The sequence below is a fragment of the Carica papaya genome, chromosome 5, assembly GCF_054855325.1.
Source record: "Carica papaya isolate Zhongbai chromosome 5, ASM5485532v1, whole genome shotgun sequence".
Taxonomy (NCBI): domain Eukaryota; kingdom Viridiplantae; phylum Streptophyta; class Magnoliopsida; order Brassicales; family Caricaceae; genus Carica; species Carica papaya.
In genome coordinates, this window is record NC_142313.1 from 21,966,626 (window position 1) to 22,110,804 (window position 144,179).

The 144,179-nt window shown below is 35.6% G+C and overlaps 4 protein-coding genes across 8 annotated transcripts; 3 read left to right on the top strand and 1 right to left on the bottom strand.

Moving 5' to 3' along the window:
* Positions 1-38,532: 38,532 nt before the first annotated feature.
* Positions 38,533-41,445, top strand: LOC110818669 (dihydroorotate dehydrogenase (DUF3598)). 2 transcript variants are annotated; one of them, XM_022047614.2, is made up of 5 exons: positions 38,533-38,993; positions 39,428-39,871; positions 40,000-40,092; positions 40,201-40,340; positions 40,707-41,445. In XM_022047614.2, the coding sequence occupies exons 1-5, from the start codon at positions 38,577-38,579 to the stop codon at positions 41,146-41,148; spliced, it is 1,536 nt and encodes a 511-aa protein (XP_021903306.2). In that variant the 5' UTR covers positions 38,533-38,576; the 3' UTR covers positions 41,149-41,445. The 2 variants fall into 2 exon arrangements, with proteins under 2 accessions (XP_021903306.2, XP_088076302.1); XM_088220176.1 differs by having other exon boundaries at positions 38,534-38,993; positions 39,620-39,871.
* A 12,616-nt stretch (positions 41,446-54,061) lies between these two features.
* LOC148255897 (uncharacterized) lies at positions 54,062-58,397 on the top strand. Its single transcript, XM_088220518.1, has 2 exons — positions 54,062-54,394; positions 58,257-58,397. Exons 1-2 carry the CDS (start codon positions 54,062-54,064, stop codon positions 58,395-58,397), a joined length of 474 nt encoding a protein of 157 aa, XP_088076644.1.
* Positions 58,398-62,149: 3,752 nt separating this feature from the next.
* Positions 62,150-66,406, bottom strand: MAGO (mago nashi family protein). The gene is made up of 3 exons (XM_022047621.2): positions 66,131-66,406; positions 65,568-65,744; positions 62,150-62,268 (listed from the first exon to the last, which is right to left on the bottom strand). Exons 1-3 carry the CDS (start codon positions 66,347-66,349, stop codon positions 62,209-62,211), a joined length of 456 nt encoding a protein of 151 aa, XP_021903313.1. The 5' UTR covers positions 66,350-66,406; the 3' UTR covers positions 62,150-62,208.
* Positions 66,407-70,225: 3,819 nt separating this feature from the next.
* Positions 70,226-75,587, top strand: LOC110818670 (uncharacterized). Of its 4 annotated transcripts, XM_022047615.2 has the most exons (3): positions 70,242-70,596; positions 72,706-72,894; positions 73,207-75,587. In XM_022047615.2, exons 1-3 carry the CDS (start codon positions 70,292-70,294, stop codon positions 73,241-73,243), a joined length of 531 nt encoding a protein of 176 aa, XP_021903307.1. In that variant the 5' UTR covers positions 70,242-70,291; the 3' UTR covers positions 73,244-75,587. The 4 variants fall into 4 exon arrangements, 1 of the variants encoding a protein (XP_021903307.1); XR_015819112.1 differs by lacking the exon at positions 72,706-72,894 and having other exon boundaries at positions 70,226-70,596; XR_015819111.1 differs by lacking the exon at positions 73,207-75,587 and having other exon boundaries at positions 70,226-70,596; positions 72,694-73,018.
* The last annotated feature ends 68,592 nt before the right edge of the window (positions 75,588-144,179 follow it).

Consider the following 144,179-nt stretch of genomic DNA (forward strand, 5'->3'; position numbering starts at 1 on the left):
GGGTCACCTTTGGAGAAGTACAATCATGACCATAGTTTACATACAGGACCATTTTGGTTGGAATGGTTGTGGTCATAGATCGTATCATAGTTTGGCAAGCCGTAAATGTGCTTTTGGTTTAGCAAGCCACAAATTGCTAATATAATATGAAATGAATTGGTCATTCCACATGACTTGATAAAATGAGTATGACATGACTTGACATGCAAGATTGATTTGACTAACATTATATGATTATGAAATTACTTGACATGATTGATTCGATATTTTCTTTGATAAAGTAAATTGTTTTCATAATTATTGAAATGGACCTTTGATACGATTGATTTTTATGGTAAGTAATTATGGTACTTTGTTCAAGTTTTAAATTACTTTTAAAATCCTAGTGATGTTATTTAAATACTATTTTTCTTACTTAGTATGTAAAACTCACCACTTTCAATGTCCCCCCTCAGATGAGGACGATAGTAAGGAACCAATGGTTGATCTACCCCTTGAAGCCTTCGAGGATCCTGTGGATTCATGAACTATTATCAGTGCATGACTTGTCCCGTACTCTGATGAGTCCATCTTTTATAGAGGCTTGTAATTAATTCTGTTTTTGCCTCAGTATTGTAAGAGTAGGAACTCTATTATTATTTTGCAAGGGATTGTAATATTTTATTCTGCTGCATAGATAAATCTTATATGCACTTGTATCTATTTCTTTATCTGGCACCCTTATGCTTTAAATTAGTATTTGGGATGTCATAGTTTCCATAGTGATCAGCCTTATTGGAATTTAAACAACTCCTGCTACAAATGCAGGAGCACTCAGCATTTCATGAGGGATTTTCCTCATCGGCCAAAGGTTGTAGCCAGACCTATAGCCTAGGGATGTGTTTATTATCTTAATGAGGTTAATGCCCTTACCACTCCTACTATTATCTGTATGCTTTTTATCTATAATACCACTACCATTGTTTTGATTGATACAGATGCTACCCACTTTTTTATTTTTTGTTCTTTTGCTTGTAATTTAAATATCAAACTTGAACCTTTGAATGAAATATTAGCAGTAGAGACACCATCTAGAGGACTTTTAGAAGCTCACTATGCGTATTAAAACTGTAAAATAAAAGCCTTAGGAACTGAACTGCTAGTAGCCCTCATACTTTTAGATTTCTCAAGATTTAATATTATTTTAGGTATGGATTGGTTAGAGAAATATAGGCAATCATTAATTGTGAAAACAAAATTGTAACCCTTTATTCACTAAAAATGAAATAAAGATTTGTTTGTTAACTTAAGGAAACACTTATATGCATGAATTTTCCTTGTTTTCTAACCTTTAAGTGAACAGGAACATGGATACTGATCTCGCAGTTTTTACAATCCCTATGGTTTGTAACTTTCTGAATGTCTTTCTAGAGGAGTTGCCTAGTCTACCTCCCCAACGGGAGATAGAATTTTCCATCGATCTACTTCCAGGAACTCAACCAATCTCAAAGCCTTCTTACCACATAAGTCGCATCGAACTTGTTGAACTTGAGCACCAGCTCTTTGAGTTTCTTGGGCAAAGGTTCATTCACCCCAGCCATTCTCCTTGGGGTGCCCCGGTGCTGTCTGTAAAGAAGAAAAATGGCTCTCTTCAACTATGCATTGACTCTAGAGAGCTCAACAGGGTGACAATAAAAAGTAAGTACCCTTTACCCTGTATTGACGACCTCTTTGATCATTTGCAAGGTGCTATAGTTTTTTTAAAGATTAACCTCAAATTGGGATACTATCAGTTGAGAATGAAGGAAGAAAATATTCCAAAATAGCCTTTCGACGCTGGTACAACTAGTTTGAATTTATAAGATAGGTGGACTTCATGTTCTTTCAGGTTCTTAGAGTACACTAGGATGTCATTAATGAATACGATGACGTATTGATCCAGTGCATGCCAAAAAATCCTATTCATAAGATCCATAAAGGCAGTGTGGGCATTAGATACCCCAAACGGCATAACTTTGAACTCGTACAGGCTGTAATGACATCAAAAAGTGATATTCAAAATATTTTCTTCCTTCACTCTCAATTGGTAGTACCCCAATCTGAGGTCGATCTTGGAGAAGATCGTCGCTCCTTGTAACTGGTCCAAAAGATCGTCAATGCAAGGTAGAGGATACTTACTCTTTTTTATCACCCGATTGAGTTCTTCTTCACAAGTAGCACCGGAGCGCCTTAAGGGGAATGCCTAGGGCAGATGAATTTTTAATCAAGAAGTTTGGAAAAGTAGTTTTCCACTTCTACAAGCTCAATGTAACTCATGTGATAGGCAAGTTTTGAGATTGATTGAGTTCTAGGAAGTAGGTTGAAAGAAAACTCTATCTACCAGGGTGGAGGTAGATCGAGTAGTTCTTCTAGAAAAACTTCTAGAAAGTTACAAATAGTGGGAATGGAATACAAAACAGGATCGACATCTATATTCTTGATTATTCAATAGTTTTGAGAATAACAAAAGTATATTTTTATTTCATTTTTGGGGATTGCAAAGTTATAACTTTAATCTCACAATTAATAATTGCCTTATATTTCTCTAACCAATCCATTCTTAGAATAATGTCGAACCTTGAGAAATCTGAGTATTAGATCTACAAATATTTCTACTTTTGAAGCTTTTATTTTATAATTTTTATGTACACTATGAGCCTCTAATAATTCCCTAAAGCGAGTTTTCTACAGCTAATATTTCTCTTAAAAGTTTAGGCCTAATATCTAATTTACAAGTAAATGTACAAGAGATAAAAAAGTGGGTAGCACCTGTATTGATTAGAGCTCTAGCAGAAATGTCATGGATAGAAAGCATACCCTGAATAAGGACAGGAATGGGGAGGGCACCAGGTTCATCAAGGTGATACACATGACCCTAGGCTATAGGTCTAGCCATGTCCTTTGACTACTGAAGGTAATCCTTAATAAGGTGTTAGGTGTTAGGTGCTTCGGCACCGATAGCATGCATGATTAATACATCAATAAAGTAGATAACCATGCGAGTGACCATAATGCTAACATGGTTGGGAAGGTCGAGTAGGTTGTAATGTAGGTGGAGGTAGAGCAGGGGGAGGGGCAACTCAGGGTCGTCTATTAGGGTGGCTACTTACTGGGTCCAACAGTCTTCTTCTGGGTTGTTGAGGTTGGTATTGTTGTTATTGGGTATGAACGTGGGTAATGTATTGGTGCCTAGTCGAGATAAAATCTTTGGCCAACTGGGCATGTTCTAACTCCTCGACATACGAGCTAGGTCTCAGCATCGCAACTCAGTTGTAGATATCGGCACAAAGACCCTTCAGAAATTTCCTAACCTTACGACTTACGGGGGTGACCATTAGAGGGGCAAACCTAGACAGTTGAACAAATCGAGCTACATATTGTGCAACTATCGAATTTTCTTGACCGAGGTCCTGAAATTCCTCCTCCTCCTTCTCTCGGATATAAGGATGGAAAAAGTTATCAAAGAACGCATCCATGAAAACTTCCTAAATGGTAGGGGTAGGTAAGACTTCCTTTTTGAGTCACCACTAGATGTTCTACTTCACCGGTCAGCATAAAGGCTGCTAGAGGGACTTTTTGTTCCTTAGTTAAGTCTAAGACAGAGAAAAATTTCTCTATCTGTAGGATCCAGGCTTTAGCTACTAAAGGATCAGGGCCACCTTCGAAGTGTGACGGGTTAAACTTCTTAAACTCCGTTATGTTGTGAGAGATAGACCTTTGGGCTAGTCGGTAGTCTGACGCAGGATACTTGCAAGGGTTGGCTTAGTTCTGTCTTAACTCTATGGTCAGTCCTTGGATACCTCGGATGAGTTTAGTAAACTCGCCTTTGGTCGGATGATTCTAGGCCTCAGATCTTTCGGTATGTTCTATAAAAGGTCTCCTCACGTCATTCCTACAAAATAAAAGGATGACACGAGTTAGTGGTCTAGTTTTGAAAATATGACTCATTTTCCTAGATATCTTAAAGGGCTCTCTACCTACAGCCTCAGTTGTAAGGGATTTTGTCCGTGTAACTGCTCTGATACCATCTATGACATTGCAAATGCTAATTAAGATATAAGGGTGCCAGATACAGAAATAAATTATGAGTTCATGATAAATAATTATATGCAGTGAAGAAAATTATTATAAATCCCTTACCAAAATATATGAGTTCCAATTACACATATATAACTGAGGCCAAAAGTGGCAACAAAATATAAAATATCAAAATATAAGAAGGTCCACTTCTTTCACTATGTGAATGGACTCATCAGAGTGCGGGAAAAGTCATGCACTCAAGATTTGTTGATCTACGGGATCCTCATAGACTTCAAGGGGTAAGTCAGTGATCGGTTCCTCACTATCTTTCTCATCTGGGGGCAAGAAAATGAGTGATTTCTATATACTTAGTAAGAAAAATAATATTTAATAACATCATAAGATTTTAAAAGTGAATAATTATGTCATCAACCCTTACCATTTGAGGTCATATCAGGGTTCTTTCTTAATTTATGAAAATATTTTATTACTTTATAAAAATATCAAATCCATCATGTCATAGTCATAACAATCAAATCAACCATGCTGATTATAAAGAAAATCAAATAAATTATGAGATGTTCAGATTTTCATATCATACTTCACGAAGTTGTTCTGATTTCCATATATTGAGGGTAGATATGGATTTGTGACTACCTATATGGAATGACTAGATTGGATATATAACAACAATTTACCAATAGCACATTTTTTACTTGCCAAACCATGACACGTTCTATGACCACGGTCGTGCTAACCATAGTGGTCTTATAACATAATCCACAGCCACGACAATACTTAGCCAAAGGTAACCTAAAAAACATAACGAAACACTTTATGCGTTATGCATGTCAATACAGATTCACATTTTTCATACCAGGGGACAACACTCAAGAGGAGGAGGAGGAGGAGGTTGACAATTATTGGCCTGATTATGTGACATCCCATATGCTAATTAAGGTATATGGGTATCAATATAGAAACAGAATTACAAGTGCATGATAAAAATTATATGCATCGGAGCAAATTAATACAAATCTCTTACAAATATATGAGTTTCAATTATATATATATATATAACTGAGGCCAGAAGTGACTACAAAATAAAATGTCAAAATACAAAAGAGGGCCACTTCTTTCACTATACTATTGGACTCATCAGAGTGCGAGAATGATCATTCACTCAAGTTTTGTGGATCCACGGGATCCTCATAAACTTCAATGGGTAGGTCAGTTGGTAGTTTCTCATTATCTTCCTCATCTGGGGGGCATGGAAATAGTAAGTTTTATATGCTGAATAAGAAAAACAGTATTTAGATAACATGATAAGCTTTTAAAAGGTGAATTATTTTAACATAAACAGTTACCATTCGGTTACGCCGTAGACCTATCTTGCGTTAGGAAAATAATTTATTTATTGAAGAAAAATATCACATTATACCCAACAATCAAAATAAAATACACAACATACCAAATAATAAAGAAAATTAAATAAATTAAGAAATGCTCAGTTTTCATGTCATGCTTTGCGAAGTCATCACAACTTCCATCTTTGAAAGAAGATAAATTATTCTGACTACCCATGTGAAATGACCAGATCAGATACAGATAATGGTAATTTTCTCAGGCACATTTCTGGCTTGCCAAACCATGGCACGATCTATGACCAAGGTCGTACCAACCATAGTGGTCTTACTAAATATTCTATGGTCACAGCAGTACTTAGCCAAAGGTGACCCCTAATAGATATTCGCATTATCACTCTCAACAGAAAGTAAACTATCATCCACAGGGAGTAGTCCTCTTATGTCTTTTCAGACCAGATGGAGAAGGAAAAAAGTAGATACCCCAGATGGAGATAGGGGAACAGATACCCCTCAAAGATAAAAAGCCTAACGAGACACATGATACATTATGCGTTTCAATACATATATATACTTCGGACCATTCATGCTTTATTCTACTTTTTTTCTTTTTTTGTTCTTTTAATTTTCTAGATAACCTTACTGATTTCATGTTATTTTAATTACATGCAAATCATCAAGTGTCTATCACACACATAACATGCTTGAAATAATGAACAATTCAACTTATTAAGCCTACAAACACAAAGCATGCAAAATAGGCAAAATCAAATAATTATCAATTTAATCTTTTCTTTTGTCTAAAAATACCCCTTAAGACGTTTAAAGAAATACTAAATTCCTTACCAAAACCTTGATAAATTCTTTTACACTGTTCTTTTTTTCTTCCTCTCCTTCTCTCTCTAGATCACTCACTCTCTCTCTCTCTCTCTCTCTTTAACTCTTGAAAGGTGGAATAATGGAAGTCTAGAGAAAAGGTGGAAGAATGGAAGTGTGGAGAAAATGGGAGCCATTAGATTTGCAGCAAGTGGCAAAATCCGATTAAGAGAGAGAGTAAAAAGATACTTGGCATGAAAAACAGAGGAGAAGAACCTCATCCACCGGCAGCGGCACCACCAATGGCAACATGCCACCAGAGGTGGACAGCGCCACACTGCCTGAGACGACAGTGACTTCACCAACCCGGAGCACACATTGCAAGCGCTAGGCTACCCTGCTGCGTGCAGGCCTATTGCGCGCAGGCCGTAGGTGTGCAGGCCTATCCGTGCAGGCCTGCTACCCGAACAGCGCGTGCACAATGTGTGGCGCTTGCCTGTTAGCGTGTGATGTGATGCGCATGGATGAGTCTTGCCTGCGGGCGACAAGACGTGTGTGCAGGCCTATCATCTGCATCGCACGCGATGGGACGTGGGCACTGTGCGCATGTCCTGCGCCTCTCACGCGCGCACTACACGCGGGCATTATGCATTGGCGCCCGTGCGAGTAGCCCATTTCTACTGGGTTTTTCTCACAGGATTTTTTCCCCTGTTTTCTATTTTTCCTAAAAATCGTTTATTTTTAAAAAATTGAGGATTAAATAATTAAAATTAAATTAAATCAAAAATAAATAAAAATTAAAATAATTTATAATTTACGATAATAAGCTGCAGAATAAAATAAATGAGTTCAGTGTGGCCTTAAGGCCCAAATAATTCGAATTTTTCAAATACATTTTAAGCATAGTGGTGAGGGGGGTGTTACAGATTATGTACAGCAGCTATTGTCATGCCCTGAATGGCTCGAAATAGCTCAGTAAACTAGACCCTAGTCAGTGTTTCCTGGGACTCAGTTCTGTCTACCGATGTCTCCCCGGTGTCATTTCCTACAAAATGAAAAAGGAGACAATCAGTAGGGATTTTAAAGAAATTTCTAAATAAGGCTTTCTAGAAGAAGTTTCCTATATGCTAAGATTTTCTTAACTCTAGATTGGCCTCAGTGTAAGGGATTTTTTTGCGGATTCTACTCTAATACCACTTATAACATCCCCAATATTAATTATAGCATGAGGGTGCCAGATACCACTATAGAGTATGAGTGCATTAAATAAAATATATACAGTAGAAAATTTTGCATTTCAAAATCCTTTATAACATATATGAGTCCCCAATACATATAAAATTGAGGCCTAAAGTGGCAACAAAATAGAAAATACAAAATATACAAAAAGGTCACTTCTGTTATTATGTAAATGGACTCATCAGAGTGCAGAACAAGACATGCACGCAATCAACAATCATGGATCCACGGGATCCAAGCAAGCTTCAAGGGGTAACTTGGATAATTCATCACAAACATCCTCTTCAATGTCATCTGGGAGGGCCAAGCATAGAAAGGGTGAGTTCTATGAAACTCAGTAAGGCATATAGTATTAAAATAACATAATTAAGAAATTTTATGAGATCAAAATTGTTTAATAAAATACCTTTTTCTACTTATCATTTTTCAACGATCCATTGATATAAGAAAAACATTTAATATGAAATCATAAATAAGATAAAGATAATGCATCAAATGAGAAAATAAAATAAATCAGACAATAACAGTTATTAAGTCTTTTACCATACTTCGTGCAAAGTCCGTTACGAAATTTTTATCTATAACTAATACGGATTCCCAACTATCACTGTTATGACACTAACGACAACTTATGGCTTGCTACACCATAATTGATTTGCGGCTCACCACACTATAGCTAATTTGTAGCTCACCAAAACATAGCACGATCTATGACCACAGTCGCACCAACCACTGTTGTCCTAAAGATTATGACTATGGTCGTACTTTGCCATAGTGGTCCTTGGATATCCTACACACTTTCGTGTCATCATCCTCAAGAAGTGGTCATCTCACATCTTTCCAGAGAGGGAGGGGACAACAGAAGTAGATAAAATAGTCTAACAGATTAATTCATATTTCATGTACCATGTCATGTCAACAAGTTCATAGAACCCATTCTTGCTTCAATTTCATTTCAATTTGTTCATAATAACGTAAGTATTTTCAATACATCATTTAAAAGACGTTATAAGAAATAACTCATCACACCATCAAAATCATGCCACAATCATGTTAAAAATCAACTTTTATTTCTTTAAAATAATGTCACGATCATGCAATAAAACCAACATTCATTTCCTTATTTTTTTTAAAATGCATCTTAGAATTTACAAGAAAATATTGAATCCCTTACCGGTACTGACGACTCTTTGTAAGCTAGTCCCCTTTCTCTTCAAACTTCCCTCCTCTCTCTAACTCTCTCTCTAGAATTTAGTCTTTGAAGGTGAAAATGAATGAGGAAGAGTGGGGTAGGAGGTCCTATTATAAAGGGAGAGAATAATCTGGTTTACAACATGTGTTGTGAATCCATGAGGAGAGAGAAAATAATGACATCATCATAATGTCATCGATGTCAGTTGGTCAAGGGAGGCACGACACCTAAGGAGACAACGACAGTTGCAGTAGTAATGGCAACGGTGATGGCAGCGACGGTAGTGGCGGCGATAGCCGGCGACGATAGGCCAGCGGTAGGCAGTCCAATGGGCCACACGTGGCCCAAGTTTATCACGCACAGTAGGTTAGGCCTAGCACATATGCAGCTTGCCTGCACTCCTATCCATTGTGCTCACCTGTGCACAGGGCTAGGCCCTCGCGCGAGCAAGTGTCCTAAGCCTATCGTGTTGCACACGTGCGCGTAGAGTCATGTGCTGGACGTGCGCATCTGCATGCAAGATTCGTACGCAGATGGCACACAGTACGGTGCCTAGGTAGATGGGTTATGCACCTTGCGTGCATGCCTGACCAACCTTGCGCCCTTGTGCACAGGTTCACAGCACACAAGACACTCCTGCGCGGACGTGCAGGCAAATTCGCACGGGCTGGGGGATTTTTCCCTTACGACATTTTTTCCATTATTTTCTTTTCTTTCTCCTTTAATTTAAAACCTTCAAATTTTTTTAAAAATAAAATAAAATAATGACATGAAAATTAAAAATAAATTTTGGTAATTTAAACAAAACAACAAAACTTTAAAATAAAATAAACCGAAAAATATTACATCACAGAAATTTAATGGTCAAAGGCCCAAATAAAATGGAGTCTTAATAGCACATGAAGCACAAAGGTGTAGGGCGTCATAGGTAGTCGGGGATCCCTTCTGCCCTCAACTGATATAAATTAAAAAGGTTTCATGTGAAGATCTATAAAATTTGTAATTAAATCAAAACTACCTAACTATTTATTGAGATTGTTGACTGTGATTACCACTATTTAACTATCTATTATTGTTGTCTATTTTTCCATACATGATTGATGAATGTCTTCCATCTATTTTCCACTATTATGCCAAGCTATGCAAGGATAATATGTTGAACTATATATATATAGTACTGCCTCCTTTCATTTTGTTTTACTATTATTGGATAATTTTCTTTTCACATATGTTTCTCATTGTTCCATTTAAAGGCTTACGATTTGAAAATGGTTTTTAAATAGGTACAGTGTTTTCTTAAAAACTAATGATTTTGAAAATATTTTAATCGATTATGCTACAGTCCCACATAAACGTAACTTCATGATGGTAATGTTTTAAAATTAATTAACTTTTAAAGACCTTGATAGCATAGTTTAAATTATTGGAAATCATCTCAATCCATGTACCACACAGATGATGTGGAAAGTGATTATTCACTTCCTGAGTTGCCCCTTGAAGCTTTTTTGGATCCGTTCGCGGACCTATAGGGAATTTGAGAGCATTTGTATATCTACACTCTGATGAATCATGATTTTGTTGAAAGAAATGGCTCGATATCATGTTTTATATATGTATTTTGTCTACCATCTTCTTGGCCTCATATCTATTTCGAACATCAAATATTTTGTAATGAATGAATTTCTTCTATTGTACATATATATCTTTTTATGCACTAATATCTATCCTATTATCAAACACCTTTAACCCCTCGGTATCGGGATATCACATTGTAAGTAAAAAAAATTTGTTTTCGGTTAAGGTAAGCCATCTTCACTCTTTTATTCATGTTTTTTCCTTCTTCTTTAACACTAAAAATCATTCTTTTTAGCCCTTGTAGGAAACCCAAATACTACAAAAACTTCAACCCGAAGCTAATTTTTCAGCAACACCAGAAATTGGATCGAACCAAATAACTCTATTATTTCCCTTCCCAAATTCTTTTCTGTATTTCATTTTCTCTTGAAATTTAAATAGCCTTAGATAGGATAAAATTTTAGAAGTTTAAATGAATGAACTTAATAGCATTAAATACTCTTAAACTTAATTATTAACCTAAAAATCTACCAGTAGTTCTACAATAGCTTCCAAGCATTGTAGAGAAGTTTTTTAGTTGTACAATCAATTCTTTTTCCACATTTTTGAATCCAAAACAGTATCTTCATCATGGTAAGATGACTAATAATTTAGTTAGTAGATTTATGGATTTCTAGATAAGCATTTACATTGGTAAATTATTCGAAACTTTGAAATGAATTGGTATTTTAACAGAATGGGTGAGTGAGTTCATGAACTGCAGTTTGTTTGATGATTAATCTATAAGTTATGGATGTTTTTAAGTTTGTTGATGATGAATGTTTTGTTGGTTTTGAGATAAAGCAATGTAAAGCAACATTGTAAGTGAAAATGAATGGGAATCGGTAGTAGAAGCCAAAATTACTTCTTTCATGTGTGCCAAGCACCAAAGTGCTGATGTTGTTTAGGACACACGGTGTAGCCATAGAGGTATGCACAGGGGACTTTTCTGGGCACCTAGAACTGTCGAGAATTTCCCTGGTATATTGTTTTTGAGTTGATTGCTATGCAGGTGAATGAAGGACTATGTCAAGCATCCACAGATGCCAAAAGAGTCTATGCGAACATGCACAGATAGTGTGCGCAAGGCGAAATGCATGCTCAAGTGCGCAGGGGAGTGTGTGGGTGCGCCTAATGTGCATTAGCCCAAGTCTTGCAAGCCAGTTGCCCGGAGCAACAAGCTAGCGAGCTGTGTTGGCCTGCCAGGCATAAGTATGTCGAGGGGTCTTCGTGGAAGCCCACTGGGCCACAGGCCCAGAAAGAGGAAAATGTCCCCCGACTCTCTCGGTCAGTATGAGCAAGATCAGAATGGTCACTTGAGAAAATGGTAAATTAAATCAAAAGATATAACTTAAAAATTAAAAGATAATAATTGGGAAGAAATTTGGAAACCTATGGTTGTTTAGAATTGAAAATAAATTTTTAAAATAAAATAATTTAGAATAAATTATTTAAAAATAACTAGAATAATAAAATTAAAACAATAAAACTTAATTGAGGTTAAAAATAATTAATAAAATTTCACTTAAAAACCTAGGTAAATAATTAACATAAATTATAAGCTTTAAGCAATTAATAAGTCAAATTAAATCTAAAATTTAGAAATTTAAATAAAAAAAATTTAAAGAGTCTAAAACTTAAATAACAAAGAGTCTAGTCGAAATCCAGTTCATTGTATTTTCCAAGAGGGATATTAAGTTTAATAAGGGAACCACTAGGCTTTTGGTGAGGTATTAGGTTCTAGTTTTGGGATTGAGGTTCAATAGTGTAGGGACTCTGACTTGATTTTTATTCATGCTCTAGGGTTTGAGGGCATGAATGATAGCGAGTATAGTGAAAATTATGGGATGGCGCGTGGAGAGAACTGAGAGATTGTATGTATATTTTACGTCATTGTATTATAATTGTTTACGCACTCACTTTTAATTAGTTGGTGTCTTAGTGCCCACCTCAGAAATAAATGTAAGCGGTTGCACGCGTAGGATTGTAATAAGTCTTCAAAGATGTGTCTAATCATGTGTGTATGTGTGTGTTATGTAATCCATTGAATACAGTATTGAGCGTCATATGATGATTATTTAATTGATATTACATAAACCTTATACTATGGAAATGTTATTAGTAATATGGATGGATGAATAAATCATTGTTTTTTTTAAACTCTGCATCAATGAATGTTTTTAAAACATAACTATATGACTCTATGATTGCTTATCTTACTAAGTATTTTGGAACTCACCCCAAATAGAAACCCCCTCCAGATGAAAATTCTGATGAATTTATAAAAAAAATCATGCCCAAATTCCTTCTAAGAGGATTAGAATTAGGGGAAGATCTTGTGTATTTTGTTAAAATGTTATAGGCCAATATTTTTATGTTAGACTATCTTTGAATGTTGAAGTAAATGTAAATAGTCTAATTGCCTCATAATATAGCTTTTGTATATTTTATGGGATGTATGGTTTCGTTGCAATGTAATTATTTAATTTATATCTGCTTTTTTGGACACTGGTGACCATTTGGTGTCAAGGCGTCACATATTCAACTATGCTAGGTAAAAGGAGAAGGTGAGTGATAGAAGGGAGGGTTGGTTTAAATGGACAGAAGGGAGAAAACTCACCTCAAAAGAGAATAAGGTTAGTTATTCTCAGAACAGATGCATACTCACACCTGCACTTTGTTTGTCTTTGATTTCCCTCTCCAACTCTCTCTCTTTTCTCTCTGGTTCTTCTCTCAAGCTTGAGCTCTCTCTCTCACTCGATTTTTTTCTCTCTCAACTAGATAAAGAAATGAAGAAGAAAGTAGTTTATGTCAAATATTTAAATTTCCAATTTTGCTTTATCTTCGCCTCTCTGATAACATGCATTTGATCCTAGCCATAGATGGCTTTAGGTAGCCAACAGGCCCTAAAGGAGGAGGTCCTTTAGCTGATAATTGGCCAAGAAAAGAGGGAACTCGCTAGCATCATGATACTTCAATGTGAGTGGTGTCCCATTAGGAAAATAGTCAAGGGCATGTTGCGTATCCTATGGGCGTGTCCACATGTGAGAGGATCCACAATTTTAAGAGCTTGCAATTTGGGGATTTTCATCCCCTAACTCTTGGCCAAAAAGGTTGGGGTTTCCCCCTCGTGTTCGCACGGAGATGGGCACGCTGCAAAAAGTTTCCCACACGATTATGTGTCAGTATTGTAAACGTGTTGTGCGTGGTCACAACCTGCATATGCAAGTCCATAGTATGGGCATCCTCGCACTTTAACATATGTTAAATGCTATTTTAAATCAAATATTAATTTTTTGGTATTTTAAATTATTTACTTTTCTACATTTTAAAATTTTCATATTATACTTAAAATTAGTATTTTGTTCAGATTAAATTTTTTTAATAATTATTTTGGTATTTTTAGAAAAATAAGAGGAAAGAGGAGAAAAGAAGAGAAATAAAAAAATATGGGGGAAATTCCGCAAGGGTCTGCGGAAGTGACTACAACACTGCGTACAGTCACCTCATACGGGAAACCCGCATGCCAGCCTATACACGCACTATACACAGAACTGTGTGCACACAGCATGGCAAGACATGCCTGCGCATGCACAGTGTGGCAGCTGCTATCACGTCCCATCTAACATGCCTTCCCATGTCATGCGGGCCCCATTGCTGGCCACCTACTCCACCTACTTGCTACGTGTCTTTTTGGATGTTTGCCATGTGTCGCGCATCTGTAACCCTCCGAAATCTATTTAAAGCTTCCCCTCTCCTCATTTTGCACACACATCCATTTCTTCCCTCGCCTCCACCGTTTTTCATTCTCGCAATTCTAGAAATTTAGAGAAAGAAAAGAGTGAAGTTTAGAGAGAGAAAGAGGTAAGGAAGATAAAAAGAAAGTATGAATTTTTAAGAGCTTATTCGAGGATTTCTAGAATCCATTTTCTCCCTTCTTCAAAGATTTATTTGACTTTGGTTTTGGTAAGGGATTCTTTAGTATTTTCTTTATCATTTCAAAGTGCACCTTCTAAAAAAGAATAATTTAAATGTTGAACGATATTTTGATGCATGGATTTCTATGATGATTGACGATTTATTGAGTATGATGATTTTAATGCATAAACCTATATGTTCATTTACTATTGCTCATTTGAATATGAACTATGGAAATATTGAGCATGATGCACGATTAACGTGATTTGAAATGCATGTGAGTTAACCCTTTACCTTACCATTTGGCATGGTGAAACTGAGGAATATGCCAATGGTCATGTTCGAGTAATATGGGCCTTGTGCCGGATATGTTAATTGACCCCCACCGGGTTCTAAATATATAATCATGAATGTGAGCCTTGGGCCTGATATATCATTGAACTCCACCAGTTCAGAACGTATGAATACTGAATAAACAAGTTAAAAAAATAAAAATCCATTTGACTGTTATCTCTAATGGGTTTCTATCTCTCCCCATCTTATGATCTAAAAAGATTAGTGAACTACTCCTTCTGAATGATGACGTTTCGTCTTACAAGAGTGGATTTGTGATTGAACGTCTAGGAGCCATAGTGGTGATGTTTTCCTGAAAGTCTTCTCCTTCAAAGCACGAATGCAATTCGATAAAAGAGGAAAGCTCAGTACTCGCTTCATCAGACCTTTTGAGATTATGGAATGTATAGGCCCCACCGTCTTGTATTGCCCTCGGAACATGGCACACTGCATGACATTTTCCATGTTTTCATGCTTATAAAGTACCTCCCTGACCCTTTTTCATGTTATTTCACATCCTAACTCTCTTTTCTACTCAGACATGGTGTATCCTGGGTATCCTGCATAGATTCTCGATTGGTCGGAGAAAGTTCTGCGCAACAAGAGGATTTCAATAATCAGGGTGCTTTGGAAACACCATATTCTAGAGGAGGCCACTTAGGAGATCAAAGAAGAAATGCAGCATTTATATCCTAACCCTTTTTCAAATTTAGAGGATCTAATTTACTGAAGGTGGGGAAAAACGTAACACTCCAAATTCTTACACTTTATGTATGGTTAAACTCTATTTTATATCAAAAATTAATTTTCTGGTATTCTAAATTATTTACTTTTTTGCATTTTAAATTTTTCATATTCTACTTAAAATTAGTACCTTTTTCGAATTAAATTATATTAATAATTATTTTGGTATTTCTAGAAAAATCAGAGGAAAGAGGAGGAAAAAAAGAAAAATCAGAAAAAATGGGGAAAATCCACTAAAGGCCCAAAGAAGTGACTGTTGCATTGCGCGTGGTCACCTCACATGGAAAATTGGTGTGCCAGCCCGTGCGCACACACCCCGTACAACGTGCAACATGGCTGCCTGCACACGCACAGCGCGATGCATGACTGCCTGCGCATGCACAGCACGATGCATGACTGCCTGCGCACGCACAATGTGCAACTACACGTTGTCAATCACACGCGAACGTGACAACCGCTCTCATATCCCGTTCGGCATGCCCTCCCTGCTGTGCGAGCCCCACCTTTGGCCACCCACTCTACCTACCCACCACGTGTCTTCTTAGATGCTTGCCACATGTTACGCATCCATAAGCCCTCCAAAATCTATTTAAAGCTCCCCCTTCTCCTTATTTTGCACACACATCCATTTCTTCCCTCTTCTCCACCGTTTTCCATTCTCGCACTTCTAAAATTTTAAAGAAAGAAAAGAGTGAAGGTTAAAAAAAGAAAGAGGCAGAGAAAAAAAAAGAAAGTAAAAGTTTAAGAGCTTGTTCAAGGATTTTTGTAAGAGTTTCTTTGGTATTTTCTCTCACATTTCTTAGTGCATTTTCTAGAAAATAATAATTTGAATGTTGAACAATATTTTGATGCACGGATTTCTATGATGATTGACAATTTTTTGAGTATGATGATTTTAATGCATAAACATCTATGTTGATATACTATTGCTTATTTGACTATGAACTATGGAAATATTGAGCATGATGCATGATTAACATGATTTGAAATGTATATGAGCTTCGCCTTACCAGTTGGCATGGTGAAGAGGGTTATTTTAGGAGCCCCAGCCTTGAGGAATATCTTGATGGTTAAATTTGGGTAATATGGGCCGTGTGCTAGATATGTTAATGGAACACCACTGGGTTCTAAATATATAATCTTAAATGTAGGTCTTGGGTCAGATATGTCATTGAACCTTACCAGTTCAAAACATATGAATACTAAATAAACAAGTGAAAAGAATTAAAATTTGTTTTACTGTTATCTCTAAGGGATTTTTGTCTCTTCCTACTCTATGATCTAAAATAATTGGTGAACCACTCATTATGAATGATGGTGTTCCCTCTAACGAGAGTGGATTTGCGATTGTACGTGTAGGAGCCACAGTAGTGACGTACTATCGTGGTAATTAAATTATATCTAAAATGGATATAGAAATAGAATTATCATTTCCTCTGATGCGAGTGGATTCAGGATGGTATATAAGGCCACAGTGGCAACATACAACTGTGGTCATTAGTTTATACCGATATGAAATGAAAATTAATTGTCATTCACAATGTAGTTGGGGATCGTTCCACCCTCAGTAGATATACGTTTTGAATAGCTTCACATGGAGATCAGTAAATGACTTAAATAAAACACAAACATGGCCATGATACTTAGTTGGTATTCTAGGATGATTTTATATGATGGTTCATTTTTTTATTATGATATTGTTGAATATTCCACTTATTTGGTTTTTGTTAAATACCTAACATGTTCTGATATGCCTGATCTGACTTAATGTGCCTGCTTATGACATTGATTATTTGTCCTTTGCTTGGTTCTATAATATGATCATTGGATTTTCTTAAGAAAGAAAAAAAGGATTTTCTAAATACTTGAATATATGCCTTATACAACAGTCCTCCAAAGTAAATGTTTATATGGAAATGTTGTTCAGATTAATTACTTTTTACACCTTAGCTATGTGGTTTAAATACTGCTTCTTTTATTGATTTTACACCTTAGCTAGATGATGCAGAAGTTGAGGAATTATTCCCTAGATTGCCTTTGGAAGTTTGTTTGGACCCGTTCGTGGATCCTTAGTGAATCTCTAGAATATAATTCGAGTGCAATAGTTTAATCTGCACTCTGTGTAGTTATTTTATAAGAACTCTATTTTTTATTTTTATATCTAAGTTTTCTAATTTATGGCTTGATGTAAATATTCAACATAGAGCACTTTATAAAGGATTTTTATCATCCATTTTAATGATAAATTTATTATTAGCACCCGTAACTACTTGGTAATTGGCTCTCTTTTACTCTTTAAGTATCTGAGATGTTACAAAGAATATTTTTTAATGTAAAATTATGATAATTCTACGGGGATGTGTTATCTACATTTTGGTTGGAAATTGAAGAAATCTAAAGGGAGACCCTACCGGATTGATTAGAGAAAACTGAAAAAATATAAGGGGAGATCTGTCTAAGTGAGAAGAGGAAATTAAAGTATTTATAAGGGGAGACTTTGCTAGAGTGACTAGAGAAAATTGAAGAAAATATATGAGAAAGCTCTGTCAAAATTGAGAGAGGTTATATTGATTGCATTGGACCTAAAGTAAGTGGATATTATGGCATATAGCACTAGTATGTTTTAACGCATGTTTTATGAAAAACACTAATGGTTTTTATGAAATGTAAAAGCATTATACAATGCAGTGATTAGTGCCTGCTATGTGATCTGGTATGTATGAGATCTGGGTACATTGCACTTGCTGTATGATATGGTACAGTTGTACGGTACATTGTGTAATCTGGTACAATTGTGCGAGGAATCTATGTACCCTTTGTTTGCTGTGTGATCTGATACAGTTGTATGATATCATGTGCTTTCTGTGTGATCTAGTATAGGATGGTTTTTGATATGGTTTTAAAGATGTGGCAAAAGTGTTTCACTTATGTGTGTAATGATACTATATATTGCATGTTTTTAAGTGTGTCATATTATCTACTTACTAGGATAGCATATCTCACTCCCCTATCATTTTTCAAATAGTGAGGATTCCACTGCAAATAATAAGTGATATGAAAAAGAAGTTGAGAAGTTAGACTTTGAGATCAGGTTACTGATTTATACTTTTGTGTTGTAAGAAAAGGAAAATTTTATAGCCACATATATATATATGTGTCTAATGTACATGTTTAAAGGGATGTACTACTTCTGTGCACTTTGTATATCAATGAAAGTTAGTTTTTGTATTTAATTAACTGTTAAGTGTAAGTGTGCTCCAGATATGCCCTATAAAAGTAGGGTGGCCACGACATAATAAGGTTCCTAACCTCTTATACCAAATGATGCGGGGTGGAGTGTGTTTACTATATAGATCAAAAACACCTCGATCATGAACCCCACTATATTCAGCATGCAAAACTTAATTACCTAAATTAAAACCTTCCCTACTGGAATCACAATTAGTGTACTGAAGCTTTATCTAGATAACTAGGAAAAGTAAAAAGAACAGAGAAGGACACCATGACTTACCCAATAAGTCGATCTAGATTCCCCACTCAACGAAGCAGTCTGAAGCTCCGAACTTGAAGACACCTGAAGAACTTAAAAATTTTTTAGAGCTAGTTAAAAGGAAAAGCTTTCTTTATTGAATTCTGAAGGTGTGTGATTTATAGCTTATGGTGAGGCCTTTATACAAGCTTTCACCTTATTAATTCTAGCAGAATACAAATACTTCAAAAATAATAAAATAAAACTCTATCCCAATCCTTATCTTAGAGATATTAATCAAATAATCCTAAAGGATAGGTTTATATTGAAATAATAAAAAATAAAAAATAATAATTCATTTTATCCCATATGAATTTTGGATAAAAACACAAGGAAAATATGTAAAAAGGAGTCCTTATCTCAGCTAAGCAGCTTCACTTCCATGCCAAGCATGCCTCATGTGTGGAAGGCATACCTGCATTATAACACCTCGAAAACCTTCGTGCTTAATTTGTAAAGTGAACCCCTATTTATTTGGGCTCTAAGGTCATTTAAACTCTTTAAAATTTTATATTTTAATTTCATATTTATTTAGTTTAATGATTATTGAAACTAATTATTTTAATTATCTCACAGGCAAGTTTATTTTTTTAGAATTAAATAAAATAATTTTGAGGAAAACATGGGAAAAATGAAGAATATCTCGCGGGAAAAATCCAGCCTACGCGGGCTTTGAACTCTGCACAAGTGTGCGTGCGCGCAGCCAACACCGGACGAACGCACTATGTGCACATCCCGTCTGTGCAGGGTGATAGGCACAATCTACGCGCGTGACTCCACATGCCCTGTGCGCATGTTGTCCACACGATAAGCCTATGCGCGGGAGGCCAGTGTGCACGGTAGGCTAGGCTTGCAGTGTGCGCGATAGGCTGGGCAGTGTGCACTGCCTCGGGCAATGTACATCACCCATTTGGGCACCTAGCATCATCGACGGGAAGCGTGCACTGTCGGTTGGGCGGTGTGCCGCTACTGGCTTGGGTGTTGTGCTATCATTGCTTGGGCGACATGCCGCCGCCGTTTGGGTAGTGTGTCTCTCGTTTTCACGCCGTTGTCACATCGCATTGTCCATCCGTCAATCATATCCATCAGTTATCACGTCTCACCTTTCTTATTAACTTTCTCTCTCTTTACTAGATTTTGCCACTTAGTATAAATCTAATTGTCCCCATTTTCTATAAATAGGGACCCTCTCTTCACCATTTCCTCATCACTTCCATTTCAATTCTTCCATCTTCCAAGAACTTTAGAGAGAGAGAGAGAGGAGGAGGAAAAAAAAAGTGTAGAAAATATCAAAGTTTCAGTAAGAAATTTAGTATTTACTTTTAAACATCTTAAGAGCATTTCTAGAATAAAATTAATAAAGTTCAAATAATAATTGTATGGTTAAATTTTATGCTTAAATGAAGCAATTTTACATTTTAATGCATGTTTTATGATCGTGTATGAACTTATTAATTTGCATGTGTAATTTAAATGATTTAAGGCTTGAAATAAATATTGATATGTGATACAATTGACGGTGGAAAAATGATTAAGTATGAAATGGTATATAGACATAAGAAATATGTATTGGTATTGGCATGCATAATCCTTAAAGTGTTTCAGTAGGCTTTTTATCTCTGAGAAATTTCTGTTTCTCCCCTCCATTTGGTCTAAAAAGACGTGAGAGGACTGCTCTATGTGGATGACAGTGTACCCTCTTATGAAAGTGGTGATGCAATATAATTGTAGGGGTCACCTTTGACGAAATACGACTATGGCCATAGTTAACATGTAGGACCACTGTGGTTGGCACGACCGTAGTCAAAGATCGTATCATGGTTTGACAAACCGTAAATGTGCTATTAGTTTGGTAAGCCATAAATTGCTCATATAATATGATATGAATAGGTCATTCCACATGGGTAGTCGGGAATCTTTATTGCCCTCAGTACATAGAAGTCGAAACGACTTCATGCGAAGAATAAAATTAAAGACAGTGCATATCATGATTTGTTTGATTTTCTCTATTTTCAGCATGATTGATTTTATTGGAATGATATGACCATGACATAATGGGTTTGATGTTTTCTTTAATAAAATAAATTTTTTTCATAATTTAATAAAGAACCCTTATATGATTCTTGATAGTAAGTAATGATGATACTTTTGATTACCTTTAAAATCTTATGATGTTATTTAAATATTATTTTTCTTACTGAGTATATAGAACTCACCTTTTTCCATGCTCCCTCTAGATGAGAAAGATAGTGAGGAACCGATTATTGACCTACACCTTGAAGTCTTTTGAGGATCCTCTGGATCCATAAATTTTTATGAATACATGATTTGTCCTGCACTCTGATGAGTCCATTTACATAATGATATAAGTGGTCCTCTTTTGTATTTTGTTATTTGTATTTTTTCGCTAATTCTGAACTCAGTTATATATGTAATTGGGGTTCGTAATTATTTGTTCTGTTGCATATATTTATCTATTATGCACTTGTAATCTATTTCTGTATCTGGCACCCTTATGCCTTAATTAGCATTTGGGATGTCACCTGCATACACATCAGTCTACGGGCATATGTATAACTCATGCGCAACTTCTTCTCGTGCACGGCATGCTAGCACCTTTACTGCTTACATGTGTGCGATGCGATTTTGGAATAAACGACTCTTCTAAGCGGGCGCAATCTTCTCCATGCATGCACGCCCCTATTACATGTGTTGTATGTGCATGCAGTCTGCGTCATGTGCGCACCTTCCCTATGCACGTGCGGTGGGCTATTTCCCACATTTGCACTGTGCACACAAGTATGACTTGGATTGCTCACCCGGCATATGCTGCCTTCACTTGCAGATCCAATGGGCCTCCAAGCCCATCTCATCACTCAAACTTCTTCCCCTTAGTGCGATCTCTTTAATTTGAGCTTCTCCTTAGCAGTGAAGCCTTGATGCCTTCTTATTTTGGATCAAAACTTGTGTCATTCTTTTGAATAATCCCAATTAGGAATGTAGTTAGGGATAAGATTACTTTCCTTTTTGAGTTATTCTAGTGTCGGAAACAAAAAGAATCTAGAACTACTTGCCTGTTTAGGATGGGCCTCTACTTGGATTTTCAAGATGTCTCTCAGTTGGGCCATGCTCACATTAGTATGTTATGTGTACCAAGTTGTTCAGTTTGGGAATTTATAGTGCACGAAGTGCATAATGGGGAACTCACGGGACATTTTGGGGTAACCAAGACTCTAGATATTCTGCATGAACATTTTTATTGGCCTAACATGAAAAGAGATGTAAAATGCATCTATCACCAATTCATTGCATGTAGGCAAGCCAATTTTATGGTATTATCTCATGGTATTTATATACCTTTACTTATACCTACGACTCCCTAGATAGGTATTTCTATGGATTTCATATTAGGATTGCCTAGGACCAGGAGAGGTAATGACAACATATTTATTGTAGTGTACCAATTTAGTGAGACGACACACTTTATTGCATGTCATAAAATTGGTGATGCAATAAATATAGCAAACTTATTCTTTAGGGATGTTATGAGACTTCATAGCATACCTAAAACCATAGTGAGTAATAGGAATGTTCTTTAATTGCTTTTAGTGTGTGTTGTGGGGTAAGTTAGGAACAAAATTATTGTTTTTCACTACACGTCACCCCTAAACCGATGGTCAAATATAGGTGGTTAATAGGACCTTAGGTTCCCTATTAAGAGTCATGGTTGGCCGAAATCTGAAGACTTGGGATTTTTACCTTTTGAGATAGTTTATGGTTTTAACCCCTCAACTCCATTGGATCTTACACCTATTCCTATGTAGGAAATTAAGACTATAGATGGTCAACAGAGGGCTGAACTCATTAAAATCCATACATTAGAAAGTGCAGCAATATATACAAAAACAAAATGAATCCTATGTCCGCGATGCTAATAAAGGCAGAAAACGGGTTGTGTTTCAACCAGGAGATTGGGTTTGGGTTCAAATGAGGAAGGAAACATTTCCTAAGCAATGAAAATCTAAACTAAATCTTAGGGGAGATGGATTGTTTTAACTTTTAGAGTGTGTCAATAACAATGAATACAAAATTGACCTACCATGAGTATGGAGTGTTTGTTACTTTTAATGTTTCTGAAAAGGACAATATAATTTCTTTTCTAATCCAAGATAAATTTCCATGAGTTTGAACCTTTTCAAAGTTTAAAATTCTACCTTAAAGAATTCTACACCGAAAGGGAAACCAACACCCAAGAGAAGAGAAGAAGAATTTGATTTAAGAAAAAAGAGATCAAGTCCTTCCAAGACTCGGCCAAGAAAGTCCTCTTCTTGTCGAATTCTCCATCACCTCTCCTACTCCAAGTCTGTAAACTTCTAACTTCTTCATCTCAAACTACTCTCAAGAAAATAATAAAGAATCAAGAGACTATGTCCGATTGCATTAAGGACATCAAATCTAGGTAGAACACTCGTTCAGTGAAAGAGAGGAATCCACCTGTTTTAATTGTTTTCTACTTATTTTATTAATTATGTAATGCAATCCTAGTCTAACTAGCATTAAGAGTTCTAATAGGAATTTCTAATTCTGTTTTCTAGTAGAATAAGCATGGTGAATGTCTATATAAAGACGCCACCACAATTCTTTGTAAACAAAATTCAAAATAATTCAATAAATCAATTACTCATTTGAATATCAACAAATCTTACTTCTAGCTTTCAACTATTGGGTAAATGTTCAATTAGGAGGGTGCTTTGACCATCTTATTGATTTAGGGAATCTAATCGACTTATCGGGTAAGTCGTGGTATCTTTTGATTTCATATTTTATTTTTCAGTTACCTTAGTTTGCATTCATAAGTTGAGCATAGGTTAAGTAGGGATGGTTTATTTAGGAATATAAGATTTCTGTATGATGATGTTATATATGGGATTTTTTATCACATTTTTTGTTCTGGGTTCTGCATCAAGAAGGTTACAACTAAGGGAGAGAGGGTATCCGAGGGAAAGTTCATGCTGGGAAAAAAGAGAGAGTGAATCTGTGAGTGTTTGTCATGTGTGAAAGTGAAGAGAACTCCAAAAAGTTCGTGTATAGCCAAGGAAAGCCGAAAACCATCGCACAAGGAGGACAACCCAAGATCATCTTCGAGTCACCATGAAACCCAACCTTTAAAGACATGATAAATTCTTCCTTTTTCTTTTACCATTATTTTTAATTTTAGGTAGCTATCTCATTCGTGTATGCATGCATTTACAGAATCCTAAAATGCTCACCTAGACTCGGTGAGTCGAGAGAACTTCTTCGAATATTAGAACCCAAACTCCCACCAGTAAGGTTTTAAACCAAGACTTTGTGAGCATTTTTAGTTTGTTTAATCTTGATTTAGGTTAGTTTAATGCATAGTTTAGTCTAGCTTAGATTTAGATAAATGCATAGGAACTAAGAAAATACAAAGAAATAAGCCATGCATTCATGTTGAAAGCTTGGAATCGATAGGTTCACCCATTGATCCGAGATGGAGCTTTTCTGTTGCAAGTTGATTTTGTGATTTTTTGGGCTTTTTAAGTAAAGTAAATTCGCGAGGGAGGTTGGGTGAGTGCTCTAGTATTCGTGCAACCCAAAACTAAAGCTTGAAATTCCTTGTACTTAGCTAATGTTTTTTACTTTGAAGAAGGAAATAGTTGTAGGCAATGGAGTCAACAAGAAAATTGGACACAGGACACTATCCAGGCAATATAAACTACTAGGATAGGGTATAGGAGTGTTGGTGCCATGAATTTTGCATGTGTTTGGTTTCATTCATGTGATTTGCATTATTTTAATAGAACATGCATAATCAAATGAATCAGTTATGCTAAATCAATCAACACTTGAAAAATTAGGAGAGAAAGCGAAATTTGGATAAATCGATATGCATGTGGGTGTAAAAATGGTTATTTTAATGTAGCTTAAAATGTGATGGATTAACAAAAGGTAGAATAGTAAAAAAAGAGAAATATGAAATTTTAAATTAACAAGGGGAGGGGTATCAAAGAAGGGATGTGTATATGTGGCTGAAATTCGGCGGGACTCATGGTGAACCCCATTAATGGATGGATGATATGAAATCTAATCCAAACGTGGATATGTATGTATGTGATTTGATCTTGAGTCACTTAACGAATGCATTGTTGTGTCCAATTCAGTGTGTGTGTGTGTGTGTGTGTGTGTGTGTGTGTGTGTGTGTGTGTGTGTGTGTGTGTGTGCCTATCCATATATTGAGGGGAATTCTTTCTGCCTCTCCCTAATATCAATGTAAATGACATCATATGATGAAATCTAATACAAACCCTATGCGTGAGAAATATGTGTATGGGTACGTGTTGTATAAGCCTATGAATTTTGAATGTGAACAATATATATGTTTTTTTAAGATAGAAAATAAGAAAATTAAGAGAATCCATTAAACATAAGGGTCAATTAGTATGAAATAATGTAAACCTTGTAAAAGATACAGGAAAAGAATATGATCATAAATAATTGGATTTTAGATAATTAATGAGATGAATATAAAGTAGTAGGAAAAATAAGGAGGAATATAAAATGAGAATTTTAAGGATTAAAAGTAAAACAGTATAGATAAAATATTTTAATTTGAAATTTCAATATTGTATTTTTTACACGTGTGTGTGCTTGTACATTGCATGCTTAGGGTGTTAGAATACTAGTAATACTTATTGAGCATGTGAAGCTCATTCAAATTCATCGTGATGCTTTACAGATCAGGTGAATATGAAACAAGGGTCAAACCAATGAGGGATAAAGTGAAAGAGCCCAACTCAGTTTTGATATTCTGTACTTGAGAGTTTTGGCTCATTTTGTTTAACTCTATATTTTGAACCTCATGATTATTATATTTGTTAATACAATATACTACAAGGGATACATAATTATTTTTTATATTAGTGTTGTTCGTTTTATCGTATTTATTGGTTCAATTAGATAAAAATAGAATATAAATGTCTCACTCTCTTCGATAGGGTCAAGACATCATCGTATTCTTTTATAATACCATAAGTTGTATTACTATGTTTGTTGGTTCTATTAATTGAAAATGACATGAGCATGCTTGTGCCTCGTTAGTTAGATTTGGAGCATCACGCTTACATCACAACAAAAAGACCCATATATAATAAGAGCATTTATATGACATCCCAAATACTAATTAAAGCATAAAGGTGTCATATGCAGAAACAGATTACGAGTGCATGATAAAAATTATATGCAGTGGAGTAAATTGTTACAAATTCTTTACTAATTAATGAGTTCCAATTACGCATATATATATATAACTAAGGCTAGAAGTGGCAACAAAATATAAAATATCAAATACAAAAAGAGCCACTTCTATCATTATACTATTAGACTCATCAAAGTGTGGGAACAATCATGCACTCAAGGTTTGCGGATCTACGAGATCCTCATAAACCTCAAAGGGTAGGTCAGTGAATGGTTCCTCACTATCTTCCTCATCTGCAGGGCATGGAAAAAGTGAGTTTCATATGCTTAATAAAAAAATAGTATTTAAATAACATTGTAAGATTTAAAAAGTAAACAATTATATCATAATACTTACCATTAGGTCATGTCAGAGTCTTATCCTACTTTATAAAAATAATTTATTTATTAAGAAAACATCATGTCATAGCCACGACAATCAAAATCAAATCTCATACTTGACAATAGAGAAAATCAAATAAATCATAAAATGCTCAGATTTCATGTCATGCTTCACGAAGTCGTTATAATTTCCATCTCTGAAGGTAGATACGGATTTCTGACTACCCATATAGAATCACCATATCAGATACAGATAAGAGCAATTTTCTCAGGCACATTTCAGGTTTACTAAACTATAGTACGACTAGACCACGGTCGTACTGACCATAGTGGTCCTATCAAATATTCTATAGCTACGACAGTACTTAACCAAATGTGACCCCTAACAAATATTCGTGTAATCGCTCTCGTCAAAGGGTATGTCATCATCCTTAAGGAGCGGTCCTCTCACATCTTTCTAGACCATATGGGGGAGGGGCAAACAGATACCCCTCATAGATAAAAAGTTTAACTAGATACTTGATGCATTATGCATATCAATACAGATGCATACATACTTCAGACCATTCAGGCTTTATGCCACTTTTCTTTTCTTTTTTTTTATTTTCCAGATAACATCATCGGTTTCATATTATTTTATTTACATACAAATCATCAAGTGCCTATAAATCACATAGCATTCTTGAAATCAAGAAAAATTCACTTTATTAGAACTATTAAACATAGAACATGCAAACCATACAAAATCACATATTCATTATTTTAATTTTTCTAGAAATACTTTTTAAGACGATTAAAGAAATATTAAATTAGTTACTGGAACCTCGAAGTTTTTCTGCGTCGTTCTTCTTCTCATCCTCTCCTTCTCTCTCTAGATCACTCTCTCTCTCTAAACTCTTGAAAGGTGGAAGAGTGAAATGGAAGTCATGAGAAAATGGGAGGAAGCGTCCCTATTTATAGAAAATGGGGACCGTCAGATTTGTGCCAAGTGGCAAAATCCAGTGAAGAGAGAGAATGTTGAATAAAAAATGATGATTTGATACAGCATGAAAAACAGAGGAAATTTTTTTTTTCTGCCACCGGTGGTGGTTGTAACACCTTGCCTATTACTGTGCTAAAATGATTTAAAAACTCTATTTATTCGGGTCTTTGGCCACTTTGAACTTAATTAATTAACACTATTTAACATTTATCGTGATTCGTAATTTTGGTTGATTTTTTATTTATTTATTTTTTATTTAAATTTTATTTTAAATAATTTTATTTTATTTTATTTTAAATAATTTTAATTTAACTAAATTAAATTAAAAATAAAAATTTAGAAAAAAGTTGGAAAACAGCAAAACAGAAAAAAATTCCTGCGGGAAAAATCTCGTGAGAATGGTGGTTGCCCATGTCGGTGTTGGGCACTGTGCGCGCGCACATGTGCACACATTGGACGCAGTAGGCCTACACGCACTGCGCTTAGCACGTCTAGGCACTGAATAAGCGTAGACTACCCCCTGTATGCGCGGTAGGAGGCCAGTGCGCCTGCAAGCTAACCTGCAGTGTGCTGACCGGAGTACTGCCACCTTGAGCAGTGTGCCGCCGTTGCCTTGACCGACGCACCACTGCCGCAAGTGGAGGAGGCCCTCCATCATTTTTCATGCCGAGCATGTTTTTCTCCTATTTTTTCACCAGATTTCGCCACTTGGCGTGAATCTAGTGGTCCCAAAATTTTATAAATTGTTCTCCCCCTTCCCTTCCTCTTCACTCCTCCATTCTTCCATTTTTCAAAAATTTAGAGAGAGAAAGAGAAAGAAAGATAATAGTCTAGTGAGAGAAGAAGAGAAAGAAAGGAGAACAGTGAGGGAGAAAATATCAAGGTTTTGATAAGGAATCTACTATTTCTTTTAACGTCTTAAGGAGTATTTTTAGATAAACTAATTTAATATAATTGTTAATTTTCCTGTTTTATATGCCTCGGTATTCAGATGAGTCAAATTATTCTTGTTTTCAAGCATGCTATGTGAATTGTAGACACTTGATAAATTTGCATATAATAAATATAATATATAATCGATAACCGTAAAAGTAAAAAGAAAAGACAAAGAGAAAGTGGAATGAAGCCTATATGGTCCAAAGTGTATCTGTATTGATATGCATATTGCATCAAGTGTCTTGTTAGGGTTTTTATCTCTGAGAGGTATATGTTCCCCTTACCCTTCAGGATATCTGTTTTTCCCTCCGTTATCTGGTCTAGAAATACGTAAGAGGACCGCTCCCAGTGGATGGCAGCGTACCCTCTAATGAGAGTGATTATGCACTGTTTGTAGGGGTCACCTGTTGACAAGTAATTTCGTGACTATAAATATATATTAGGACAACTATGGCTAGTACGACCATGGTCATAAATTGCACCATGGTTTGGCCAGCCGAAAATGGGTCTGAGTAAATTGTTGTATCTGTATCTGATCTAGTCATTCCACTCAAGTAGTTAAAAATCTGTATTTGCCTTCACAAATTAGAAGTTGTAATGACTTCACGAAGCATGACACACAAATTTGAGCATTTCATGATTTATTTTATTTTCTCTATTATTTGGCATGATGTATATTTGATTTTCTGTGTTAACGTATCATTTTATTAATAAATAAATAATTTTTCATAATGTGTGATAGGTCGCACGTAGGGCTTACAACGTGCTAGGGTGCCACGCGCAGGCCTACTACATACAAGCCCTAAGCACATAGGCCTGATACACGAATGGCATGCGCACAATGTGCGGCGCATAGCCCTGTCTGCACGCGATGTGACTCATGCAAACGAGCCCGCTTGTGCGCAACAAGACACACAAATAGGACTAACCCCACGCCTCGTGCGGATGGGACCTGCGCACTGTGCGCACGTCCCACGCCTCGCGCGGACGGGACGTGCACACTGTGCGCACGTCTTGTGCCTCGTCGTGCGCATGCACGCAAGCTCACAGTGCGTGGCGCCCATGCAAGTGACCCTCTTCAACAAGATTTTTTTTTTCTTTTTCCATTTTCTCCTAAAAATTAATTATTTTAAAAAAATAATAATAATAATAAATCAAAATAAAATAAAATAATAATAAATCAAATAAAATTAATAACATATAAAAATTAAAATTAAATAAAATCAAAATGAAATAACAAAATCGGCTTAAGATTAAAATTACAAATTACGATATAAGGCTACGAAATAAAATTAAATGAGTTTAAGTGGCCTTAAGGCCCGAATAAATAGAGGCTCACCAAATATAATTTAGTGCGGTGGTAAGTGAGGTGTTATATCCCCCCACCTTAAAAGTTTTGGTCCCCCAAATTTGTCTCGAACAGATTAAAAAACTTTTCTCTTATCTCGCTTTCCAACTCCCATGTCACCTATTCTAAAGTATGATGCTGCCATTGCACCTTCACCATGGGGATTGTCCTTTTGTGTAAAAGTTTTTCAGTCCAATCAAGAATTTTCATAGGGAGTTCCTCGTAGGTCATATCGGCTTGTACCTGCGTCTTATCGTGAGGAATGATATGAGAAGGATCAGGGTGGTACTTTTTAGGCATGAAGATGTGGAAAACATCATGTAGACCCGTAAACTCTCAAGGTAGAGTAAGGCGGTACGCCACGGGTTCAATACACTCCACGATCTGAAAAGGTCTCACATAACGGGGCTCAACTTCCCTCTTTTCCCGAACTACATTTTTTCCTTGTAGGGGAAAACCTTAAGGGAGACTTGGTCTCCAATGCTAAATTCTAGGGGTCTCCTACAATTATTAGCGTAACTCTTCTGGCGAATCTAGACAGTAACCAAGTTCCTACAGATGATTGCGACCTTCTCAATAGTCTCTTGAACAAAGTCTGGTCTCAAATAACACTGGTTTTCAACTTCGCTCCAACAAGTGGGAGAACGGCAGGGCTTCATATGGAGCCATAGCAATGTTGGAATAATAGCTATTATTATAAGTAAAGTCACACAGGGGATGATACTCATACTAGTTATCACCAAAGTCAAGGACGCAAACAGACAACATGTCTTCCAACATCTGGATAATACATTCTAACTGACCATTAGTTTAAGGATAATAAGCGACACTGAAATATAATTCAGACCCAGGAGCTTCTTAAAAGTTGTTCCAAAAATGGGATGTGAATCGAGGATCTTAATCAGACACAATGGATGAGGGAATAATATGGAGTCGAATAATTTCATCGACATAAAGGCGAGCTAATTTGTTGGTGGAGTCATTAGTCTTAATGGGTAAGAAATGGGTGATCTTGGTTAGTTTGTCAATGATGACACAAATAACATTACGACTGGAACAAGTTCTAGGTAGTCCAGTGATAAAATCCATAGTTACATACTCCCACTTCCATTCTAGAATCGGGAGACCCTTTAACAAACAACTGGGTCTCTTGTGTTCTGCCTTAATCTTCTAGAAAGTAAGGCATTGAGAGGCGTAGTTGACAATGTCCTTCTTCATTCCCAGCCACTAGTATTGGCGCTTCAGTTCCCGATACATCTTGGTACTCTCGGCATGGATGGATAGTTTAGGATAGGTAGCCTTGAGAACATTCATCCTAACAGCGATAGAAACCCAAATTCGGTCCCAAAATCTAAACAACCCATCGTCTGAGAGTCTGAAATTAGAAAACTCGTTCGAAGGGAACTTATTCAAATTCTTGGTGATTTCCTGGTTTATGGACCGAGCTTCCCAAATCTTCATAAAAAGATCAAGTAAGGCTAAGATCTTAACAAGATAGGGACAGTTGCCATGGTAGTTGAGGCAGAGTGACTACATAGCATCTACTAACTTCCAACTAGAGACCATGGTTTGGGCCAACACTATGGACTCCTTTCAGCTCAGTGCATCAGCGACTACATTTTCTCTACCGGGATGGTAGATGATCTTGCAATCGTAGACCTTCAGGGGATCCATCCAGCATCTCTGTCTCATATTCAACTTTGAGAGAAGATGTACTTTAAGCTTTTGTGGTCAGTGTAAATCTCAAAGGTCTAACCAAACAGGTAATGACGCCACATCTTCAAGGCAAAGATAATTGCCGCCAACTCCAGATTGTGAGTAGGGAGTTCCACTCATGGGGTTTCAACTGTCTAGATCCATAAGCGACCACTCTATCATGGTGCGTCAAAACACATCCCAAGCTAATACGAAATGCATCGCACTAGACCCGAAATCTTCCAGTATTGTCAGAGAGGATCAACACTAGAGCAAAGGTAAAACGATGCTTTAATTCCATAAAGCTTTCACTATATTTGTAATTCCAAATAAATGGTACGCCCTTTCGAGTGAGTCGAGTCAACAAAGTAGCAATCTTAGCAAATCCATCGATGAATCGCTGATAGCAACCTACCGAGACAAGGAAACTACATACCTCAGCCACATTGGTGAGTAGATTCCAGATGATCATTATTTTAACCTTGGTCGGATCTAGAAAAACTCCTTCACTTAAAATTATATGATCGAGGAAGGAAACTCAATCCAACTAGAAGGAGCATTTGCTAAGTTTAGTAAATAGCTGGTTCCAACGAAGTATCCCAAACACTTCAGATAGGTGGACTGCATATACTTCCGGGCTCTTGAAGTACACTAGGATATCATCAATGAACACGATAACGTACTGATACAGTGCATGCTGGAAGACCTTGTTCATAAGATCCATGAAGGCAGTAGGGGAATTAGTTAACCTGAATGACATCACCTTAAATTCGTACTTATTGTATCTACACTGAAAGGCGGTCTTCAGAATATCTTCTTCCTTGATTCTCAGCTGGTACTATCCCAATCTGAGATCGATCTTGGAGAAGACCGTGGCTCCTTACAATTAGTCGAAAAGATCATCGATTCGAGGTAGGCGATACTTACTCTCTACTGTTACTTGGTTGAGTTCTCGATAGTCCATGTATAGTCTGAGGAAACCATCCTTCTTTTTTACAACAAATACCGGAGCACTCCAAGGGGAATGACTAGGGTGAATAAACTTCAGGCCAAACAACTCGGAAAGTTGGTTTTCCAATTTTGTGAGCTCAGCATGACTCATGCGATAGACAGGTTTCGAAATTGGTTGGGTTCCAAGTAGCAGTTCGATAGAAAATTATACCTCTCGCATGGGAGGTAGACTAGGCAATTTGATAAAAAAAACTTTTGAAAAATTATAAACAATGGGAATAAAATACACAGCAAGATTAGCATTCATATTCCTGTTTATTCAATTGTTAGGGAGAAACAAATAGAAAATAGATTTTTTTTTTCGGGGACCGCAATATTACAACTTTACTTTCACAATCAATAATTGCTCTATATTTTTTTAACCAATCCATTCCTAAAATAATGTCAAATCCTGAGAAATATAAGAGTATTAAGTCTACCAATACTTCTATTTTCGAAGCTTTTATCTTACAATTTTTATATAGACAGTGAGTTTCTAGTAAACCCCTAGAGGGAGCATCTATAGTTAATATTTTTTTAAAAGGTTTAGGCCTAATATCAAATTTATAAGCAAATGCATAAGAGTTAAAAGAGTGAGTAGCACCTGTATTAATCAAGGCCTTGGCAAAAGTATTATGAATAGAAAGCATGCCCTAGATAACGACAGGAGTAAGGAGGGCACCGGGTTTATCTAAGTGGTACACACGACCCTAGGCTACAGGTCTGGCCACGTCCTTCAGTCGCTGAGGGCAATCTTTTATAAAATGTTGGGTGCTTCCACACTAATAGTAGGCGTGGTTAATACGCCAATAGGATAGATCACCATGCAAGCGACCATAATGCTGACATGGTTGAGAAGGTCGGGCAAGCTGTCCAGTAAGTGGAGGTAGGGTAGGGGGAAGGGCAATTGGGTTCATTTATCGGGGTGGCTACTTACTGGGTTGGGCAATCTTCTTTTGGGTTATTGGGGTTATTGTTGTTGGGTACGAACTCGAGCAATGCGTTAGTACCTGACCGAGATGAGGTTTTCAGCCAACTAGGCATGTTCTAACACTTCTGCATATAAGCTGGGTCTCAACGTTGCAACTCGATCATAGATATCGACGTGAAGGCCTTTTAAAAATTTTCTAACTTTATGACTTTCGAGGGGTGACCATTAGAGGGGAAAACCTAGACAATTGGAAAAATCGCATTGCATATTGGGCAACCATCAGATTTCCTTGGTGGAGGTCTTAAAATTCCTCCTCTTTCTCCTCTCGGACATAGGCTGGGAAAAAGTTACAAAAGAACGCATTCATAAAAACTTCCCAGGTGGTAGGGATAGGCAAAACCTTCTTCTTAAGTCACCACTGGTGTTCTGCTTCACCGTTCAGCATAAAGGCTGCTAGGGTGACATTCTATTCCTCAATTAGGTCTAAAATAGAGAAAAGCTTCTCTATTTGCAGAATCCAGGTTTGGCTACTAAGGAGTTAGGGTAACCTTCAAAGTGTGGCAGATTAAGTTTCTTAAATTACGATATATTGTGATAGATAGACCTCTCAACTATTCGATACTCCGGCATAGGATGTTGACAAAGGTTGGCTTGGTTATGTCTTATGGCGGTGGTCAATCCTTGGATAGCTCGGAAGAGTTCGGTAAACTCAGCCTTGGTTGGATGGTCTTTGGTCTCGGGTCTTTCAGTACATTCTATGAAAGGTCTCCCTTGCATCATTTCTACAAAAAAAGGAAGACACGAGTCAATGATCTAATTTGGAAAAGATGACTTATTTTCCTAAATATCCTAAGGGTCTTTCTACCTACGGCCTCAGTTGTAAGGGATTTGGTCCGCGTAATTGCTCTGATACCATCTGTGACATCCCATCCCAAGTACTAGTTAAGGCAAATGAGTGTCAGATACAGATTTAGAAAAACGAGTGCATGATAAAATTTATACAGTGGAATAAAATCATTACAAATTCCTTACAAATACATATGAGTTCCAATAGATATATATATATATACTAAGGCCAAAAGTAGCTGTAAAATACACACAAATATAAGGGCCACTTCTTTCACTATGCTATTGGACTCATCAGAGTGAGGGAACAGTTATGCACTCAAACTTGTGGATCCATGGGATTCTCATAGACTTCCAAGGGTAGGTCTGCCTACGATTCCTCACTTTCTTCCTCATCTGGGGGTGTATGGAAAGAGTGAATTCCATATGTTCAGTAAGAAAAATAGTACTGAATTAACATCATAAGATTTCAAAAGTTAATTATTTTATCTTACCATTTAACTTTCTTTTTTATCCATCTCATATTATGATAAAACCATTTATTTGTTAAGAAAATGATAGGTTAACACTGAAAATCAAAAATACATCGTGCCAGATAATGGAGAAAAATTAAATAAATCATGAAATGCACATATTTTTGTGTCATGTTTAGCGAAGTTGTTACAACTTCCATCTCTGAGGGCAAATACAAATTTTTAACTACCTAAGTGGAATGACTAGATTAGATACAAATACGGCAATTTGCTCAAGCCCATTTTTTGTTGGCAAAACCATAGTATGATCCATTACCACAGTCATACCAGCCATAGTGGCCCTAAAAGATATCTATAGTCACGACATTACTTAGCCACAAGTGACACCTACAGATAGTGTGACACCACTCTTATTAGAAGGCACATTGTCATCCACTGAGAATGGTCCTCTTACGTCTTTTCATACTAGATAGGGGAGGGGAAATAGATACTCTAAAGGGCAAGGGGAACAAATACTCCTTAGAGATAAAAAGCCTATCGAAATACTTGATGCAATATGCATGTCAATACAAATACACTTCGGACCATACAGGCTTCATTCCACTTTTTTTTTTCTTTTATGTTTTTTACTTTTACCGATTACATATTATATTTATTACATGAAAATTCATCAAGTGTCAGCAATTCACATTGCATGCTTGAAAACAAGAATAATTTGACTCATCTAAACGTAGAGGCATACAAAACAGACAAAATCACAATCATATTAAATTAGTTTATCTAAAAATACTCCTTAAGAGATCAAAAGAAATACTAGATTCAATACCAAAACTTTGATGTTTTCTCCCTCATCGTTCTCCTTTCTTTCTCTTCTTCTCTCACTAGATTATTATCTTTCTCTCTCTCTCTCTAAACCTTTGTAAAATGGAAGAATGGAAGTGTGAAGAGGAAGGAAAGGAGGAGGGAAATTTATAAAATTTTAGAACTGTTGGATTCACACCAAGTGGCGAAATCCGGTGAAGAGAGAGAAAAAAAGATGTTTGGCATGAAAAAATAATGAGGAGGGCCTCCTTCACCGATGGCGACAGGGCGCCACCCAAGGTAGCGGCGGTGCACTACCCAAGGTGGCAGTGCTCTGACCAACGCGCTGTAGGCTAGCCTACAGGCACATAGGGCCTATCTGCGCAGACCTACTGCTCAGACGACACGAGCACAGTGTACAGCTCCTGTCCGTACCCAAGGTGACACGCGGATGGCCTGTCTGCGTGCGACAGAACGCATGCGCAGGTCTTGACCCCACGTCGTGCACGCGAATGGGATGTGCGCCCTATGCACACGTCCCGTGCATGCATGCGTGCGGATGGGACGTGCGCACATGCACGCACACAGTGCCCAACACCCGCACAGGCAACCAACCTTCTCACGAGATTTTTCCCGCAGGAATTTTTTTCCCGTTTTGCCATTTTTCGATTTTTTTCTAAATTTTTGTTTTCAATTTAATTTAGTTAAATTAAAATCATTTTGAAATAAAATAAAATAAAATAAATTAAAATAAAATTTAACTAAAATTAAATAAATAAAAATTAATTAAAATTACGAATCACGATAAATGTTAAACAACATAAATTAATTAAGTTCAAAGCGGCAAAGGCTCGAATAAGTAGAGTTTTCAAATTATTTTAGCACAGTGATGAACGGGTATTACAATTCCAAATGCTAACTAAGGCATGAGAGTGTCATATACAAAAACAGATTACAAGTGCATGATAAAACTTATATGCAGCATAGCAAATTGTTACAAATCACATACATAATATATGAGTTCTAATTACACATATATATAAGGTTAGAAATGGTAACAAAATATAAAATATCAAAATACAAAAAGGGTCACTTCTACCATTATGCTATTAGACTCATCAAAGTGCAGGAACAATCATGCACTTAAGGTTTGCAGATCTACAGGATACTAAACTTAGAGGGTTAGGTCAGCAGACGGTTCCTCACTATCTTCCTCATCTAGGGGGAGGGCATGGAAAAAGTAAGTTTCATATGCTCAGTAAGAAAAAACAGTATTTAAATAACATCGTAATATTTAAAATGTGAATAATTATATCATAATAGTTACCATTAAGTCATGTCAGAGTCCTATCCTACTTTATAAAAATAATTTATTTATTAAGAAAACATTATGTCATAGCCACCACAATCAAAATCAAACATCATATTTGAAAATAAAAAAAAAATTAAATAAATAATGAAATACTCAGATTTTCGTGTCATGTTTCGCGAAATCGTTCTGATTTCCATCTTTGAGGATAGATACGGATTTCCGACTATCCATGTGGAATGACCAGATTAGATACAACTAACAACAATTTGCTCAGGCACATTTCAGGCTTGCCAAACATGGTACGACTATGACCACAGTCGTACCGACCATAGTGGTCCTATCATATACTCTATAGCCACGATAGTACTTAGCCAAAAAGTGATCCCTAAGAGATAGTTGTGGCATCGCTCTTGTCAGAGGGCACGTAGTCATCCACAGGGAGCGGTTCTCTTACGTCTTTCCAGACCAGACGGGGGAGGAAAAAACAGATACACTTCATAGATAAAAAGTCTAACCAGATACTTGATACATTATGCATATCAATAGAAATACATACATACTTCGGATCATTCTGGCTTCATTCCACTTTTCTTTTTTTTTTTTTCTTTTTTTACTTTCCAAATAACATCACCGGTTTCATATTATTTTATTACATACAAATCATCAAATGCCTATAAATTATATAGCATGCTTGAAATCAAGAATAATTCACTTTATTAGAACTACTAAATATAGAACATGCAAACCACACAAAATCATAGATTCATTATTTTAATTTTTTTTTAAATACTCCTTAAGACATTTTAAAAAATTTTCTTACCGGAACTTCGAAGTTTTTCTACACCGTTCTTCTTCTCCTTCTCTCTATAGTCACTCTCTCTCTCTCTCTAAACTCTTGGAAGGCGGAAGAGTAAAATATAAGTGATGAGAAAATGGGAGGAAGGGTCCCTATTTATAGAAAATGGGGACCGTCGGATTTGTACCAAATGACGAAATCTGGTGAAGAGAGAGTGTTGAATGGAAAATGATGATTTGACGCGGCACAAAAAACAAAGGAAATTTTTTTTCCTACACCAATGGCGGCACACCCTCCCAAAAAGGGTGGCAGCACACTACCCAAGGCAGCAGTGTACCTTATCTGGCATAGTGTGTGGCGCCTGGCCCTGTCCGCATGCGATGTGACGTGCACAAGACTGACCTCGTGGCTCACACGGATGAGACGTGCGCACTGTGAGCATGTCCTGTGCCTGGTCGTGTGTGCACGCATGTGCACAGTGAGCAGCGCCCGCACAGGCGACCCTCTCCCTTGGGTGTTTTCCAGTAGGATTTTTTTTCTCTTTTTTTGTTTTCTCTTGAAAATTAATTATTTAAATAAAATAACAATAATAATAAATCAAAATAAAATAAAATAATAATAAATCAAATAAAAATAATAATAGATAAAAATTAAAATTAAATAAAGTAAAAATAAAATAACAAAATCGACTTGAGATTAAAATTACGAATTACGGTAAAAAATTATGAAATAAAATTAAATGAGTTCAGGTGGCCTTAAGGCCCGAATAAATAAGGGTTCACCAAATACAATTTAGCACGGTAATGAGCAGAGTGTTATAATTTATTTTATATAACGTGATATTTTTATTAGAGAATTAATTAATTGATTTGAGTCATCCCTCCACATCTTAAAAAAAAGCTACATTTTCTTTTTAGAAAAGATTATCAAATACTAAATGGGCCTGCAGCAAATCTCTTGGGCGTAATAACCCGAATGTACTCTCTGCTTGCGGGGCCACAGACACTCTTTTTTAACCATCAATACTCGTACCCGTCTGCAATTTTTGTTTTTTCAGTCACGGTCTACCTCTAAAACACAAAAATGCCAGCACCATGTTTCCACGTCCACCAGACCTCAACTACCTCATCCCACCACTATCTTCCCTACCTGGGATTTTGTCACACTCTTTCCTCCTCCACAACCGGGAACTTCTTCACTTCTCTTTCCCTCACCTGTAATTTCTCAAAACAAATCCTTAATAAAAGATTGTTTGTTGCTCATAACCACAATTCCAACCATCGCCTAAAAAACGCGACCCACAGAGGGAAGGCGACACTGAAAGGGAAAAAGGAGAATATCTGGAGCATCGACAATGAAAGGGCGGAGAAAGAGAAGGAAACCGCAAAGCAAATAAGGAGGAGAGGGAGGAGGGTGGCCAGAGGGAGAAAGGCTAAGACTGGGAGGGTCTTGGTTTCCGGTGCTATGTTAACGGAGGTTGAGACTGTTCTTCAAACTCAGGTATTTTTTTTTTTAATTTTATGAAATGTTCCTTGTTTTCTTTTTTCTTCCTGTCATGCGCAACGTTACCTGCGTCTTCTTTGTGTGCATAATGGGGAATCAGTAGATTAACAAGGTCATCTAAGCAGTAATTAGTTTAATTACAGTTAAGAGTGCGATTGAATGTCATTGTATGACTGTTTGTTCATGGTTGAATATGGGCTCTGTTTACTGTGGTGTGCCCAACGGTGTTTCTGGAACAAATGAATTCAACTTTTTTGGAAGTCATTCGTTCCAAATATTATATTTTATTCATGAAAATTTGGAATATCGTAAATGAAATCTAGGTTGAATTGGAACAACGCATTTTTAAATCTATAAATTTTCTTAGTAAATTATATCGAACTATGCTAGTAATCAACTTCTTCTCCGTTGCTTTTTCTTTTTCCTTTTAGGAACCTGTAATAAAACCCGTGTGGAATACATTTGCGAGTAGTGTGAGTGGAATATGGAAAGGGGTAGGAGCAGTTTTTTCACCTTTAACTGCTGAAATGGAACCAATTGAAATTGGAAACAAGAATGAAAACCTATATGACTGCTACATTCTTTCACGTATTGAGGCATTACCCTCCTACTCTGGAGTACAGTCATCTCAAATCCAGAGGAAGATAAACTGGGTGACTTTGAATCCTTATGGTGAAATCCCTCAGCATATTGGAAGCCCACACGGTAGCAAAGAAGAATCGGAAGTAGGAAATTCATCTTTAGCACAGAAGAAAATGGTTGATGGAAGTGTAACAGACCATGGTTTGCCTAAATTTGAGTCTTTTAACTTTGGAAGGAGTGATGTGATGGAAGAGGATGTAATGGGCAACAAACCTGGTCTTGTTTTCTTTGAGGTAAGATTTACATTTTAATTTATCACTGATGTGAAGTGGGAGCTAAAATTTTAACACCACCATGTCGTTATGTTTGGCCATGTTTTATTAAACATATGGTTAGAAAAAGTAATTATCTATTGATACAGGATGGATCTTATTCTAGAGGTCCAATGAATATTCCAATAGAGGAAGCTGATGAAACTAACTATTACCTGACTCCAACTTTCAAGGTCGAGCAAGTAAGTCATCTCCTTCCCCATGCTTTCTTTGGTGCCTCCCCCAAAACCAAAAAAGGAAAGGCAAAAAAGGAAAGGATTCTAATTCATTTTAAATGCTTCCTTGCTTAGTGTCTGGTGAAAGGCTGCCACAGAAGACTTCGAATTGTCCATACTATTGAGTTCAACAATGGGGGTTCAGAAATACAGATAATGAGAGTTGCTGTTTATGAAGAACAATGGACCAGTCCTGCAAATGTTCATGACCAGAGGTATCATTTGCTCATGCGCAAACATTTATGTATTTGAAACTAAAATGTTATTTGTTCTCATTGAATTGGACATCCTGTTTTTAGTTTCGCTTGGGTACCAGATTAATTAAGATTTCTTGCCTTTGTTATGGGCAAGTATCTCTCATATTATTCAATGTTTCCCCCTCTGCAAAATTAACGGAAGGGGAGAATCTCATTTTTTATTGAAAGCTTTTGTCTGTTCAGATCATATAATAAATTTAAATTTACATCTTCGTTTTTGCTGTTTAAAGAGACTACTGCCTCCATTCTCTACAACTATAAAAGCAGGTTAGCTTTTCCTTGTGACTGAGCATCACTATTGATATGCTTGTGTATTTTGGACAGTGACTCAGAGTTGGCATTGAAGCCATTTTCTCAGCGGAAACGAGTTCAGATATTGGAGCTGACTGGATCATGGAAGGTGTTTGAAGTGAGTGCAACTCCAATATATGGTGAGGAGTTGATAGGTGGTGAATGCAATGGGACCCGTTATGCTTACCTCTGTACAGAAACCTTAAAGAAGAGGAGGTTGCCGGAGAGTTCTGTGTCATTCAGAGAGGAAGAGATTGTAGACACACAGGATGCAACTGTACTTTGGTTGCCGGGAGGTGTGACTGCTTATCTTGATGTTGACAAAGAGGGAATCCTTTGTATCGGAGTTGGATGGTACTCGGATGAGGGAATCAACCTTGTTATGGAAAGAGATTATGGAGTAGATGGGATGCTGAAGGAAGTTAGATGGAAGTCTGAGGTAAAAAGAAGGTGGCCTGATCCACTCCCTGTGTAAATTTGTTTTTTTAACCTTTAAAATAGAAGTTAATCTAGATCCAGCAGTAATACAATACAATTGGACCGTGTGATTACTTAAAATTTTATTGTATGCTAGCTATAATGCCAAAAGGAACATGTATAATCAATCAATCTTGTGAGCAACTCAGTTCTGTGCTGTGCCTCAAGATTTCTAGCGCAAAGGATAATACTATGAAATCCACATATTTGAATAGAAGAGTGAAAATGCTATAAAGCAAAACATATTTTGTAGTCCTAGTTTATTTTATAAATTTATTAGAGTTCGTTTTTCTGATTTTCTACTTTTTATGTATGTAAATCAAAATTTATTAGTTCACTTTTCAGTTTTCTACTTTTATGTGTGTAAATTTTTGACGCAGGAGAAAATATCTTTAGTTTCATAAATGCATTCCTATTTTTTTAATAGTTTAAATTTTAAATAAAGATTTTTATTTTCTAAATCTAAATAAATATTTTTAACATGAAAATTTTAATTTTGTTCTATTTAAAATATTTACTTATGGACTTTAGTCAATCGGTAATTGTCAGTGTAATAAGTTTTGATAAAAAAATATCAAATTAAGTAAATATATAAAAACATATCTAAGTATAATTATCTATAATTTAATCCTTTATAACTTAAATTAAGTAAGAATATATATTTTAAAATTTTTAAATGTAATTACTTCCAAATTTTAGTTACCTCAAAATTTTACTTTTTAAATTAAATAATATAAAATAGACTTAAAAAAAAAATAAACTTATGAAACGTAATCAAAATAATATTAACTCACAATAAAAAGCAAATAAACACAACGACCTAAATTAAGAAACCTAGTCTGAAATTCCTGCAACCTGGACTTCATTACCTCTGCCAGAATTTTTAAGATCTCCAACAAATTTGCCATGCACTATTTTGAACTCCATATACTTCTGTCAAAAACGTTCCTATTGAAATTTAAAGGATTTCCTCAATATCCTCTTGGATCTCCTTGATACTTTCTTTTTAGCCCTATCAAAGAGGATATCGTCATTCCAAAAAAAAGAAAAAACAGATATGCCCTACACATTAACTACCTCTTCAATTTCAAGGTGCTTGAACCCATGAGGATTTAAGGAACTTGTATGGGTTCAAAGGTACTTGAACCCTTACTAGTTCTAGTTGTCTTTGGGAAATCTCTTTATTTTCTCTCACAACATGTGTCATTTTTATTTAATCATGTCAATTGTTTCCAAAATATTTTAGCTTTTTAAAATAATTATTTCCTTAATAAACACATCATTAACTTTATTTTGTTTATAAATAAAAAAATCTATATAAAATACTTTCAATCAATCATTACATGATCAATTTGTAGAGTTCACTATTAATTAAATCAACTAAATCAATATGAAATGATCATTTCGCCCTTAGTCCTTATTTTACACAATCTTATTGTATACCTAAATCTTTTAGGCTCATCATTAACTATCATCAAGTTACAATTATTTCAAACTTGAAAGTCCATGGATATCACTAATGACACATTTGATGGCTAGAACACTAAATAATGATTTATGTTAGAATAACTTTTCTTTCATAAAACCTACTATAAATAAACCTATCATTGATAAACTTAATGTGTAGATGTAAGAATATTCGATGCGGAAGTCATTTTTCTTGAATTCAACACATTTTAAGAAAATTTAAAACAGCAAAAAGTTAGAGTTACATACCATTCAAAGATGATACAACCATAACGTGAATGAGATCTCTTCGAAAAATTCTTAATTCTCTAACTTACTTCTTCTCTGTATCGAACTATTATGTAAAATAACTTTAAAACTTTAGTTGATGGAAGACACATATGAAACGAGAATTGTGCTCTTTTATAGACGAAAAAAGTGACTAAAGCACATTCATGATAATTGAATGTGTTGGTAACCGTTTTTATTATTATATTTTAATTCTCATAAAATATAATAATTTTATTATTTATTTAAAGATTATTCACTCCATCAATGTACCTTTTTCTTTATAATGATTATCTATTATTTTGAATGTCCTTTTATTTAGCTTCAACTGTTATGAGTGAATGAGAAAAAATAAAATATTAGGTTAGTAGATCATTTACTTAATTCTTGGAATTAACATTCTCCCACTTGACTACCTAAACCGACTATGAAAATTATAATAATATATATACATTTTTATATTAAAAATATATTTATTGATAAATAAATTCGATACGTGATCTCGATAAATTAGCCAACAAACTCAAAATTACTATACGATAATATTAAAATAACTTAGATTATAAATGTGAATCATAACGGTTACATGACTTTAATGACGCATTTTCTTTTATACATCACACATCAATAACTTTTACTAATTCAGTCCATAATACCAAAATAGCCCCTATAATTTATCTTGCCAAGACATTCCCTATTGATTAAATACTAAATTGTGCATCCATGATTAAAAAACAGGAAAGATTAGAAACAAACTGTAATGTGTATGTTAGAAAATTAGGACTAACCTTAATGCGGAAGCAATAAGATAATATGTTTGTTTTTCTGCCCACAAAAAATAATAATTGATGCCTTTTGTTTTTTCTCGAATGCTACTAGATTTTTGGGTAATCTTCGCACATCAAAACCCAAGTCTGCTTATGGTTTAACTTAATGTGAAAGAGAGAATTGTAATATATTTTTTCTGAATGTTATCTGCTTTCTTAAGTCAACAAAAATAATTTTTTCTCCTTTATATACTCACCAAGAGTCATACATTTTTACAAGAAGGGTTTCTATTATATAAACTTACGACGGGTCGTGTCTTTTTACAATGGGTATTGTAGATATTTTAAATTTTATAAAACATCTCCCACTCAGCTACACAAGCCATACTAACTATAATATACTACCACATCAACATATCTCTCACATTTCATACATAATATGGGGTGTGCAACCAAAAGGCAACAAGTAGTGTTATATTAAGTCACCATATAAATAATGTAACACTTTCATATTTATAATATCTCAAATAATTTGAACATCACCATTAACATATACTATCCCTCTATGTTATAGTTATATTATTTGGTTATATAAAAATATAATTGCTCGAGCTTATATAATGATGTCAGAAAGATTCTTTCTTAAGCACTCATAACAATCCATTTCAACTTGACTGCTTTCCTATCATGCTTCGCGGGATCGTACAGGTTGTGGCCCTTAAAAATATATTAAAGTATCAACATCAAATCTTGACTTCATGTGATAGCTCTAAGTTGAAGGGTATCATACAAGGAGGACACAAAAGTCCATAGGTTTCACATAGTGACAAAGTAGGGAATTATTTTATCACTCCCTATATCGGTCGTTAGATAACACATACAGTATGATATGTATGTCACAACATAGCTCCCACTAAGTTGGACATGTCACTCTTCTATGTCGTGCGAATCACAAGTCCAGATATTACTCAAGTATCTAACTTGAACCACTTGATCAACATACTCAATGTATGAGCTGTTACTCAATATTTGGCTCTAAGGCTTTAGTATGAAATCGGTTATATTTCATACTCGACTCTTTAAAGTCTCATCTTAGACATACTAAGGTGATTATAAAATTTTAATATTTTTTCATTAATACAACATAAGTATAAAGGCAATCCATATTGTACATACTTAATGCCAATATGATTTAATTTTATCCTACCCGCTACTCAAGCGTTAGGGAGATCACCCATGTGATAAGGTCAATCATAAAGCTTGGTGACATTATTACGTGCCTAATCATGCAATTATGTTCGTGAACATTTCATAAGAAAATAATAACTTTTATTTTATGAATGATCAATACACAAAAATATGTCCATTACGTATTAAATCCCACTCGAAAATTAAAGCCTACGCAAACCTAGACTCTTCACATGAACTCGAAAAACATCTCTAGGTATAGACTTAGTAAAAAGATCAGCAACCGTTTTTCTAATGGATATATACTTAATAGAAACTTCTCCTTTTTTTATGGCGCCTCAAATGAAGTGATAACACCTCTTAATATACTTGGTTTTCCTATGGAATTTTGGATCTCGAACATATTGGATAGCAACAGTATTGTCACAATACATTTCTATAGGTTCATCAACTTTAAGGGTGATGTTGAGATCCTGTAGAAAGCTTATTAACCAAATTGCCTATTGTATAGCAAGACAACTAGCAACATACTCTGCTTCCATTGTAGATAAAGCAATGCAGTCTTGCTTTTTACTATACCAAGATATGGCACCTCTACTAAGGACAAAAACATATCCTGAGGTCGAGTTAGACTCATCTCAGTCGCCACCCTAGTTTGTATATAAATATCCTTTCAACCTTAAGTCCCTTTATTGATAACAACGGACTAGGTCACTTGTACCATGAAGGTAGTGCAAGATTCTCTTGACTACTTGCTAATGAGCAGGTCTAGGGTTGCTTTGATAACAACTTACCAAACCAACCACAAAAGAAATGTCCCGTCGTGTACACAACATGGCATATATCGAACTGCCTATTGCACTAGCATAAGGAACTTGCTCATTTTCTTTCTCTACATCAATATTTAGGTATTGATCATGACTTAAGGTTAAACCCTTCTCAACAAGAGTGTTAATGGATTTGGAGTAATGCATCCGAAATCGTTCCAAGATTTTCTTAATATATTCTTCTTGGTACAGTCCTAAAAGCTTTTTGGAATGGTCTCTCATTATTTTCATACCAAGGACAAACCTAGCTTCACCCATGTTCTTCATCTAAAAAATAGAGGACAACCACTGCTTAGTGACATTAATCATCTCCATGTTATTTTCAACTAATAGTATGTCATTAATGTATAAGGAGAGAAACATAATCCCTCTAATTGTTTTCTTGACATATACACAATGGTCTTCATCTACCATGGACAAGCCAAACGAAGTAATGGCTTCATGGAATTTGAAATACCATTGTCTGGAAGACTACATGAGACCATAAATGGATATTTTAAGACGACAAACTTTGTTTTCTTGAACTTTTGAGACAAACCTAATAGGTTGATCCATATATATTTCTTCCTCAAGTGTACCATTGAGAAAAGTAGTTTTAACATCCATTTGAAATAACTTCAAGTCCAAATGGGCAACCAGGGCTAGAAGGAGATTAATAGAGGTAAATCTCACCACAAGAGAAAAAGTCTCTTCATAGTCTATACCCTCAATTTTAGTAAAACCTTTTGCCACTAATCAGCCCTTAAACTTTTCAATTGATCCGTCTACTCCACGTTTTATCTTGAAAATCCACTTATTTATAATTGATTTACGTTAAGGCGGGAGATAAATTAGTTCCCAAACCTTATTTCTCGTCATTGAGTCCATCTCATCCCTCATGGCTTCAATCCACTCTTTACTATTTGGTGAATTCACAATGTCCTTAAAGGAGGCGGGTTCCTCAATTTTTAAAGGAGTGCATAAGAAAATTTCTCATTCGATTTAAAAATATCGCCGAAGAATTTTTTCACATTCACTCCTTTGGATTCTAAGACCTTCATCACCTGTCTAACTAGATGATAAATCTCTTTCACTGTCCCTTGGCATGGGATTTGGAACTTGAAAACTGAGCTCATGTTCCAAGCTCGAATCTTGAGAACTAACCCTATTTTTTGTTGGATTATAATTTGTAGGCAAGTTTTCACTATTTAAAATAGTAGGATCATTCCTGCTACCTCTTTCATTTGGTGGAATGTCACTATCCTTGGTGACTTAGTGGGTTCTCAATACCTCCTTCTCACTACCTCTTGCATGTTTTCTTATAGCTCATACAATTCGAGATTCTCTTTTATTTCACCAATACTTGGGAACTCATCCTCAAGAAAATCAACATTGCAAGATTCTATTTCAGTTATGCCATCATTCAGGTGTTCTCTAAATATTACATATGCTTTTGAATGTTCAGGATATTTGATGAACACCATCTTAGTTGCTCTTGGACCTAGTTTTCTGTGCTTGTGTGTTGGGTTATGCACATAACATGCCGACCCAAAAGAACGTAAATGATCCAAAATGGGTTTCCTGTTATTCCATAACTCATATGGAGTGACGAATACACTTTTACTTGGTACACGGTTAAGGATGTAGGTTATCATAAGCAACGCATCTCCCCAAAAATTATTAGAGAGGTTGGCATGTGCCATCTCGATCTAACCATATCGAGTAATTTATGATTCCTTTGCTCTGCAACAGCATTTTTTTGCGGAATATGGGGAATTGTAAGTTGCCTATGTATACCTTTTTTCTCATAATATTCTTTGAACATATCTGAAAAGTATTTACGACCACGATCAGTTCAAAGAGTCTTTACTTTTTGATCCATTTGATTTTCTACTTCTGCTATAAAATGTTTGAACATATCTAACGCTTCATAGCGGTGAGAAATTAGATACACATATCCATATCATGAATAGTCATTTATAAAAGTGAGAAAGTATATGGCACCATGACATGCTTTGATATTTAAAGGCCCGTAAATATTAGAATAGATTAATTCCAAGGGACTTGACGCCCTTGAAGCCTTACCAAAAGGCTTCTTACTCGCTTTACTGGCTAAGTATGACTCACATTTAGGCAACTTAACCCTAGTAAGCCAGTCTAAAAGACCTTCTTTAGCTAGTCTACTTATTCGATCTTGACCAATATGGCCAAATCTAACATGCTACTTAACAGTTAGATTTATTATATATATTATCTTCTAAGTCAAGAATAAAGAAATTGTTTCTTAAAAACCCATGACCAAATACATCGCCATGATATAAAATGTCTAAAGTACAAGGCTTAAAGTTAAAAGAGAAACCCAATCTCAATAAGGAAAAAACTGAAAGTAAACAACATCGAACCTCGGGTGCTTAGAGAGTATTATAAAAAAGTAATGTATTTCCTCCATGTAGCTTGAGCTGGTATGTTTTGATTCCGAGGATATCCTCTTCGCTGTCGTTGCCCAATACAAAAATTTGCGAACCCACTAGGACACGATGGTAGTCCATGAATCCAACTCGATATTGAACTACATATTTGCTTACTCACGTGTCTATAATCCAATTAGGAAAAGAATTAGCAACTAACGCATGGGAACAAATAAATAAATCAAGATGCAAAATAGAGAAAGGTACCTTTTTCCTCTCGGAACAATCATGAGCAAAGTGACCCTTCTTGCCGCAGTTGTAGCACTTTATATGCACTATATTTTTCTCTATATGGCCCTTAGTCTTATGTTGATTGACCACACCACATTTAAGTCCATTGGCTTGAAAGGGACACCGACCTTTCTTAAATTATTTGGCACAATTAGACTTGTTTCTCTTAGGTCTAACCCCATGGGCAACAAATGTCATATTGGAAGGATTAAACACCTTTTGACGCTCAACTTCCATCTCAATGCGCCTAGCAATTTTAGAGAAAGTATTAATGTGTTCACTATGAACCATGGAGAGTTTAAATTTTTTTTCAACATTCAGGTTCATCTGGAAGTAAACGAATTACATTTAAACCTACTCCTAATCTCTTATGTCATGCCCTCCAGCCTTAAGGTCACAAACCATAGCACTCATGACAAGTAAGTGTTAAGCTATATTGTGCTTTGGATCCATTTCATATTTCATCCACTTTAAATCCAATGCACGGAGCCTTGTAGTAGATGTCTAGCTATAAGTGTGTAACACCCAACTTATTGTTGTGCTTAATTAATTTAAAAAATTCTATTTATTTGGGTCTTTAAGCCACATTAAACTTATTTAATTTACTCCGTAAATTATTATCGTAATTCATAAATTATGCCGATTTTTATTTATTTTGATTTTATTTAATTTTAGTTGATTTTATTTTATTTTAGTTGATTTTATTTTGTTAAAAATGAATTTCAGAAAAATGAAAAAACAGGAGAAAATCATGTGGGAAAGGGAGATTCCCGCTCGGGTGTCTGCGCACTATGCGCGTGCTCGCACCCACAGCAAGTATGGGACATGAGCACAGCGCACACGTCCCATCCATGCCCGCAGTGCGCCTGGGGCCTGTGCGTACAATGCCCAGCATGCCGAGGCCCTGTGCACTCCACAGGCTGGGCTGTGCGCCTGCAGACTAGCCAATAGTGCACTGGGCAAGCCACTGTCACCTCAGACAGTGTGCCACTGCCCACCTCAGGCCATGCGTCGCCGCCCACCTCTAGCAGTGCACCGCCGCTACCGATGGAGGGACCTTTCTCCTCTGTTTTTCGTGCCAAACACTTTTTCTCTCTCTTCACCAAATTGTACCACTTGATGCAAATCCAACAGCTCCCAATTTCTATAAATAGGGGCCCCTCCTTCTCATTTTTCCCACACTTTTATTCTTCCACCTTTCAAGAATTAGAGAAAGAGAGAGAGAAAGTGATCTAGAGAGAGAAGAAGAGAAAGAAAAAAAGAATGATGTAGAAGAAATTATCAAGATTTTGGTAAGGAATTGAGTATTTCTTTGAACGTCTTAAGAGGTATTTTTAGATAAAAAAAAAGGAATTAAATTGATAATTTATGATTTTTCCTGTTTTACATGCTTTTATGTTTGTAGGTCTAATAAGTTGAATTGTTCTTGATTTCAAGCATGCTATGTGATTTATACACACTTTTTGATTTGCATGTAATTAAAATAATATGAAACCAGTAAGGTTACCTAGAAAATAAAAGAAACAAAAAAAAAGTAGAATGAAGCATGAATGGTCCGAGTATGTATCTGTATTGACATGCATAATGCATCAAATATCTCGTTAGGTATCTTTGAGGGTTATCTGTTCTCCTGACCCCATCTGGGATATCTGTTTCCCTCTCTTCCATATGGTTTGGAAAGACGTAAGAGGTCCTCTCCCTATGGATGATGGCGTATCCTCTGATGAGAGTGGTGATGCGAATATCTATTAGGAGTCACCTTTGGTTAAGTACTATCAAGACTATAGAATATCTTATAGGACCACTATGGTTGGCATGACCGAGGTCATAGATCGTACCATGCTTTGGCAAGCCAAAAATGTGCCTGAGTAAACTACCGTTATCTATATCTTATCTAGTTATTCCACATAGGTAGTTGGAAATCTATATCTACCTTCAGAGATGGAAGTCATAACGACTTCGCGAAGCCTGATACGAAAATCTGAGTATTTCATGATTTTTTTTATTTTTTCTATTTTTGATATGATGTGTGTTTGTTTTGATTATACTAACGTTATATTTTCCCCAACAAATAAATTATTTTCGTAAGGTAAAATAGGTCTACAAAATGGTAAGTATGTATATTAGAATAATTCACCTTTAAAATCTTACGATATTATTTAAATATTGTTTTCTTTACTAAGAATATAGAACTCATTCTTTCCATGCTCCCCCCAGATGAAGAAGAAAATGAGAAACCGCCAGCTGACCTACCCATTGAAGTTTATGAGAATCCCGTAGATCCACAAAACTTGAGTGCATGATCGTTCCTGCGCTCAGATGAGTCTAATAGCTTAGTGAAAGAAGTGACCCTCTTTTGTATTTTGAGTTTATATTTTGCACCCACTTTTGGTCTTAGTTATATGTATATAATTAGAACTCATATATTTATAAGGGATTTGTATTAATATGCTTTGTTGCATATAATTTTTATCGTATATTCGTTATTTTGTTTCTGTATCTGACACTCACATGCCTTAATTAGTATTTGGGATGTCACAAAGTGACCTTAAGCTTGTCCCACATGTCCTTAGCTGTTGAACAACTCTCAAACTCTCCGATGAGATCGTTTTGCATGCAATACAACACAATATAGTGCACAGAACAATCCTTCTTAGACTATTCCTGGTATGCAGCCAGATCCTCATTGTATCGGTCACTACCGATATTTTTTGGCTCAGGTACAATAGTGGTCAAGGTTTCTAAAACCTTGCGCTCATTAAGAAGATATTGAATCTTCCTATGCCATATATCATAATTTGTCCCATCTAACTTCACGTTGATGGACAAATTAGTAATCATGTTCTTGGTTGTCATTTCTATAGTATATAAAAAAAATGAACATTAGGCTCGATTTTTCATAATTAAATTATCAAAATTTCATTATTTATATCACATGCTCAAAAATTTTGCTAGGCTCATAATCATCACATATGATACAAATTAGAAATATTATAATTTAATTATTGTAACAACAAAAAAAATGAAATGGAACATATCCATATAACCCTTTAATTTTGTCAAACTTCATTAGCATAAAAATGATGATAAAACAATGCGTAACTAACTAATGTACATAAACTAATTAATATACATTAGTACAATAATGATAAAACAACATTACAAAATACGAACATGCCATCCATATTAATAAAATAATGTGCATACACGGAATACTATTAAAATACCCTTACTACTAATCAACAAATATACTCAAAAACACAAATAAGCATCTATACATTGAGTTAGCCCAATGATGATGAATGTGCTAAATTAAATGTATGATTGGAGAGGTCAAGACTTCAATTCTTATTTTTAACATCTAATTTTTTCTTTTTTAAGTAAAAGAATAAATAGATGACATCATCATCATCATCATCATATGAGAGAGAAAAGAAAAAAGAAAAAATAATGAAATGAAGGAGTTTTTCTCCCTTTACAAGAATCAGTCATGTATATATATATATCCATATATGCATATATATATATATATATATCTTATCTTCTTCTTTCTCTCTTCTTTTTTTCTTCTTCTTTCATGCACACACAGTGCACTTTTTTTTTCACATACCAAAGTGCATCATCCTTTTTTTTTTCTTTCAAACACACACAGTGTAACTCCTCTCTTTGTTTTATATATATATATATATATATGCATACATATATATATATCTTCAACATTTTTCTTCTCTCGTAGTTTTTTTCTTCCTTCATGCATACATTGCAGACACACACCCATTTTTTTCATTCTGCCACCGACGATAAGACAAAGTATTTGGGGTTTTCTAGGTTTCACTAATTATGTTAATTTAGTGTTCGACACAGAAGAAAAAAAAATAGGAGTTACTAATTCTTAATGAAAAATATATACATGTGAAAAAAAAATATGACATCCAGATTCATCAACATAAAAGAAAACAACTTTATATGACATCTCAACTACTAAATTAAGGTAAATGGGTGTCAGATACAGATTCAAAATAACAAGTGCATGATAAAATTTATGCAGCAGAATCAAACCATAACAAATCCCTTACAAATATATATAATGTTCTAATACATACATAAACTGAGGCCAGAAGTGGCTACAAAATACAAAACATAAGGGCCACTTCTTTTACTATGCTACTGGATTCATCAAAGTGCGGAAACAATCATGCACTCAGAATTGTGGATCCAGGGGATCCTCATAGACTTATAAGGGTAGGTCTACATGCGGTTCCTCATTTTCTTCCTTATCTGGGGGTGGAGACATGAAAAGAGTGAGTTCTGTATGCTTAGTAAAAAAAACAGCATTAAATTAACTTCATAATATTTCAAAAATTTATTATTTTATCGTATCATTTAGCTTCCTCGTTTAACCCACGACCTGAAGTTGGTAGCCATAATCTTTGCCCTGAAGATATGGTGGCTTTACTTGTATGGTCAGACTTTTGAAATCTACACTGACCGTAAGAGTCTCAAGTATATCTTCTCTCAATGGGAGTTAAACATGAGACAGAGACACTGAATGGATCTTCTGAAGGATTACGATTACAAGATAATGTATTACCCCGGGAGAGGGAATGTAATCACCGATGCAGTAAGCCGGATGGAGTCTGCCGTGCTAGCTCAAACTATTGCCTCCAGTTAGAAGTTGATGGACACTGTATAATTGCTCCGTCTTAGCTACTACGACAAGGGCACCTATCTTCCCTAAATCCGAGCCATATCGAATCTCTTTATGAAGATCTAGGAAGCCCAGGCGATGGACCCAGAACTCACCAAGAATCTAGGCAAGTTCACTTCTAAAGAATCCCCTGATTTTAGTATCTCAGATGATGGATTGTTCAGATGTACTCAAGACCGTTTGTGCTTTCAAGTTATCCATTCATCCCGAGAGTACCAAAATGTACTGAGACTTGAAGCAACAATATTGGTGGCCAGGAATGAAGAAGGATATAATTGACTATGTCTCCCGATGCCTTACTTATTAACGGATAAAGGCAAAACATCAGTGACCTGGTGGCTTACTACAAGATCTTCCGATCCTCGAATGGAAATAAAAGCATGTGACTATGGACTTTGTCACCGAATTATCCAAGACCTGTTTTGGTTGAAGTGCTATCTGGGTCATCGTGGATAGGCTAACTAAGAGTGCCCATTTTCTGCCTATTCGAACCACTAACTCCACTAGTAACTTAGCCCGCCTATATGTTGATGAAATTATTCGACTTCATGGAGTTCCCTCATCCATTGTGTCCGACCGTGATCCCCAGTTCACTTCTCACTTTTGGGATAGCTTTCAAGAAGCTCTCAGATCTGGGTTGTACTTCAACACCGTTTATCATCCCCAAACGGATGGTCAATCAAAACGTACGATCCAAACATTGGAAGATATGTTGTGTCCTTGTGTTCTCAACTTCAGTGATAACTGGTATGAGTATCTTTCTCTTTACGAATTCACTTATAATAACAGTTATCATTCCAATATCAATATGACCCCGCATGAAGCATTGTGTGAAAGATCTTACCGTTCCCCTACTTGTTGGAGTGAAGTTGGGAACCAGCACCACTTAGGACAAGACTTTATTCAGGAGACCATTAAGAAGGTCGCAATCATCCGCAAGAACTTGGCAACTACCCAGAGCCACCAAAAGAGTTACGTGAAAAATCGTAGGTGACCCTTGGAGTTAGCCATGGGAGATCAAGTTTTCCTGAAAGTCTACCCCTACAAAGGCAAGATGCGGTTTAGGAAGAGAAGGAAGTTGAGCCCTCGTTATATGGGACCTTTTTCGATCAACGAGGGCATTGGACTTGTGGCATACCCCCTCTCTCTATCTCGAGAGTTCGCAGGTCTGCATGATGTCTTTCACGTCTCGATATTGAAGAGGTACCACCCTGACCCTTTTCATATTATTCCTCGCGATGAGATACAGGTACAGGCTGACATGACTTATGAGGAGGTTCCTATGGAGATTCTTGGGTGGACCGATAAGATCCTGTGTAATAAGACAATTCCTATGGTGAAGGTACGATGGCAACATCATACCTCAGAAGAAGCAACGTGGGAGTTGGAGGGCGAGATGAGAGAAAAGTATTCGAACTTATTCGAGATAAATTTAGGGACCAAATTTTTTTAAGGTGGGGGGGATGTAACATCCTGCCCATCACTGTGCTTAAATGATTTGGAAAACCCTACTTATTCAGGCCTTTGACCACATTAGACTTAATTAATTTACTCTACTTAATATTATCATGATTCGTAAATTTGGTTAATTCTTATTTATTTTATTTTAAATGTTATTATTTAATTTTACATTTAAATTATTCCAATTAATTATAGAAAATTGAGAGAAATCAGAAAAAAGGGCAAAACGAGAAGAAATCCCGCGGGGTTGCCTGCGCAGGTGCTAAGACTGTGCGCGTGCGCGTGCACGCACAGAAGCCACGGGACATGCGCACAGCACGCACGTCCCATCCGCACGTGCCATCTGCGTGCACAACGTAGAGTCAGGACCTGCGCACGTCTTGTCGCATACAGGCGGGCCGTCCGCGCGTCACCTCTCGCGCGCATAGGCAATGCAAATTTTTTTTTTACTGTTCGCGCATCACCTCACACGCGCACAGGCAACGCAAATTGTGCGTGCACTGTTCACGCAGCAAGCCTGGGTGGAAAGGCCCTATGCACCTGGGGCTGATATGCAGTAACCCTAAGCACGGTACCCAGCATGCCAAGGCCCTGCGCACGCGATAGGAGGCCTATGCGCCTGCAGGCTAGCCTGTAGCGCGCCTATCAGGGCTTTACCACCTCTAGTAGTGCGCCTCTGCCAGTGGAGGAGACCCTCTTCCATCATTTTTAGTGCCAAGCATCATTTTCTCCTCTTTCTTAACTGGATTTTTCAACTTAGCGCGAATTCGACAGTTTTAAAATTCTATAAATTGTCCTTCCCCTTCCATTTCTCCCCACACTTTCATTCTTCAATTTTTAAAAATTTAGGGAAATAGAGAGATAGTAGTCTAATGACAGAAGAAGAGAAAGAAAACATAACAATTAAAGAGAAAACACCAAGATTTCGGTAAGAAATCTAGTATTTTTTTCAACGTCTTAATGAGTATTTTTTTTTAGATAAACTAATTTAATATGATTGTAATTTTACCTGTTTTGTATGCCTCTGTAGTCAGATGAGTCGAATTGTTCTTGTTTTCAAGCATGCCATGTGAATTGAAGACACTTGATGAATTGCATATAATAAACTAGTATAATTTCCTAATAAAAAAATAAATAAAAAGTACAAAAGAAAAGAAAAAGAGAAAACTAGAATGAAGCCTGTATGGTCCGAAATGTACTTGCATTGACATGCATATTGCATCAAGTATCTCATTAGGTTTTTCATCTCTGAAGGGTATCTGTTCCCCTTGCCTTTCGAGATTTTTCTCCCCTATCTAGTCTGAAAAAAACATAAAAGGACCACTCCCAGTAGATGACGACATACCCTCTGACAAGAGTGGTATCACACTATCTATAGGGGTCACCCGTGGCCAAGTAATGTCATGACTATAGATATCTGTTAGGGCCACTATGGCAAGTACGGTCGTAGTCGTAGATCGTACTATTATTTAACCTACCGAAAATAGGGGTAAGTAAATTGTCGTATCTATATCTGATCTGATCAGTCCACTTAAGTAGTTGAAAATCTGTATCTACCCTCAAAGATAGAAATTTTAGCGATTTTGCCAAGCATAATATGAAAATCTGAGCATTTCATGATTTATTTAATTTTCTCTATTATATGACATAATGTATATTTGGCTATCTGTATTAACGTACTATTTTCTTAATAAATAAATTATTTTCATAATGTGATATAGGTAATTAAAGAGGTTAAATGGTAAGCTCTTAAGTCAAACTAATTAACTTTTGAAACCTTATTATGTTAATTTATTATTGTTTTTCCTTACTGAGCATATGAAATTCACTCTTTCCATGCATCCCCCTCCCTAGATGAGGAAGAAAGTGAGGAACTGCAAGCTTACCTACCCTCGGAAGTCTGTGAGGATCGAGTGCATGACGGTTCCCATATTCTGATGAGTCCAATAACATATTAAAATGAGTGGCCCTTATGTTTTGATTTGTATTTTGCAGCCACTTCTAACCTCAGTATATGTATGTATTGGAACTCATATATATTTGTAAGAGATTTATAATAATTTTATTTCGCTGCATAAATTTTATCATACACTTATTATCCTGTATCTGTATCTTACACCCATTTGCCTTAAATATCACTTGGGATGTCACATAAACTATTAGTGTAATAATATATATATACTATTAGTTTAATTATAAAATGTGTGAATTCAACCTTGCTCTGATAACAAATGTAATAATATTTGATGCAGAAGTCATTTTTATTGAATTCAAAACATCTTAAGAAAAAAAAAATAGTAGAAAGTTAAGGCTACATACCATTCGAAGATGACGTCGCCATAACGTGATTAAGAGACCTCTTAGAAAAATTCTTAATTCTCTTACTTACTTCTTCTCTACATAGAACTATTATGCCCAAGAAATTTGCAACTTTAGTTGATGGAAAACACATAAAAGGATAATTTGTGCTCCTTTTATAGATGAGAGAAGAGACCAAAGTACATTCGTGATATTTGAATATGTTGATAACCATTTTTATTATTATACTTTAATTCTCATAAATCATAATAATTCTATAATTTATTTAAAGGTTACCTACTCGATCAAAGTACCTTTTCTTTTATAACAGTTATCTATTATTTGAGTGTCCTTTTATTTGGCTTCAACGGTTATGAGTGGATTAGAAAAAATAAAACATTAAGTTAGTAGGTCATGTACTTAATTACTGAAATTAACAATATAATGGTCTTTCAAGGAACTTATGTTTTGGGTAAAAATAAGGGGTAGAATAATATATCAAACCTAATATAATTTAGCAATATACAATTTAATTGTTAATTTAATTTCAGGAATTCAAGTAAGAGCTTGTTTCTAATTAATCTAAGTCTTAGCTAAGAATTTCTTCAAAATCAAGTGCCTTTGATAACAAATGATATACTTTCCCTAACTTTAGGAAGGTTGATCCTATTTTAGTTCCCACCTACTTCTATGAGCTTCACACTATGCTAAATTGCTATATTTATAAATCTAATCGCTTATTATAAGTTAATAATATCAAAGTATAGTGGAACGCTCATAAGATAACTAAGATTTGCATCAAATTAAGTGCACAGGTGAATGGTTTTATTGAATTGCTTGATAAAAATGACTTGTAACTGTTGGGTTAAATCAGTATTTTGTCCCTGTTATATAATGGATCCAACAACCTTGACAAATAAGTAACCTCCTATGAATAAGATCCATATGAGCCAATTTAATGAATTTATTCATATATATATTAACCCACGTATCATTTGTGCAAGTGTTTATTGAAAAAAAAAACACATCTTAAGATAAACAATGCTTTCTAATCAAATCTAGAGGATAAATATTCTAAGTTTGTGATCGCATGATTACGAACATTTTAAGGGTTTAAAAACTAGGTGTGTATTTTTTTTATATCACAATTATACTTTCTTTCAAGAGTCCTATAGATTTCTTATCATAGTATAATCATTTCTTAATTATTTATATCTAGGCAACCCATGATATTATCAAAATAACAGTTTTAGATTAACCTAAGTTAAGATTATTACATAAGGACATCCTAGCATTCTATTAAGTGATTGGTTTAAGAGTTATTAATAACATGTTAATGTACTTGTATAGATTCTAAATCTCCTCAGAGTATCATTTATTTCTTTCCATGTTCTTGAACCAGCCTTAAACATTAGTTCTTACTCCCCTAAAAGCTCTCTCTTTAGGATATGTTTTCTAGTGGCCTAAAGGGTGTCTCTCCCCATAGTGAAACTTTGCCTCATCTATCCAATCCTCTCCCTGATCCTCATATGACCATGCAAGTTAGCATACAACCAGTTGATCAACGATTACAACTAGTTTCTTAAGCTCCTTGACCTAACACTCCATGGTTTGGTTCCTCTAGGGAATGCACTTTTACGAGTTAATGATCAACAAGCTGACCTATCCCTTTATAAGTTGTTAGTCATGACCCTTCCCTCAATTATTATTACCCTTCACTAATACATCATTTGTCTCAATCTCCTCCATAAAGTTAGTCCTCTTATAGTGATTTGGTATGTAAAGAAAAACTTTTGTGTTTCTATTCATCTCTTTTATCCACCTAACTCTAGATTTTTATCTCTATGATATCTCTTTCATTTGTAATCAATTTGCCAATTCAAGTTTTATGGATTTCCTATTTGCCAAGTCTTTAATAGAAAAAACACTCCCCCCATTCATTTTATTAATGGCCTTAATATCCTATAATAAAGATTAAATGTAAATGCCTTCACCTCTTCCCTCCTTACACCACTTCTGAGTTTCGGCCTTCACTACCTTCATCTTCTGAGCTACTCTAAAGCTAGCATTGGCATCTACATTGCTCTTTTCCGCTATTCATTAATCTTGTCAACGAAATGATGGATGTTTAGTCCTTTATCCTTTAACTTGAAGGAGAAAGAACCCCACTTGATCCTGTTGGAGACTAGACAATGAGAAAAATTATCATAGATAGTCAGTTATAAAAGTTTTTGGTTCAAACCCTTAATTTGTAATTGGTAAAAAATGACACCAAAAACATATAAATTTTTGAACAAGTTGGGTTGAGTCTCTAATTGGATCAAGTCTATATATCTCCCAAGAGAGGCAAATAGATCAAGTCTATCAAGAGTCTCTTTGAAGTCTTTAGCACATATTCTCAAGAAATGCTCTCTTGGTCTTTCATGTCTGCTCAAACTCATATTAAAATCCCCTACCAAAATTCACAGAAAATCTCTTTTTTTTTTTTTTTGCAATCATCCAAATCCCTCCACAACAAAGCCTTCTCTCTCCGTTTGGCTTTATTGTAGATACTAGTGAACACCCATCTCCACTAGTTTTTACAATCTTTAAACATGCATGAAATAGAACATTCTCTAACAACTCCTCACATTTAATAACCTCATCCTTGTATAAAACCAGACTCCCTCCATATCCCCCCCCCCCCAGTTGGTAGGTCTTCACGACCTATCTTCTTGGTCTTCCAAAGGCCCTGGATAATCTCATTAGAGATGGATTTCATTTTAGATTCCTGAAGACAAATCACATTATGTTTCCATCTATTCGTGAACCCCTAATCACTTGTCTCTTCTTATGGTAATTTTCATCCCTAACATTCCAAGAGATGATGCGACTAAACATGAATTAAACATCCAAAAACATCATATCTCCCTTATTTTCCCTTTTTTTGTAGATTGTCATAATTTATACTTGACTGTAATCTTCTCAATTCTTTAGAACTCTCTACCCTCTATTTATTTTTCTTCTTGTGATTAGACTCCACAAATGAGACCTATTCACTTTCAAAATGGCACCAAAATGACACCTCACCCCTACGTTTTAAGAAACACCAAAATGATGTCTTGACTTCGCGTTTTGGGAATTCAAATTTCAAATTTTAAATTTGACTTAACTTTACTTGGAACTGGGTCTTGTCTACCTTATATAGCTCCCCTATCTCAAATCCTCTTCTATACTTTTGACAAAACTTTTCTTTCTCCATACCTCTAGCTTCAGCCACAACTCTATTTTGCAAATTGGACAACGTACGGTGGCTGTCGAGTTTTCTCAACCTTCTTCTAGCTATTCGATTACTTTTGTATTCTTACTTTGACATCCCTATGCTTCCCTGGCACCTCAAAATTACACCCCTTCATTTCGAACAATGCCACTATCCTCCTCCACCATTTGGTGGTCTATGGGCCTTTAAGGATGAAAATTCGCCTCACTACCTCCCTTTTTCTCCTCTATGACTACGAACCTACCCCTCTTGTAGCCTATGGGCACCTATAAGTTATGACTCACTCCCATCTTATTGTAACCCCCATACCTTCTCGCCTCTACTTCAATAAAACTTGTGCAAAGCTCCCAACAACCTGTTCACTTCATGTTTTTAAAATGAAATTGAAAACATAAAACTCCCAATTTTCAGTCACCCTTATACCTTTCGACTTTTTCCTTCATAGACAACATCAAACGACTTGCTTTCAATGATAAAACATCTTCTAATATGAGGGAATATCCTTACCACCCTGTAGCGAGGCTATATTGGTTGTGTAGGTAATCTCAGTCTACGTCTGGTTTACTTCTCTCATCAAAACATGTAGGTTTCTTTTCTCTCATCGCTTATCTCTCATTGGCTTTTCTTAGGGAACTTGGATTAGATTTCCTTTTCCAAAGTCTTTTGTTATGTTATTGCTTCTTCATTTTTCCTTTACTTCTTCCTTCACTATATGTTTTTTGCTTCTTCTTTTTTGTTCTTCTCCTCTTTCCATCTTTCTCTCTTTCTTCTTCTTTAAACTGGAAGAATCCCTCCTCTCATAAATTATTGTCTCTTCCTTTCACCTCACTCTTTTCCTCGATCTCCTTTAAATTGTCCAGAACCAAAAGAAGCCCATGAAAACCCCTAAATCCCATAATAGAAAAGATCCAAAAGGAGAGCCCCCTCTTATACACTCTTTTTCCTTAGAAACACATATAGAACCCTCTTTTTTCAATTTTCTTTTCATCCAAAGAGGACAAAGACCGCCTCAATGTTCAATGGTCTCTTTATTTCCTTTACCAGGAAACCCTAAAATTAGAAACTCTAAAGACCGATGAAAAAAAAAAAGCTCCCCATTTTTAGGAGTAATGATTATTAAGTTTTAAGGCTGAAAGGGTTATATTAATAGTAATGATGATGGTAATAAAACAAAAAGGGGATAAGGATGGTACTTGATTCTTAGGATTAACTATGGAATAATATTTTAAAATATCGTGTTAAAAAAAGATTCTGATATATTTTATAATGCTTATACTTCTAGAACTCTATAAAGAGTAATTGTTAGGAACTAGTAAGTAAGGTTTCCACCAAGACAAAAAGTTTGTTAAAAAGTAGTTAAGAGAAAACATAGTTTGTTGACAATCTATTTTTTCCCAAAAAAAAAAGAGTTAAATAAACATTTTTTAAAAACTTTTTTAATTTTAGGTTGTTGAACTGTTTGCAATTTTATTTTATCAAATGGCTAAATTAAAATAAGTTTGTAAAAGTCTTATTCATATAGACTTAATCTTCTATCATCATATGTTGTTAGGTGGATTTTGCATGTACTCAATTCAACTAGAAGGTTAAGGGAAGGATAAACAAAGAAATGTAAATGCTTGGAAGAATATAACCCACAACATTTGATTTTTGTATTGTAAGTCCTTGTTCAATTGGTTCATGCCACTAGAAAGGTCCGAGATGACAAGCGCTCCAACTATGCAAATATCTAGCAATTTCCACACGCCACTGTAACAGAACAAGATAATCCTGAATGCATATCTAGCAAATACAAGAAACCTAAAAGGTTACCAACAAAATTTACAACATATTTTCATGTTTCAACAAATGAGATTTATGTAGTCATCAATGTCTTGGGGGATAATTGATTAAAATCATTCTCATATAATTAAGAAATTCCAAAAATAAAAACTCTCATAACTTTCTGTAGCATTTCAATCAACATTCTCCTAATCCAACAAACTCGAGATGAACAATTCGGATACAAATATCCATCAAAATGAAAAGTTAATGATTCTTACACAAAACTAAGGACTACTGTTACAAACCAGGCCGCGATCCTAAAAGCAAACATGATCCTCTTGGAACCATGCTTTATAACAACACCATGATCACTTCTAGATAGGCTTGATCTTAAAGTGAAGTGAGATAAGAGAAAATACAAAACACTTCAAGTCCTGCAGCCAAATATAAAATTTAAGATTAGAACCAGAATATGACATACATTACAAAAGATGACCAACAAGGGAGATCAGTAGACACACGTTGTATATGACCTTTATGATATGACTTTGAAAGCCCAATTCGATCCGCATTACACCCATTTATTTTCAGCCAAGTGACACAGACACCATATAAGCAATTTCTACTCATAAAATGTGAGCTCAACAGTTATTATTTTGTTGAAAACAAATTCAGGGAAAACTTTAACATGAGTAGAAAAAAATTTAACCAGAAAATACACCTCTTTGTTGCTTCCACACTAATATAAGCATCAGAAAAGACGGTATATACACAGACTTTATCATGGTGCCTCCGAGGCACCATGGAAAAACTGTATAAAATTTTGCAGTAATTTGGTAACATTATCTAGTAAACTTTTACAGTAATTACTACACAACATCAACTGATAACCAGAAAATCTTATGAAATTATTATAAAATGTTAGATAGTTACTTGGAATCATCATGCCTCAGAGCCAAAGCAAAATTTCCCCAATTTCCCCATACGCACACCATATTTTCCAGAAAACGAAAGAAATTCATCCTAACTCATAGAACACTGCCATCAGGGATAGTGCAATCATAATTCACAGCACTAGAGTTCATGAAACTGAGATTGAATGAAAAAAAAGAATATTACAAACTCACCAGTGTAAGTCAGAGGCATGGTTTCCTTTATCACCATTGCTATTTATAATCGTTATGGATGCACTGAATGGTATGATGGAACAGGCAAAACATTTACAGCTTATTAAAGGTGTGAAGGTTGGTAGGGGTGATGATGCTATAGAGATTTCTCACTTATTTTTCGCGGATGACACATTATTTTGTCAACCAGTAACGTAATTCCTTCTACACTTAAAGTGCATCCTTCTATGTTTTCAAGGGGTGTTGGGACTCAATATCAATCTTGATAAATCTGAATTAATTAAGATTGGTGATAAGGGTATGAATGCAGTCTTGCAAGGGTTTTGGGATGTAAAACAGCCAATTTACCTATTAAATTTCTTGCGGTTTCTCTTGGAGCAAAGTTTGAAAAGAAGAAAACATAGGAACCGGTAATAGACATGTTCGAGACTAGATTAGTGGGGTGGAAGAGAAATTTCTTGTCTAAAAGTGGCAGATACACTTTAATAAAGAATACCTTTGCAAATTTACCCGTTTATTATCTCACAACTTTGACTATCTTGGCAAGCATTGCAAAAAGGTTAGAAACCATCCAATGTCAATTCCTCTGGGGCGATGGAGAAGATTGCAAGAAGTTTCATTTAATTAAGTGGGATGAAGTCAAGAAGCCTCTTTATCTAAAAAAAATAGAAGTCAAGAAGCCTCTACATGGGGGTAGTTTGGGGATTAGATTGGTGATGGAATTCAATAAAGCTCTCCAAGGAAAGTGGCTGTGGAGATTCTTGAAAAAAGATGGAAGGATGTGGAGAAGGGTTATTGCGGCCAGGTGGCAGAACTGTGCACTATCAGGTACAGGAAGTTTGAATAGAAGAGGGCATGGTTTAGGCTTGTGGAAGAAAATCAAGATGGGATGGCCAGGTTTCAAGGAGAGTTTGACTTGGAAAGTGGGCAGAGGTACTGTCACTAGATTTTGGCATGATCAGTGATTAGAGGGGGGATACCTAAAATTCTGTAATCCAAGTATTTATGCAATTGCACAATCCAGATATATGCTGGTGGAGGAAGCCTAATCGAGGGAGAATGACAGGTGTACTTGGTCTGTGATTGTTTCCAGAAATTTAATGACTGGGAAGTGGAGGAGCACGAAGAGCTGGTGCATAAAATTTCAGAATTTTAGATTACAAGTGATCCAAATTAAGTGCTGTGGAGGTGGTGCAAAAATGGTGAGTTCTCTGTGAGCTCTTACTACAGTAAATTGATGGGATTTGCACCGGATAACACCCTCAATTTTCCTAGCAACCTGATCTGGAAAACTACAGAGCCACCTGGGATGGCCTTCTTCGCTTGGGAGGCTTGTCGGGAAAGCATTTTGACTTTGGATAAATTGAAAGTTAGGGGATTTACAAAGGTGAATGGATGCTTCATGTGTTTGGGGGAGGAGGAAAACTGTCGTTATCTTCTGCTTAGATGCCCTGCTGCTTATGAATTATGGTGTATGGTTTACGGTTTATTAGGCATCTGCTGGGTTGCTGCAGGTTCGATTGTGGATGAGGTCCAGGCTTTGGGGGGTGTTGGACTGAAAACAGATATTGCAAAACTTATTCCCATCTAATTTTTTGGGTTATTTGGAAAGAAAGAAATTTGAGAGCTTTAGAAGTAGTTGTGAATAATAAGAGTAAATTAAGAGAGAGATGGTTTCATTATTTTGGATTTCTTGTGATAGGGACATTATTAAGGCTGAGGACGTTAGGAATGTTATTGATACACTAATAAACTTGTAAATCTTTTGTAAATGATCAGTACCTCCTTTTTGGTACCCTGTTAATATACTTACTATACTTTTTTCTTTCAAAAAAAAAAAGAGTCAGAGGCATGGTTGAGGGTTGGAAAAAGTAGGAACAATACAAACTCGCCAGAATAAGTTCCATAGTCGTATGGTTCTTGATGAAATAATTCCAATCAAACTATCAAACAAGAAATCTGACAGAAACAAACCTTGCCATCATAGAAATTGAAAAAGAAAAGGAAGAAATTAATGGAGAAGGAGAGAAAATCTTCAATGATAAAACAGTGAGCACAAACTCCATCTGATACAGACCCGGAAGCAGCTAACCCCGTAGACATACACTAAATTACTTGGGCCAGTAGAATATGGAACAGCAAAAAAATAGATATTCAGTTTTGAGAAGTGAATGAAATTAAGCTTTGGAAAAAGAATATAAGAGTGGCATGGGACAAAAAGATAAAAACAGAAAATGGATTTTACTACAATTTAAAACATCTGGTGGAAACATAAAAGTAGCAATAGCAATTTCCGGGAAGATAATCACATAAGGCATGTAAGCTGAATAAAACAGAATAGAAGTTCACCGTGCAGAAAGCAGACATTTTGAAAATTAAGGGGGAAGTTGAAGAACTCTTTATGACTATCTACATGTAACTGTGACCTTGTATCCTACTTACTAGCTACTCTTCTGAATGATTTATAAATACTTCAAGCTTTATGATAAATCATATTTTTTAATACAACCATATAAACCAACAAATCGGAAATGAAATCAAGTGTACGGCGTAACCACAGGATAAAGCAAATTAAGACCAGGAAATGAGCAATGCCATATGCATACCTGAACCAGATAATAGAATATGCGAAGCCCTTCAGGATCCTTACTGCTCTGCACATCAACAAGTGAACCTATCTTTGAAGTTGTGAAGGAAATATGCTCATTTCCCATAACAATTTCAAGCTCCTGCCTGCCAACACGATCCGGCTCGGGCCAGTTATTATCATCTTCCTTCATTATCTATATACGGAAAGCAATCATTAGTTAAACAATTAAACACCACAAAGGATTTTCCCCCTAAAATAGCTAAGAGCATAATTAAACGCCAAGGAATTATCTCTTCCTCGCTTATTTTTTATCTTCCCCGTAATCTTTTGTCGTTCGCTACCCTGGAATTTCTAAATTGCCATCAAGTGTAATTGTTTACTTCCCTTGGAAAACGCTAAAATAAAAACACCGAAAGCTCTTCAAAATCAGAACAGAAGCAGCCAGACAACCATGAACGGACACTTAATTTAGACCCGTTCTCCCATAGACTAACAATAAACTAAAAACAGCAAAAATACCTAAACCCTAGCTTGGATTTCTTGTGCTATAACTGACTGAAAAAATAAAAGAATACATACATCGCTCTCATCGACTATGCGCTTGCATTCCTTGAGGACGGCAGGGGTGAGGAAAACCTCTTTGCGGATCATCGTGTCGTTCTTGTAGTTGGAGTTGTTGGCGTATCGAAGCTTTCCGTCTGGCCTGAACTCGAACTCCAAAAACTCGTGTCCAAATTTCCCCTTGTGCCCAACGTAGTACCGTAGGTAGAACTCTCCATTATCTTCCTCTGCTGCCATCTCTCTTTCTCAGCAACCAGAACGCGGAGATAGGGCATCGAGTCTCCCTGGTTCGACTTTTCCAGAACTATGGGAATACAGTCGGGTGCCCGGTTTTAGCCCAGCCCATTTGGATGTGTCCTTGGGCTGGATGACGTGACCCAACCTTCACTTGCATCTAACTTCGTACTTGTATTTCCTAAATTTGAGGTTTTATGTGAAAACAATTATACTTCTTAAAAGGCAAAAATAAAAAATTATAAACAATTAAGATAATTTACTGGTTTTATCCTAATTGGTGTAGAAAAAAATTTTTAATCATATTTTAATTAAAGTTGAGAAAATCTTTCTCCCAATGAAGCACTATTTACATGATAAAATTTTAAATAAAATATTAAAGGTCTGTAAAAATCTTTCTATAGTAATTTAACTACAAACTATTTGCCTATAGAGTCAGACTTTGGGGAGTATATGAACCGAATAAATTTATTTAATTTGATTAATATATTAGTTTATAAAAGGTTTTCAATTTTGTAATTGATTTGGTCAAAATATTCTTTTTACTTTATACTATGTTTGAGTAATAATTAGTAAAGGAAGAAAAAAGAAAATTGAAAAAAAAAAAAAAGCTTTCTAAAGGGATGGAAAAAGAAAAGTGTGCCCCTTATTTGGAAAATTAAAGTATTGTTGTAATGTTTATTATGTTTGACGTTGTAAATGAAATAAAATAATATGTTTAAAGAAATAGTTAATGATATATTTTATAATAAAATAACAAGTTGGATATTGAAAATAAAACAAAAAATTTCTCTTTAAAATTTTTAATTTCTTTACTTTTCATTTTTTCTCTTAATTTTGAGAAATAAAAAAATCAATAATTGTTAAGAAAAAACAAATGGAAGCTCACCATCCCTTTGTTTCCTTCAATAATTTTTAGTGCAAATTTCAGCTTAATTGCTTATAGTTTGAGATTTTCAAATTGAAGCCTTGTGATCTTTTTTTATTTTTTAACTGCTCACTACCTTATGGTTCAAAAGTTAGTTTAACTTACTACCTGATACTCCTCATACTCTTATATTGACGGGGTTGGTTAATTAATTTGATAGAAAAATTGAACTATGAAATAATAAGTTGTTAAAGGAAAAACAATACAATTTTAAATTTAAAAACTCTAAACCACAAGGAGTGAAACTAAAATTCAAATTATTTTTTTGCATCCTAACAAGAGAAAAAATGTTAAACATCTTTTATTTTTTCTTCGCTTACCTAAAAAAAATATAGTGATAAAGAGAGATCACTTTTCCCTTTAAATAGAAGACCTTGTATAAGTCAAACTTCAATAAAATCAAATCTCGCTCACTTCAGTTTAGTGAAATTATGACTACACCTTAAACTTTTTCATGTAATGCAATAACCCTATTAGATAATACTTCATGTTGCTTGATCATTGGGCACCTTACTAAGTAATGCATAATGTTATCTAGCTATCTTGATGACATATCAAGTAATATATAATGTTATATGGTTACCAAAAAACTTACCGTATAATATATAATGTATTACCTAGTATTTAATGTTACTTAGTTATTGAGTACCTATTAGTTAGTATCTAATATTACTTAGTTATTAGATGCCTATTAGGTCATACACAAAATAGTTACTGTGCATTTTATCAAGTGGTACTTAATGGTATTTAACTATTGAACAACTTACCAAACATTACTTGATGTTACAAGGCTAGTAGTAATAGCAATATGACCTTAAGCCAATATCAACATGATGTGGTGGGGTATTTAATGTGTAGTAATCTTTATATACAAACAATAATGCATAAGAAATTTTAATTTATCATGAGCTAAAAATCTATATGGGGCACCTTTTGGGTGTGGGATGTTCATTTAACCTTTGTATTCATCTCATTTTATTATTTACGTGGGTATACTATGTTTTTAAAAGGATTTTTTATAACAACTTTTACTTCAACTTGTATTGGACCGATTGATATACTAAAAATCAAGTCTTTAGTCAACTAGTGGAATATATCACATCAACTTGGGAGCAATAGCCAACATGGTACATCTAGTGGAATACATCACATTAACCTAGGAGCATTAGCCGATATGGTACATCAATACATGTTCCTATGAACATTTGAATCTTATCTAACTCTGCATTTTTTTGTAAAGGTGTCTTTACTTAATTGTTATATTATAATATGAAAAAAAGTCTTTAAGTGTTATTATTCCTAGGATCACAAACACATACTACTTATGATCTAGTTTAAACTTAGATGCACTATGATTATGAATAATAACACAATTGATCTGACCAATGACTTATAGTGTTGATAACCAAATGTATAGATGTTCATCAAAGTATAAGCTCATTAAACTAGTCAACATAGATGTATTACATGGAAAATCACTTCCTTGTTAAACATGAGAGATTCATCATGGTAGTTGCGTAGACTAATATTTGGATTTGAAGTGACTATAATCATTTTTTGAGTATTTTACCATGTTTTAGTACAACCGACCCCATGACACTCATGCAGTTACTTACGAGTAACAGATTGTCTATCAATATTCGCCCACATCCATGAGTTCGGACTAGTGTTTAAACTTGAAGTGACAATAGTTACCTTATAAACGTGGCACTATTTTTTTTATTACAATGCATAAACATTCACTACAATATAGAGATTGTCATTAAGCATGATTTCAAACTCATAAAGGGAAATGAATACTAACAGAGGATCTTAAGTATGAGAGAATATGTCTTGTGTGATTGAGGATACTTGATCTAGATAATTCTCTTAACTAAAAGTGTGATTAGTTATATAGGAATTTTCAACTGATAAATGAGATCACCTAAACTAATTAAATTATATAAAGTTTGATGAATATGATGTCTCGGATATTATTCAATCCTCATTTCTGTTTGGGGGATGTATGATACAAAGACCTTATTATATAAAAACCATCTAAGAAAATTTTCATTTGTGGAGAGGATTCATTAATGGAAAAGTTCATTCCTCGATGAATGAATCTACAGAGTAAAACAAGCTAATAGGTAAGTGCAACATGATTCAAAATTTTACTTAGTTTCCTTTTAAGTTTGACAGCACCATACCAAAATATGCCTTTAATCTTTATCAAAAGCTAGACATTCATTTGCTAGGGTAATAATAGCTTTATGAAATCATGCATAAAGTTGATTGTATGGAAACTTTCTCTAATCAACTCCCGTTATATAGTTTATAGTGACAACCATGAGAAATAACTCTAGTGAAGTCATTAACCTTAAGGAGATTTTTCTAGTTGAAGATATTTTTCTCTTCGCTTTGTTGGTTGTAGATTAGGGTAATTCTCAAAAGGAACTTTTCTTCTTCATTATCTTCTTTTGGCTGAATTATCTGTCAATCTTTTAGCTTAGGTTTAAGTTATCTTCTTTCTTTGAGAAATAAACCAAACGAAAATCTCTTTAATGTTTTTCTTTCATGATAAAAAATGCTAGTAATGAATATCAAGTACTTATGAAGAAAAAGATGAGTTCGGGTCCAGATTAAAGTGAAAAAAATTACTTTAATATAAACACTTATGAAGAAATCTTTTACGGAGAAAAAATACTCCCAAAAATGGTTTCAACAATCCATTATGAGAAAAAATATTCTTAGCATAACCATGTGTATGTCTTCATTATAAGCCAAAACTTAAATTTGTTTTGACATTGTATCTAAATTCAATGCTAATTTATTCTTCAAATTCTACAATAAGAAACAATAAATTTAAAAAGCAATCACATTAGGATTATTAACTTCATCTCTCATCTCTAAATTTTTAAATATGACAAGAAGCAGGTTTTCTCAAGACCCTAATTTTTACCCTTATAGTTTATAGAGGAAAAAATCTCCTCAGGGTGGTCCATCATGTGCTTGCAAAATTTCCAGAATACATATCCTTCATGGCATTAATTATTTACTATAGTTTGATCCAAATTAAGTTGTACTTTGTTATTGGATTAGGTTCTCTCTCTCTCGGTAGCAATTTTCTCTCTCTTTGGGCTGTCTGGCTTGCTGCGTTGTGTTTCATTAAACAAGCATGCTTTGCTACTCTATGGTCGGGCGTACGTGTACCCTTTTCACCCAAGTATATATTGATCATTTTTCGATCAGCCGACAGGTTCTTCATTTTCTCTCAGTCGAAACCCTTAAAGGGTTTCTCAGTTTTCTGCTCTGTTAGGATTTCTACACTACACACACACCGGAGGTATTTATCTATTATTTTTTCTATTAAAGATTGTTTTTTTTATGCTTGCTACCTAGATTAGTGGAAAAAATTAATAGATTGATCGGTGAAATATCATTTTATTTCATGGTATCAAAGTAGATATAGGAATGAAAAGTGAAAACTCTAACCGAACCGCTGCAAACCAAAACCCTAGCTTGTCGAATATAACAAATTTAGATCCTATGAACCCCGATAGTCTATATTACATAGAGAAGGGTCTGAACTCTAGCACAGTCTTAGTTCCTCAGCCATTTAAAGGGGATAACTATTATACATGGGCTTGCTCCATGAAATGAGCCATGAGAATCTAAAATAAGCTCGAGTTTGTAAAGGAAACTTTAATCAAACCGCTAGATCCCACTGATCCACTTAAAGAACATTGGATACGCTATAATGACATTGTAATTACTTGGATTCAAAATACCACCAGAGATCAAAGCTAGCACCTTTTATGCTGACACAACTCATCAGCTATGGTTGGACCTTGAACAGAGGCATGCTTAACAGAATACCTTAAGAATATTTGAAATTAAGCAGACAATTGTCAACCTTCTACAAAGCCAAAACCCAGTTAGGGTTTCCTTTATTAAATTGAAAAATCTAATTAATGAGTTAATGAATTATGTGCCAATGGCCAACTACATTTGTGGTGCCCTAAAAACTATTGTAGAGTACCAGGATAGGGATTACCTTATGAAGTTTCTTATAGGGTTGGATGATTCTTACAACGGAATGATAAGTCAAATATTGATGATGAGATCATTCCCTAGTATGAATGAGGTCTTCTATATTATCCAATAGGAAGATAAGCGAAGGCAAATATCCATAGAGTTTACGGCCAACAAGGCCATGGCTTTTAGCATCAAGGACACTAACAAATTAGCCAAAACTATCAATCCTAATAGGGAAAGGTATTTTTGCACTCACTGTAAAGTACCTGGACATTTTTTGGAGACGTGCTACAAAGCCAATCCAATATCCCTATATGCTCCCACTGTAACAAACTTAGACATACTATTGAGACCTGTTACAAGTTGAAGGGACAACCCAAATGATAGAAGTCACAATCCAAATGCAAACAAACATATGTTAACCAAGTGTCCACCACTAAATCAGTAGAACAACCAGCAAATGATGGGCCCCACTCACTGGCTAGAGAGCAGTATGATGAATTAATATCTTTGATGCAGGAAAATAGGCCGACTGTCAACATGGTCTGTTCCACTTGTGAGTCTTCTTAAAATCCAAAACTAGCAAGTTTCACTGGTAAACGTTTATGCTTTAATACAAGTTTGGTTAGTGTAGATGAGAATTCACATGTTCCTTGGATAGTAGACATAGGAGCTTCACATCATATAATTCATATATGACATTTATATACTGAAATTACTTTGTACAATGCATCTCATGTATTGTTACCTAATGGGGAAAAGGTAGAAGTCTCACATGTTGGAGTAGTTAAGTTGAATGATAGTTTAATGCTCAACAGTGTACTGTGTGTTCCTTCCTTCAATTTTAATCTTATATTAGCAAGAAGATTAGCCCAAAATGCCAAATGTTATTTGATTTTTTCACAAGAGCACGACTTTATTCAGGACCTTATGACATAAAAGACTCTTGGAGTGGGGGAAGTTAGAGATGGGTTGTACCAGCTTAGGGATGCTGAAGGCTTGAAGGATTCAGGTCAACATTTTTGGTGGGATCAGTGACCTTGGGACCCAACAAGAAAGAAGAATGTTTTGACATTTGGCACTACAAACTCGGACATCCCTCATCTTTCAAAAAGATTGTTGATGTAAATTTAGAAAAATCAGGATGTTGTAAGTTGTGCAATATATGTCCTTTAGCAAAGATGCATAGATTGTCCTTTGGTGATAGTACTAGTAGAGCCAAAAATGTTTTTGATTTGATACATTGTGATGTTTGAGAACCTTATAGTAAAGTTTCCCATAATGGAAGCAAGTATTTTTTTTACTAGTGTGGATGATTACAACATATGCACTTAGATATATATGATGAAAACTAAGGCTGAAACAAGACTTAATTTATAGCATTTTTTTTTATATTTATTGAAAGGCAATTTGACAGGAAAGTGAAGATAATCCGAAATGATAATGGGAAAGAGTTTGAAATGGGGAGATTTTATGATGATAGAGGAATAATCCACCAACGAAGCTGTGTTGAGACCCCTCAACAGAATGGAAGAGTTGAATGGAAACATCAACAAATATTAAACACTGCTAGAACCTTAAACTTTCAAAGTGAGCTTAATGACAGGTAGTGGAGTGATTTGGTCTTAACTGCAGTATATTTAATTAATAAACTTCCCTCAACAGATATTGAAAAAAAGACGTTGTTTGAGTTATTATATGGAAAGAGACCCGGGTCTAATTACTTGAAAGTTTATGGTTGTTTAGCTTTTGCTTCTACATTAACCTGTAGTAGATTGAAACATGATGCTAGAGCTAGAAGGTGTATCTTTATTGGATACCCCTTTGCAATAAAGGGATATAGACTACTTGATGAGGAAACTAGTAAGATATTTATTTCTAGAAATGTAATTTTTCACGAGACAATTTTTTCATGCAGAGAAAGAAAAGAATCAGGAGAGACATACTCATCCTAATTGGCTCTTAACAACACCACTAGTGTTGTGCCATGGGTACCTACAATTGTCCCTTAAAACACCAGAACAGTTGCTGTAGAAGAAGAGAATGGAGAAACTAGAATGGAATGGGAACATGTTGAACAAGATAAGTGCCAATTTCGAAGAAAATAATTCAGCTACTATCAGTGAGACACTCAGAAGAGAATCCGCAAGAATAAAGAGAAGATTAGAATATTTAAGAGGCTATGTGTGTGAGTAAATTTTAGACTACTCTCCAGATCATAAAGATAAAGCTGAAAGTTTGAGAATTATGTTGCGATGTCTATCTCTATGACGGTCGGATACTAAAGGATTAAGGGGGCACATAAAAGGTACTTGCAGAATGTGTCAATTTAGAAGGAGCTGGATTCATATGAGACAGCCAGCCAAGATGTCAGTTAGAAAAAAGCCATGATTCATGACCTGGAAGCCTTAGAATAGAACAAGACATGGAAACTTGTGGACTTACCCCCTAAAAAGAAAGCTATTGGGTATAAGTTGGTCTACAAAATTAAGTGCAAGGCTGATAGATCAATTAAGAGATATAAGATAAGATTGGTAATAAAAGGGTACACTCAAAAGAAGGGTCTGGATTATCATGAGACCTTCTCACCAGCAGCTAAGATTATCACTATTAGAACTCTCATAACGCTTGCCACTGTGAAGAATTGACATTTACAGTAATTTGATGTAAACAATGCATTTCTATATGGAGATCTTAAAGAGAAAGTCCATGGAATTACCCCTCAGACACTCAAAGAAGAAAAAAGGAAGGTTTGTAAGTTGTTGAAAGCTTGTATGGACTAAAGCAAGCTTCAAGGCAGTGGTACACCAAGTTTTCAGATTTTATACTCAAGTAAGGATTCTCCCAATCTAAGGCTAATTATCTTTGTGAAAGGAAATGGTAAGAGTTTCATTGCCCTCCTTATTTATGTTGATGACATTATAGTTGCTAGAAGTGATAAAAACATCATCGATGAACTTAAAAACAAAATGAATTATGAATTTAAAATCAAGGACTTGGGAAATCTGAAGTATTTCCTTGGCGTAGAGGTGGCCAAATCGAGGAGAGGAGTACATCTATGTTAAAGGAAGTATGCATTGAACTTACTCAAAGATGTTGGAATGCTTGGAGGAAAAATTTCAACCTTGCCACTAGATCAAAATGCACAATTGTCAAAGGATAAAGGGGAGCCAATTCCTAATCCAAAGGTCTATAGGAGACTAATAGGGAGGCTTATGTACCTCATGTTAACGAGGCCAGACTTGACTTACTCAATTCAAGTCTTGAGTCAGTTTATGGGGACCCCTGTAGACCAGTATCTCAAGGCAGCCTACAAAGTTCTAAGATACCTTAAAGGGACGTCAGGGCAAGGGTTGTTGTACTCTAGCACGATTGATATAAAGTTGAAGACCCATTGTGACAGTGATCGGGCTGGCAATCCAGATACAAGATCTGTAATTGGGTATTGCATCTTGCTTGGGGATTCTTTAACTTCCTAGAAGTCCAAAAAATAACATACTGTGTTGAGGTCATATGCTGAAGCTGAATACAAGGCCATGGCAAGTGTTTGCTACGAGCTTACATGGATCAAGTGCCTATTGAGTGATATGGAAGTAAAACATGAATATGAGACAAAACTAGTTTGTGATAATAAAGCAACAATGCATATTGTTGCGAATCCTATATTCCACAAAAGAACTAAGCATGTTGAGTTGAATTGCTACTTGGTTAGGAAAAAGATACAAGAAGGAAGCATAGTGACCAAACATATTGGCAATAGAAACCAGCTTACTGATATCTTCACGAAGGTCTTATCTAGTTGGTTGTTAAAGGAACATATGGTCAAGATGGGAGCAAAAAACATCTACTCGCCATCTTAAAAGGGGGATGTTATTAGATTGGGTTCTCTCTCTCTCGATGGGCTGCTTGCTCTCACTTTGGGCTGTCTAGCCTGTTTTGTTTTTTCCAGACCCTATACGTTGCGTCTCATTAAACGAGTGTGCTCTGCTACTCTACGGTTGGGCATACATGCACCCTTTTCACCCAGGTATATATTGATCATTTTCTGCTTAGCGGATAGCTTCTTCATTTTCTCCCATTCGAAACCCTAAAAGGGTTTCTCAGTTTTCTGCTTTGTTAGGGCTTCTGCACTGCACACACCAGAGGCATTTATCTCTTTTTTTTTTTTTTTTTTTTTTTTATAAAGATTGTTTCTTTATGTTTGATACATTGATTAGTGGAACAATTTAGTAGATTGATCGGTGAAATATCATTTTATTTCATACTTAATTCAATTAATCAATGACACTCTTTCATCAACATTTGGCATTCCTTTTTCCAAATATACACATTCTAGATAATTCTAATCTAAGGGCACTAAGAAATTTAATTTATTACATTTAATTATTGAACATGAGTGGTATTTAGCAGTATGTTGTACTTGGCTGAAATAATATCTTAAATAAATGACATCTTCATAATAATTTTCATATAGATATTTAATAGTAAACACAATTCAATTCAATTATTATAATTGACAATTCAATTCAGTTACTATTTTTTTAGAAAATCTTACAACTCAATTTTATTTGCAATCTTCTATTAAAAAATTGATTTTTTTTTTTATTCTCAAGGCAAATCTAAATGCAACAATATGATTGTACATCTAAAATATATTTGTCCCAATATTAATTTTATCTTTCGAAAAAAAATATTGTAGATTTATTTAATTATCAAAATAGTTTAAAATTAGAAAATTTGATTTAGATGCTTAAAAGTAATTATCATACATAAATGAAATATGTATTATTTATAATCAAAATCATAGGGTAACTACATTCCCCATTAGAAGGAAAATGTATAACAAATTAAGGAAAGACTCTCATCTCTCAAATATTAAAAGAGAATATTTTTCTATTAAAAATATTAAGGAATGGCAAACGATTTTGGGCTTCCATTCCCCAAGTAGTAACATAAGAAGATCATGGGCCATTGACAGCTGAACCCAGAATTCTATAATGTTGTCCAAATTTTGGAATTGAAGAATCCATATGAATATGCATCTATACATATTACGGACTATATATAAATGTGTTCCGAATTTTGAAGCCGAATAGTCCACAATATATATATATATATATATATATATATCATGTCGTCTGGATTTTCAAACTCTTTTATGAGGTATAGATTATAGGTGCTTGAAAGAGAATCTAAAGCCTGGCTGCAATAACTCTTTTCCTAATTGTAATTCATTTGGCTCAGTTTTTTATTTTACTTTCACTTGGATTTGGTTTTAATTTTGAACTGCTAACAACAAGAAGTTAAAAAACAAACAGTAAAAATATATTGAATTAAACAAGTTACATAATAATGAATATAATTATACTTGAACCAACTTCTATGCATGCTTTATACTGTATAAGTATGCAATTATATATGTACATAGAAAGTCTCATCTTTCATCCCGTAAATATAATATGTTTGTAGGTGTTTTAACTCTACATTAAAGATTTTTTGTTAAATAGTTTTCTCAATTATTTTCACTCCAAATATGAGGATTGCAAATTTAGATGTGAAGGCTCAATAACACTAGGAAATAGACAACTTTTTTTCTTTTTTTTTGGATTTTAATCTATTATAAGTATCTCAGTTAAAAAATTTAACTACTATAAAATATTTTTTTACGAAAAAATATAATAAATTTATTCTAAATTAATTACTATAATCGAACTTAGATATTAATAATTTAAATTACTATTTTATTTAATTGAATATTGTAAAATAGTTATAGTCAATTTATGATGTATTTATAAAGTAATAAATTTTATATTTTTTTAAGGTTTAAATTTGTAACATTTAAATAAATATGTATAATAATAAACCGACAAAATACAATGATTATTAATATGTTGAGTGTTTCTACATTATTTTTTTAGAATATAAATTTTAATTCTATCCTAATTAGTAATAATTTGATTAGATGGCAGCTGCATGTGTATACATAATGAAGTTTGTATTTTTGTTAGTTTCAATATATACTGAAAAAAACTTGGTGTAAACAAAGTAAAAATTTTGTTGAGAAATTTGGATGAATAGGTCGTAGGCATATAATAAGATTGTGCTAAAAATTCAAAGAAAAATTTATGAAAGGAATAAAATTGTTGCATAATGGGCAAGTTAAGAGACAGAGTGGAACCCACCAAATATCTGATGCCTCACTCCATCATCATGATATTTTGAAGACTTTAAGAAATTGATTGAAAGGCCATGATTGTTGCATGGAATTCAGCATATACAGCCTTTACTTACATTTCTCTCTCTCTTGTTGCTTCAAAATGCAATTCTTTTCAGACCATTAATTATTTAATTTTATATTTATTAGACTTTTGATTTGTCAATTTGGAAATCATGGAGATGTCGGATCTATTCATACGCCTCATTAAATAAACATCTTCTTTGACGAATTAGCCTTTGTTTCGGGACCCACTACTCGTAGTTTTCCTTCCACTAAAATCATTTATTTATTACTATAAAATTTCTGTTACATGCAGCCTGTTTAGTTCTTCAGCTTTCTGCTTTGCTTTTCATTTTCTCGAAAATTCAACACCGAATAAATAAGTCTATGTATATTTTACATTTAATTTATTTTTATTTTTAATTTTATCGACTCCTTTGATCTGAATCATGTCCACTAGTTATTTAAACCCTAACGTAATGATTAAAAAATTCCAGCGATTAAAAAAAAAAAAAAAAGCGGCATTTACTTGTTATAGAGATTGAAAAATTCCAATTATTATTAATTTTATTTATTTATTTACCACTCCTAGTCATACGAATAAAAAAAAAGAAAGAAACATGATTGAGATGTGAAAAAACAAAAGGTTACTGAAATAGCTCTGTGCTTCTTGAAGTTGAAGGTTATAATATAAATAAAACAATCTATTTGTCGTATTATGCCATATTCTCAGATGCTTGATTTGTTGTTTCTAGTATTGAATGGAAAGATTACCTCTACAGGTTTTAAATTCCAGGTCAATCGTTATTACACTAATGGTAGTAAGGAGGATGAAGTAACAAGTAAAATAGAATCAACTCGTAAAAGAAAATGAAGGAATAAAAAATACATAACGAACTGTTGATGTATCACGTGTGGCAGCAACCTAAAAAAAAACCGTTGCAAATAAATTATGAGTTTAGAACCGGAATCAACTAGTGACAAAATCAAACAAAATTCTTCTTAATTTCTTGCTATCATTAAAACAAACAATAACTTAATACTCTACAAACCAAATAAAACTTCTCTTTTTCTTTTATTAATATTAACAATATATAAATTAATAAAAGGATTACACTTATTTTTCTTAAATTATTTTTCTAATAACTTCAATAAAGTATTTTCTTTTATAATAATTGATGTGGGAACTCAGAGTCAACTAATGTGATAAAAAACACACATACAATTTAGTACAAAAACTTAACCCCTAAATATACATTTCTTACTTAATCCACAATCAACTTGTATTTAAAAATTAAGATAATTGAGGAAAAAAAAAAAAATAAGAATTGATAAAATGCTACAAGAGTTATCTTGAAAAGTAGAACCAATTCTTTACTTAAGAAGCTAACTTAATAAGTAGCATTGATAAACTGCCACAAGAGTTATATTGATAAATAGAATCAATTCTTTACGCAACAAGAAGGTTGAAGAAAACCTCTCTAAAAAATAACTTAAAGTGGATGGCTAAATAAATGAAAAGCTTTAATTTTTATTAAACTTGAACTTGAATTGACTACAACCCAAAAGTGAGGCCTATTTTATAGATATTAGCCTTCAGAATTATAATATAAATCAAAGTCTAAAATCTAGGAAACATATCTTAAATTCCTATCTAGGACTCTAATAAAAATAATAAAATAATGACTTTTAAATTAACATAAATTATGATTCTTCTCTCTTGAATAGTTGTTAAGAATTATGGTGGGGACTTCTCTTTGATCTTTATCCTTGACTTCTTAGCTTTGATGAAGATTAATTAGATGATTTATTGGAGTGATATGCAGACCATGATAGGAATTCTTGATTCCAAAATTGATATAAAGTTGAACTCTACATCTTGATAAAGAGAATGTGTAGCAAAGATTGTATCCAAGTGGGGCTTGGATTTCTTGAAATCCCGACCAAATTTTATGGGATAAATTTCTTTAGTTTTATATGTTAAATATGCTCCAAACTCGAATAGGACTCTCCCAAGTTTGATTAACTTTCGCTTTTAAGAGGAATAGGAAAACCTAAGAGTCCAAAGGATTGAAGACTCATTTTAATAGCCGATTGTGTGTAATCTTTTTAAGATATTTATTGGTCGATTTCTTATGCTTGTAGGACTCATTGGGATAAATTAACATGAATTATACATGGATAAAACTCTTGAGAACAAGCTGGTCGTTTGTGATAAGATAAAGTAGGAAAAAATTACGTATTTTAAAAATCCAAATTGAAGAAAAAAAATACAAAAAATTGTTTAAAATAAAGAATATTCTCTAGAAGTATTCCTAATTTTGAGAGTAAAGAAACTACTAATCTAAGAGAGTTGGTTATATTTATGAATTCCTATCTACAATAAGGTTCTAACCCTCCTTCCAGTTATTACCTCTATAACATAAAACAATGCAACACTCTCAACAATCTCCATCATTTGTGGCATTAGAATTCTTCTAATTCTAGCATTGGTGACTATACCATATCTAATGCGAAACTTGGGATCAACACATGCAATTCAAAACCCCACATATAACATCAGCATGCAGAAACTTAAATCCCTAAGTAAACCCTCCCTATTTAGTCCACACTTGTGACATCCTAAATGCAAATTAAAGCATAAGGGTTCCAGATACAGAAATAAATTATGAGTGTATAATATATAAATATATGCATCGGAATAAATAATTACAACCCCTCACAAAATAATAATAGAGTTCCATACAATACTGGGGCTGAAATAAAATTAATTACAAGCCTCTACAAAAGATAGACTCATCAGAGTGCGGGACAATTAGTGCGAGACAGTTATGTGCTCATAAAAGTTCATGGATCCACAGGATCCTCAAAGCCTTCAAGGGGTAGGTCAGCGATCGTTTCTCACTATCTTCCTCATCTGGAGGGGGCATAGAAAGGAGTGAGTTCCATATACTCAGTAAGGAAAGCGATATTTAAATAATATCATGAGATTTCAAAGGTAATTATAAAGTACCAACAATTACTTACCATCAAGAGTCATATCAGGGTTCTTTATTAATTATAAAAATAATTTATTTTAATAAAAAAATCATCAAGTCAAATCATGTCATGTCAATCAATTCAATCATCCTAAAAATAGAGAAAATCAAACAAATTATGATATGCACTTTATTCCATTTTCCTCTTCACGCGAAATCATTCCGACTTCCATCTACTGAGGATAATACAGATTTTCAACTATCCATGTGGAATGACCAATTTATTTCATGTTATATAAGCAATTTGTAGCTTGCCAAATCAATAACACATTTATGACTTTCCAAACCATGGCCGATCTAAAATCACAGCCGTGCCAACAACAATGGTCATATATGTTAACTATGGCTACAACTGTACTTCGCCAAAGGTGATCCCTACAATCACATTACGTCACTATTCTCATCAGAGGGTATGCTGTCATCTATAGGGAGCGGTCCTCTCACATTTTTTCAGATCAAATGGGAGAAAAACAGAAACTACTCAGAGATAAAAAGCCTAGCGAAATACTTTATGATTCATGCATCTTGATACCAAATACATATTTTTTATATTTAAACATCACTTCATGCTTTATTCCTTTACCATCGTACAACGTATCCTACATCAATATTTATCCCAAGCATTTAATCATTTAAATTGAACATGAAATTAATTGATTTACATATGTTTATAAAACTGCATTAACTCGTAAATCATTTTATTTAAGCATATAAGATTAAACATGCAACCATTAAATTTAAACTTTGTTAATTTAATATAGAAATACTCCTTAGGATGTTTAAAAGTAAATACTAAATTTCTTATAGAAACCTTGGTGTTTCCTACGCCTTTTCTTCTTCTTTTCCTCTCATTCTCTCTGTAGATCACTCACTCACTCACTCACTCTCTCTCTCTCTCTCTCTCTCTCTCTCTCTCTCTTTCTCTCTCTTTCTCTAAAATCCTTTAGTGGATGGAAGAATGAAGTAGAAGTGATGAGGAAATGGTGAAGTGAGGATCCTATTTATAGAAAATGGAGACCGTTTGATTTATGCAAAATGGTGAAATTTGGTAAAGAGAGAGAAAGTCAAGGTGAAATGATGACATGTGACGACCTACTGATGTGATCGATGGATGGACGACGCGATGTGATGGCGGCGCAAAAATTGGAGGCACGCCTCCTAAACAACGGTAGCACGTCGCCCAAGCGACAACAGCATGCTCCCCAAACTGACGGCACGCGTCGCTCAAAGGCGGTGTACGGTGCCCAAAGGGGCGGTGCACACTGCCCGAGGCAATGTTGCTACCCTAGCCTACCGCGTGCGCAAGCCTACTGCGTGTAAGGCACTGCACATATGCCTACCACACGCGTAGGCCTACTGCGCACAAGGCACTGCGTAGAGGCCTACCGCGCGCAGGCCTCCTACTCCTAGATCATGCCTCAGACCCTACGCGAATGGGGCGTGCACCCATGCTGGCGGCACGCAAGCACGTGTGTGCGGCGTGCAAAGCTCACTCGGGCGGGATCGTTCCCACGGGCATTCCCACAGGATTTTTGCCGCTTCTCCTCCATTTTTTCCTTGAAATCTTTTTAATTAATTTTAAATATAAATTATCTGGCAACAAATTAAAAAAATTAATTTCAGCAATTATTTAACTAAATAATGCGTAATTAAAATATAAAATTCATTCAAAACTCAAAAAACGAGATTCAAAGAGTTTAAACGGCCTTAGGGCTCGAATAAATAGGGGTTCATATTACAAATTAAGCATGAAGATTTTCGGGGTGTTACAACATTCAACCTGTGAATATAAATTAAGATAACTAGGAAAAGAATTTAGAATTGAAAAAATGCCATGATCTTATCTCGATAAGTAGATCTAATTTCTAGCTCACCAAGACAATGGAAGTACCTCATTTAATGAACACTCAATCATAATAGCAATAACCAAAAAGAAAATAATTAATGTTTTATTGATATGAAATTGAATGAATACAACTAAAGGGGTATGCCTTATTTATAGGCATTAAACATACAAATCCAACTAGAACTCAAAAAATAAAATCTCAATAAAATTCTTAAATTAATTAAAACAAAAATTAAATTAAATTAATAATAAAAAAAATGCAAATTTAAATTGGATAACATCTCCTCTCTCCTGGCTGATCCTTGAGTCCCACTGAGTATTAATTGTCCTAGTTCCTATTAACTTATTCTTCTTATTAATTATTTAATTTATTAAAGAATTTGAGTTGAAGAAGGTGAAAAAGATGGCGTCTTTGAGTAGAAGAAAAAAGAAGAATTTGGCTAGGAGAGTGTTCTTCATGGCCGAATCCCATTGGATCTTAGAAGTTTTCTTCTTGTCTAATTCTTCCTCTTTCTTGAAGTTTATCTTCCATTCGATGTAGGTTTTCTAATGGTAGTAAACTTCTACCTGAAAAATAAATAAAAAATAAAGAAACACACATGTGAAAAGTGAGGGGAATTGGTTTCCATCTCGGGCTGGACTCTCCTGTGAGGGCGGGAGTTTTCCTCCTCCCAAACTCGCTTTCCCACAAGTCCTTTTTTTTCTAGGAGTCTTCTTCAGATTTTTTCTAAGCTTTATCTTTTTCTTGCCACATGTACAAGTCAAAATAAGACTCTTAAAATCGATCAAAAAGAGAAAGAGTATTGGGTGAGGATTCTTCCTCACGGGTGGATGTGTCCTGCATGTGTGGGATCCTTTTCCCCATGCTTTCTTGCCTGTACATGTGAGGTAAGACACTCACATATGTAGCATGCTTTAGTCACGAGCTGCCCATGGATTTTGGGTTTTTTCTTGCTAATTCTTGGGCCTCAATTTCGAGCTCTTCACTCACCCATCCTTAGACCAAAAGATTGAAAGCTTGTTGGACATTTTTTGTGATTGGGCCTAAGGAAATTTGAATCTACTTTCCTAAAACTCCAAGCCCATCTTGTTGAATGATCTTGGGCTATTCATGGACTTGAGACGGTGATGTGATCCTAGACACAACAAGTAATCAAGAGGAAGCTGAAAGTAAACCATCCTCAATTTCCTCTAAAAAAAGGAAATGATACAAGTGGTTAAGATGAGCTAGGGCTGATAGGAAACAAAATCCAATTGCCCCTAGGGCCGATTACAAGAAGTCTGGTAAAAAAATTTTAGAATATTTTTAATCTTTTGGTCTAAGAGTGGGAAAATAACAAGATCACTATTAAAGCTCAAGAGAAGGTCCAAAATAAGTTAACTGGCCTAGAAGACCCACGGGAAGTACGTGTTGCACATGTGACCTTCCTTCAGCACATGTACGGGTCAACACATATACGAGAAAGCTCATCCGCACATGCAAGATCATTTCCTGCATGAAGAAAAATAAGGGGCGTGTGAGCAACAACACCCGCATGCCACTCCGAGTGCACACAAGCACGCATGTAGCAGCCTGCATATGCAGTACTTACGCATGTACGAACATGCCCAGGTGCACGCCCAAGATGCTATGCACATGTAAAGGAGATCATACGCCATCAGAACATATCTTGAGCACCAGCAACATATGGTCCGTGCACCCGTGCACCTGCGACCCACAACCTGTGCACCCACGTGCCTATGACTTGTAACTCATGCACTTCGGTGCTTACGACTTGTGACTTGCACACCCACATGCCTGCTACTCGTGACCCATGCAGCACTTCCAAGCCATCGTGCAAGCAATAACATTTTAAGCCCTTTTTAGACTTTTTTTTCCTCACTTTCCAAGTCCTCCAAGGATTCCAATCAGTAAGAGACTTTTACAAATATTTTCATGTGTTTAAAATATAAATTGGAGGAGAAATTCTATTCAAATTAGAAGCCCAAGGAATATCAAGCCATTTGAAGATTTAGATAAGGATAAAAGAATATTTTATTATTTTTCTTAATTATTCTAGAGTATTTCATTAAGTTTAGATAGAGACTTAATAAGTTTAATACGTTTGTATTTGTTTTCTACTTAATTATTATTTAAGAGTCCAAGTAGGAAGTTGTTATCCTACTCTGAGTCAAATTAGTAAATAAAATCCTATATAAAGGTTTTAAGTCCATAAGTTGTAATCACAATTTAGATTATTCAATAAATTTAAAGCTTTTGCTTTCTCAAAATTAGTTTGACTATTTTTCATAAGTGTTTTTCAAGTTCTTCAAAGTTAGGAGCTTTTAGAAGTCTTGTTGAGCCAAGGAGTTGGGATCGACTTATTGAGTAAGCTGTGGTGTCTTTCCTTCTTCTTTTTATTTTTCCTATTATCTTGTTTTTGCATACCATATAGGTGGGTGTAGATTCAAGTAGAGAGGTGGAATTAAGTGGTTATCTCTTTTGATTGCAGGCATTAGTTGAGGTTTTAGGAGTCAAAACAAGCCTCCTTATTTTCCTCCCACGTCATCTGGTATCAAAGCTTAGCCTCTAGTGAACCTGCTATCTTTACTACTTTAATTTTCTTATTTTACATAAATTAGCATTTAAAATTTTTGGTTGCTAGTTCGTGTTGCATCTCACTTGGATTCATATTATGTATTTAATTCAAATGATCATGTGTTTATTCCATTAGTAAAAAAGTAATACAAAATTGAAAATTCAAAAATATCCCAGTTGCACACCTTAAGGTAATTGGCACATTGTTTGCATTCAAACAATACAAAAGAAGAGTAACCACCTTTTAGCATGATGAAAAACCTTTGAAGTGTCAAAACAAGAGTAAATCACCTATCAAATATGCGTGAATTTTTTTTTTTTTTCATTTTGTTGCATAAAGCAAATGAAGACTAACTTATGTTTGTGGGTGAAAACCATTTCCTTCATGTTTACTTTTTATTTTGCGTATCAGAATTTTGCATAAAATTGTATAAGGAAATTTGACCAGTTGTAGTGTGTAGCTGTCACTAGGTTAGTATACCTAGGAAAAAAAAACCTTCAAGTTATATCCATAAGGATTGATGATATCCCTGCGATTTAAGTCCATACTTATTTTTTTGTGATCTATGTTTCTATTTTTCAGTGTGATTTTATTCCATTAAATATCTAAGTGACTAATTGCTCCTAATTACTTAGCATAAATAAAAACATGCAATTTTTTCTTTTGTGTGCTTGTTTATGAGCTTCTAGAAATAATATCCCCTTAGGATTCTTTATTGTATCATTAAGACTAATGTGCAGATCATGATTTAAGTGGATTTGATTTTGAATGCTCAACTTGACAGAAGAAGCCGTAGTTTGAGAGATTGTGAGGTAAACATGAGTGAATGTGAGGGAGAGTTTATTTGCTTTTACTAACCTTTTTCTTGCATGTATTTTATTATGTTTTAGGACCTCGATGACACTCAAAGCTGGAGTAATGTCCTTGTTATCTGAGAGCTCTTACGGTACAAGTTAAGAGTGAGGCTCATGAGTAAAGGGAGAACATATTCCACACCCGTTGCCTAGTCAACAACAAGGCATGTAGTATGATTATTGATGGAGAAAGTTGTGCCAATGTGGCAAGCACCCTGCTCGGGAAAGATTAGGATTGGCGTGTACATGATACAAATCTCTATCGATTACAGTGGTTGAATGAATGTGAAGAAGTGAAGGTCACCAAGTAGGTTATGGTACCCTTTTCCATTGGTAAGTACAAGGTTGAGATATGTTGTGATGTAGTGTCTATGCATGCTAGTTATGTGTTTCTTGGTAGACTTTGTTAGTTTGATAGGCATTTACGACACAACGGTCGCACCAACTGCTATTCATTATAGAAGGATGACTTATTCATGTTCTTACACCTCTATCACTACGAGAGGTACATGAGGACCAAATCAAAGTCAAAGGGGCTTTTGAATATATTCAAAGAGAAAAAAAATATAGAGAGCAAAGAGGCTGAAAAGAAAAAGAATGGCCCACTGACTGAAAAAGAAGCCTAGAAGAAAAATAATAGAGGCCTAACGAGATAGAGTGAGATAGAAAAAAGAAAAAAAGTCTTTGTGAGGGAAAGAGAGATGAGGCTAGTGACATATGAGAGAAAAAGCTTAGTCGTACTATGGTATAGGGAGGCTTATTTGAAATTATCTAACCTTGACCCATCTTTGCCTATTGGCATTTTTTCTCTTTCGTAGGAATTCGAGGATGTCTTTTTATAAGAGATTTCAGATAGCCTTCCCCCTATTCGAGGGATCAAGTACCAAATCGATTTTGTCCTTGGAGTCATAATTCTTAACTAGCCTACTTATAAAAGCAATCCAAAGAAAACAAAGGAGCTTCAACGATAAGTGGAGTTGTTAAAAAAAGAACATGTTATGGAAAGCTTGAGCTTCTGTGTTATTCCTATCTTACTAGTACCCAAAAAAGATGGTTTCTAGAGGATGTATGTTGATTGTAGAGTCGTTAACAAAATTATGGTAAAGTATAGGTACCCTATTCCCAAGCTAGATGACATACTGTACGAACTTAATGAAGTAACCATTTTCACCAAATAGATCTTAAAAGCGGGTATCACCAAATTAGGATAAATCCTAGAGATCAATAAAAAATGGGCGTCAAGATAAGGTACAGCCTGTACGAGTGGTTAGTAATGCCCTTTGGTCTTTTTGGTGCCCCTAGCACCTTTATAAGGCTTATGAACCATGTCCTACGACCATTCTTTGGGAAGTTTATGGTAGTATACTTTGATGATATATTGATTTATAGTAAAAACTTGGGAGACCACCTCCAGTATATCTGCTCTGTCCTCGAGGTTCTTAAGAAGGAATTTTTATATACAAATGCTAAGAAGTGCACCTTTTGTAGTGACAAGTTAATCTTTCTAGGATTTATGGGGAGTTTTTGAGGCATTGAGGTAGATGAAGAATAGGTAAAAGTCATTAAAGAATGGCCTATATAGACAACTGCTCACGATAAGAAGTTTCCACGGGTTGGTAAGCTTCTACTGTAGGTTTGGTAAGGATTTTAGTTCTATAACAACACTTTTAAATGAGTTGGTAAAAAAGGATGTCAAGTTTGCATGAACTGAAAAAAAAACTGCTTTTACCTTGTTATAAGAAAAGTTATGTTCTACACCTATTTTTACTTTACCTAATTTTAACAAAAATTTTGAGCTTGAATGTGATACTTCAAGAGTAGGCATAGAAGTAGTTCTTATGCAAGGAGGGGGTCCAGTAGCTTACTTCAACGAAAAGCTAAGTGGCACACCATTAAATTATTTGAATTATAAAAAAGAGTTATATGACTTGGTGAGATAATTGTAAGTGTGGCAATACTACTTACTGTAAAAGGAATTTGTGATTCACACTGATTGAGAATCTCTTAAACACTTAACGGGCAAAGATAAACTCAATCATAGACACAATAAGTGAACAGAGTTCATAGAGTCATTTCCCTATGTGATCAAGTATAAATAAGGAAAAGATAATATTGTCATCGCTGCATTATCTCCGAGGTACACTTTAATTTCCACCTTAAGCTCTAACTTCTTAGGTTTTGAACATATTAAAGAGACGTATACAGATGATAAATTTTTTTCCTTTGTTGATCATGCATATGAGCATTATGTGTTCTAGAAGTACCATAGGTATTATGGGTGCGTTCTTAATGAAGGTAAGCTATATGCACTGAATTGTTTAGTTAAGGAGTTGTTAGGGCGTGAAACACATAGTAGGGGACTCATGAGACATTTTGGCATAAGTAAGACTCTAGATATTCTACATGAACATTTTGACTAGCCTCACATAAAAAGGGATGTCAAGCGTATCTGTAACCAGTGCATTGCATGTAGGTAAGCCAAGCCGAGGGTATTACCTCATGGGTTTTATACACTTTTACCTAAACCTACGACACCTTGGATAGATATTTTCATGGATTTTGTGTTAAGATTGCTTAGGACCAGGAGGGATAATGACAACATATTTATTGTAATGGAGCAATTTAGTAAAATGACATATTTCATTGCATGTCATAAAATTGATGATGCAACAAAAAACACAAACCTGTTCTTTATGGATGTTGTGAGACTTCATGGCATACCAAAGACTATAATGAGTCATAGGAATGTCAAGTTCCTTAGCCACTTTTGGCATGTATTATGGGGTAAGTTATGAATAAAACTATTATTTTTTGCTACGTGTCACCCCCAAATTGATGGTCAAACTGAGGTGGTTAATAGGATCCTAGGTTTCTATTAAGAGTCATGATTGGTCGAAATATGAAGACTTGGGAAGATTATTTACTGATGGTGGAGTTTGCCTGTAACCGTAACATTCATACTTTCATGGGGTTTTTCATTTTCAGGATAGTTTATGGTTTAACCCCTTAACTCCATTAGATTTTTACACCTATTTATATGTAGGAAATTAAAAATATCGATGGTCAGAGAGGGTAGAACTTATTAAAACCATACATGAGAAAGCATGACAACATATTTAGAAGCAAAATAAATCCTATGCCTGCAATGCTAATAACAAAAGAAAACGAGCTGTGTTTCAACTAGGAGATTGGGTTTGGGTTCATATGAGGAAGGAGAGATTTCTCCAACAACGAAAATCTAAGTTAGACCCCAGGGGAGACGGACAGTTTCAAGTTTTAGAGCGTGTAAATGAAAATGCATACAAGATCGACCTATCAAGTGAGTATGACATATCTACTATTTTTAATGTTTATGATCTTTCTCCTTTTCATGTAAGTGAAGATTTGAGGATGAATCTTATCGAAAAAGGAGGGGAGGATGTGATCCCAAACACAACAAGCATCTAAGATGAGCTAGGGCTAATAGGAAACCAAATCTAATTACCCCTATGGATGATAACAAGATGTCGGGCCAAGAAGTTTCAAAATATTTTCAATCTTTTAGTACAAGAGTGGGTAAATAATGAGATCACTATTGAAGCCCAAGAGAAAGCCCACAAGAAGCTATCTAGGCTAGAATACCCGCGGACAGTCCACATTACGCATGTGACCTTCCTTCGGCACATGTATGGGTCAACACATGTGCAGGAAAGCTTAATTGCACACGTGGGATCGTTTCTTGCATGAAGGAGCATGCGAACATGCAAACATCAACACTTGTACATCACTCTGCGCATGCACAAACACATATGCAGTAACCTACATGCCTAACATTGCGCATGTGTAGACATGCCCACTTAAGGGAAATGCGAGTGCCACCAGCGCACAACCGTGTGCCAACAACATGTGGCTTGTACACCTGCGTGCCTGTGACCCATGACCCACGCGACACTTTCAAGTCACCCCCATAGTTAATAGCATTTTAAGTCTTTTTTGGACTTCTTTTTATTACTTTTTTCAAGTCCCCCAAGAATTTAAATCAACAAGAGACTTCTATAAATATTCCCATGTGTTTAAAGCGCAAATTTGGTGGAGAAATTTTACTAAAATTTGAAGTCTAAGGAAGATCAAGCCACTTAAAGATTGAAAAAGGAGAAATGAATATTTTATTATTTATCTTAATTATTTTAGAGTATTTTGTTTACTACTTAATTATTGTTTAAGAATCTAAGTAGGAAGTTATCCTACTCTGACTTAAACTAGTAAAGAAAAGCCTATATAATGGCCCTAAGTCCATAAGTTGTAATCACAATTAAGATTATTCAATAATGTTAAATTTTTTCTTTCTCAAAATTAGCTTGGCTAATTTTCTTGAGTGTTTTTTAAGTTCTTCAAAGTTAGGAAGCTTTCAAAATTCCTATTGAATAAAGAAGTTGGGATCGACTTATGGGGTAAGCCATGACATCTTTCATTCTTCTTTCTTATTTTCTATATTATCTTGTTTTTCCATACCATATAGGTGGGTGTAGATTCAAGTAAGGAAGGAAAATTAGGTGGTTAAGTATTCTAATTTAATGTGTTAGTTGAGGTTCCAAGAATCAAAATGATCCTCTCTATTCCCTCATCCATCGGACAATTTAAGAAACTCACACTGATGAAAAATAACTTTTCATTTGGTGTTGGAGCCAAGAAAATGTCAAGGGGAGTGAACTTCCTCATTCCCGCAGGGAAAATCCTTTTCCTGTGGGCATAGGCTCTTATTGGGATGCAAATGTGTTTTCACGAGGAATTCTCCACCAGTAGGCATGTGTGCACACAAATTTCTTGCTACGTGTTGCATGTGACATCTTGCAAGCGCATGACATCTTCTTTCGTGCGTGTGCTGTGGGGAATCTCGCAGGAGTTGGATTGCTTACGGGCATGCTCTTCTTGGGTTTTAAGAAAATATGGCCGCATGTATCCTCGTGCACATCATTCCCTCCTTTAAAAGGATCTTGACTCGAGAGGGTATACGGAGGATCAAATCAACTACTATAACCCACTCAAAGTATGTAATACCAAAACTTAACTGCCTAGAGAACTCCTTCCTCTAATTGAATCTACAATCCTAAAAGGAATGCAAAAACAAAGATTAGAAAAAATAAAACAAGGAAAGAAAAAATGCCACGGACTTACCGATAAGTTGATCCTCGCTCCTTGGCTTAACAAGACTTCTGAAGACTACTGCTTCTTGAAAAACTTGAAGAAGCTAAAAATTAGCAAAAATGCTAATTGAAGAAAAGCCTAAGCTTTTAATAATATTTCTCTCAAATTGATTGTATGTTTTGCTTACATCCTATGGATAAAGGCCTATTTATAGCTTTCCCCGGGATAATTCTAGATGATTATAATCTCTTAAAGAAATTAATAAATAATATCCTACCTAAAATTCTATCTAATTCTAGGATAATTACATAATACAATATTTATTCTATCTCATCTAATTACAAGATAATTAATTAAATATTCATGGGGATATAATTTATATTAAAATAATAATAAAATAATATAAGACTTCATCCCATGTGATTTCCATATAAAACACATAGAAAAATTAATTTAGACATGTGAGAATTAAATTAAAAATATGGAAAATTAAAAGGTGGGGTCCAAAAGCCTTAAAAATTAAAATAAAAACATTAATTAATTAAAAAGGTAGGTGAGGGCTGGTTTGGGCAACCCATGCGGTTTGGGCTAGCCGGTCCGCGCAGGCTACATAAAGCAGGCTCGCAAGCTGGGCTTACGTATCGGGTGGGTTTATGCGGGGTTGCTACAGGGCATGGGCTTGGACCACACTTGTGCGCCCTGGCTTGGCGTGAGTGAGATGGTCAGCACTCATGTGGGCTATTGCGTGCATGTGGGTTTCTCCTTGTGCACGTGTACATGCACACTGTGTGTGACGGGAGCCTTGTCGGCACAAGTGTTTGGGTCTTCTTAAGGTGCGACATAGGCCGGTCTTTTGCCTTTGGCTTTGACCTTCTTACACTGTGGCATAGTTTGGTTGTATGGCCTTGAAGCCGTCTTGGGTTGCGCTAAGAGCGAGCTTTTCCTTTCGGTTCTTCAAGCCCATTAATCTTACTTGGGCCTTAAGGCTTCTAGTGTGGACAAACTTGACCTATCTCTTGGAATAATCCCAATAAAGAAAGTGTTTAGAGATGAAATTATTTTTCTATTTTTGGCGTTCCTCATTGATGCATGATTGCATCTTTGGAACCAATTTTGGGCTATCTGAGATCACATCATCCCCTCTTCTTTAAAAAGATTCATCCTTGAATTTGCACCTTCATCACAAGAGAAAAGAATAGTGATTACATTAGAAAACACACCATACTTCTTCAGTATATTTACTTTATTGTTGATGCATGTCATGACTTGATTCACAATTTCTTCGGGATCTAGATTAAATCTTCGGAGCCCACTTGCCATGGTAATTATCTATAAAAGGAAAATAGTACGACTATGCAAAGAGTGGTTAAGGTCAAAATATATCTCCCTGTAGGTCGGTACAAGCAAACTTCCCCTTTCACAAGAGATGATTATGTCCCCGTCATCAGAACACTTTTTGTTTTCTCTCTTTGTTTCTCTCTTAGTTGACCATCTTTAGCTATCTGCTGGGTAGCCTTTAACTTTCTTTGCGGCCTTTTTTCTTTCTTTTTCCCTTCCTAATTATTCATCAAAGGACCGTTTAATTTTGACCTGATCTTCATGTTCCTCTTTTGGTGATAAAGGCGTAAGGACATGATTCAGACCGTCCTTTCAAAATGAATATCGTTGGCACAGAAGTTATTTTATACTTGTTTGTTAAACTATCAAGATTTCTTAAGTATCAAGTGAATAACATGTATAGGTACAATGTTATAACATGCCTCGTCGTGATATTCTTTAATGGAGAATGACACTATGACTTGCTTGGTAACTTGGGCTTCACCACATTCATTCAACCACTATAACTGGTAGGGATTCAGATGGTTGATGCATGTCAACCCTACTCTTTCTACGAATAGAGTGCTTGCCACATTAGCACAGCTATCATCGTCAATGATCATTCTACATACCTTATCATTGACAAGGCATCACATGTGGAATATGTTCTCCCTCTAGTCATTGTCCTCTCCTTAGGCTTGCAGGTTCATGACCTTTTGGACAACAAGGATAATTTCTCAGAATGGAAGCATGTCACTTTGTTGAAACATAGTGAATTTTCCTGCAAGGTAAAGGTTAATGAAAGAAAATCTCTCACTCACCTTCACTCATGTTTACCTTGCATTCTCTCAATTGATATCTTCATCTATCGAATTGAGCATCTAGAATCAAAATCACTTTTTGGGTTTGCACGTTAAACCTTATGACACAATAAGGAACCCTAAAAGGACCATGGGGAGCATGCGGGAAGATCACTGCTGCATGCTAGAGTAATGCTCATGTGTGGGTGCAACACGACACACACGAAGATGCTTGGACAAGGTCGCGCGTGCGCAGAGGAAAATGCATAGGCCCCTAGTGTTACGCACATGCAGAATCCATCCCGCACGGATGGAGCATGTGGGAAGGAGGTTGAATTACTAAAGGACTCTTCTCCTTATTTGCCTATTCTCCACATATTTTTTATGCTGATTTTGCCAAAAAGGACTCTCCTATAAATTGAAGTTTACATGAAGAATTAAAGCACATGGAAATTATGGTAAAAGGGAGGAAATTATCTATTTAATATTTTATTAATTTTTAAGTATTATTTTAATATTAGATTTTATCCTTAGTAATTTTATTTTAGGATTGGGAATGAGGTAATATAAGATTTTTGGCGGAATTTTAGTATTTATAATTAATTAGAACTATTCTGGTGAAAGCCTATATAAAGACCTCACCTTGGCAGTAATACACATAATTTAGTTGAGTGATAACTAAATTTTAACTTTTGCTGTTCAATTAGTGTTTGTTAATCTTTAAGTGTTCTTTAAGGGAGGTTGTGACATCCCAAATGTTAATTAAGGCATGTGGATGTCAGATACAGAAACAAATTACGAGTGCATGATGAAAATTATATATAGCGGAGTAAATTAATATAAATCCCTTACAAAATATATGAGTTCCAAATACACATATAACTGAGGTCAGAAGTGGCTACAAAATACAAATTTCAAAATATAAAAAGGGCCACTTATATCATTATGCTCTTGAACTCATCAAAGTGCAGAAAAAATCAAGCACTCAAGGTTTGTGGATCCACGAGATCCTCATAGACTTTAATAGGTAGATCAGCTGATAGTTCCTCACTATCTTCCTCATCTTGGGGGAGGCATGGAAAGAATGAGTTCTATATGCTCAGTAAGGAAAATAATATTTAAATAACATCATAAGCTTTAAAAGGTGAATAATTATATCGTAAACACTTACCATTAGGTCGCGTTAGAGTCCTATCCTACCTTATGAAAATAATTTATTTATTAAAGAAACGTCATGTCATAGTCACAACAATAAAAAACAAACAACATACTTGACAATAGAGAAAATCAAATAAATCATGAATACTTAGATTTTTATGTCATGCTTCGCAAAGTCGTTCTGACTTCCATCTTTGATGGCAGATATGGATTTTTGACAACCCATGTGGAATGACCAGATATATTTATAGATAACGACAACTTGCTCAGGTACATTTCGGGTTTGCCAAACCATAGTACGATCTATGACTATAGCCATACCGACAATAGTGGTCCTATTATATATTCTATAGTTACAACAGTACTTAGCCAAAGGTGACTTGTAACACCTCGCCTATCACTACGCCAAAATAATTTGGAAACTCTATTTAGTTGGGCCTTTGGCCGCCTTAAATTTAAATTAATTTACACTATTCTCGAGATCCGTGATTTAAATCTATTTTTATTTTTAATTAATTAATTATTTTATTAATTTTATTATTATTATTTTAAATTATTTCAAAAGAAAAATTTAGAAAAAACATCAAAAAATAGCAAAATGGTAGCAAACTTACTCGCGGGAAAAATTCCAGAAGAATTTGGGGCGTGTGCACATCTCATTCGCACACACGCACATATGGTGGAGGAAAATTTCTTCCCTCGTTTTTCATGCAAAGAATTTTTTTCTCTTCTCTCTTCACCGTATTTCGCCACTTGACACAAATCTAATAGTTCTAAAATTCTATAAATTTTCCTCTCCCTTCTCTTCCTCTCCACACTTTCATTTCTTTTATTTTTCAAAGGTTTAGAGAGAGAGAGAGATAGTCAATTAGTGAGAGAAGAAGAGAAAGAAAGGAAAAACGGTAAAGAAGGAAACATCGAGGTTTTGGTAAGGAATGTAGTATTACTTTTGGTGTCTTAAGGAGTATTTTTTAGATAAAAAAATTTAATATGATAGTTATTTTACCTATTTTGCATACCTCTGTATTCAAATGAGTCGAATTGTTCTGATTTGCAAGCATGCTGTGTGATTTACTGACACTTGATGAATTTGTATATAATAAAAGTAATATGTAGCCCATGATAATAAAAGTAAAATAAAAGAAAAAGAAAAAAAAAGTGAAATGAAGCCTATATGGTCCAAAGTGTATTTGTATTGACATGTATATTGCATCAAGTGTCTCGTTAGACTTTTTATCTCTGAGGGTTATCTGTTCCCCTTGTCCTTTGGAGTATCTATTTTTTCCTCCCCTATATGGTCTAAAAAGACATAACAGGATCGCTCCTAGTGGATGACGGTGTGCCCTTTGATAAGAGTGGTATAACACTATTTATAGGGGTCACCGTGGCTAAGTAATATCGTGACTATAGACTATCTGTTAGGACCACTATAGTTGGTATGGTCATGGTCATAGATCGTACCATAGTTTGGCCAGCTAGAAGTGTGCTTGAACAAATTGCCATATCTGTATCTGATCTGGTTATTCCACTTCGGCAGTTGAAAATCTGTATCTATATCTGCCCTTAGAGATGGAAGTTTGTAACGACTACGTAAAGCATGATACGAAAAATTTGTGCATTTCATGATTTATTTAATTTTCTCTATTATTTGGCATGATATATGTATATTTGATTTTCTGTGCTAACGTACTATTTTGGTATTCAAATAAATGGTTTTTTTCCTAATGATGAGTTAGGTAAATGAGGAAGCTAACAGTAAGAAAAATAATAACTTTTAAAATCTTATAATGCTAATTTAATACTGTTTTCCTTATTGAGTATATGGAACTCACTCTTTCCATCCCCCCCAAATGAGGAAAAAAATGAGGAACCGTAGGCGAACCTACCCCTGGAAGTCTATGAGGATCCCGTGGATCCGCAAGTCAGAGTGCATATCTGTTTCCACACTCTGATGAATTCAAGTAGCATAATGAAAGAAGTGGCCCTTACGTTTTGTATTTTGTAGCCACTTCTGGCCTCAGTGATGTATGTATTTAGAACATTATATATATGTATATCTGTAAAGAATTTGTTAACATTTGATTCTGCTGCATAAATATTATCATGTACTTGTTATTCTGAATCTTTATCTGACACCAATCTACCTTAATTGGCACCTAGGATGTCACATGACCCCTAACAGATATTTGCATCACCGTTCTCGTCAGAGGGTACGTCGTCATCCACAGGGAGTAGTCTTCTTACGTCTTTCTAGAGTAGATGGGGAAGGAAAAAACAGCTACTCCTTAGAGATAAAAACCCTAATAAGACACTTGAAGCATTATGCATGTCAATACAGATACATACGTACTTCGGACCATTCAGGCTTCATTCCACTTTTCTTTTCCTTTTTTGTATATTTATTTTCCAAATAATCTTATCAGTTTTATATTCTTTTATTTACATGCAAATCATCAAGTGCCTATAAATTACAAAGCATGCTTAAAATCAAGAACAATTCATTTTATTAAAACTACTAAATATAGAACATGTAAATCACACAAAATCACAGATTCATTATTTTAATTTCTAGAAATACTCCTTAAGACGTCTAAAGAAATACCAGATTCCTTACCAAAACCTCGATAGTTTTTCCTATACTGTTCTTCTTCTCTTCCTCTCTTTCTCTCTTTTGGATCACTTTCTCTCTCTCTCTCTCAAAACTCTTAGAAGGTGGATGAATGGAAGTGATGAGAAAATGGGAGGAAGAGCCCCTATTTATAGAAAATGAGAGTCGTTGGATTTGTGCCAAGTGGCAAAATCTGGTGAAGAGAGAGTGTGTTGAAAATGGAAGAGAAGTTTGATTTGATGCGGCACAAAAAACCAGAAGATAATCTTCTTCCACCAGCGACGGCAAACCCCAAGCGGTGGCATGCCACCCAAGGTGGGAGACAGCACATTGCTCGAGGCAGTAGTGTGCCTCACTCGCTCGGCGCACGTTGCAGGCTTAGCCCGCAGGTACTGGGCTACCCCATTGTGCGCAGGGCCTACAGTGTGCTGGGACACCGTGCGTAGGCCTATCTGTGTAGGCCTGCTGCATGGACAATGAGCGCACAGTTTGCGACGCTAGTCTTGCGCGATGTGACATGCTCGGATGAGCCTGCTTGCGCGTGATAAGATGCGCGCGTAGGTCTAGCCCTACGCCTCACAAAAATGGGACATGCATACTATGCGCACGGATGGGACATGTGCACTATGAGCATGTCCTGCGCCAATCACGTGCGCACAGCGCACGATGCTCACACGGGCAATCCCTCTCCCACAGGTGTTTTCCCACAGGATTTTTCTCCCTTTTTCTGTTTTCTCCTAAAAATCATTTATTTTTTAAAAAATAAAAATAAAAATAAAAATAATAAATCAAAACAAAATTCAGTAAAATTAAATAAAATCAAAATAAAATAAAATAATAAAATCGGCATAATTTATGAATTACGATGTAAAGTTGCGAAATACTATTAAATGAGTTCAGCGTGGACTTAAGGCCTAAATAAATAGGTTTTTTCAAATAAAATTTTGCACGGTAGTGAGTGGGGTGTTACAGAGGTTGCTTCAATTAGCTGATTAAGAAGGGGAATCTTAAATTAACTTATTGAATAAGTCGTGGCATCTTTTCGATTCCTTTTATTTTCCTAGTTACGTTGATAAGCTTTCAATACATTAATTGTGATTCAAGTAGGAGTGATTTGATTTAGGCAATTAAGTTGCTACATGTTGAGTATAGTGCATTCATGACCGAGGTGTTTTTGATATGTGGAGTCATCCTACTCAACCGTGCGTCATTTGGTATCAGAGCTTAGATGCCTAGTTGAGTCTACTATCTTAATTTTTTTTTCATATCATTCTTGCATAATTAGCAACTAAACATCTTGTTGCTAATCCATCGTTTTGTTTTGCATCCCACTTGATTCTATCTAATTCATTCTTTCAAGTGGTAGTGCGTTTGTCAAATTAGTCAAAATAAATAAATAAAAAAAATAAAAAAAAACTATTGCACACCATAAGGCAATATGGAAACCATTATGTTGCATTTACAAATGAATGAAGATTAACTACCTACCAGTGTGATGAAAACCTTTGATTTTTCAAAGGAAAATTCCCTCACTTACCAAGTGTGCGCAAAAACCTTTGTTTTTACATTGCACAAGCAAGGAAGATTTACCACCTCTAGAGGTGCAGGAAAACCGTTGCTCCATATTTCAATTTGAAACGCTGCATCATTATGTCTGCATATACTTTGGCATAAAAAACTAAATTATTCATAGAGTGTAGCCATCATTGGGGTAGAATAACTACGAATACCATTCCAATTATAACCATCTGGATTGATCGAAACCCTTATGTTTTAAGTCTAAATTTATTTTTTGTTCTTTAAGTTTCTATGCTTCATTTGTGCTTTTGTTTTGAAATACATCTAAGTAGCTAATAATTTCTAGTTATTTAGTAAATAATTAATAAAAGCACCACAAGTCCTTCTTTTGTGTGCTTAATTTCAAACTTCTAGAAATAAGATCCCTTTGGAATTCTTCATTGTGTGCTTAAAAACTAACGTCCAGGTCCTAATTAAGTGGATTTAGTTCTGAATGCTCAACTTGTCAGAATAAGCTTGACTGGGAGAGATTATGAGGTTAAACATGAGTGAAGGCGAGGGAGAGATTTTTTTGACTAACCTTTACCTTGCAAGAAATTCATTATGTTTCAATGAAGTGACATACTTCCCTTTTGGGATAGTATCCTTGTTGTTCGAAGGGTCTTAAACATGCAAGCCCAAGGAGAGGACAACTAGAAGAGGGATAGCAACACACGATGTCTTGTTAATGGCAAGATAGATAGAATGATCATTAGCAGTGGTAGCTATGCTAATGTGGCGAACACTCTATTTATGGAAACGTCGGGGTTAACATGCACCAAACATCTTAGTCCTTACCGATTATGCTGTTTAAATGAGTGTAGATAAGTCAAAGTTATTAAGTAAGTCATGGTACTGTTCTCCATCAGAAAATACAATGACGAGGTACGTTGTGATGTTGTGCCTATACATACTAACTATTTGATACTTAGTAGATTGGTAGTTTCATAAACAAGTACAACATAAAGGTCATACCAATTGAAATTCAGTATGAAAGGATGGTTTGCAACACATCCTCACGCCTCCATCATCAAAGGAGGCACAGAAGATCAAATCAAAATTAAATGATGAAAAAATGGAAAAAGAGAGAGAAAAGGCGGAAAAGAAAAATTATGGCATAGTGAGACAACAAGAGGCTGAGATTAGCCCACTGAGGAAAAAGGAGGCCAAAGACAAAATCCATGGTCTATTGAGTATAAAAGAGACCCATTAGAAAAATAAAGATGGCCCATTCGGAGAGAGTAAGAGAGAGAAAAAAGAGTGTTTTAATGAAAAGGAGAGAGTGTTGAGGATTGCTTTTTATAAAAGTGGAAGTCTAATTGTACTTAGGTATAAGGAGACCTATTTTAACCTTAATCCCTCTTTGCCTAGTTTTCTTGTCTTTTTCTTACAAGTAAAAAATATGGCAGATGGGTCATGAGAGCCTAATTCAGATATCGATGAAATTGTGATCCAAGTCATGAATCACGTAAATGATGAAGTCAATGAGCCGGAAAAGTATGGTGTGTTTTTTTTATTGCTATCACTAATTCTTTCTTTTTTTATGAAGGCCAAGATTCGAAGGTGAATCTTTTTGAAGAACAGGGAAATGATATGATCCCAGATGGCCAAAATTTAGTTCTAAAAATGTAATCCTACAGGCCATATTTTAAATATGAAAACAATTCTTTTATTTCCTAAATGAGATTGTCTCAAAGGGGAAAGAGAGTAAATGTTTCCTAAATTAGAATGACCTAAAGAGGAAAGTAACTACATCCTTAACTACTTTTCTAATTGTGGTTCTTTTAAAAAATGGGTCAATTTTGTCGAACAAAAAAAACTTAAGACACAAAAAGTGACCCGCAAGCTTCAAGAATCATAAGACAAGAAGAAAGGCCAACTTTTGGCCCGACCCGAGAGAGGTATAAGGCCTGTTGGCCAAGGAATGCTATAATCAAGGAAGGGGCTACAATATTGGGTAGCTTGACCACATATGTGGGTAACCATTTGTGTGAGAAGGAGGACTCGCACCTGCAAGACACTTTCCTGTGTGTGGGTGCAAGGGGAACATGCAGGAAGATCACTGTCACACTCTAGAGAACGCTTGTGTGGGAACAACACGACACACACCAAAGTAAGTTGGGAACCGCGTAGGCATGGACAAGCTCACATAAAGAAAACTATGCATGCTAGTAGTGCTGCGCGCATGTGGAATACATGCTACACGAATAGAGCATGTGGGCGGGAGGTTTAATTGTCGAAGGACTCTTATAACATCTCAGATACTTGGAGGGGCAAAAAGGAGCCTAATAATAAAAACATATACGAGTCCAAGTAATAAAATATTTCTGAAATGGAAAATAGAATCCCTTACAATAAAACAAAGGTTCATTTTACACCTGAGTCCAAGAAGTTGGCTATTTAAATATGAATATACAAAAGTAAAGAGTTAATTCAATCATTACAAAAAGGTGTCATCTAAGTGCAAACAAACTATAGCACTCATAATCGTTCCAAGGGTCCATGAAAAGATCCAAACAAGCTTCAAGGGGCAACTTAGTGAGCAAATCATCACTTCCACCATTAGAAGGGGGCATGGATTGGGATGAGTTTCATATAACTCAGTACGAGAAACAATATTTAAGCTATACAGCTAAAGTTTATAATGATGATTAACTTTTAAAATAAATTGTCATTTCTCAAATAAATAACTTACCTCAGAAGTTCATCGTAGAATGAACTTATTTCAAATGTTAAGAAAAGACCTTTATCTTTCTTTAAGGAAACTATTTGAACATTATTAACACACTAAACAGTAGAGGCAGAAAGGAAAGATAGTCAAATCATAATCAAGCACCAAAATTAAAACTAGTTGAACCAACTAAGAACACAACAAGATCAGGATAAAATAGAAGAACCATCATATAAAATTACCATAGAGTGTCATCAACTATCCTAGTCATGTATGTGTTTTATTTACATTTTTTATCGGCCTCCATGTGAAGTTGTTCTAACATATATCTACTGAGGGTAGAGGGAATTCATAACTACCATTGTGAGTGACCAATAAGTTCCATTTCTATATTGGGTATAATCTAATGACCACATCTGTACTTCGTCACTATGGTCTTATAAATCATATCGCAGATCCACTATTGTAATAAAGAACACCAATCTCATTTATAGAGAGAGTCATTCACCAATAATTCAGATATAGAGAAGGAAGAAACATAAACCCTTAAGAGATAATAACTATACGGATTTTTATTCTTTTCTCTTTTTTAATTCTGTGTTCACTCATAACGGTCACATGTTTAGAACTCAGTGGAGGTCCAATAACATATCCAGCCCATGGCCCATTTTACTCAAACTTGACCATTGGGTCATCCTCTTGAGCCAAGGCCCGCTAGAATGACCCTCTTCACCATTATCAAAGGTAAGGCAAAGGGCCAAAGCCGCACGCTTTTTAGATCATCATGTTTTGTATCCATCATGCTTAGCATCCCACATTTTTATATTCAAACAAATCAATAATCAATAACAACAGAAATTCATGCATCAAAATCATTTCACATTCCAATTTAACTTTTTTAAAAAAATTCACTTAGAAATGTAAGAGAAAATTTCAAAAGAATCCCTTATCATAACCTTAGTTTGATTTGTCTTTTGGGAGGAGAAGAAAAGGACTTTTAGTGATCCTTGAACGATGTTTGATAACTCCTACTTCCTTTTTCTTTTTTCTTTCTTTTTTCTCTCTTTAAACTTCTATCTCTCTAAGTTTTCTAAAAAGTTGAAGAAGGGAGAAGAAATGAAAGTGCAAAAGAAATGAGGAGAAATGAGCTCTTTAGATAGGCTTGGGAGGAGCTCTGGATGTTAGCAACGTGGCAACCATCCACCGGGACACATAGCGGGTAGGTGGAAAGCAAGCTGCCGGTGGACGGGACAAGTTCGCATGGCTTGGGTGTCTGCGCTATGACAACGTGTAGTACATGCGTGCATAGCGTGCAGGTATAGGCATGGCATGCATGCCAGCGCGTGTAATGCATGGGCGTGCATGCATAGTGCTGTGCCCATGCGTTGGCGTGTTGGCATGTGAGCATAGTGCCACGTGCAGGCAATTGTCACACGTAAGGCCTGTGTGATGTGACCGCACGCAGGCTCCGTGCTCGCGAGCGTGCACAATGCCCTCGCATGTATGCTCGCAGGCGTGCGGGCTTGCAGACCGCATGCGTGGGGGTTGTATTCCTGGGGGTTTAGGTTATTTTTCCCCCATTTCTCATTTTCCAATTTTTCTTCTAATTTCTCTCCTTCATTTTTCCTGAAAATATTTTTAAACAAAATAATTTTAAAAAATAAATAAAATAAAAATAATTCAAAATAGTGAAAGTTATTGTAAATCAAAGATACCGACAAATCTAAATATGAACAAGAGTTAAATGGCCATGAGTTCCTAAATAATAAAGTTTTAACGCTATGTTTAAGCGTAAAGGTTTTGGAGTGTTACAGCTCTTCTCTTTTTTTGCCTATTCTCCATATATTTTTGATGTTGATTTTGCCAAGATGGACTCTCCTGCAAAATTGAATTCTACATGAAGAATTAAAGCACATGGAAATTATGATAAAAGGGAGAAAAATTATCTATATAATATTTACTAATTTTAAGTATTATTTTAATATTAAATTTTATCCTTAGTAATATTTTAAAATTATTTTAGGATTAGGATTTAGATAATCTATGACGTGATCCCAGGCACACAAGATACTCAAACGGATGCGGGTAGCACACCATCTCACAAAGGGAAGGATACTAGTGTCCATAACGAGCTAAGATCAATGGGAAACTAGGGCCAATTACCACTAGGACCGATTACACAAGGCCAGGCCTAAAAATTTCAGAGTACTTTTAACCTTTTTGTTCAAATATGGGTAAGCAACGAGATCACTGTTGAAACCCAAGAGAGGACCCCAAAAGATACTTCCTGGCCTAGGGAGCTAGTGGACATCACTTGAGGCACACATGACTTGCCTTCAGCACATGTGTGAAGTTTCCCACATGGGGAAGAACTCACCCACAGATATAGGGTAATCTCTCATGTGAGACAACATGTAAAGCATGCAGATGGACAACTCTGTGCGCCTCACGTGCGCAAACATGCACGCAGAAAGTGCACACACGCACACTGCACATGTGAGCGCACAACAGCATAAGCACCCACCTCGTGCCCAGCACCTGACCCACGCTTGAGGAAACCTAGTCTATGCATGCCCAAGCCCAGTAGGCCAGACACCTACCCAGCACGCAATAAGCGAGGTGCACGCCCAGTGCTCAACACGCACGAGGCCTAGCCTACAATGCCAGCACATCCATGCGACCCGTATAGTATTTGTACATGACTCGTGTGTCCGAGTGGGGAGACCCATGCAGCAACCCGCGTGCCCTAGCCGGAGCGACCCATACACCCTTAAGACACGACCCGCTTCCCTACACATCTGGTAGCCGTTGATGAGTCCTTTTGGACTCTTCTTCTTCAAGGACTCCATGTGTTTTCACATAAAAAACACGAGATGATATCCACCACTTATTTATTATTATTTTTATTTTTATTTTATTATAATCTATCCTAAAGATTTATTAATTAATTTCTTTAGATTAGGATTGAAATAGATCATTATTTTATTATTTATTCTAGGATAAAATTTTATCAAGTCTTTATTTTATTATTTTTCAAGTATTTGTAATCATTTAGAATTATCCTAGAAAAAGCTTAGATAAAGGTGTTTAGGTTATAAACACACATTTGAGAATAATAAATTGAAGCTTTTACTTTCAAGAGTTAGTGTTGGCTAATTTCTTTAGTGTCTTCAAGTTCTTTGAAAGGTAGGGAGCTTTTTCGAAGTCTTGTTGAGCTGAGAAGCTAGGATCAACTTATTAGGTAAGTCATCCATCTTTCGTTTTCTCATTTTTATTTTCTTTTTCTTTATTTATGCATGCCATTTAGGTGGGTGTATTCTCAATTAAGGGGGGTTAATTAGGCGGTTAAGTTTCTATATCACGTTGGTGAAGGTTATGGAAGTTGATTTGATCTTCCCTATACCCTCTCCTGTTAATATAAGATTTTGATGGAATTTTTGTATTTATAATTAATTAAAACTAGTCCAGTGAAAGGCCATATAAAGGCCTCACCTTAAGTTATAATACACATAATTTAGTTGAGTGATAAATAAAATTTCACATTTTGCTATTTAATTAGCTTTTGTTAATTTTTGAGTTTTCTTCAATGGAGGTTTCTTCAACTAGCTTATTAAATCGGACAATCTTGAATCGAATTATCGGGCAAGCCATGACGTCCTTTCAATTTCCTTTTTTTTTTCCAGTTATCTTGATAAGTTTTCAATACGTCGGCTGTGATTTAAGTAGAGAAGGTTTAATTTAGGCAATTAAGTTGCTGCATGCTAAGTATAGTGAGTTCATGATTGAGGTGTTTTCGATCTGTCAAGTCATCCTATTCCATCTCACGTCAGTAGAGGTGCTAGATCAAGCAGAGTCAGGGGATTAAAACCATAAATAATCTCAAAAGGTGAAAACCCTGTAAAAGTATGAATACTATGATTGTTTGTAAATTCAACCATAGGTAAAAAATCTTCCTAAGATTTTAGATTTTAACCAATTACGATCTATAACAAAGATCCTAAGGTCCTATTGACCACCTTAGTTTGGTCATCAATTTGGGGTGCAATGCCATAGAAAATAACAATTTAGTCCCTAGTTTACCCTAGAAAATTCACCAAAAATGATTAAGGAACTTCATATCTCTATCACTCACTATTGTCTTAGGAATGCCATGTAGCCTCACAACATCCCTAAAGAACAAGTTCACAATATTTGTCGTATTATATTATCTTATGGCATGCAATGAAATGTGTCATTTAACTCAAACGGTCCACTATGACAAATATAATTTCACTACCCATTCTAGTCCTATGCAATCCCAAAATAAAATCCATGCAAATATCTATTCAGGATGCTGTAAGAATAGGTAAAGTTGTGTACAATCTATAAGGTAACACCCTAGACTTGGCTTATCTATATGCAATACATTTACTATATATATGCTCTACATCCTTCATCATGTTAGGCCAATAAAAGTGTTCATACAAGATGTCTAAGGTTTTTATTATCCTACAGTGATCCATGAGTCCCCACTATGCGTTTTTCGCACTAGTAATTCCCTAAGTGAATAGTTAGACACACAAAGTTTACCATCTCTAAGGAGAAACCTATCATGCCTATAGGACTTCTGGAATGCATAATACTTACATTCATGATAAACAGATGTAAAATTAGAATTATCATAATACATCTCCTTAATATGTTCGAATCCAAACAACTTAGAATTAAGAGTAAAAATCAAAGAATACCTGTAAGATAATGCATTAGCTACGATATTATCCTTACCTAGTTTATACTTGATGACATAAGGGAATGACTAAACAAACTCGACACACTTCCCATGCTGACGGTTGAGTTTACCTTGGTCTTTCAGATGTTTTAGAGACTCATGATTAATGTGATCACGAACTCTTTCAGCAGGAGGTAATGTTTCCATACCTTTAATGTTCATACAAAGGCATACAACTCCTTGTTGTAGGTTGAGTAGTTCAGTGGCACTCTATTCAGTTTCACATACAGAATTGCTTGCATCAGAACTACTAATACACCTATACTTGAAGCATCACACTCAAGTAAAATAAGATAATGCAAGAATAGGTACATAAAATAATTTTTCTTTTGATAAAGCAAAAACAGTTTCCTTCTTATCACTCCATGTAAACTTAACATTCTTTTTGACCAATTAATTCAAAGGGGCTGTCATGGAAATAAAATCCCTAATAAAATTGTGATAGAAGCTTGCCAACCTATGGAAACTTCTTACCTCACTAGCTGATGTCGAGATAGGTCATTCTCTGATTGCTTTTACTTTATCCTCATCCACCTCAATGCCCTGTCCACTCATAACAGATCATAAGAATATATAAGTTTTTCACTATAATATGTATGCTTTTTGGCATTGGTATACAACTATCCTTTTATAAGGACCTCAAAGATAGACCAGATGTATTGAAGGTGTTTCTCCAATGACTTACTATAAATCAGTATGTCATCAATGTAGACGACTACAAACTTACCAAGAAAATTTTGTAAGACATGGTTCATAAGCCTCATAGAGGCACTAAGGGCTTGGAAAGACCAAAAGGCATTATTAATAATTCATACAAGCCATATTTAGTCTTGAATGCGATTTTATACTCATCACTAGGCTTCATCCTTATTTGGTGGTAACCACTCTTTATACCTATCTTGGTAAATATGGTAAAACCATTATGCTCATCCAACATATTATCTAACCTAGGGATAGGGTATCTATTCTTTATCGTTATCTTGTTAATGACTCTGCAATCAACACACATCCTTCAGGTACTATTATTTTTTGGTACAAGTAGTACTAAAACAACATAAGAGCTCAAACTCTCCCTAACATGTCCCTTCTTTAACAACTCTTCTCCTTCTTACTAAAATTCCTTCATCTCCTCAGGATTACTTCGGTAGGTTGGGTGGTTGGGAATTGAAGCGTCAGGAATAAAATCGATTTGATGTTCGATTCCTCAAAGTGGGTGAAGACCATCCGAAATCTTATCCTGGAAAACATCCTCGAACTCCTACAAAAGAGAGAAAACACTATTGGACAAAAAAGAGTTAAGGTCAGATAAATTTAAATAAATCTCCTTGTACCAAAGTACAATTAGATTTCTCTCTCCCTCACATAAAGACACTTTTTTCTTTCTTCTCTCACTCTCTCTTAGTGAGCCATCTTTATTTTTTTTGGGCATTCATTGGGCCATTCTTTTCGGTCTCTTTTTCTTAGTGGGCTATTTTTTTTCATCCTCTTTTTTTCTCAGTGGGCCATTCTTTTTCTTTTTAATCCCTTTTATTTCTTTTTCTTTTTCTTCTTCTAAATATTCATCAAAGGACTTCTTAATTTTAATTTGATCTGCATGTACCGCTTTCAATGATAGAGGAGTCAGGACGTTATTAAGGCCATCTAGACGCAAGGAATACTAATTTTTAAAACCGTCATGATGTATCTATCTATTATATTGCCATGGTCGCCCAAGTAAAATATAACTTACATGCATAGGAACGACATCACAACATACCTAATCTTGATATTTACCGATAGAGAATGGGATCTTGACTTACTTGGTGACCTTGACTCCTCCTATAACACCCCGCCCATCGTTGTGCTTAATTGATTTGGAAAATCTTATTTATTTGGGTCATTGGCAATATTGAATTTCTTTAATTTTCTTCGCATGATATTTATCATAATTCATAAAAAATTTGGTTGATTTTTAATTATTTTATTTTTATTTAATTTTTGCATTTAACTTATTTAAATTAATTTTAAAAAATTGAGAGAAATAAGAAAATGGCAAAATGGGAAGAAAACCCGTGGGAAAAATCTCACTGGGAAGCAGAACTGCTCGCACAGATGCTGGGCACTGTGCGAGCGTGCATGCACGCACAGGAGTTGCGGGACGTGTGCACAGCGTGCAAGTCCCATCTGCACAGCGTGCACGTCCCATCCGCATAGCATGCACGTCCCATCCCCACAGCACACACGTCCTATCCGCACGCATGCATGCACGTCCCTTCTGCGTGCATAGTACGGGGACAAGTCCTGCGCACGTCTTGTTGCACATAGGCAGGCCGTCTACGCATCACCTCGCATACAGATAGATGCCGCACACTGTGTGCGTGCCATCTGCGCGCTTGGGGTTAGAGAGTAGTAGGCCTGCACACGCGGTAAGAGGCCTGGGCACTTGCAGGCTAGCCTGTAGCGTGCCGACCGGGGCACTGCCAACTTGGGCAGTGCACCACCATCGACTCGGGCGGCACACTACCATCACCGATGGAGGAGACCCTCTTCCCTTGTTTTTTGCACTGAACATCTTTTTTTCTTCTCTCTTTATTGGATTTTGCCACTTAGTGCGAATCTGATGGTTCCAAAATTTTATAAAATGATCTTTCCCCTTTCATTCCTCCCCACACTCATATTCTTCCATTTTTTAAGATTTAGAGAGAGCAAGAGAGATAGTAGTATAATGATATAAGGAGAGAAAAAAAGGAGAACTGTGAAAAAGAAAACATCAAAGTTTTAGTAAGGAATCTAGCATTTTTTTTGACGTCTTAAAGAATATTTTTAGATAAGCTAATATTATTAAATATGATGATTGTGATTTTGCTTGTTTTGTGTGCCTTTGTGTTCATAGTTCAGATAAGTCGAATTGTTCTTATTTTCAAGCATGCTATGTGAATTATAGAAACTTAATAAATTGCATGTAATAAATATAATATGTAATCAGTAAAAAAATAAGGAGTACAAAAAGAAAAAGAAAAGAGAAATGTGGAATGAAGCATGATTAGTCTGAAGTATATCTATATTGACATGCATATTGTATTAAATGTCTCGTTAGACTTTTTATCTCTGAAGGATATATGTTCTCCTTTCCCTTCGAGGTATCTATTTCCCCCTCACCTATCCGGTCTAAAAAGATATAAGAGGACCACTTCTGGTGGATGACGGTGTACCCTCTAACGAGAGGGGTAACGCGAATATCTGTAGGGGGTCACTTGTGGCTAAGTAATATCATGACTATATATATCTATTAGGGCCGCTATGGTTGGTATGGCCGTGGTCGTAAATCGTGTCATGGTTTAGCCAGCCAAAAATGGGCCTGAGCAAATTCCCTTATCTGTATCTGATCTGGTCATTCCACTTGGGTAGTTGGAAATCTGTATTTGCCTTAAGAGATAGAAGTTGTAACAACTTTGCAAAGTATGACACAAAAATTTGAGCATTTCATAATTTATTTGATTTTTTCTATTATTTGGCATGATGTATGTTTGATTTGTTCATATTAATGTACTATGTTCTTAATAAATAAATTATTTTCATAATGTAAGAATAGTCTACGAGATGGCCAAATGGTAAGCTTGTAAGTTAAAATCATTCATCTTTAAAATCTTACGATGTTAATTTAATATTATTTTTCTTACTAAGCATATGAAGCTCACTCTTTACACCCCCCAAAATGAGGAAGAAAATGAGGAACCGCAGTCTGACCTACTTTTGGAAGTCTATGAGGATCCCATGGATCTACAAAATTTGAGTGCATGATTATTCCTGTACTCTGATGAGTCCAATAACATAGTGAAAGAAGTGATATTCTTTTGTGTTTTTTTTGTAGCAACTTCAGGTCTCAATTATATATATAATTGGAACTAATATATATATATATATATTTGTAAGAGATTTGTAATAAGTTTGTTCCACTGCATAAGTTTTATCATGCACATGTTATTCTGAATCTGTATCTGACACCATTTGCCTTAATTGACATATGAGATGCCATACCTCTGAACTCATTACACCGATGTAATTTATAAGGACTAGGGTGTTTAGGTTCAAGATAACCCTAACCTGTGCATAAGTGTGCTGACGATGTTATAGCAACTACCTCCGTCAATGATTAAACTGCACACCTTCCCATTGACATGATGATTAATGTGGAAGATGTTCTCTCTAATCGTTGTCCTCTTTCTTGGCTTATACATTCAACACCCTCTTGACAACAAATATCTCATCGTGCATTGAAGTCGCTATATTGTCTTCATAATCATCCAATGACATGTCACTATTATCATCACTAGCGCTCTCTATCTTTTCATAATCTCACATCAGTATGACTTTCTTATTAGAGCATTAAGGAGTGGTGTGATCAACTCCAAGACACCTAAAGCATTTAATAATACTTTATTTTTGAGTAGGAACATGTGTTTTAGAATTACCTTTAAGATTAGTAGAGCTTGGCTTGTTTTTCTTTTCTTTGTATTTTTTTTCTGATTTTTCTTCTGTCATCTTGAAATGAATTGAGGGATGGAGTAGAAAACTCCTCTGGAGGATCCTTTGTACTTCAGTTGCCTCTCAATCTTCATGGCCATGTGCACCATCTCCTCTAGGTCCATATAGTGTTGGGATTCAACAACATTAACAATCTCTCAATTCAAGCTGCTAAGGAATCGAGCCATGGTGGCTTTGGGACTCTCATAAACATTGGCGGCCTTGATCATTACCATATCCATCTTCTTTTGGTAGTCTTCCATAAACATGGATTACTAGGTCAAACATTGGAGCTTCTGGTGCATCTCCATGTGATATAGGAAGGGATGGGGAAGGATCATTTTGATTCTCGAAACCTCACACAATGTAACAATCAGAAAGGTTAACCACCTAATTTACCCTCCCTACTTGAAACTACATCCACCAGTGTGGCATGTTAATTCAAGATAATTGGGAAACAAAAAGAATAGGAAAAGATGCCACGCTCGATAAGTTGATCTAATTCCTTGGCTCAACAAGACTTTTGAAAGCTCTTTAGCTTGAAGAACACTCAAAAATTAGCCAAAACTAATTTAGAAGCAAAATAAAAGCTTTAAAATTTTATTGACCTCAAGTTGTAATTACAACTTAAGGATTGAAGCCATTATATAGTATTTTATTTACTAATTCAACTTGAAGTAGGATTACAAATTTCCACTTGAACTCTCAAACAAAATTTAACTAAAACTCTTAAACAAGATTAAAAAAATAATTAAGTCTTATCTAAACTTAATAAAATAATAAAAAATAATCAAAATAAATAATTAAAAAAATTCCTCTCTCTTTATCCAAATCTCCATATAGCTTTATCTTCCATGGACTTCCAATTTGAGTAGAATTTCATCTCTAACTTTGTACTTTAATCACATGTCTTAATTGGTAGAAATCACTTGTTATAGAATCCTTGGAAAATTATGAGAAATGGGAGAAAAGAGTCCAAAAAGGACTTATTATGAAACTACCAGCGTGGTCAAGCTGGTGGGGTGTGAATAGGGTGAGGGGTAGCATTCGCATGGCATACAGAAGCTTCCTCACACGTGTGCGACCATGCGTGTGCGACTAGGTGTGCCCACATATGTGCAGTTGCTAAGTGGCTGGTTGGGCATGTGCATGCACCTATGCCAGTCCTTGTGAGCATCGCATTGATGTGTGTACACGTGCATGTGCGTTTTTGCAGCATACAAGTATAGTTCACCTGCATGCCTCGTGTGCTTCTTAATGAGGCCAGAATTCCTTTGGGTTTTGGACTTGGGATATGAGTGGACCTACTTGAGTACTCTTAGTTTGGGAATACTTCGCTATATGCCCTAGAAGCACACCATTGCATAATTGTTTCTGTCCTTCTATTGTCATATGGGTCTCCTACTTGACACAATGCTTCTTCTTATTTATTATCACATCATCCCCCCTTCTTTTAGAAGATTCGTCATTGAATTTATGCTTTTTGCCACCTTTATGTCGAATGACAAAGAAGTTAAGGAGAATACCAATCAATTTGCAGAAAAGTCAGGTATATCTTAATATTCCTACACAAAGAAATAATTCTTAGTCTCTATTGGGGCATTATCTTTTTCTGCCTGCTGTCCTACAAATTCATCATAGGACTTCTTAATTTTGAATTGGTATTCATTCACATCTCTCATTGACAATAGAGTCAGAACATGGGAGAGACCTCCTATAACATCCAGATACCTGGTGGGGTAAAAAGGAACCTAATAACAGAAATTGATACGAGTGCAAGTAATAAAATATTTATGTAGCGAAAAATAAAATCCCTACCAAAAATCAAAGGTTCATTTTACACGTAAGGCCAAAAAGTTTGTAACAAACATATGAATATACAAAAGTTATAAAAGTCACATCAATCATTATAAAATGTTTCATCAGAGTGCGGATAAAATATAGTACTCACAACTATCCTAAGGATCCATGAAGTGATCCAAACAAGCTTCAAGAGGGAACTCAGCGAGCAAATCATCACTTCCATCATTTGAAGGGGACATGGATTGGGGTGAGTTCTATATAACTCAGTAAAGAAAATAATATTTAAACTACACAGCTAAGGTTTACAAAGATGATTTAACTTTAAATTAAAATGTCATTTCCCAAATAATTAACTTACCTCATAAGTTCATTGTAGGATGAGCTTATTTCAAATGTTCAGGAAAGACTTTCACTTTTCTTAAAAAAATTTATTTGAACGAACTATTAGCACATCAAGATCATGATAACATAGACAAACTACCATAAAAAATCATTATAGAGTATCAAAAACTATCCTAGTCATGTTTGTGCTTTATTTACATCTTTGACCGTGTTCCACGAGTCGCTCTAACATATATCTACTGAGGGGCAGAGGGGATCCCCAACTACCACTGTGAATGACCAATCAGTTCTACTTTCATATTAAGTATAATCTAATAAACACAGCCATACTTTGTCACTGTGGCCCTATATATCACATTGTCTAAATTTTAGAGAAAATGGAAGAAAGGAGAAGAAATGAAAATGGGGGAGAAATGAGGAGAAAGGAGCTATTTAAATAGACTTAGAGGGAGCTCTAAATGTTTGCCATATCACAACCATCTATGGGAACACGTGGTAGGTAGGTGGAAAGCATTCTGTCGGCAGACGAGATAAGTTTGTGTAACATGAGCGTGTCTACGCTCTAACCAATGTGCATAAGTAGGCGTGACGTGCCTGCCAGTCCACACAATGTGTGGGTATCTGAGTGTAGTGCCGCACGCACGCACAGGCCGCAAGCACGTGGCTATTTTCCTCCGGGCCTGGGGGATTTTTCCCCTATTTTCCATTTTCTGATTTTTCTTCCAATTTCTCTCATTCATTTTTCCTAAAAATATTTTTAAACAAAATAAATTTGAAAATAAATAAAAATAATTAAAATAAGGATAATTCAGAATAATGAAAATTAGTGTAAAGCAAAAATACTGACAAATCTAAATATAGACATAAATGAAATGGCCATGAGTCCTAAAATAATAGAGTTTTAACACCACATTTAAGCGTAAATGTTCCAAGGTGTTATATTCTCCCCACTTTATAAAAATTTGGTCCTCCAAATTGAAAAAGTTTTAAAATAGCTTGAGAAACTTGTCCTGTATTTCTTCTTCTACTTTTCACTTTGCTTTCTCCAGAGTATGATATTGCCATAACACCTTGACCATAGGAATCCTCTTGTTGCGTAGAACCTTCTCTGTTAAATCAATGATTTTCATAGGATACTCCGCATATGCCATGTCTGTATAGATAGGAGCTTTCAGTCATTGACTGATGTGAGAAAGATCGTGATGATACTTTTTGAGATTGAGCATACTCTGGGGTCAATGCAAGGTGGTACGCCACGGGGCCTACATGTTCCAAGATCTCAAAAAGTCCAACAAAGTGAGGACTAAACTTTCCTTTCTTTCCAAACTGTATCCTTCCCTTATGTGGAAAGATCGTAAGGAAAACGCAGTCACCAACTGCAACCTCAAAAGTCTCATTCAGTTGTCAGCATAACTCTTCTGATGACTCTGGGTAGTGATGAGTTGCTTTCAAATGACATCAACCTTGTCAAAAATTTCTTGGACATAGTTCAATACAGGGAGACACCTGTTCCCAACTTTATTCCAACATGTTGGAGACTAGCAAGGCCTACCATATAGAGCTTCAAATGGAGACATATTGATACTAGAGTGGTAGCTGTTGTTATAAGCAAATTCGCAAAGGGGAAGGTGCCCATCCCAATTACAACCAAAGTCTGGTACACAGGCACGCAACATGTCCTCCAGCATCTGAATGATTTGTTTTGACTACCCATTTTTTTAGGGGTGGTAAGCAGTGCTGAAGTATAAGTTAGAACCTAGAGTTTCTTGAAAACTTTCCAAGAAATGAGAGGTGAAATGAGGATCCCTGTCTGAAACCACGAAAACAGGAACACCATGAAGTCGGACAATCTCCTCAACACATAACTTCACTTACTTACTGGTTGAGTCTGTAGTCTTGACTGCAAAAAAATGGGCGAATTTTATCAATCTGTCAACAATGACCTAAATGGCATCATGATATGAACTCATCCTCAGTAAACCAGTGATAAAGTCAATGGTCACATGCTCTAATTTTCATTCAGGGATGGGGAGACCTTGCAAAAGACCACCAAGTCTCTTATGCTCCTTGATCCTTTAGCAAGTGAGACACCAATAGACATACTCAACGATATCCTTCTTCATACCAGGCCATCAGTAATGGTGCCTAAGATCTTAGTACATTTTGGTACTTCTAGGGTGTATAAACAACTTGGACACATAAGCCTTTTTTAGAACATCCGATTTAAGGTCGGGGTCATTAGATACCCATATTCGATCTTGGAATCTGTACAATCCATCATTGGTTTTTTTAAAGTTGCTGATTTAAAATCTGTACAATCCATCATTGGTTATTTTGAAGTTGCTAACTTTTTTAAAGGTAAACTTTTCTATATATTTCAAAATCTCCTGATCCGTTGATTGAGCTTCTAAATTCTCATCAAGACTACGAGCTGAATCCAGATCTAGGTAACGTATGCACCTTTGTCATAGTGGTTCAATTGAAGACCTTGAATTGTCTCAAGTATCCTTCAGATAGAAGCCATCAACAGGCCCAACATAGCCGATTCCTTTTGACTAAGGGCATATGCAACTACATTACCCTTACCTAGGTGGTACAAGATCTTGCAGTCGTAGTCCTTCAAGAGATCCATCCAATACCTCTATCTCATGTTCAACTCCTTCTAGGAAAATAAATACTTTAGACTTTTATGATAAATGTAGATTTTAATAGTTTGACCGTACAAATAGTGGTGCCATATCTTCAAGGCAAAAACAATGGAAACAAGTTTGAGATCGTGTGTGGGGTAGTTACGTTCGTGCAAGTTCAGTTGCCTAAAACTATATGCCACTACTCAACCATGCTGCATGAGCACACATCCCAGACCAACATGAGATGCATCATATAAAACCTATAATAATCCAGTATTATCAGGGAGGATCAACACCAGAGTAGTGGTGAGTTACACTTAAGCTCGACAAAACTTTCTTCACATTCACAGTCCTAATTGAAGAAAGTCCCTTTCTAGTGATATGGGTTAAGAGAGCAGTAATGCAGGAAAAATCCTTGATGAAATGTTTATAGTATTCCACAAGTCCTAGAAAGATGTAAACTTTTGTGATATTGATCGGTTAACTCCAATTAATGACAGCCTCGAACATCGAAGGGTCAACATAAATTTTCTCCTAGGAAACCATATGACTGAGGAAAGAAATTTGGTCTAACCAAAAGGAGTATTTACTTAACTTGGTAGAGAGTCGATGCTGATGGAGGGTCTCCAACACTTGAGCAAGGTGAAATGCATGTTCTTGAGGGCTCTTATAATATACCAGGATGTCATCAATAAAAACTATGACGTACTGATCCAATGTAGGCTTGAAAACTCTATTCATAAGATCCATGAAGGATGAAGGGACATGCGGATAGATGCTAAATTCCTCTACAACATAACATCATTTTAGGAATGTCCTCGACCCTAACCCTTAACTGGTGATAGCCCGACCTGAGATCAATCTTAGAGAAGATAGATGCTCCCTGCAATTGGTCAACTAGGTCGTTAATACAGGACAAAGGGTACTTACTCTTGATGGTCACTTGATTTAGCTCTCAATCGTTAACATATAGCCTGAGGGTCCTATCATTCTTCTTTGCAAATAGCACTAGAGCACCCCAAGAGGAATAACTTGGTTTAATGAACTTCTTCACTGTTAATGCTGCAATCTAACATCCTAACTCGAATAACTCCATTCAGCCTATCCAGTAGGTGGCTTTTGAGATAGGTTGTGCACCAGGGACTAGGTTGATGGAGAATTTGACTTTTTGTCGAGGAGGCAAACCTAGTAGCTCTACTGAAAAAACATCTGGGAAGTCACAAAGAATGGGGATTATCTAAACTGATGGCTTAGGATCCATTCGCTTATGTATCATAGAGGTTAGAAAAAGACAAGCAAATGTTTGAAAATAATCCTATTTATACTGTCATAATTTATATGAAATTTTGTAAATACATTAGAAAAAACATTCATTTACATAATAAAAATCCCATTATGGTCTAAAGATTGGTTTCTTTTAGGTAAGCATGGGGTTATAGTCAATGATCTTCGTGTCTTCACTATAATTATGACAACTAAAGATGCAATCAAGTTTTTGCTCCTATTCAAGGTAGGTCTTAACATCATTCTTCCCTTGAAAAGGCAATATCTGCATCTTAAAGGCATTGAGATCTCTGTCTACTTTTCCTTGCCTTTCCCCCTTTTGGTTATCAGCATCATCACCATAAGATCTTGTCTCTTCTTGCACTACTTGCCATTTGGCCCGGTTGCAGTTTCCTCCTTACTTAAACTGATTCATTTGTGTAGTCATGTTGCCTATCTAAATACTTAACTAGGTAAACATGTCTAGAATCCTTTCTTCCATAGTGGCAGGTCTAGTGTTGGTGCTTTGGTGAGACATGGTGAAGTATCTGCAAAGACAAAGGTTAATGAAAAGAAACTCTCTCCCTCACCTTCACTTATGTTTACCTCACAATCTCTCACACTAAAATGCCTTATGTCAAGTTGAGTCTTCGAAATTGGATCCACTCAAATAAGGATCTACACGTTAGTCTCAATGACATAGCAAGGAATCCTAATGGGATCATGTTTATAGAAGCTCAGAAACAAACACACAAAAGAAAAAATTGTGTGTTTTTATTATTTTCTAAGTTATTTGAAATAATTAGTCACTTAGATATGTATTAGAATAAAGCACAATGAAGGATAAAAACGTGGAACACAAAGAAACAATTACGAACTTAAAGTGTAAGGGATCCGATTAATCATGATGGATGTAACTAGAAGGTTTTCCCCAGTTATACTACCCCAATAATGGTTATGCTCTACGATTGGTCAAGTTTCCTTATGCAATGTTTATGCAAAATTATGCAAAATAAAAATTAAATTGAAGCAAATAATTTTCGTTCACAGAAGTTAGTTAATCTTCTTTTACCTTATGTAATAAAATGAAACAAAAGTTTTCGCACACACTTGGAAGGTGATGTAATTTTCCTTTGATGAATCAAAGGTTTCCATCACACTGATAGGTAGTTAATCTTCTTTTATTTGGTTTGAATGCAATAATAGAATGCCAACTGTCTTATGGTGCATAAATGGGATATTTTTGTATTTTCTGATTTTTTACTAATGGAGTAAATAAATGATCACTTGAATTGAACGGATAGAATGAATTCCAGTGAGATCCAATACGAACTACCAATCAAAATTTTTGAATGACTAGTTTATGCAAAACAAAGATATTAAAGTAGTAAAGATAATAGGTTCATGAGGAGCCTAAGCTCTGATATCAAATGACATGGGAGGGGAGGGGGAAGGATCGTTTTGACTCCTAGAACTTCACATAACGTAACAATTAGAAAGCTTAACCACCTAATTTACCGTCCCTACTTGAAACTACACCCACCAATATGGCATTCAAATTTAAGATAATTGGGAAATAAAAAGAATAAGGAAAGATGTTATGACTTAGTCGATAATTCAATCCCTATTCATTGGCTCAACAAGACTTTTAAGAGTTCCCTAACTTGAAGAACTTGAAGAACACTCTAAAAAATCATGTAAAGCTAATTTAGAAATAAAGTAAAAGCTTTAAAATTTTATTAAACTCAAGTTATGATTACAGCTTAAGGATTGAAGCCTTTATGTAGGCTTTTTTTTACTACTTCAACTTGGAGTAGGATTACAATTCCCCCTTGAACTCTTAAGACAATTTAACTAAAACTCTTAAAAAAAATGTTAAAATAATTAAGTCTTATAAAAAATTAATAAAATAATAAAAAATAATCAAAATAAATAATTAAAAACTTCTTCTCTCCTTATCCAAAACTTCATATAGCTTTATCTTCCTTGGACTTCAAATTTAAGTAGAATTTCATCTCCAATTTTGTGCTTGAATCATATGTCTTAATTTATAGAAGTCCCTTACTATAGGAATCATTGGAAAATTAGGAAAATGGGAGAAAAGAGTCCAAAAAGGACTCACCATGCAGCTGCTACCCTGGCTGGGCTAATGGCGTGCTAATGGGACGAGGTGTAGCATGTGTTTGGTGCGTGGAAGCTTCCTCACATTCGTGCGACCATCTGGGCACGTGGCTAGGTGCGTCTGCATGTGTGCAGCTGTTGTGCGGCCAGCTAGGCATGTGCATGCACCTACACTTATGCTCGTGTGCATCTCGCTAATGCCTGTGCATGTGCATGCATGCTCTTGTAGTGTACAGGTGCAGTTCACCCATACACTTTGCATGCTTCTTCACACAGACAGAATTCCTCCATATGCAGGTGCTTGACTTTGCATGTGTGTACACCCCCGCACGTGTACTTGCTGAGTACCCATACCCAAATTATGTTTTGGGCTTCCACTTGGGGCAGTTTCCATGTGCTGAGCCTTTTTTTGGCTGTGAGGCCCTTTAACTTCCTTGTTTCTCATCTTTTCTTATTTTTCCTCTTCTTATACTAAGGTTCAGGCCCATTTAATTCCTTATAGGCTCCTGATTCACTTTCTTTCAAGTTTTGGAGTTGGATTTGGGTGGATCCTACTTGAGTACTTTTGGTTCAGGAATACTTCTTAGTGTTCCTTAGAAGTACACCTTTACATGATCATTTATGCCCTTCTATTTTCACATGGGTCTCTTGCTTGACACAATGCTTCTCATTATTTATTATCACATCACCTTGTTATAGTATAAGGGAATAAACCTTTTTCTCATAATAGACTTCATCTCCCTCCAAGTAGACAGAGGCTGGTCTCCATCTCATCTTCTGAGGTTTGTCAACTAATCCACCATACAAGAACATAATTTGTGAACTCGACTACTCATAACTTTACCTTCTTGGCTTCACTACAATTATGGCTGTCAAAGATAAGTTTTATCTTCTGTTCCCATTTGAGGTAGGTCTCTGCATCATTCCTTCATCTGAACGGTAGTATTTATATCTTGATGGACATTATATCATCATCTTCCATATGGTATTCTCTTATATCATTCTCATCATTATCGTTGTAGGATTCAATGTCATCTTAATTAGGTCAGCATCGAGAATGACTATTGTTCCTTCTTTTATCTCTCTCATCCATTATGATTGTTAGATCTCCAATGGCCAGATTGAGTTTGGTAAACATGTCCTCCATTCTTTCTTCCAGGGTTACTGGGTTATTGGTCTCACTTGGTTTGAATCTAGTGATATTTGTAAGAAAAGGTTAGCAGAAGAATAACACTCCCTCACTATCACCCGTGTTAACACTCACCTCACAGTCTCTCAACTCTTAATTTATTCCCTCAAGTTGAGCGGCAGCACTGAATCCTCTTAAACCAAGATAGGCAAGGTTGTCTTTAAGAATCTGCAAAGAATTCTAAAAGGGATCTTCTTTCTAGAAGCTCAGAAGTAAGCATGAAGATGAAGAAGATGTGATGCTTTTATTATTATTATGCTATGTAACTAGATTGTAATTAGCTACTTAGAATGCATCACAAACCAATAGCACAATTGAAGGAATGAAATTGAGAGTGCAATGAAGATAAATCTGGACGTAAAGAGTAATGGATCAGATTATTCCCAATGGATATAACTAGAATGCTATGCCTAAACATTCTACTCGATGATAGCTATGCTCTATGAATGATTTGAGCTTTGTTGTGCAAATACACATGCAAAGTGATGAATTTAATGCTAAAAAAAGGAAACAAAGTGAATTATGCATCTTTTTGTGTTAGTGGGGGTTGGCCTTGCGCCGATCTGATAGCAGCTACTTGATTTATGATAAACGATGTATCAAACACTATTTTAACAAACAATTTTTTTGATTTTCTTGCTTTTTTTGAGCAATCAAATTTTGAAATTTTTTTGACCTTCTTTCTTTTTTTCTTTGACTATAACAATATCATGATCACTTGAAGAAAAATGATGAATGAAATTTCAAGTGATATGCAAATAAACAGACTAACACAATATGTAATGAATGGTAATTATGCAAAACAAAATGCAAGATAATAAATGAAAAAAAAGTAGAGTAGATTTGCTAGAGTCTAAATTGTGATACCAAATAATGCAAAACCCAGGATCAACACATACAATCCAAAACTTCGCATATAACATTACCATGCAGAAACTTAAATCCCTAAGCAAAGCCTCCCTACTTAACCCACATTTAACTTATAAATACAAACTAAGGCAACTGGGAAAAAGAATTTGGAATTAAAAAGACACCACGAGCTTATCTCGATAAGCAGATCCAATTTTAAGCTCAATAAGACGGTTGAAGTACCTCATTTAATGAACACTCACTCACAATTAACAATAAGCTAAAAGCAAATAACTAATATTTTATTAATATGAAATTAAAAGAATACAACTGAAGGGGTATGCCCTATTTATAACCATTCACCTTACAAATCTAAACTAGAACTTAGAAAATAAAATCCTAATAAAAATCTTCAATTAATTAAAACTAAAATTGTATTAAAATAATAATAAAAGAATGTAACTTTAAATTAAATATCATCTCCTCTCTCTTGGTCGATCCTTGAGTCCCACTTTATTTTGATTGTCTTAGTTCCTCTTGACTTGTTCTTCTTATTTATTATTTCATTTAATTACAAAATTTAAGTTGAAGAAGGTGGAAAAGATATAGTCTCTGAGTAGAAGAAGGAAGGAAAATTTAGTTAGGAGAGTTTTCTTCAGGGTCAAATTGTATTGGATCTTGGAAGCTTTCTTCTTATCGATTCTTCCTCTTTCTTAAAGTTTATCTTCTATTCGGTGTAGGTCTTCTCATGGTAGCAAACTTCTACCTGAAAATGAAATAAAAAATAAAGAAAAATACGCATGAAAGGGGAGGGGAATTGGTTTCCCCCTTGAGTTAAACTCTCCTGTGCGGGTGGGAGTCTTTTTCCTCTCAAACTTGCCTTTTCGTGGGTCTTTCTTCTTTTACGAGTCTTCTTTAGATTTATTCTAAGCCTTATCTTCTTATTGCCACATGTACAAGTCCAAATTGGATTCTTGAAATTGATCCCAAAGAGGAGTGTCATTGAAGATTCTTCTTTATGGGTGGAGGAATCCCGCTTGTGCGGGACCTTTTTCCCTCATGCTTTCTTGCCTACACATGTGAGTTAATATGCTATTATGCACAACATACTTGGGTTGCAAGCTACCTGATCTGATCTCAGATAGCCCAAGTTTGGTTCCAAGAGTGCAAGCCTTCATTAAGGAGGAATCTTGGGGAAACAAGGATTCCCATGGGACAGTTACTCACGAGTCTGCAACGACACAAGGAGAAGGGCATGCAACGCGCATAATGCAAAAGTGCAAACACGAAGATACCGTGTGTGTACACTGCATATAATAAGGACACAGACTCGCGCATGTGTTACACATGCGCAGACATGCAGATGTGCGAGAAAAAGGACCCCCACACACAGTTCCAATAGAGAAAAGCATGCAACTCATGTAGGAAAGCTTTTCTCAACATGTTGGGCAGTGCGCATGTGTGGAACAGCAAGCTGCACATGGGTCAGGAGACCGTGGATGTGAAAGAGAGTTCTGCATGAACAGAGCACATGCACACACAAATAATACGCCGCGTAGACCAGGGGGGAAATGCATGCACAATGTGCAGGAAAAAGTCTTGTGCACCCAATACCGCACTCACATAGAGCCAAACACACTCACTTAGAGGGAAGCACGCATGTGGACACTTGCCTGCACATGGGAGCCATGCACCCAGAAGAAATTATTGCCGAGAAGGAGTCTTCTTCTTTTTTTCCCCATGTGTTTTAAATTAATTTCACATGGGATAATTATCAGCTTATTTTAAGTACTATTTTTATTAATATTTTATTAATATTTTATCCTTTATAATCATTTAATTAGTATTTTTGAATTAAGGATTGGGATAGAGTATTATTTTATTATTTTTCAAGTAATTGTATTCGTTTAGAAGTGGTTAGGAGAAAGGTTGAAAAAGGCCTCACCACTCGCCTGTAAATCACAATTTATAACTTAAAAGTTCAGAAATAAAGCTTTCCTTTCTTTGAAATTAACTTTGCTAATTTTTAAGTGTTCTTCAGGCGTCTTCAAGGTAAAGAGCTTCAGTCTGTTTCGTTGAGCCAGCGAATCAACATCGACTTATCGGGAAGCTGTGGCATCTTTCTTTATTATTTTTATTTTTTAGTTATCTAGATAAGCCTTTAATACGTTGATTGTGATTCTAGTAGGGAGGGTTTAATTTAGGTAATTAAGCTTTGAATTGTTGAATATAATGGATTCATGATTGAGGTGTTTTCAATGTGTGGAGTCATCCATCTCTAGCCAATGTTACTACCCATGGATTTTGGGTCTTTTCCTAATTCTTAGGCCTCCATCTTGAGCTCTTCAATCACCCATTCTTGGACCAAAAGGTTAAAAGCTTGTTGGATCTTTTTGTCCCAGTTTATTATGATTAGGCCTAAGGACATTTCAATCCACTTTCCTAAATCTCCAAGTCCATCTTGTTGAATGATCTTGAGCTGTTCTTGGACTTGAGATGGTTTAGGAAACTCATGTGGACCGAAAATAACTTATTGTTTAATGTTGGAGTTGCGAGATCTAAGCGTGAGTGAACTTCCTCATTCCCCCAAGGAAAATCCCCTTTTTGAGGGCGCATACTCTTCATGGGATGTAGCTACGTTCGTGTGTAACATCCTGCCCATCACTATGTTAAAATGATTTGAAAACCCTATTTATTCGGGCCTTTGACCACGTTAAATTTAATTAAATTTATGCTGCTTAATATTTATTGTAATTCATAATTTTAGTTGATTTTTGTTTTATTTTATTTTATTTTATCTTAAATATTTTTTTTCTACTCATTTAAATTAAACACAAAATTGAGAAAAAAATCGAAAAACAACGAATCAGGAAGAAAATCCCGCAGGAAAAATCCTGCAAGAAGTTTGATTGCCTGTGTTGGTGCTAGGCATTATGCCCACGCGCATGCATATATAGTGGCCGCGGGACGTGCGCACGTCCTGTCCGCGCGTACAGCGCGGGGTCTAGCACGTCCTGTCCGCGTGTACAGCGCGGGGTCTAGACCTGCGCGCGTACTTTTGTGTGTGGGCAGGTTGTTCGCACATCACCTCGTGCGTAGACAGCTGCCACACGCTGTGCGTATGCCATCTGCGCAGCAGGCTTGCACGGATAGGCCCTATGCGCTTGAGGCCTGTGCACGTGGAGGCAAGCCTGCAGCACGCTGGCTGGAGCACTGCTACCTCGGGTAGTGCACTACCGCTGCCTTAGGGGACGGACCGCCACCGCTAGTGGAGGAGGCCCTCCTCCCTCATTTTTTGTGCTGAGTATCTTTTTCTCCTCTCTCTTCATCGAATTTTGCCACTTAGTGTGAATATGACGATTCTAAAACTCTATAAATTGCTCTCCCCCTTCCCTTCCTCTCCACACTTTCATTCTTCCATTTTTTGAAGGTTAGAGAAAGAGAGAGAGATAGTAGTCTAGAGAGAGAAGAAGAAAAAGGAGAACGGTGAGGGAGAAAACATCAAGGTTTTAGTAAGGAATCTAGTATTTCTTTTGACATCTTAAGGAGTATTTTTAGATAAACTAATTCAATATGATTGTTATTTTTCCTGTTTTGTATGCTTCTGTGTTTAAATAAGTCAATTTTTTATTTTTATTTTCAAGCATGCTATGTGAATTACAAACACTTGATGAATTTTTTTGTAATAAATATAATATGTAATCGGTGAAAGTAAAAAGCATAAAAGAAAAGAAAAAGAGAAAATTTGAATGAAGCCTGTATTATCCGAAGTGTATTAGCATTGACATGCATATTGCATCAAGTGTCTTGTTAGGTTTTTTATCTTTGAGGGATATCTGTTATCCTTGCCCTTCGAGGTGTTTGTTTCCCCATCCCTTATATGATCTGGAAAGACGTAAGAGGACCACTCCTAGTGGATTACGGTATAATTTTTGATGAAAGTAGTGTTGCACTATCTGTAGGGGTCACCCGTGGATAAATAATGTCGTAACTGTAGATATTTGTTAGGGCCACTATGGCTGGTATGGTCGTGGTCATATATCATACTATGGTTTGGCTAATTGAAAATGGGCTTGAGCAAATTGACGTATTTGTATTCGATCTGTTCATTCCATTCAGGTAATTGGAAATCTGTATCTGCCCTCAGAGGTGGAAGTTGTAATGACTTCGCGAAGTATGACACAAAAATCTAAGCATTTAATGATTTATTTGATTTTTTCTATTATCTGGCATGATGTATGTTTGATTTTGTGTATTAATGTATCATTTCCTTAACAAATAAATGATTTTTCATAATGCGAGATAGGTAAACGAGGAAGTTAAATGGTAAGATAAAATAATTAACTTTTAAAATCTTACAATGTTAATTTAATACTGTTTTTCTTACTGAGCATATGGAACTCACTCTTTCCATGCCTCCCCCTAGATGAAGAAGAAATTGAGGAACCGCAGGTTGACCTACCCTTGGAAGTCTATGAGGATCCCGTGGATCCACAAGTCTGAGTGAATGACTGTTCCCGTACTCTAATGAGTCCAATAGCATAGTGAAAGAAGTGGCCTTTATGTTTTGTTTTTGTATTTTGTAGCCACTTCTGGCCTCAGTATATGTATGTATTGGAATTTATATATATTTGTAAGAGATTTGTAATGATTTTATTTTGATGCATAAATTTTATCATGAACTCGTTATTCTGAATCTGTATTTGACACTCATTTGCCTTAATTAGCACTTGGGATGTCACACGTGAGTGGGTTTCTCTACTTGTGGGTGGTGCGCACGAAACTTTCTTGCTACATGTGTGCATGCTGCATCTTCTTCCGCGCGTGTGCCACGAGTAATCTTACGGGAGTTGGTTTGCTCGTGAGCATGCTCTTCTCAAGTATGCAGTAAATGTTTCTCATAAGTATCCTAGTTAACATCAATTTCCCTCTCTGTATAGGACTCCCAAGCTCAACCATCCACCCTCCCCAACTAAAGCATCATAATTGAGCTTGAATGTTCCATGCAAAGGTAGAACCCACCTTTGATTTCCATTCTTGTCCCTTCCCATTTGTCTACCTTGGTGATTATCATTTATATATGTTACTTCAAGGAATAAAATATGTAGTTTATCAATCATTTGATTTTTGTTAATCTACTTATTTTTTTAATCTACATATTAAATTCCTCATATAATTTACATGAACACACTCTACCATTAATCTTAATTATTAATAGTCCATTCAATAATTGTGCATGAAAAGATAGAGTGGTTATGGTTACCTTATAGTAAACTTATCCTTCATAGATATTTAGGTTGTGATTTTTTAAATAGGTATTCCACAGCTTTTTCAGCCTCACCACACATGGGATACTAATTGTCAGTATAAAATCCTTTCTAACCTAGTCGACTTCACATTGGTGAGACGTTTATATATAGTTTTTGAAGATTATATTGCAACTTGGGAAAGAAAAAAGTGTGCAAGAATAGAATAAGATGTGGAACTCACTTAAGGTTGTATGTCATGGCCACCACTTTCTTATAGGGTGTGTCCGGAGCATAATATACTTTACACTTAGTTAAATAAAATATAACAAGTTTTGATTAATAGAAAGTGCATAAGTGTTACATTCCTTGATATATGTACATTAAATACATGTAAAACGAGGCTCTAAAATTTTTTTCTTTCTTACATTACAAAGTAAAAGTGCAAAATAATAACCTGATTTCTTATAGAGCCTAACTGGCAAAAAACTTCTCTACTATTACTGCTTACTCCTCAGCAGTCTCTGTAGGATCTAAAAATGATGAGGGAGTGAGACACACTATCCCAATAAGCAGATATCATGATAGACAGCATAATACATCTAATATATATAGCTTTCACATACATAAAAATATATATCTTATACAGTTACAAATAATAGATAACTGAATCACAAAATAGATAACTAAATCATCACATTCACTTGGCTACATTGTGTAATGAGCTATGCTACATCACCATTATGGAGGATCGTTCACATCTTCCTACTGCCATGCATGCATAGGCACACACTTAACACTTAACACATCCCCATGCACCCGAAAACAGAATGATTATGCATGGGCACATAGAAGCCTAGTATCATGCAAGTGCTTTCGGAATGACTTACCTCGATAATTATTAAAGCACACTTATTAAAATCATTGTTCAAAATACATGGAAAAAATAACACTTAAAACACAATAGTACTTTCACAAAACACTTGCACTTTATATATGAAAGTATGTATAAAATACTAATTAAGACACTTGAAAACTATGTATCCTATGCGATCACAATATTCACTTACCTTGGGTCCTATGTAACCTTGGGTTGGGCAGAGTCCCCTCTTACACAAGCTCTAATCACTCTACTCAATTTGGTGGAGTTTCTCCTTATAATACCTTTAAATTTCTTGGTTGACGCAGGCAGAGTCTCCTCTTATGAAAATCTTAATTTCCTATTTTCAAATGGGAAGAGTCTCCCCTTAGTTTATCTCAATTTTCTACCAAAATTTTGGGAGAGTCTTCCCTTAGGAATATTGATAATTTTTAATCCAAAAATACCTTCTTCATATGAAACTTGCATTTCTAGGAAAAAGAGGTTTAAATGGGCTTACCTTGTATCACTCGTAACCTTAACTCCAGTAGAGTTCTGGCTTAATTTATAATTTTTTTCTCCAAAAGATATAATAGAGTTCTGGAATGTTTTTAAGCAATTTCTAACCTTAAAAATATCCTTCACAGCATTTAGAAACTAACCTCAAAATTTTAATAGAAACGGAACACAATTGATGGAGAAAACTTACCTTAAGCTCCCAGGTTCCCTTGTGCTGATTATTAGCTTTTTCCCTCATTTTATCTCTTTTTTTTGGTTTCTTCCTTCTTTTCCCTTCTTCTCACAGTTTGGGTAGAGTTTTTTCAAGGAAAAATGCCCAATTTTGCTCAAATTCCCTCACTTCTCTTAGGTAGGCACCCTTTTTCTCTCTTTTTCTTCTATTCTCTCTCTCTCTTCTTTCTCTTTCTAACTTTCCTCTCCTTCAGTGTAGAATGCATTTCCTATCTCCCCACCCCTATTTATAGGGGACAGAAGCCCAAAAGGTCAGCCAAGTAGGGTGTAGGTCCATTTTTCTCTTTTTTCCCTCTTCTTTAACCCTTAAGTAATTCTAGAGTATTCTATCCTTATCCAAATGCCATGCATATCCTTATCCACCTTGCAGAAGCTTCCAAACCAAATTTGGGCCCTACAAGTTGTTTTAGACTGTCTTAGGCCCACCTAAACCCGTAAGGCCCAAAATTGCACTTCATGCACATGCCTCACTTCAAAATTTCGTAACTTTCTCAATTCATAAGCATTTTGGGCAAACTTATGCGTCCTGTGTTCCTTAGGTAGGCAGCTATCACATGGTTTTTTTTGGGCTTCATTCAAGTCCATTTAGCCCATTTATGAACCAATAAATCCCGAAAGGACAAAACTATCTTCCATGGGCATGCCTATCGGGTTTGGCCTCATTTCTCCCAAATTTTCTTCTGTGGACATTTTTATTTTTCCTTACCTTCTTCCTTATTGTCTTAGCTATTCCTCAATCAAATTTGAGCCTCAAATTCCATGTATTTTTGTTTTGGTATACAAATCAACCCAATAGGGTCAATTAGGGCTTCTCAGGGAATTTCCTCCCTCACGTGAGGGATTTCTCTCTTGATTTTTCACCCAACTATTTTGTTATGTTCCCAAAGTATTTTCTTGCCTTTTATGATATTTTTCTAGCCTTGAGAAGCATTTATGGGTCTAGAAAATTTGATTTCCTTTATTGAGAGAAAAACTCTTCTTAAGGGATTTTGGCTATCTGAATCTCATCGTTTTCATTCCTTTTGGCTTGGAACTTGGCATGTAAACTTAAATTATGATTATAATCACATGCACACATAAAATCATACATATCATATACTCGAGACAAGCTTAGGGGAGAGTCGGGTTATCACATTGTAGCTCTTAAAGTAGAGCTTTTATTATGTAATATAATGTAATATTCCAGTCTAACTTTATAGGACCTATATTTTGTGGGAGCTTAATATAGTTCCTTTTGTTACAATATTCTACTAAAAAAAATACAATATTATAGTAAATATTTAGTCAAATTCATACAGGAGGAACACATTTTTATTAATAATACATTTCTAGAAAATCCAATAATGAATATCAAGTTTGAGATTTTAGTGGGTATTAGGTTATGTGATCTTGGAGACCGAACCCTATAGAAATTTTATAAAGGTGGTCAACTATCTAACAAGATGGATTTCTTTTGTTGGTCCCTAATAAACCAACTCAAACCTTTTTCTAGCAGTTAGTATGTAGCTAGGTCTGATGCTTACAGAAGTATTCTTGAAATCATTATTTAAAGTGTCATGCTTACAAAATCCTAGGCTGAAGCTCTAAAAATCCCCGAACTACAATATGCTTCTTAACTTGAGCACAAAGCGGATAAAGGCACATAATGAAATTTTCTCTTCCCCTTAGTTTGTCCTCACTAAAACCTTGAAACAAACTTTCTAGTTAGTAGGACATGTTTTTAGAAAGCAAAAATATACTCATTAATATATAAGAATTACTTTTACCACCAATTTGAACATAACTTCTCAACTTGGCTTATATAATGTATTTATCTTCTACCCGTGCACTCATCTTCCTAATTTGTTCACGAATGTATTGGGAGTATTTATCACTTATCTCCTAAGCAAAATGGGAAGGCTAAATGTGTTTTTTGACCACTAAACACTTATAATGTCTTGAGCTCTTTTTTTAAAGGGCCTCATGTCACAACCACCCTTCTTTTATAGGGCATGCTGGAGCACAGTTATACTATACAATTGAATTAAAGTAAAATAAAATAATTTCATTAATATATAAGTGCATAAAAAACGTTTAATCCCTTAAAATATGTATGTTAGATACATATGTACATATGATGCTCTAAAAGTTTCTTTTTCTTACATTAAATAATAAAGGTACAATGTAAAAGAGTAACCTCATCTAACTTTAAAAGATTCCCTTATCAATCACCCCTTATTCCTCAATAGGCTCTTCTGTATCTAAAAAATCATGGGAATGTGAGATACACCGTCCCAATAAAAAAATATCATGACACACAGCTAAGTATATGTAATATATAATATCGTCACACACATCAGCAAAACACATTTATCCCATATTCAAAACCATAACAAAAATAATCCTGTAGTAGATGACACAGTAAGCACAAGATATCGTACACCTATACTAGATTGTATAGCAAACACCAGATACATAGATCTCTTGTGTAATTGCACTTGATCACACAGCAAGTACAGTGCGTTGTACACCTGTACCAAATCACATAGTAAATATAGTGTACTATACATGTTCATTAAATCACACAACTAATGTAACGTACTCAGATCTCATATGTGCAAGATCACATAATAGGCACCCATCAATATATTGTACAATGCTTTTACATTTCATAAAACCACTAGTGCTTTTCATAAAACATGTGTCAAAACATACTGGTGCTACACACCATAACATCCACTTACCTCGGGTCCTATGTAAACCTTGATTTGGGTAGAATCCCCTCTTACACAAGCTTTAATCCATTTACTTAATCCAATAAAACTTTTAAAGTTCTTTATTGATGCAAACAGAGTCCCCCTCAATGAAAAACTCAATGTTCTGTTTTCAAACAAGTAAAGTCTTCCCTTAGTTTATCTCAATTTTTACCAAAATTTCAATAGAATCTTCCCTTAGGAATATTGATAATTTTTAACTCAAAAATACCTTCCTCATATAGAAATCACATTTCTAAGAAAAATGGTTTAAACGATCTTACGTTGTATCACATGCAACCTTGATTCTGTTAGAGTTCCTGCTTAGTTTTTGACATTTTTCACCCAAGATTTTAGCAGAGTTTGAAGATTTTTTTGAGCAATATCTAACCTTAAAAATATCCCTCACATTACCGTAAAAAAAGCCCAAAAATTTCATAGAAAACTGAATTAAAATGGGAGACATATGCTTACCTTAAGCTTAAGGGTTACCTTAAAAGCTTCATTCCTCTTCCTTTCTCTTATTCTCTTCTTCTCCTCTTCTCTTCCTCACTATGCTTCTTCCCCCTACGCACCATCCCTTATTTATAGGACAGGGGAGCCAAGGTGTTGGTTGTCTATCCAATGTGGGACTTTTTGTTTGCCACTTTACTTCCTAACCGATGTAGGACTTTTGGTTTGCCACTTTACTTCCTAACCGATGTGGGACATTTATAACTTTAAACTTCCTAACCAATGTGTGACTTTTTCCACTTTGATCTTCCTAATCGATGCAGAAATTTTGCAATTTTAAACTTTATATGCTATGTGGGACCTTTAAAACTTTTAAAATCCTAACTGATGTGGGATTTTTTGGACCTTAACTACCATGCATTATCCTTAGGGCTTCTTCCCACTCTAGAGACTTCCAAGCTTATCTAGACTCCTCCCACCACTTTGTTCCCCTTTGAGGTGCTTCCATGCCAAGTTTGGGCTCCATTTTTATTGTTTTGGGCTATCTTAGACCCACTTAAACTCTTAAGGCTCAAAATCGTGCTCTATACACATGCTTTCACTTTAAATAGCCATAACTATGTTGATTCTTATGAGTTTTTGGCCCATTTTACCTCCACTTTCTTGTCATTGTTTCATCTACTTATTGACCAAATTTGGGCTACACAAAACCACATTTTTCCTATCTAAGGTTACCTATGTCCCAAAAGGTCTAAACCACAAGCAAAGTTAGGCCCATGCCCATAACCCTAGTTCAAAACTCTGTAATCAATTCTTAATCGTTTTGGGAAACCTTGTGCTTCACGTGTTCCCCAAGTAGGAAGCTATCACATGGTTTTAGTTTGGGCTTCATTTGAGTCCATTAGGCCCACTTATGGCCTAAATAAGTCCAAAAGGTCAAAACCATCCTTCATGTGCATATCTCCCAATTTTGGTCATATTTCCTCCAACATTTGTTCTATGAGCAATTCTATTTTTCCAAAAACTTCTTTATTAATGTCTTGGCTAGTTCTTAACCAAATTTGTGCCTTAAATTCTATGCATTTTGGTCTTAGGATACAAATCAAACCAAAAGGGTCACTTAGTGTTTCTTAAGGTATTTTTTTCCTCACATAGGGGGTTTCCCTTCTAATTCTTCAATTGATTATTTTGTCACATTCCCAAAATATTTTCTTGCCTTTTATGATGTTGTTATAGCCTTGAGAAGCATTCATGGGCCTAAAAACTTGGCTTTTCCTTATTAAGAAAAAAAGTCTTCTTAAGGGATTTTGGTTACCCTAATCTCATAGTTTTCACTTTGTTTGACTTGAAATTTGTTATTTCATCTAATTTAAGATTTTAAATGCATGCATGGGAAAAAGAATGCATACCACCTAATGAGACAAGTTCGGAGGAAAGTTGGGTTATCACGCCCTCCCCCTTAAAAATAACTTTTGTCCTCCAAATTTATATTTATGAGGATTTGTAAATAAATGCAACTACTTGGTCTTTATCTTTTCATCTAGTGACCTAGTGGCTTGTTAAATTTAGTAATATTGCCATAATACTTTTACAAGTGGAATCACCTTGGATCAAAGTCCTTTCTCCTTTTGATCCAATATCTACCCAAGAACTCCAACATAGGATATGTGATCTTGTAATGGGAGATATTCATGCTTTATAACATGTGATGGGTTAGGCTGATATTCCATTAACATACATGAAATACATTGTGTATATTTGCTAATTTTAATGGTAGTGCCAACTTGTAGGCAATTGCTTCCACTTTTTCTAGGATATCAAATGGTTTAATAAATCTGGGACTTAACTTCCCCTTCTTTCTGAATCTCATAATAATGTCTTTAATGAGGAAAATCTTTAGAAACACATGATCGCCAATCTTAAATTCAAAGTCTCTTCTTTGATTGTTTGCATAGCTCTTTTGTTGGCTCTGAGCAGTTGTGAGATGTTTCTTAAGTAGCTTGATCTTTTCTATAGTTTCTTCCACCATTTTTTGTCCCAGTATTTTCCTATCTCCAACTTCTTCTAAGTAGATAGGCAATCTACAAGGTCTCCCCTATAGTGCTTTGTATGGTGCCATCTGGAAACTTAGCTTGCTAGCAATTTTTATAGGAAAATTCAATTAATGGCAAGTGATCATCCCAACTGCCTCCCAAATCAATTACACAAGTTTGAAGCATATCTTCTAGTGTCTAAATTATCCTTTATGATTGGCATTCCATCTGATGATAAATGGTTGTGCTGAAAGATAGCTTAGTCCCCATTGCACCTTGCAAACTGGTTTAGAATTGTGAAGTAAATTAGGAGTCTTAATTGAAGATAGTTATTACCAGAATGTCATGCAGCCTTACAATCTCCTTTATGTAGAATTTGGCTACCTTATCCAAAGGATCATTCATTTTGATGGCCAGAAAATGGGTAGATTTAGTTAATCTATCCATAATCACCCATATGGCATCATGGCTTTGTATTAAGCAAACCTATCATAAAGTTCATCATGATGTATTTCCACTTCCACTTCGGTATAAGCAAAGGCTAAAATAGCCCTACCAGCTTCTGATGCTTGATCTTGACTTGCTAATAAGTGAGGCACTTGGAGACGAATTTGGCTATGCCATTTTTCATCTTGTTCCACTAGTAGTCTTTCTTTAGATTGTGGTAAATCTTGGTCTTCCAAAATGCATGACATACTTCAAATAATGCGCTTATTCCATTATCTATTTCTTTAACTTATCATTATTGGAAATACATACTCAACTTTGCAATCTCATCAATCCATCTTTTGATACTTTATATTCGGGTTTACTTCCCCTAGAAACTTCCTCTAAGATAGCCTTTGTGACATCCCAAGTGCTAATTAAGGCAACTGGGTGTCAAAAACAGATTCAAAATAACGAGTGCATGATAAAATATATGCAGCAGAATAAAATCATTACAAGTCCCTTACAAATATATATGAGTTCTAATACATACATATACTGAGGTCGGAAGTGGCTAAAAAATACAAAACAAAACATAAGGACCACTTCTTTTGCTATGCTACTGAACTCATCAGAGTACGGGAACAGTCATCCACTCAGACTTGTGAATCCACAGGATCCTCATAGACTTTCAAGGGTAGGTTAACCTGTAGTTCTTCACTTTCTTCCTCATTTGGGGGGGGGGGGGGGCATGGAAAGAGTGAGTTCTATATGCTCTGTAAGGAAAACAGTATTAAAGTAACAAGTACGATTTCGAAAGTTAATTATTTTATCTTACCATTTAACTTTCTCGTTTACCTATCTCACATTATGGAAATTCATTTCTTTGTTAAGAAAACGATACGTTAACACAAAAAATCGAACATGCATCATGCTAAATAATTGAGGAAATCAAATAAATCATTAAATGCTAAGATTTTTGTGTCATGCTTCGTAAAATTGTTACAACTTCCATCTTTAAGGGTAGATATAGATTTTCAACTACCCAAGTGGAATGACCAGATCATATACAGATACGACAATTTGCTCAGCCCCATTTTCGGCTGGCCAAACCATGGTATGATCTATGACCACGGTCGTACCAGCCATAGTGGCCCTAACAGATATCTACAGTCACGATATTATTTAGCCATTGGTGACTCCTACAGATAGTGCGACACCACTCTCGTTAGAGGGTACACCATCATCCACTGGGAGTTATCTTTTTATGTCTTTCCAGACCAAATAGGGGAGGGAAAAACAAATACCCCGAAGAGCAAGGGGAAAAGATATCCCTTAGAGAAAAAAAGCCTAACGAGACACTTGATGTAATATGCATGTCAATAGAGATACATTTTAGACCATACAGGCTTCATTCTACTTTCTCTTTGTCTTTTCTCTTTAATTTTACTGTTACCAATTACATATTATATTTATTACATGCAAATTCATCAAGTGTCTGTAATTCACATAACATACTTAAAAATAAGAACAATTCAACTCATCTAAACACCAAGACATACAAAATAGGCAAATTAACAATCATATTAAATTAGTTTATTTAAAAATACTCCTTAAGATATTGATAGAAATACTAGATTCCTTACCAAAACCTTGTTGTTTTCTCCCTCACTATTCTCTTTTCGTCCTCTTCTTCTCTCAGTAGACTACTATCTTTCTCCCTCTTTCTCTCTAAACCTTTGAAAAATGGAAAAATGGAAATGTGGAGAGGAAGGGAAGGGGGAGGGCAATTTATAGAATTTTAGAACGGTTGGATTCGCACCAAGTGGCGAAATCTCTTGAAGAGAGAGGAGAAAAAGATGCTCGGCATGAAAAATAAAGGAGGAAGGCCTCCTCACTAGTAGCGGCGGTGCACCACCCAAGGCAGCGGCAGCACACTGCTCGAGCTGACAGTGCTTCGGGCAACATACTGCAAGCTAGCCTTAAGGTGCCCAAGCCTCATTCTGCATGTGTAGGGCCTATCCGCGCAGGCCTACTGCGCGGATGACGACACCTGTCTGCGCACGAAGTGATGTGTGGATAGCCTGCCTGAGCGCAACATGATGCGTGCACAAGTCCTGACCCTGCGCCGTGCGAGCGGACGGGATGTGCGCGCTGTGGCACGTCCCGCAGCCACTATGTATGCATGTGCGCACGGGCAATGCCCAGCACCCACGTAGGTAACCAGCCTTCTCATGGGATTTTTCCCGCAGGAATTTTTTTTCGTTTCGTCCTTTTCCAATTTTTTTCTAAATTTTCATTTTGAATTTAATTTAGTTAAATTAAAATTATTTAAATAAAATTATTTAAAATAAAATTTAAATAAAAATTAAATAAATAAAAAATAAATAAAATCAAGAATCAAGATAAATGTTAAACATCGTAAATTAATTAAGTTAAAAGTGGCCAAAGGCTCGAATAAATATAGTTTCTAAATCATTTTAGCACTGTGATGGGAAGGGTGTTACAACCTTGATGACAAAGTCTTTCTGTTGGAGTTCTTTGAATTGTTGCATTAATATTAATTGAATCCTTAATGTAGCCAGGTAGCTATTGTGTTTCATTTATTGTACTTCCAATTTCATCCTTTGTAAGTCCTTTAGCATTCTCCATTCTAAAGCCATGTGATGAACAAAGGTCTAGGAGTTCTTCTAGCTTAAGGCATTTGCAGCCTAATTACCCTTCCCTGGGTGGTATAAGATCATATAATTGTAATCCTTTAATAGATCCATCCATCTACGCTAGCACATATTGAGTTTTGTTTATGAGAACATGTATTTTATGCTTTATGATCCATGTAGATCTCAAATGTGATGTCCTAGTACCCACAAGGTGACGATGTTGGATAACAAAATAGATATGAGTGCATTAAAAGGAATTATACAACAGAAGTTAATTTCATCTCTTATAAAATATGCATTAAATTTCAAGGAAATGTTGCTACCTTTACAATCGAAATACTTATCATTAGAGATTGTTGAAAATTTCATTGTAAAAGTGCATTTTTTTAGAGAGTGCTGAAAATTTCATTGTAAAAGTGCATTTATGTTTAGAGAATGATGAAAACTGTATATTTTTATTTATATGAAATTCATTTTGAAATATACGTCTCAGTTCATAAAAAACTGTAAAAAATATGAGTGAGGAACTAAATCAATTAAAAATAAAAGGACCAATCTAAAGAACCATAATATGATAAACAAATAGTCTTAATTATACTAGTTATTTGATTCAGTTTAGTTTCACTATTTATAGACCTTCACTCGAAGCCATTTAAACCTATATCAACTAAAGGTAAAGGGGATCCCCAACTACCATTGTGAATAGGAAAAACAATTTAATTCAGTATATAAAAAATTAGATCAAATATTATGACCACAATATTACTTCGCAATGGTGATCTTTATAATCAGTCGCGATTAGGCAATAGTTCACCAATGGTAGATAACAGTCATATTCTACCATGCCTCAATGATAATGATCAAACAGATTTTTATTTTTCTTTGTTATTTAAACCGAACATGAATTACAACTTAATTTCAATCTACAAATCTCTATTTGACCCAACAGCTCCACAAAATCATTTTTTTAAAGATCCCTCAATCCATTAGGCCCATTAAAACAACCCTAGACCCAACAAGGCCCATATTCTCCATTCATGACCCATTAAGGCCCATTAAATTTTTACCTCGAACCCTTTCGGGTTCTCCTAAAAAACCAATCAATCGACCTAGCCTAAAGGCCTTGTTTCTTTACTTCGGCTCCTTAAAGCCCTACAAACTGTTTTGGCCCTTTAAAAGCCTAATTCAAAAATTTTTAAATTAACTCAGTCCATAATCATCTTGGACCCTAAAAGACTCATCAACAAACCCAAATCTAAATCAGGGTCCATTACCTCAACATGGGCCCTCGTATCCCCTTATAAGCTGAGCCCCCCAAAGGGAAAATCCTCCTTGCCTTTGCCAACAGGGCGAGGTAGAGGCCTATCCATATGACCCAGTCGACACATGGGCATGCCTCACAAGGCTGCACAGCATGGCACGTCGCATGAGCGGCGTGCCCAGTGCAAGTTATCCCAACACTTGGGCATGCCAGGAGAGGCCCTCAGGCGTGTATGCGTGCGCTCACTTGGTTAGATAGCACAACACAGTGCGCCCATTCTACATGGCAATGTGCCCTTGTATGCAGTCCTCTCGATGTGAGGACATGCTTGGTAGGCCACATGCACAGACGCACACACGCAGTCCTCACAATAGGTCCTCTTAATATGCTAACATGCCTGACAGGACTTATGCACCTGCGCATAGCTGTTGTGCACACACAGCAAGCTGGGGGCCCTATCTTGGCACTGAGGTGTACTGAGGTAGTGTCCCTCGCCCATGTAGACACAACATAGCCGTGTGTTATAGTCCCTCTTCAGCACCTTGGTGCCCTCACAACCATGAACCTAGATTATCCCTTCCTCTTGTTGATTTCTCTATTTTAATTCATCCCATTTCATCTCACAGAAAACCATCAACATAAGTGAAACTTAAGCATTTAAAATCTGTCAAAGAAACATCAAACATTCAACAAAACCTATAATCAAAACTACTCAACACACCCATACGAAAAATATCTCCTGCATGCATATTTATCTAAAATTTTAAATGATTAAAAACATTAAAAAACCCATTAGACGCACAAGAAAAATACCAATCCTTACCTAAACACTGACCAACTTCTAGCTTCAAAAGGGAAGAGGAGTCTTCAAGTTTTGAAGGAGAGATCAATAGAGGGATATGCGACATTTAAAGAGTGCAGAGCCTGTTCTACATTTAGTTTTTTGAATTGATGAGAAATGTTTAGCGTTAGGAGGCAGGTTTTGAAAGAAATAAGAAAAAGGTTAAAACAAATGCTTATTTTTTAGAGAAGAAGAGCTAAAATAGAGAAGGAGCAACAGCTGCAGAGATCTTTCAGCCTTTTTTTGAAAACATTCTCACTATTTTTTTCTCTCAACTCTCTCCGCTTTTCTCTCATATTTTCCTCTTTAAATGAGTGAAGAGAAAGAAGGGAAGAAATAGGCAAAACTGGTAGAGAGAGATTGAACAAAAAAGAGCCATTTGATGGCATGCAGCTAGGGTGGGCTGTTGATCGGCTTGAGTGGCCGACCAACGCTGGTGGGAATAGGTTGTATGCACGTTAGGTGGCAAGAAGGACTTGCAAGGGCTGTAGTGGTCTTACATGATCAATAAAAAACCCTGAAACCCTATATTCAAATCCCATGTTTTTTAAACTTTATATTTTAGTAAGTTACAACATTTAATATTATTTTTAATTTTAATCGGTATCAAAATTTTATACCACTTGACTTTATTTTTAATTTTAATTTTTAATTATTTATTTTTATTTATTTATTTTGTATAAAATTTATTTAGAAATTTCAAGAAAAATAAAATAAAATAAAAAAATGGAAAAATCAGAGCTAGAAAGACCTGTGAACTTGTGGGAACGGCCCGCGGGCTTGCCCCTACGAGCCCGCGTGCCCGTGCACTTACCGCGCAGACATGGGGTAGAATGTGCACGCAGGTGTCGCACATAGCATGTTCACGTCCCATCGGCCTACGTGCGTCCCATTAGCTACCTGTGCATGTTAGCCACCCCTCACCTTATCTGCAACTGCCCCTCATGTCGCCTCCAGCCGTCTCGTCGGTCACCGTATATCGTTGGCTGCACCCTTCCATTGGCTACCACATGTCAGTCATGCATGCTACCACATGGCACATATGTATCCTTTCTCGATAGCTATTTAAATCCTTCTCCATTCACTCTTATCTCTCATTCCTTCCATTTTATCCTCTTCTTCCTTTGACCAAGAGTTTAGAGAGAGTTTAAAGAGAGAGAGAGAGTCTTGAGACAGAAAGAGACTGAAAAGCCTTCGATCTTCACACAATAATTCTCTTTCTTTTCTCCTTGGTTTTCTTTTCACACTACAACTTCAAAGGGCTCACCATTAAGCTCTTTCTTCACTTAACATTTTTAAAAAAATACTAAATGTAAGGACTCTACCAAACAACCTTCTTTATCCCCCGAAAAGCAAATAAATTTTAAAAAGCTTAAAAGTTTCGGTAAGGGATTTCTTAATATTTTCTCGTACATTTCTAAGCAAATTTTTAGATAATTAATTTATGATTATCAATTTGTCTTGGTGCATGAAATTAAATATTGTTAATCGACTATATGATACAAGTGGATATATATGTTGGTAGTCTTCCTTAAAAATGAAATGGCATGTTTAGATCAAATTTCAATAATAATTGATGTATGCACTGATTTGGCCTTCTGCCTTACCCTTGGATGATGGTATAGAGGGTTATTCCATTGGGTCATAGTTTGAGAATGTGACTCGTTGGCAAAATTCGAGTATAAAGGCCTCTTTAGGCTGTAAAATGTTACTAGACCCCCACCAGATCCTAAATTCATGATTATCTATGAATTTAAATCAGTAATGAAATGAGGAAAAAATTGAAATCCGTTTGACCGTTATCACTAAGGGTTTCTACTTCTGTATCTGAATCTATTGGACCACTACTCCCTGTGAATGGTACTGGCATGCTGTATGATGAGAATGGATTCACGATTGACTGTAAGGGCCATAATGGAAAAAAGCAGTTGTGGTCATTAGTTTCCTATATAAATTATCTTATACTGATCTATTTGTCCATTCATATTAGTAGTTGGGGATCCCTTCTGTAAAAGACGGGATAACTTTGAATTACGGCTTCACATAAAGATCTGTAAAAGACATAAAGGAACTAAACCATTTGATGGTATAGCTATAACAATTGATTGATTTCCCATGCTTCGGTAGTTTTTCTTTAATAGAAGATGTTTCTCACTGTTTTGTCATGACATTGCCATGCTTTTTAGTTAGTTTAATTAGTTTTTGTTACATTATCCCCTTGTATCATTGACTAATTTTTATTGCACTACTATGTTTTTACTTGTTCTAATTGTGATTTAAAAAACTGATGTTTCTAATTTAGTTTAAAAGAAAGGTAGACATTCTCTCAATATTTAAAATGAAAATGTTTTGTGTCAAGTCCAAGAGGTAAGTCACTTGTTTCTATGATAATGAAATGTTTTGAAAATGTATAACCTTTGAAAACCTCTGTAGTGTAGTTTAAATATTATTTTTCTTACTAACTCTATTGGAACTTACCCCAATCTATGTCCCCCCTCAAATGATGTTATAAGCGACAATTTACTTGTTGAGTTGCCCATTGAAGCTTTTTTGGATCCATTCTTAGATCTTTAGAAGGATTTTGAGTGCATTATCTGTCCGGACTCTGATGAAACACTGTTGTTATGGAAGAAGTGGTCTTCATAACTTTTGTATATATATATTTTTGTGACCATCTTCTTGGTCTCAACTGTAAAATTTAAAACTCAAATTTTTATAAGGGATGATATTTTTCGCTGAATATATATTTATTTTTATGCATTAGTATTTATTTTGTTATCAGGCACCTCTATTGCACCAGGTAATCAGATGTCACAATCAGACTTTGGTCTAGGGAGGCTCACAAGAACTGTTCTACAGATGTGCAGGTGCTCGACAATCCACATAGGCGAGGGATTTTTTGCCCACGGGACATGCAAGTGCCAGCAGCACATACAAATCCCCACGGGTGCATGGGGTTGAGCCCTCGTGCGTGCAGCTAAGGCTTAGGTGTAGGGGCTTCAGCCATATGGCGTGTCCAAGTGTCCGCTAGTGTTGGTGTCCACATGTGAGGATTTTCCTACCGTGGGCAAACCGCATGTGATCTTTGAAAACTTGATTTCCAAGGCATCAGACTAGGAAGGTTTGGAAATTTAGCATACCATTTTGAGAAATTAAAATTCGTAAATCCGATTGAAAAATATTCTTCTATTTAAAAAGAATATTAAATTTTATAAATTACATTTAAAACACAAGTTTTGAATTTTGGGATATTACATCTTCCTCTCCTTATAAAAAAATTAGTCCTCCAAATTTAAATTTTTTTAAATAACTTGGCATATTTATCCTGGATTTCATCCTCGAGTTCCCAAGTAGCATCTTCGAGGGAGTGATATTGCCAAATAACCTTGACTATGGGGATTATCTTGTTTCTAGTAACCTTCTCTTGCCAGTCAATGATCTTGACAGGATACTCCAAGTAAGACATGTCCGAACAAACTGGGAGTCGTCGATGCAGAATAATGTGAGAAGGGTCACGATGGCATTTCTTGAGCATTAAGACATGAAAGATATTTTGTGGGCCCATAAATTCTAGTGGCAAAGCAATATGGTAAACCACTAGGTTGACATGTTCCTATATCAGGAAGGGTCCCACAAAACTAGGACTTAGTTTTCCTCTTTTTCAAAATCACATGTTTTCTTTAGCCGACAAGACCTTTATGAAAACAACATTACTCACAATAAATTCTAAGTCTTTTATGCGATTATCGACATAGCTCTTCTGTTGGCTCTGAGCAGGGGTGAAGTTCATGCAGATGACGTATATCTTATCTATTGTCTCCTAAATAAGATTTATTCCTGCAAGACGTCTATTTTTTACTTCATTCTAACAAGTTGGGGAATGGCAAGCCTTGCCATAGAATGCCTTATAAGGAGCCATACCGATACTGGAGTGATGGTTGCTGTTGTAAGCAAACTCCACCAGCGATAAGTACTTGTCCCAGCTACAAATGAAATCTAATACACAGGCTCTTAACGTATCCTCCAGTGTTTGAATGGTCCTTTTGGACTGGTCATCAATTTATAGATGGTAAGTGGTGTTAAAGGAAAGATTAGTGCCTGAAGCTTCTTGAAAACTAGCCCAAAATTGATAGGTGAAATAAGGGTCCCTATCAGATACCACAGAAACTGAAATACCATGAAGTCTAACAATCTCTTGACAATACAACCCTACCAACTTACTAACCGAATCTTTTGTCTTTACTACTAAGAAATAGGCCGATTTGGTCAGTCTATTAACTACGACCCAAATCACATTATGTGTAAATCCAATTCCTGGTAACCTTATGACGAAGTCTATGATCACATGTTCCAATTTCCATTGTGGGAGAGGGAGGTACCGTAGAAGACCACTAGGTCTTTGCTATTATATCTTGGCTTGTTGGCAAGTAAGACACCTGGAGATAAAGTTGACTATATCACACTTCTTAGCTGGTCACCAGAAATGGAAAATCAAATCCTGATACATTTTTGTGCTTTTTTGATGGATAACCAACTTAGAATATTCAACCTGAGTTTGTAATTAGGTATTTATAATTGGTCTCAGGACTTAAGGGTCCCATCATTGGATGTTTTAAAGTCATATTAATCCTCCGTTTTTAATGTTTCCTTCTATTTTTATACCTCGGGATCATAGATTGGGCTTCCTTGATTCTCTTGATGAAAGTGGGCTGGATCTAAATTTGGGCAAGATAGGCACCTTCATCATAATTATTCAATCAAAGACCTCGAATTGTCTTGAGCATCCTCTATTTTAAAACCATTATTTTGGCTAACAACATCGAGTTCTTCCTATTAAGAGCATCAAGAACTATGTTATCCTTACAAAAGTGGTATAGGACCTTGCAGCCGTAGTCCTTTAGGAGGTCCATCTAATGTCTCTGTCTCATATTGAATTTTTTATGGGAGAACAAGTACTTCAAAATTTTATGATCAGTGTAGATGTCAAAGGTTTGATCGTACAAATAGTGTCGTCATATCTTGAGAGCAAAGACCATGGCTACCAACTCAAGATCATGAGTGGGGTAGTTCCGTTCATGTGGGTCCAATTGTCTAAAACCATAAGCTACTACCCGATTATGTTACATGAGCATGCACCCTAAATCAATGTGGGATATATCTTAGTGAACCTAAAAATGGCTAGTATTGTCAAGAAGAATCAATACTAGTGTAGAAGTTAGTCGACGCTTGATCTCAACAAAGCTATCTTCACAGTTGGGGTCCCAATAGAAAACAACACCCTTTTTGGTGAGGCAGGTTAAACAGACGGCAATGCGGGAAAAGCCTTCAATAAAATGATGGTAATATCCTGGCAAACCCAACAAGCTACGAATCTCGGTAACATTGGTCGGTTGACTCCAATTAACTACTGCCTCAACCTTTGAGCGGTCTATAGAAACACCATTACTAGAAACAACATGATCAAGGAAGGAGATTCGATCCAACCAGAAAGAGTACTTACTAAAGTTGGCGTACAATTTGTGCCATCTGAGAGTTTTCAAAACATGAGCTAAGTGGGAAGCTTGTTCTTGGTGGTCCTTAGAATAGACAATGATATCATCAATAAAATTAATGTCGTACTCATCCAGTACAGGCTTAAAAATCCTCTTCATGAGGTTTATAAATGTTATAGGAGCGTTGGTTAGCCTGAAAGTCATAACCCTAAATTCATAATGGTCATACTTGTAGTGGAATGCTGTCTTAGAAATATCTTCGGTTCTAACCCTCAATTGGTGAGAACCCAACCTGAGATCAATCTTAGAAAAGATCAGTGCACCCTATAACTAGTCAAACAGGTCATCAATGCAGGGTGATGGATATTTGTTCTTGATTATCACTTGATTGAGCTCCCTATAATTAGTGCATAATCAGAGGGTTCCATCCTTCTTCTTGGCAAATAACATTAGGGCACCACATGGAGAATGACTCGGTCTGACAAACCTTTTCTCTCATAGTGATATCAACTAACAGTTCAATTCCCAAAGATCCACACAGCCCATATGGTAAGTGGCCTTGGAAATGGGTTGTGTCCCTAGAACTAGATCGAAGGAGAATTCGATCTCCCATCTAGGTGGTAAACCTGGAAGTTCTCCAAGAAAAAATGTCCGGGTAGTTACAAAAACAAGAATTGATTGTATAGCATTCTCATAGTCAATTTGCCTATGCATCAAAGAGATTAGGAAAAAAATAAATAATTTATTTAAATTTCAATACACACATCAATTAAAAATGCTAAACATTTAATTCAAAACATTTGATTAGTTACAAAATATAAGTTCATATAAAATAAGATTTCAAACATTTTTTAAAAGATATTTCTTATTGGAAGGACAAAAGGTTACTGTTTTGTCGTAA

Coding starts and splice junctions, on each gene's coding strand:
- LOC148255897 (XM_088220518.1), top strand. CDS start 54,062: ATGGGAGATCAAGTTTTCCTGAAAGTCTACCCCTACAAAGGCAAGATG. Junction 54,395..58,256: donor AGACAATTCCTATGGTGAAG/GTACGATGGCAA, acceptor CTCTCTCTTTAG/GATATGTTTTCTAGTGGCCT.
- LOC110818669 (XM_022047614.2), top strand. CDS start 38,577: ATGCCAGCACCATGTTTCCACGTCCACCAGACCTCAACTACCTCATCC. Junction 38,994..39,427: donor AGACTGTTCTTCAAACTCAG/GTATTTTTTTTT, acceptor TTTTCCTTTTAG/GAACCTGTAATAAAACCCGT. Junction 39,872..39,999: donor CTGGTCTTGTTTTCTTTGAG/GTAAGATTTACA, acceptor CTATTGATACAG/GATGGATCTTATTCTAGAGG.
- LOC110818670 (XM_022047615.2), top strand. CDS start 70,292: ATGGCATTAATTATTTACTATAGTTTGATCCAAATTAAGTTGTACTTT. Junction 70,597..72,705: donor ACACTACACACACACCGGAG/GTATTTATCTAT, acceptor GCAATTTGACAG/GAAAGTGAAGATAATCCGAA. Junction 72,895..73,206: donor CAAAGTGAGCTTAATGACAG/GTAGTGGAGTGA, acceptor TTTTTCATGCAG/AGAAAGAAAAGAATCAGGAG.
- MAGO (XM_022047621.2), bottom strand. CDS start 66,349: ATGGCAGCAGAGGAAGATAATGGAGAGTTCTACCTACGGTACTACGTT. Junction 65,745..66,130: donor GCATAGTCGATGAGAGCGAT/GTATGTATTCTT, acceptor TTCCGTATATAG/ATAATGAAGGAAGATGATAA. Junction 62,269..65,567: donor TATTCTATTATCTGGTTCAG/GTATGCATATGG, acceptor ATTTGGCTGCAG/GACTTGAAGTGTTTTGTATT.